The sequence below is a fragment of the Myotis daubentonii genome, chromosome 18 (genome assembly GCF_963259705.1).
Source record: "Myotis daubentonii chromosome 18, mMyoDau2.1, whole genome shotgun sequence".
Lineage (NCBI taxonomy): Eukaryota > Metazoa > Chordata > Mammalia > Chiroptera > Vespertilionidae > Myotis > Myotis daubentonii.
The window spans coordinates 7,337,510-7,480,313 of NC_081857.1; the positions used below are offsets into that span (position 1 = coordinate 7,337,510).

The 142,804-nt window shown below is 45.6% G+C and overlaps 5 protein-coding genes and 2 long non-coding RNA genes across 13 annotated transcripts in view; 4 read left to right on the forward strand and 3 right to left on the reverse strand.

The window, feature by feature from the left end:
* Nucleotides 1-34,206, reverse strand: part of DCAF8 (DDB1 and CUL4 associated factor 8) — a 48,274-nt gene extending 14,068 nt beyond the window's left edge. For 2 of the 5 annotated variants that reach the window (XR_009449824.1, XM_059673905.1), the window contains exons 1-6: nt 33,881-34,045; nt 32,919-32,992; nt 9,233-9,307; nt 5,588-6,261; nt 4,532-4,672; nt 3,524-3,618 (exon numbers count right to left, since the gene is read on the reverse strand). Coding sequence is in view for 4 of the 5 variants with exons in the window: in XM_059673905.1 (XP_059529888.1) it covers nt 3,524-3,618; nt 4,532-4,672; nt 5,588-6,261; nt 9,233-9,281 (959 nt within the window). In the remaining variant the exon portion in view is untranslated. The other 3 variants (XM_059673907.1, XM_059673908.1, XM_059673906.1) reach the window with 3 other exon arrangements.
* On the forward strand, nt 33,287-34,565 carry LOC132220626 (uncharacterized). The gene is made up of 2 exons (XR_009449826.1): nt 33,287-33,511; nt 34,004-34,565. It is a non-coding gene; the product is annotated as an uncharacterized LOC132220626 (long non-coding RNA).
* A 19,926-nt stretch (nt 34,566-54,491) lies between these two features.
* Nucleotides 54,492-60,723, reverse strand: PEX19 (peroxisomal biogenesis factor 19). 2 transcript variants are annotated; one of them, XM_059673909.1, is made up of 8 exons: nt 60,604-60,723; nt 59,251-59,360; nt 58,689-58,854; nt 58,174-58,259; nt 57,802-57,963; nt 56,016-56,192; nt 55,738-55,782; nt 54,492-55,576 (listed from the first exon to the last, which is right to left on the reverse strand). In XM_059673909.1, the coding sequence occupies exons 1-8, from the start codon at nt 60,671-60,673 to the stop codon at nt 55,493-55,495; spliced, it is 900 nt and encodes a 299-aa protein (XP_059529892.1). In that variant the 5' UTR covers nt 60,674-60,723; the 3' UTR covers nt 54,492-55,492. The 2 variants fall into 2 exon arrangements, with proteins under 2 accessions (XP_059529892.1, XP_059529893.1); XM_059673910.1 differs by lacking the exon at nt 60,604-60,723 and adding an exon at nt 59,853-59,972.
* Nucleotides 60,724-62,047: 1,324 nt separating this feature from the next.
* On the forward strand, nt 62,048-63,753 carry LOC132220625 (uncharacterized). Its single transcript, XR_009449825.1, has 2 exons — nt 62,048-62,764; nt 62,997-63,753. It is a non-coding gene; the product is annotated as an uncharacterized LOC132220625 (long non-coding RNA).
* On the reverse strand, nt 63,253-104,274 carry COPA (COPI coat complex subunit alpha). 2 transcript variants are annotated; one of them, XM_059673899.1, is made up of 33 exons: nt 104,119-104,274; nt 100,111-100,224; nt 99,842-99,915; nt 95,164-95,244; nt 94,753-94,829; nt 93,925-94,034; nt 87,697-87,806; nt 85,621-85,720; nt 84,255-84,390; nt 83,173-83,255; nt 81,428-81,578; nt 79,988-80,054; nt 78,737-78,812; nt 76,783-76,865; nt 75,977-76,116; nt 75,349-75,434; nt 75,100-75,238; nt 72,114-72,276; nt 71,865-72,011; nt 70,908-71,097; nt 70,692-70,787; nt 69,468-69,556; nt 68,716-68,839; nt 67,787-67,876; nt 67,504-67,613; nt 67,027-67,101; nt 66,810-66,878; nt 66,121-66,257; nt 65,693-65,879; nt 65,494-65,604; nt 65,029-65,190; nt 64,189-64,383; nt 63,253-63,908 (listed from the first exon to the last, which is right to left on the reverse strand). In XM_059673899.1, the coding sequence occupies exons 1-33, from the start codon at nt 104,156-104,158 to the stop codon at nt 63,849-63,851; spliced, it is 3,672 nt and encodes a 1,223-aa protein (XP_059529882.1). In that variant the 5' UTR covers nt 104,159-104,274; the 3' UTR covers nt 63,253-63,848. The 2 variants fall into 2 exon arrangements, with proteins under 2 accessions (XP_059529882.1, XP_059529883.1); XM_059673900.1 differs by lacking the exon at nt 66,810-66,878.
* Nucleotides 104,275-104,322: 48 nt separating this feature from the next.
* NCSTN (nicastrin) lies at nt 104,323-117,544 on the forward strand. Its single transcript, XM_059673904.1, has 17 exons — nt 104,323-104,472; nt 105,744-105,848; nt 108,415-108,538; nt 108,961-109,082; nt 109,507-109,652; nt 110,386-110,536; nt 110,840-110,949; nt 111,187-111,339; nt 112,018-112,122; nt 112,297-112,374; nt 113,245-113,417; nt 114,724-114,826; nt 114,940-115,035; nt 115,310-115,397; nt 115,647-115,804; nt 116,038-116,250; nt 116,791-117,544. The coding sequence occupies exons 1-17, from the start codon at nt 104,388-104,390 to the stop codon at nt 116,911-116,913; spliced, it is 2,133 nt and encodes a 710-aa protein (XP_059529887.1). The 5' UTR covers nt 104,323-104,387; the 3' UTR covers nt 116,914-117,544.
* An 11,490-nt stretch (nt 117,545-129,034) lies between these two features.
* NHLH1 (nescient helix-loop-helix 1) lies at nt 129,035-130,655 on the forward strand. Its single transcript, XM_059673764.1, has one exon. It carries the CDS (start codon nt 129,114-129,116, stop codon nt 129,513-129,515), a length of 402 nt encoding a protein of 133 aa, XP_059529747.1. The 5' UTR covers nt 129,035-129,113; the 3' UTR covers nt 129,516-130,655.
* Nucleotides 130,656-142,804: the final 12,149 nt, after the last annotated feature.

The window sequence follows — 142,804 nt, forward strand, 5'->3', positions numbered from 1 at the left end:
AGTGGAGAGATTATACTTGCTTTGAAAAATCTCTGCAGTCTTCCATTAAAAGAATAGTGTACAGAGGTCATTAAAAAGGAATGTCATTAGGGAAAACACAGACACTCTCAAAAACACTAGGCAGAAATATCAAGAGTTTCAGGAACCCACTAGCAATGGAGAAGAGATGGTGTTAATTGGGTTTCTGACAGGGAAAAATAGCTGCTTCTTTTCACAGGACTATCTTATTTCCTCAGCAATTTGGATTTTCAAAAGGGTCAGGCAAATATAAAGGTTGCCATGTGGAAGCAAAATGAAGAAACTGTGAGGATTATAAAATATTGGCTCTACTGTCATGTAATCCTGACAGAGCTTAATCTTTCTATCTTGCAATTTATTTACTTAAACAATTCTCTCTCCCAATGGATAAATGCACAGAGTACCTTGAGCTCTCTGGAGAACATGTAATGGTGCTATAAAAATGATTCATCAGCCCTGGCCAGGTGGCTCAGTTGGCTGGAGCATCATTCGGTACACCAAAAGGTTGTGGGTTCCATTCCCAGTCAGGGCACATATGGGAAGCAATAGATCAATGTTTCATTCCCTCCCTCTCTCTCTCTCTCTCCTTCCCTCCCTCCCTCCCTTCCTCCCTTTCTCTGTTCTCTCTCTCTCTCTCTCTCTCTCTCTCTCTCTCTCTCTCTCTCTCTCCTCACCTCTCTAAAAATCAGTAAGAATATATATCCTCAGGTGAGGACACATATTAATTATGGCAGAGGGAAGCAGCATACAAAAGAAACCATATGAAACAAATCCACTAAGTTTTGTCTTCAAATCTACAACTTTTTAAAGAGCAGGTATGTTCCAGCAAATATGGAAAGATAATTACAGATCAGACCAAAACATTCCTTTGAGGAGTCTCTCAAACCGGCTTCCAGGAGCTAAAGGAATAGTTACCCACAGCTCCAAACGCAACTCTTCCCTAAGACGGCAGCTAATTCCACCAGCTTCCAGAGACTCGACTATCACACAGGATGGGGCAAAAATAGGTTTACAGTGTGAGTACCCAAACACAGTTTATTCTTGTATTATTATTTATTATTTTCTTATTTTCAATACAAACAAGTATATACCTACTTTTGCCCCACCTTGTATATACACAAAAGAAAAATTCCCCTATGCCAACTTCACACAACAGTGCCTGGCCATGACCTTCACATTCAGCCTCCCACCTCATTCCAGCCTTCTACTTGTTCTTCAATCCCTAAAGCAAAACCTTTTTGAAGGCTCACTGCATCTTATTCCCCAAATCCAGAATTTGGGCATCCTCCTACGTGAAGTTTCTCTTATATTCCCCTTTTTAGTTCCTATCCCATCTATCATTTAGATCAGCGGTTCTCAACCTGTGGGTCGCGACCCCTTTGAGGGTCGAATGACCCTTTCACAGGGGTCACCTAAGACCATCGGAAAACCCATATGTAATTACATATTGTTTTTGTGATTAATCACTATGCTTTAATTATGTTCAATTTGTAACAATGAAAATACATCCTGCATATCAGATATTTACATTACGATTCATAACAGTAGCAAAATTACACTTATGAAGTAGCAACGAAAATAATTTTATGGTTGGGGGTCACCACAACATGAGGAACTGTATTAAAGGGTCGTGGCATTAGGAAGGTTGAGAACCACTGGTCTAGATCCATTGGTCATCTCTCAGCCAGATTTTCTGCTATCATTTCATCCCAAATTCAATGACTTCCCAAAGCTGAGTACTCTGCTCATTACTAGAACCAGATTCCCAATTCCTTATGGCCTAACAATACTTTTCCTCTCACTTTGATCCATAGGATAAGATCTCATGCTGCTTCACAACTCTTCACCAGAGCAGACCAGACAAATTCATATAATTTTTTGCATCTTTGCCCTACCCCACCCCTCTTGAAAACTTGCTAACGTTCCATTATCATCACAGCACTTCAGAACTGAAAATAACAAAAATCATTCAGTTCAAGAGACTGAATTATTTTCTCAGCGCTAAATAACTGCAGGCTAGCAACTGGAAGGCAGATCCCTTCGACCCAGTCCTGTTCCTTTTCCAGTATAAGCCAAATAGTTCCCAAACCTCATCCTCTTGAAGGTTTATATAAATAACTAGTATCTCTTTTCTGCAAGCCTAAAACATTTCTGTCATTTAAGTAGTTTTTGAGACTCTTCCACAATCAACTTTTTCTATACTTATGTTTAATAATAATCAGCCTTAAGCGTATGTTCCCTAAATTAATTTATACTATTTTACTTGTATACTATATAAATCAGTGACATACATCCCTTAATTTTAGTATTAACATACAAGATTTGTTATGATTTTTAAGACTAACAAGACAATAACTAATCTAGATAACTCATCAACAAGGTCATGGTTAAATGAACTGTGGTATGCCATGTTATAATGTATATGTCATGGTTAAAAAATGAGGTAGGGCCCCAGTTGGTTTGGCTCAGTGGATAGAGAGTCGGCTTGCGGACTGAAGGTCCCAGGTTCGATTCCAGTCAGGGGCACATGCCTGGGTTGCGGGCTCGATCCCCAGTAGGGGGCGTTCAGCAGGCAGCCGATCAATGATTCTCTCTCATCATTGATGTTTCTATCTCTCTTCCTCTTCCTTCCTCTCTGAAATCAATAAAAATATATTTTTAAAAAATGGGGTAGGCCTTTATGGCCTGACAGGGAAAGATTTCCAAAATACAGCATAATATGAAAAAAGCAAACTGCAGACAAGTTTCTATATTAATTATCCTACTTATAGGGAAAAGTATACAAAAAGGATTGCATAAAAGTATACATATTAAGACACACAAAAGTATACAAAAAGGATTGGAAAGGTATTTAAAATTGTTAACAATGATTACCAACAGCCAGAAAAGTGGGGGCCAAGGGAGGTGTGCATGAGGGAGCATTTTGTCTGTATATTTTTTATTTGAATTTCCTGTGTGTGCATGCATGTGAGAGAAACACACACACACACACACACACCCAGACTGCCTGGAGCCAAACAAGATGCTATGGTATCACACAGCTGAAAAAATATAATTTACACAGGAGCTCAAACTGATGTAAAAAGGAGCTGTAATATGATGGAGTTCTATATATACCGATATTTCTGTTCAAAATTTATAATTTGTTTACACATTTTGATACGTAATTAAATTGAAACTACATAGGACCATATCTCTAAGCTGCTTTGTAGAGTAATATGCTTCTTGTGGGTAAGCTGAGTGGTACACAAGAGAATCAAAAGTTATTAAAGCCCACATATAATAAGATAACCGAACTCTGCTTTAGAAACAAAAAGACTGAATGGCACTTCACTTCTGAGGAACAAACAGCAACAAAGTAAGGAATTCCTAAATCCTAATCTGCTTCTCATAGGAACAAAGGGACCATTCTGATGGACCAGAGAACTCAGTATTACCTATGCCATGTGGAGTATTTTCAAGGCCAAGACAGCCAGTTCTGTGAAAGGACTACTAGCTTACTTACGAAGCTGGCCGGTCTTGTCTGAGGTCAATGGTGAAGACAACTGCATCTTCACCTGCAGATAGAAACGTACAAGGAGAGTCTGGTTCCAGGGCCAACTGTAGGAGAAAAAAGGGAAAGGATGAGGTTTCTAAAGATTAGAATTAGAGGTTATTTAGTTCATCCCTTTATCTTTAGAAGGGCTGCATTTAAAATGTGTCAGCAGGAAAGGTGATAATTTATTAAGCCCATCCTCTCTTGTTCTGTGTAAATTACTTACAGCTTGTTTACGCTATACAAGTCAAAAGGACAGGTAATTTTCTATTTTAACTAAGTTCCCAAGGGATTTGAACAGACAGTGATACCAAAGGAAAACATCAGAGATTAGGGCTTATTCTCAAATAAAATCAATTCCCCATCCTTAGGTAGGGAGAGAAAGGGTGCCCAAGTTTCATTTCCCTGTATCTTAGTTCTATAAATTAGTTATCGAGTGCATTGGAGGTACAAAGATTCAAAGAAATACATAATTTTCACATTGCCTGAGCCATCTAGAAAAGGATACTCCAGGTCCACCTATATATTAGCTTAGGCTTTTAAGAGCAGACCCATCGTCTTTCCATGACACGAAGAACATGGTACCTACTCTGAGACTAGGCAGCTCCTCACTGGCTGCCACCATGACTGTTTGGTCTATACTCCCAGGTCTAAATAGAGCTCCCAGCAATAGTGATCAGAGTAGAGTTTAAAGGTTTGGAAGGCATAGGAGACCTCAAGGATCTCCAACTCACTATGGTTCAGCTTAGGGGTTAGGAATAATCAATTAATATTACATGCGCAAGATTTACAGATCTCTCAAATACTTGCCTTCCAAGAAGTTTAGGATGGTGGCTGCTTTCTCTCCCTTCTTATGTACAAATCTTAGGACTAAAAGAAGGGAGGAAGGTAACTACATTTAATACAGATACAAGAAGACCTTGGTGAGATCCACAGAGGAGCTGAATTGCACACCCTTCGGGGCAAAGATTTACTTACCTTGTGGGACGCTCCCTTATGCTGGGCCACACGCTTCGTATTCTTGCAGCACTGTGTGGCAGACAACTCTGCTACCCGCACCTGCCCATCACGGGCACACATGGCCAGGGTAGAATCACCACTGTTAGGAAGGAACTTTGCCTGGGGTGTTAAGAATGAAAAAAAGGGACACACAAAAGAAATTCAGGAGGTGAATTTGAGAAAAAAAAAAAAATGAGAACCCCAACTCACCCCCTTTTGTTTCACAACAGATGAAAATCTAGCTCTCCCACTTTAACATAATTGGTTCAAGTCTAATTTCTTCCATGAGTTAAAGGAGAGTGAGAGGGGAAAAAATTCTCTGATATAAAAGCATTTCAGTTGACTCTGGAAGGTTGAAGTGGTACAGGATAAATGCTCAGGTGAACTAGGACTCCACCTACTAGGGGAGAAGAGTAAGGAAAATTTGCTACAAAGTAAATTAAAGGGATGTTGGGAAAAGAGAGAACATGCTTAGAGATAAATGGTCAGTACCAATATGATGTATTTCACTGATGAGTAAAATCTTCAGAGAGTAACAATATTAATTAATGTCAAATATTTACTAAGTACCTGACATAATTCTAACTGCTTAGTTTCTATTATTTAATCCTCATAACCCTCTGTTATTAGACCTATATGGTAGATAAATAAACTTAAGACAGAGGTTAAATAACTTGCCAAAAATCACTTAGCTAATAAAGGATAGGGCTAGGATTTGAACCCAAGCAGTCTGGCTCAATAGTCTCTGCTCTTACACTTATGCCTCCTCCCAGGGCACATCTGGTTCCTTCCTGATGAGTTTTAAGCACCCTGTCTATAATGAGACTTCCAACAGTCTTTATGCTCAAGGGAAGAAAAGCTTGCCATAGGCCTTTCAGGGTACTAACTCCTCCAAGGCATTATGAGAGCCAAGGTAGGACGGAGTTTGATGTCTAATTCCTACAACTTTCTACCAGCTCTCACTACAGGGAACAGCTCAGATTTGTCCAACTCATGCCTAATTTTCTCAATTGCTATTCAGCTCCCTTGCCTCACCTGGAAGACATTGCTTTTGTGGCCACTCTCAAAGTCCAGTACCGGCTGCCGCCGCACCCAGTCCCAAACCACCACTTTCAGGTCATCACTGCCACTGGCCAGCCAAGTTCCACGCTGGTTAAAGTGCAGGGTATTGACACAACCAGTGTGGCCCTCAAGCCCATGCTGCAGGCGGAAACGCTGCACAAAGACCCTTGCCCCACAAGCCTCATATACAAAGCGGGAACTTGAACCCAGCTCCCGCTCCCGAAGGGCAGGAAGGGCTTGCCAGCGAGGTCGGGGAAGGGCTGATGTTTCCGAGGACACCCAGTCCTCCAAGGCCCGCTCGTCATCTGATGAGTCCTGGTCACGGTTGGCCCGCTTGAGCTGTACACGACGCCGAGGCTGCTCTTCCTCCTCCTCCTCTTCTTCCTCCTCCTCTTCCTCTGAGCGATCATGGACTTGGTTTTCATCATTGATGGAGTAATGGCCAGTGTCCTCCATGCTGTCAGAGTCCTTGTCTTCACCTGAGCTCTCTGTATCTGTGTCTCGACTTTCTGTGCTGGTGCGATTGGGGCCACCATCATCCCCCGTCAGGCTCAAGCTCAGGTCTGAGGCCTCTATTTCAATGCCTGAGGATGTCTCCCTCCCCTCTTCAGCGCCAGACATCTCCTCTGGACTGCTAGACATGCTTCCTGCATGTAAATGAAAAATGGGAAGTTGAGGGGGGGACAGAGAAGGAAATAGGATAGTGATTAGAAGCATTTCTCTGCCTTAGTCTAAGAAATTGTCACATCAAAAGACCCAGAAACCAACTTTGGTCAAAGTTTTCTCTGAGAGGGAATGTTGGATAAGAAATTGAAAAAACTGCCGAGGCCGGTTTGGCTCAGTGGATAGAGCGTCGGCCTGCGGACTGAGGGGTCCCGGGTTCGATTCCGGTCAGGGGCATGTGCGTGGGTTGCGGGCATATCCCCGGTGGGAGATGTGCAGGAGGCAGCTGATCGATGTTTCTCTCTCATCGATGTTTCTGGCTCTCTGTCTCTCTCCCTTCCTCTCTGTAAAAAATCAATAAAATATATTTAAAAAAAAAAAAAAAGAAATTGAAAAAACTAAGATCAAAGCCACACCCAAATAAGAGTACTTACTTCAACAGAACTGAAGAAATGGAGAACCCAAGAGTATAATAAATTCTCACAAGGCAAAGCATTGGCAAACTGTATGGAAAGTATGTTTGATACCTTAGGCTCAGTTCTGCTGGATGGGCATCCATTAGTTACAGTAAATAAACTAAATATAAGAAAAAGAATAGCTGTCCCTGCAAGAGTTGGCATGGCTATCTCTTAGAAAAAGATGGAGAAATAACTGAATAAAATCACTATGACAGTAGATAAGGAGTTAGACTATTTCCCACTACTTCCCACCTCCCAAATTCTAAACTGAAAGGTCTACTAAGAATCTAGAAGTAGAAAAGTGGGAATTGTGATCATTTGAATGAGTTCTTGCTCATTTTTTGTTAATATATGTATTCTGGCTTACTTCCATTAATTTAATAATTTTAATACTATTTTTAGTTTTACAAACTGAGGCAAAGTTCTATCAGGAAGCATACATAAACATGATAAGAAGAGCTACTACACTGATACCTGAAAAGCAAGTTCACCATCTTCTAGGCCTGCCCTGTTGGTAGTTATAAAACTGTGTCATATTGAATGATATAATCCCCTACAATTAGACACTGTATTCTATCAAAAAGCAACTAAATTGTATTCCAATAAGCACTTGGCAATGTTCTACAGCCACAACTTCCAACCTAAGGTGTGAAGGAAGGGGAACTGAGGACTTTAAACACTGCTCACAGCCTTCTTTTCTTAAATAGAAATTTTATCTTGCCAGAAATAAAGGCTGTTAGGAAAGGGAGACCAACTATGGGTGACTCTGGTATGAGCTTTTCAACTCTAATACCACACTAATGTTTAAAAATTCAAAGGATTGGAGCGCTTTACTGTTTATTCATCTAGATTAGAGCAGTAATTTCTGAAAATCTTTGTAGCAATGGACCCTCCCCCCACCCTTCCAATGAACTCTTAGACAAAACCCAATACAGAAAACTGATAATGTAAGTGCTTTGGTTCAAGTAGTGACAGAAAGTTGGGAGACATAAACAGCTCTTTTCAAAAAGCACCTCAACTAAGAACTCAGTGTGAAAACAACTAGGCTACTAGGACGATAAAGGGGACAGTGTAGCAATTTGCTCCTACAAACTACAATGGCCAGAACTGCTACATATACTGAGAAAGATTAATAGTGTGGTTTTTGAAATGCGATTGGTTTAAGATTTGGAGCGGTGAGAAGGCATAAAATATCACACCTATCACTTCTGTGGAGAAGGAAAAATAAAAGGCCAAACCCTTAGCATTCATTGTTAAAATCTTGATTAAAAAATTAAGACAATTTTGGAGCTCTTCTATCACATCAACATAAAGGCCAAAGCATACGACAAGCTCAGAAAGAGGACCCTAACAGTCAATGGGCTAGCAAATTTTTTTCTGCCAAGGGTCAGACAGTAAAAATTTAAGGCTTCATAGACCATATGGATATCTGTCACAACTACTCCACTGCTGTAGCACAAAAGCAATCATAAATACTATGTAAATGGATGGGGCATGACTGTGTTCCAATAAACTTTATAAAAACAGTGGCAGGCTAGACTTGGCCTACAGGCCGTAGTTTGTCAATCCCTGATCTAGCTAATGGCAAAACTCCAAATCAATTGTATACCTCAAACCCTTCTAGATTGCTGTGTCTTGCAACTAAGCCCAATGAATAATATGAACCACATATTAAGAAAAGAAAAAAGGGACAATAAAACAACATGTTGAAAAATCTCACTTTCCCCTCATCGATTTCATTACTCTGCCAATCACATCAAATAGATTTTAGCCTATAATCCTGACCTGCAAGGTGCTGAGGAATGCTGGACACTGTGGTGCCCAACTACTATATCCATTTGATGGATGTTTCCCTAGTTTAGAAGTTGGCTCAAGGTTAAAGCATTGGTTGAATAACCCAGGCAGTTAGCTAACTCTATCAGAATATTCACATCCTGCCTTCAAACCTGCACTAGAGCCACTTGGCTGCACTGGCAAAAGGAAGGAAGGATGGATGGATGAATGGAAAGAAAGCAGGAAGAAAACCCCAATTCCAGTCGGTTTAGGTTATATCTTCATCTCTTATCTAATATCTTTATTAAACTATGATCTACCATGAAAAGAGACTTCTCATTCTAACTGCACAACCTCACCTTCCCAACAACTCTCTTATTCCCACCACCAACTAGATGTTCTTTTTCTCCTTTATTAAGAGCATTTCCTAGGTTTTATCCACCCTTACAAACTTTCAGAATTCCAAACTATCTGACCTCTTAGAGGCACAACTCTATTATTGATCTTTTGCAAACAATCAGATAAAAGTTGAAGGAGCAAAAGTGTCAGACAGTCCAAGGCATTTCAACCCTGTAATTTCCTGTACTCAAAACAACTTAAGAAGGGTTCATTCTTAGGAAAGATTTCCTTCCCTCCACTAAAATCCATGTCTCCACTCTCTTTGGGGGAGGAGAACCTCAGGTGATATAACAAAAATAGCTTCACCTTCAATTTGGCTCCTTACCATTAGCTAAGTCTGTTTTGCCATCTGTGCTGCTCCCTTTTCTGGACATCTTGATTGATGTTTATTGTAGCCAGCCTGGATTTGGAAGGGGGAAAAATAACAATTAGAAAACAATCTTGTAAAGACGATAAAAGGAACAAGGAGATTTAACAATGGACACCTTTGTCATTTTTATAAAAATGATTTTTTTTTTTTGGTGTGTGCTCAATAGGGCTTCTCAGCTACTGAAATCACACCAGATTTTCCCCCTATGCCTAAATTCATAAAGAGACATATCTTTGGGAAGTCAACTGCAATCTCTTGACCTTACTGAGTGACTGGCAGTGCATTTTTCAGATGGGAAAGCGGGAACTGAAATAAACTTGAAACTGTAGGCATATATCAAGTGATATCCTATATAATAAAAGCATAATATTCAAATCGACTGAACAGCTGAACAGCATAACGACCATCTGGACCATCCAGGACCACACTCTGACACCCACTGGTGCCAGGCCAGCCAAGGCAGGTGCGATGAGATTGGTCCAGCCCGGCCATCGCTCCATGATCGCCCCACAGAGGGAGGCCCAGGCCACCAACTGGCAGGCTGCGGTGGGTGGGCAGGGCCTCCCTCTGTGAGGAAAGCCCGGGTCCAGTGGCCAGTCCCAGCAGCCAGGGGAAGGAAGGCCTACTCTTGCACAAATTTCATGCATCGGGTCTCTAGTATTGAAGCATTCATCTTATATAAAAACTGCTGTTTGAAATTTTAACCCTGCTATATCTGGCTTCTGTAAATGCTTGCTGGCTTAAATAATAAGGAAAATAAGACTACTCCCATTTCAGAGAGGCCATAAAACCTTCCCCAGACGAAGTTATCAGTGCTGGCATCAGGCCAAGCCTTTGGTCGAGGTCTCAAAGCACCAGCACATAGGGCCCTTTAAGAACTTGCAAAGGGCCGCTTAGCCCCAACCAGGGTAGGGGAATCGAGCCTGCAATGTTCCCTTGACCAGAATCAAACTTGGGACTCTTCAATCCATGGGCTGATGCTCTATCCACTGAGCCAAACCAGCTAGGGCTTTTCTGGTATTTTTTACACTTTATGTTTTTGCTAGTCTTGCTTAATGATTTCGGGTGACCAAATATGCCTTCAGAGCATTCTCTCTCCTACTTCTGACTTTACGTGTGTTGTGACCATGTTCCTTATAATCTCAAAAAAAAAAGGGGGGGGGAGAGAAACCTTATAAAAATAAAAGCAAAAACAACAAATCTTATTCCAAGCATTCAAAAAAAAAAAAAAAAAGAACTTGCAAAGGGAACCAGAAAAACCCCATACTGGGGGGACAAAGAGGGTAAGATAGTATAAATACAGGAAACTTCCTGTGTGATTTCACCCAGAATTTGAGAGACATTTTCCTCTGGGCCTGCGCGTAATAAATGTAACTCCATCTCTCTAAGAGTTGCTTGGCTCTTCTCCGGTTTTTCTGTAACAGTATATTATAAGCAAGTATCGGAAACCAAGATGGCGGCATAGGTTAACGTCGGAGATTGCTGCCTCGAACAACCACTTCAAAAAACAACTAAAAGACGGAATGGACATCATCCAGAACCACAGGAAGGCTGGCTGAGTGGAAATTCTACAACTAGGAGGAAAGAGAATATCATACCCAGACTCAGAGGAGGCACAGTGCTGAAATGAAATACTAAGGTGTGGAGTGTACGCGGAGCGGGCTGGAGGCGGAGGGCGGGAGTGAGTTTCAATAGGGAGGGAGTTTCAGACTCTGAGCTCCAGATCCGGGCGAGTCTCTAGGGACCCAGACTCAAACGGGAGAAGCGGGACTGTCTGGCTTCGGTCGGAACTCGAAGGCAGCTTTCTCTCCGAGGTTTGCAGTGGTTGCTGGGACTCTGTGAGGCAGAGCCCCTAGGGAGGGAACTGAGAGCAGACATAACTGCTCCCTCCGGCCCGCCCTGTAGATCCCCGGGGACCCGCCCCGCCCAAGCCCTGCGCAGAACCATTTGCCAGATAGCCTCAGGCAAACGCTAGATTAGCACCGCCCTAGAGATCCAGCACAGAAGCTCTCCCACTGCAGACACAGCAGACTCTCATAGCCAGTTAGACTGAAGGTCAAATCACCTCCGGGATTGCCGACAACAATCAAGGCTTAACTACAACAAGACTGCGCACAAAGACCACTAGGGGGTGCACCAAGAAAGCATAAAAAATGCGGAGACAAAGAAACAGGACAAAACTGTCAATGGAGGATATTGAGTTCAGAACCACACTTTTAAGGTCTCTTAAGAACTGTCTAGAAGCCGCCGATAAATGTAGTGAGATCCTCAAGAAATCTAATGAGACCCTCGATGTTATGATAAAGAACCAACTAGAAATTAAGCATACACGGACTGAAATAACGAATACTATACAGACTCCCAACAGCAGACCAGAGAAGCGCAAGAATCAAGGCAAAGATTTGAAATGCGAAGAAGCAAAAAACACCCAACCAGAAAAGCAAAATGAAAAAAGAATCCGAAAATACAAAGATAGTGTAAGGAGCCTCTGGGACAGCTTCAAGCGTACCAACATCAGAATTATAGGGGTGCCAGAAGATGAGAGAGAGCAAGATATTGAAAACCTATTTGAAGAAATAATGACAGAAAACTTCCCCCACCTGGTGAAAGAAATAGACTTACAAGTCCAGGAAGCGCAGAGAACCCCAAACAAAAGGAATCCAAAGAGGACCACACCAAGACACATCATAATTAAAATGCCAAGAGCAAAAGACAAAGAGAGAATCTTAAAAGCAGCAAGAGAAAGACAGTCAGTTACCTACAAGGGAGTACCCATACGACTGTCAGCTGATTTCTCAACAGAAACCATGCAGGCCAGAAGGGAATGGCAAGAAATATTCAAAGTGATGAATACCAAGAACCTACAACCAAGATTACTTTATCCAGTAAAGCTATCATTCAGAATTGAAGGTCAGATAAAGAGCTTCACAGATAAGGAAAAGCTAAAGGAGTTCATCACCACCAAACCAGTATTATATGAAATGCTGAAAGGCATCCTTTAAGAAGAGGAAGAAGAAAAAGGTAAAGATACAAATTATGAACAACAAATACACACCCATCAACAAGTGAATCTAAAAATCAAGCAAATAAATAATCTGGTGATCATAATAGAATCAGGGACATAGAAAGGGAATGGACTGACTATTCTTGGGGGGGAAAGGGGTGTGGGAGATGTGGGAAGAGACTGGACAAAAATCGTGCACCTATGGATGAGGACAGTGGGTGGGGAGTGAGGGCGGAGGGTGGGGTGGGAACTGGGAGGAGGGGAGTTATGGGGGGAAAAAAGAGGAACAAATGTAATAATCTGAACAATAAAGATTTAATTAAAAAAAAAAAACAGACATGCATATATGCATAGCCCCTGGCCAGACAATAGTGAGGGGGAAGGTCTGGGGAGGGAAAAGGAGTGGGGAGGAGGGGATCACTGGGTGGGGGTTGGGGGGGGGGGACATCTGTAATACTTTCAACAATAAAGATAAATTTTAAAAAACAACAACAAAAACAAACAAACAGTATATTATAAGCAGAGAGCCTTAACTCAATACAAAGAGCTAGCTTCAGCATTGCCCTCTAGGCAAAAATCTTGTTATAATTGTTAGACTTATGTATCTACAAACTCTATACTACACAACATGAAGAGGTGGGTCAGACTCTTTATATAATTTTGGACACTAACCAAGAGATGAAAGCGCCTGGCTGGTGTGGGTCAATGGTTGAGTGTTAACCCATGCACCAAGGGGTCACTGATTCAATTCCTAGTCGGGGCACATGCCCAGGTTGCAGGCTCGAATCCCAAGGGGGGGCGGGGGAGGAGGCAGGTGATCAATGATGTTTCTATCTCTCTCTCCCTCTCCCTTCCTCTCTCTCTAAAAATGAATAAAAATGTTTTTGTTTGGTTTTTAAAAAGAGATAAAAGAAATCAAGCTCATGAGGTAGGGTAAGAGCTTGGGCATTATGTTTGCTCAGATGCCTACCTTCACACTTATAGGTGCAGATACAGTATTAATTCCTATAAGAAGCAGAGATGAGTTAGAACTCGGAGGCCCTCCCCCTCCCCCCCCGCCCCCGACCTCTAAGAAAGAATGTAAAAGGGTTTTTCCTCCTCTTACAACTAATGATAGTCACCAAATACAAAGCTGGGGAAGAAAAGGGCAACACTTGTATTAAACCATCTCAGTCCATTTCAAAACAAGCATCATTTCACAATCCCACCAACTTTCAACAGATTTGTCTTTTTAGCAAAATATAACTAGGAATCAGGGTGCCTAGCTTTTTTCCTTTTATACCACTGTAACACATTATTTTTTCAGGGTCTCACTCCCACCGCGAGCAAATTCCAAAGAGCAAAGAAAAGTATTATTCAGCCCAGAATTTTCTTAAGCCCTTTCAGTGCCTTGACAAAAGGCGATGGTAATAAAAGACAAAGTATGATTATGACTCCAGTCCTGTACCCAAGCACACTGGCCTCTAATCTTTCAACAGCCTTTTCATTCCCATAACAATGATCCCAGAGGCAGCCCCATCCTTAACCTTATCCCCTATTATCCTCTATAGAAATCCAAGTTACTGCCAGTGTCCTCTGCCAAGAGACAGCTGCCCAAAGCTTGCCCATAGTAGGCCAGAGCGGGGAAGTGAAAATAATGCAAGAGCAGGACTGAAGCTGAATTTGAGGGAAGAACACCTGGAAGAGTGAGGATGAAAGACAGAGCCAATAAAAAACAGATTTGTGGCCCGAAACCGGTTTGGCTCAGTGAATAGAGCGTCGGCCTGAGGACTGAAAGGTCCCGGGTTCGATTCTGGTCAAGGGCATGTACCTAGGTTACGGGCACATCCCCAGTAGGAGATGTGCAGGAGGCAGCTGGTCGATGTTTCTCTCTCATCGATATTTCTGACTCTCTATCTCTCTCCTTTCCTCTCTGTAAAAAAATCAATAAAAAATATATAAAAAACAAACAAACCCAGATTTGTGAAGCCACAAAGGAAAAACAGTGGAGAGCTGTTTGCAGAGCAGGCTGTTTTCCTCCTCCTACTTCGATGACATATTTTTGTACAGCATTCTTCACACAACACTTGTTTTTCCCTCATAGCAGTCCCTGTTTATATTCTTTAATATCTCAGTGATATTAAAGAATATCTTCCCCACCTAGGGTTTTAATTAATTACATTAATTGTAAAAGTCCTACAAAGTGAGGAAAATAATTGCACTACTCTGTGAAGATTAAAAACTAAGATCATAAGTATGCCTTATGGCCAACTGAGAACAGATCTGGTATTTTCTCACCTCTAGAATCAAAGTTGTCAACCGTGCTACACTTCCCACCCCACTATTACTCACTCCCAGAGAAGACTAAAGCAGTTCGAGAGCCTTCCTCAAAACTGAGTCTCATCCACCTCTACAGAAGCCCAGCCTGCCTGATCTTTAGACTTACAATGGCTCTAGAGCAGTGGTTCTCAACCTTCTGGCCCTTTAAATACAGTTCCTCATGTTGTGACCCAACCATAAAATTATTTTCGTGGCGACTTCATAACTGTCATGCTGCTACTGTTATGAATCGTCATGTAAATATCTGATATGCAGGATGGTCTTAGGCGACCCCTGTGAAAGGGTCGTTCGACCGCCAAAGGGGTCGCGACCCACAGGTTGAGAACCGCTGCTCTAGAGGCTTTCCCAGCCTCCATGACCAGGAGGAACCAAAGCCTCGTGCCGGCTTAGCTCTGAGAAGCGGGCAAAGGAGAGCCATGAGGTTCAACCCATACCCAGAGGTTACAGACCTCTTCTTTTGGGGAAATTGGTTTAAGGTTCTTACAAGAAGAAACTCTGAGGAGAAAAGTTGACAGAATTCAGTGCTAAATCAGAAACAAAGAAAACCCTGTGAATGCTTATGTTAACTCTCATCACTAAGTTGATATAGGCACATAGCTTCTAAAGGTCACATTTCAGGGGCCACAGAATTTAGCAAGGGGAAGGAGGGAGGAAGGGAAGGAGAGGGGAAGGGAGGGGAGAGGAAAAAGGGGGAAGGGAGAGAAACATCGATGTGAGAAACACTGACTGGTTGCCTCCTATACGAATCCTGACCTGGGCTGGGAATTGAACCTGAGACTCTTTGGTGTGTAGGCCAACGCTCTACACTGAGCCACACCGGCCAGGGCCCTTCTTCATTCTTTAATGCACTATACTGCCAACAAATCCAGTTTTACTTTGACAGATTTCCATGTAAAATCTAGTCCAGAACAAACCAATCTGAGCTTGGAAGAGCTGATGAGCTCATTGCCCCAGGTAGCCGGGGAAGCTTAATTAGATTAGCTCTACTGCCTGTACTCTAAAAATAACCATAACCCCTGCCAAACTGAAGGTTAAAGAGTAAACTATTGGGGGATGGAGAAAAACAGGCTCAGGTGTCATTTTAATTTATTCCAGTGACCTAGATTTTTCTTGACTTAATAAGAAAAAGGTCTTAAATTTTTAACCAAATAGATGACAATATTAAGTGTAAACTAGGAAGAATGAGAGTTAATACAGTATGTAAGAGTATTTTGAGGAAGAAGTACCAAGTGTCTCCTTGTTAAAAACCACTGAGGCTGCTTCCTTTTCTTAAAAAAAAAAATTAACTGAATATACCAAAAATAAAAATCTACTCTTCAAGAGACACTGTTAAGAAGATGATGCCGCCGAAACCGGTTTGGCTCAGTGGATAGAGCATCGGCCTGCGGACTGAAAGGTCCCAGGTTCGATTCCGGTCAAGGGCATGTACCTGGGTTGCGGGCATGTCCCCGGTGGGAGATGTGCAGGAGGCAGCTGATCGATGTTTCTAACTCTCTATCTCTCTCCCTTCCTCTCTGTAAAAAATCAATAAAATATATTTTAAAAAAAAGAAAAAAAAAAAAAAAAAGAAGATGATGCCCTAGCCTAGTGGTCGGCAAACTCAACAGAGCCAAATATCAATAGTACAACGATTGAAATTTCTTTTGAGAGCCAAATTTTTTAAACTTAAACTATATAGGTAGTACATTGTTATTAACTTAATTAGGGTACTCCTAAGGCTTAGGAAGAGCCACACTCAAGGGGCCAAAGAGCCGCATGTGGCTCGTGAGCTGCAGTTTGCCGACCACGGTCCTAGCTGGTTTTGCTCAGTGGATAGAGCGTCAGCCTGCGGACTGAAGGGTCCCAGGTTCGATTCCGGTCAAGGGCATGTACCTTGGTTGTGGGCACATCCACAGCAGGGGGTGTGCAGGAGGCAGCTGATCAATGTTTCTCTCTCATCGATGTTTCTAACTATCTCTCTCCCTTCCTCTCTGTAAAAAGTCAATAAAATATATTTTTTTAAAAAGAATATGAAAAGACAAGCTACAGACTAAAAGAAAACATCTGAAAATACATATTAAGGGTAGCAAGCAGAATATATTTATAATCTTTCACAACTAAATAAGAATCACTAGAAGAGATCCTTAATATTACTAGTTATTAGAGAAATACAAATTAAAACCACTATGAGAATCCTCCACATACCTATTAGAATGTTAATATATTAGAAATAATAATGCAAGCTTTATCAAATGCTAACAAGGAGTAGAGCAATTAGAACTCATACACTGATGCAAAATGGTAGTCACTTTGGAAAACAGTTTGGCAGTTTCTTCTACAGTTAAACATACACTTACCACACAACCCAGGAATCCCACTCAGGCATGTATTCAAGAGAAATGAAAATACATGTCCACCCAAAAGCCTGTAGGTAAACGTTTTGGTGGCTTTACTTAGAGTCATCAACCACTGGAAACAATCAAATGTCCTTCAGCTAGGTCATGGATAAACAAATTGTGGTCCATCCACACAATGGAATACTAGTAAGCAATAAAAAGAAATGAACTACTGATACACACAGCAACACGGTGGATCTCAAATATGCTATGCTAAGTGAAAAAAAGCAAGATTCAAACAGCTACCTAATATGATTCCATTTATAGAAAATCTGGAAAAGATATACTATAGGGACAGGATGCAGACCAGTGGTTGTCAGGGTTGGAGGAAGGGGTACCGTAGGGAAGGGAATGACTACAAGTGGGAGAAAACTTTTTGGAATGATGAAAATGTTCTATGCTTCAATCATGGTGATATTGAGTAACTATGCATTTGTCAGAATCCATAATAGGTCACTGAAAAAAAGGGTAAATTTTACTCCATGTAAATCATACCTCAATAAATCTGATTGGAAAAAAGTGGAGGAAGGGAGATAAATCATGCCAAGTGTTAAACCCAACAATAAAAGAGACTAAATTTTTAAGGCTGTGATTATTACTGTTTTTAATACTCACCCGAGGACATGCTTAGAGAGAGGAAGGGAGAGAGGGGGAAAGAGAAACATCGATGTGAGAAACACTTATTAGTCACCTTCCATATGCTCCCCTGGGGATCAAACCCACAACCCAGGTATGTGTCTTGATCAGGAATCGAACCGGCAACCTTTCCGTGCACAGGACAATGCTCAACTAACTGAGCCACTCCAGCTGGGCAAGGCTGTGAGTGTTAACAGAAGTTAGCTCAAGTGGTCCATATGCTACAGTAACCGAGAGCAAAATGTCAGGTCTTCTTGTTTGAAAATGAAAGTGCAACCACATCCGAGGTAAGATGAATCCTAAACTCATAAATAGTCTCCACCCCTATTATTGTTGTTGGCAGCTAAGAATATCACAGCATTTCAAAGTAATTCTAATGGCTGTACGATTAATATGTATAGTTATGCTTTTCTTTTTCTTAAATTTCTCTCAAATTCATCTTGGAGTCTAGAATCTCTGAAAAATGATTAACTCTACCTTACCTCATATCCAATAGAAACTTCACCATCTAAATATTAGTCCTTGATCTCTTCACTAAGCTCTGAGCTCTCAATGAGTTCCCATGAGTTACATAATCCCAGCACTCTCCCAGGCCAGTCTAGCAGTCTTGCTGTGCATGCCTTCATTTTGCAGCTCAGGTGGCCCAACTTTCCTATACAGACACCCATATTTACATGAGACAAAGTTTTAGAATTTCCTCTGAAACTGAAAGATAATCTTCAAAAATGCTTCAATTATTAGAAAGACAGATATCTGAGAGCCACACGGTCTTTTTTGGTTCCTCTTGAGAGGACAGATGTCCCATACCACTCGTAACTGAACAGCTGTTCAGGGCTGATCTCCATCCAAAGTACAAATTTGCTTTTCAGTCCTAAGTCACACAGTCCATCTGGAATCAACCAGTCCTACTTCCCCATCCCAAATTTTTGTTTTCAAGCTGAAATGGCTCATTTTTTAAAATATATTTTTACTGATTTCAGAGAGGAAGGAAGAGGGAGAGGGAGGTAGAAACATTCATGATGAGAGAGAATCATGGATCGGCTGCCTCCTGCAAGCCCCCCACTGGGAATCGATCCCACAACCCGGGCATGTGCCCTTGACCAGAATCGAACCTGGGACCTTTCAGTTTGCAGGCCAACACTTTATCCACTGAGCCAAACTGACTAGGGCATGATATGGCTCATTTTTAATTCATCCCCCTTACCTTACTATTCTTCTACTTAACAACAGACACTTCTACGAGCCAACTTTCCTGACTCCTCCTGCCAGCCACTTGCTAGTTTTTCATTTATGGAACCTGATTTACCCTGGGCACCCAGTCACGCAAATAATATAATGTTTATTAATCAGACAGAGAACCCCAGGCACTGAAATTCAAAGGGATGACTCCCAGGAAGATGAAACTCATACAATATACATGTTTATGGGAAGGTGAGCCTTTAGTTCTGGGCCACTTTCTATTTAGTCTTTGGAGGAACTGAATATACTACACTGCCTCCTCTGGTAAACTGGAGAGAGGAGCAGAAAGAAACTATGAATGTTTCTGGATCATGGAAATTAATCTCTATTCCTACTGTGCAAAAAATTTGACAACACAGGGCAACCCAACTGTACATCCAGCCTCCCTTGTTTATCCAAATTATAGGCATCTGGCACCACCCAGTGGCCCATCTGTACACAGACATGCTAGTAATACAACAATGTACAAGTCAATATAGGAGCTACAGATATGAACAAGGCAGTCACCACTCTTCTGTAGCCAATAGTCAATTAGAAAAATGAGCATACAACCAACTATAAGAGATACATGTATCATTAAAAATAAATTTAAAATAAATATAGTTCCAAAAAATGTATATATACACTTTGAATAATTATAAAGGCAGTGTTTATTTAAATATATTTCATTTTCAAAACTGAGCTATCAGCTATTAAAGTGCCTAACATTTTTGGGGGACACCCTGTACATATAATGCAGTTGCAGTTGATCAGAGGAAAGGATTATATTTAATTTCTGGAAGAAAGGAAAAGCTTCCATGGAGAAATTAGCTTTTAAGCTGAGCTTTGAAGGAAGGATAGGATTTTACTTTATTTCCTAAGATTTTTTTCATTGATTTTCAGAGAAAGAAGAGGGGGAAGAGGGGAAAGAGAGGGAGGGAGGGGGAGAGGGAGAGAGAGAGAGAGAGAGAGAGAGAGAGAGAGAGAGAGAGAGAGAGAGAGAGAGAGAGAGAGAGAGACATCAGTCACCTCCTTCACAACCCTTCTTCCCCACCGGGGACTGACCCATAGCTGGGCATGTGCCTTGACCCGGAATAGAATGGAAAACCTTTCAGTGCACAGGTGGACACCCAACCAGGGCAGGAAGGATAGGATTTTAATGGGTAGAGTTGAGAAATACATCCCACCAGCATTAGAATAGGCATAGGAAATGAAGAAACCTGGTATATTCAAGAAAATGCATGTATAGTCTGGTTTGGCTAGATAGCGGGATAGAGTTGGTAAGTATAGAAGGTGCTCTAGCCAATGTGGTTGGAGTGTCATCAAGGGATGGTGGGTTCGATTCCCAGTCAGGGCACATACCCAGGTTGCAGGTTTGACCCTTGGTCCAGATGAGTGTGGGAGCCAACCAATCAAGATTTCTCTCTCACTTGATGCTTCTCTCTCTCCCTCCTTCCCTCCCTCTAAGATCAATTTTAAAAAAAATTATTTTTTGAAGTGTGGAAGGTGTATGTGTATTAGGCATCAGGAAGATTATTTTGTCAATGATAGTAAAATGGACTGAAATAGACAGAAAAGGAAGGAGAAACAAGTTTAAAAGCTAGTATTATTGTTGCCAAGGTAAGAAGCAATGAGAACCTGTCTTATGTTGATGGCAGAGGAAATTAAAAGGAGATCAATGTAGAAAACATTATAGAGATAGAATTAATAGTATTTGACTCAATAAGCTGCTATAAAGCTCAAAAGATCAAAAAGACAAGTTTGAGCCTAGGTTCCTAGAGGAAATCAAGTGCCATAAATGAGAAGATTGCATGTGGGGGAAGATATGAATTTTATTTTAATTATATTTAAAATCTAAGCTGACATGTCAGCAATGTAGAGGAAAACCAATATAGGTCTGAACCTTGATAAATAAATTGGGGCCAGAGATACAAACTTGGAAATTATTTGTACTGAGAAGCTTCAAAATCAAATACCTTTAAATTACACCTCACTTTAAAAATAAGCAAATACACAAAATTTACGATAGCTAAGATTTGGAGACAGCCTAAGTGCCCATCAGCAGATGAGTGGATTAAAAAACTGTGGTACATCTACACAGTGGAATACTATGCTGCAGTAAAAAAGAAGGAATTCTTACCATTTGCAACAGCATGGATGGAGCTGGAGAGCATTATGCTAAGTGAAATAAGCCAGTCAGAGAAAGATACATAAATATCACATGATCTCACCCGTATCTGGAATATAATGAACAACATAAACTGATAAACACAAACAGATCCAGAGACAGAAGCATAGATCAGACCGTCAAACCTCAGAGGGAAGGTAGGGGAAGGTGGGAAGAGATCAACCAAAGGACTTGTATGCATGCATATAAGCCTAACCAATGGACACAGACACCAGGGGGTTAAGGGCATGAGTGGGGGGTGGGTGGGTGGGCAATGGGGGGATAAGGACACATATGTAATACCTTAATCAATAAAGAAAAAAATAAGCAAATAGCCCTGGCCTGTGTTGCTCAGTGATTAGAGCATCTACCCACACATGGAAGAGTCTTGGGTTCAATTCCAGGTCAAGGGCAAGTACCTGGGTTGCAGGTTGGATACCCGGCCCCTGTTTGTTTGGCCAGGGCACCTGCAGGAGGCAAAAAATTGACGTGCCTCCCTTATATCCCTCACATTGATAACTCTCTCTCTCTCTTCCTCCCTCGGTCCCTCCTCCTTCCTTTCTACTCTCTAAAAAAATCAATGGAAAAAATGGGTGAGGGTAAACAAAAATAAATTAAAAATAAGGGGAATAAGTAAAAATAACAAATTAAGTACCCAAGAAAGCTCTGAGAATCAAGTCCAAAGAAAGAATCCCGGGGGAATACCTACCTCTAGGAAAAAGAAAGGAGAGGGAGACAGAAAGGCGCAGGGAAGTAGAAAGAATGACTAGAGTGTTAAATGCTGTGGATGTCAAGAGATAAAAAGGTTTCAAGAAGATGGGGATGGTCCATGTTTCAAATGCTACAGAGAAGTACAGAAACATGTATACTAAGAAAAGGCTGTAAGAGTCAAACAACTTTCCTATGGAATTACCTCAGTTACTGAGTAAGAATCCTGGTTTTTCTCCTTGAGAGTCATAAAAGGATTCAGCTATCTCTTCAGTTTAGTCAAGTCCATTAAGATGATTTCCTTAGCCCTAGCCGGTCTGGCTCAGTGGACAGAGTGTCAGCCTGGGGACTGAAGGGTCCTGGATTTAATTCCAGTCAAGGGCACATGCCCAGGTTGTAAGCTCGATCCCCAGTAGGGGGCGTGCAGGACACAGCCAATCCATGATTCTCTCTCATCATGGATGTTTCTCTATTTCTCTCTCTGTTTCTCTCTCTCTCTGTTTCTCTCTCTCTCTCTCTCTCTCTCTCTCTCTCTCTCTCTCTCTCTCTCTCTGTTTCTCTCTCTCTCTCTCCTTCTCTGCAATCAATAAAATATATAAATATAAAAAGATTTCCTTAGCCAGAGAACCAAGATGGCAGCATAGTTAAACACTGGTACTCATCACCTCCCACAAATCACATCAAAATTACAGGACAACCATCAGTAAGAACCACCTGAGATCTGGCTAAATGGAAGTCCTACAGCTAGAGAAGTAAAGAAAGCACATTGAAACTGGTTGAACAGGCTGACCCAACACCCACATGTGGCATTTCTTTAGTCGGGAGGTATATCTCCAAGGTCTCCCATGAGATGCAAGGGGGCCCAGCCCCACACCAGACCCCCAGCTGTGTTCCAGAACTGGGAAGAGAAGTCCCCATAACTTTGGGCTGTAAAAATCAGTGGGGATTATGGCTGAGTGACACGGAGGCTGCTGGAGTCCCAGGTGTTCCTCTTAAAGGGCCCACACACCATCTTACATGGTCTCAATTCCTCTAAGCTCCTGCACTGGGAGGCAGCTTTGGGAGAATCCAGGGACATGTGGGGAGGAACTGGACTGTCTGGCATTGGGGCAGGAACTCAGAGGCGGCTTTCTCCCAGACAGGGGTTCTTGCAGGGGTCATTGTTCCTGTGCTGGGACCTCCCCCATGGCAGAGCTGATTGGCAGCCATATCTGAGTTTCCATTAGCATGGCCCACACTGTTGGCTCTGCCCTGGTGATTCCCTAAGACCTTGCCCCATCCAGTTTGCAGGCCCACCCAAGCTGTTTGCAGCCGCTTTTCCATATCAATGGCCTGTCCTGGCTCAGGCTTTAGAGTTTCCTAAAATCTCTTAAATAAGCAGCAGCTAGAGTCAATAAAAGCAAGACCTAGCACCAGCATGCCTTGTCTCACAGCTAGGCCTCACCTGGGCACTTCCGAACCCAATACAAATAGCAGTCATCTGCAGACCACTCTGTACCTCCTGGCGGATGGCCCCAGACAGTGACTGACTTTGCACTCCCCATTGCACTCCCCAGAGGCCCCAGAGCCAGTACACCCAGGGGACAGCTTCAGACCATACCAGATGACAACTCTACACATCCACAAGAGAGACACTCAAGGGGCAGACTCAGTGAGCACCAAAGCTCCACTGAAGCACATCCTGCTCCATAGGGTGTCTCCTGCACAGCAGCTCTTCCATGGTAGCCACAGTTGGTCCTGACAGCCAACTGGCCTGGAGGCCAATTCCTCAGTGAAGCCAATTCTCCCAGTGACGCCAATCAAGGCTCGACTACAAGACGACTGTGCACACAGCCCACACAGGGGCACCCCTGGAGTGCCCAGCTCAGGTGACTGGGGAGGCTGAGCCACTGGGCTACATAGGACACCTGTTAGACAAGGCCACTCTATCAATGCCAGGGAACATAACAGCTCTACCTAATACATGGAAACAAACACATGGAAGCAGCCAAAATAAGGAAACAAAGAAATATGTTAAAAATGAAAGAAATGGAAACAAGCAAGCTACTGGATATAGAGTTCAAAACAATTGCCCTGACTGGTTTGGCTCAGTGGATAGAGCGTCAGCCTAGGGACTGAAGGGTCCCAGGTTCGATTCCAGTCAAGGGCATGTACCTTGGTTGCAAGCATATCCCCAGTGGGGGGTGTGCAGGAGGCAGCTGATTGATGTTTCTCTCTCATCGATGTTTCTAACTCTCTATCCCTCTCCCTTCCTCTCTGTAAGAAAATCAATTAAAATATATTTTTTTAAAAAAAACAATGGTTATAAAGTTACTCAAGGATCTTAATGAGAGCTTCAAGGAACGCAGTGGAACTTTCAAGGATCTTAGTGAGAATGCCATAGAGTACAGGATTCTGAGAATCAAATCAATTATTTAGAATATGAGGAATCAAAAAACACCCAATCAGAAGAGCAAAGAGCGCCCAGCTGGTGTGGTTCAGTGGTTGAGCACTGACCAATGAACCAGGAGGTCGCGGTTGGATTCCTAGTCAGGGTACATATCCGGGTTGCGGGCTTGATCCCCAGTGTGAGGCTTGCAGGAAGCAGCCAATCAATGATTCTCTCTCATCATTGTAATTTTTTTTAATATATATTTTATTGATTTTTTACAGAGAGGAAGGGAGAGAGATAGAGAGTTAGAAACATCGATGAGAGAGAAACATTGCCGCCTCCTGCACATCTCCTACTGGGGATGTGCCCGCAACCCAGGTACATGCTCTTGACCGGAATCGAACCTGGGACCTTTCAGTCCGCAGGCCGACGCTCTATCCACTGAGCCAAACCGGTTTTGGCCATCACTGTAATTTTTAAAAAAAGAAAAGGAAAAAAAACCCACTAATTTGAAGATAGTTAAGGAGCCTCTAGGACAACTTCAAGCATACCAACATTTGCATTTAGGGGTGCCAGAAAGAGAAAAGAGAGAGCAAGATATTGAAAACCTATTTGAAGAAATAATGACAGAAAACTTCGTCCTACCTGGTGAAAGAAAAAGACTTACAAGTCCAGGAAACACAGAGTCCCAAATAAGAGGAACCCAAAGAGGCCCACACCAAGACACATCATAATTAAAATGTCGAGGGTTAAAAACAAAGAGAGAATCTTAAAAGCAGCAAGAGAAAAGCAGTTAGTTTCCTACAAGGGAGCACTCATAGACCTGCCAGCTGATTTCTCAACAGAAACGTTACAGGCTAGAAGGGAGTGGCAAGAAATGTTCAAAGTGATGGAAAGTAAGTACCTACAAACAAGATTACTCTACCTAGTAAAGCTATCATTTAGAATGAAGGTCAGATAAAGAGCTTCACAGTAAGAAAAAGCTGAAGGAGTTCACCACCATCAAACCAACAATCATGAAATGTTGAAGGGTGTTCTTTAAGAGGAAAAAGAAGAAAAAAAAGATTAAAATATGAACAATAAAAAGGCAACAAATTCATATATATCAACAATTGAATCTAAAAATCAAAAGAAATGAACAAGAAATCTAATGAACAAAATAAACTGATGAATAAAAAGGAATCAGAGGCATGGAAACATGGAACAGACTGATGAATCTCAGAGGGAAGGGGGGTGGGAAGGGGTGGGAAGAGATTAACCAAAGATCTTATATGCATACATGCATTACCTATAGACACAGACAACAGGGTGGTGAAGGCCTGGGTTGGGGCAGGAACCAAGTAGATGGATATTATGATGGAAAAAATAAGGGACATCTGTAGTAATCTCAACAATAAAGATTTAAAAGAAAAGATTACTTCCTTAAAAAACTCACCGGCCGCCCTGACCAGTTTTGGCTCAGTGGCTAGAGCGTCGGCCTGTGGACTGAAGAGTCCCAGGTTCGATTCCAGTCAAGAGCATGTACCTTGGTTGCGGGCACATCCCCAGTAGGGGGTGTGCAGGAGGCAGTTGATCGATGTTTCTCTGTCATCGATGTTTCTAACTCTCTATCCCTCTCCCTTCCTCTCTGTAAAAAAATCAATTAAAAAAAATTTTAAAAAACCTCACTGGCCTACTAATTAATCATAACCTAAGACCCACCTATATATATAAAAGCCTAAGCGACCACCGTTCAAACGGTCACTATGATGCGCACTAACCACCAGTGGGCAGATGCTCAACGCAGGAGCTGCCCCCTGGTGGTCTGTGTGCTCCCACAGTGGGAGCGCTGCTCAGCTGACCAACAGGTGCCGGACGCCAGCTGTGAGCCCAGTGAGCTCAGCTGCGAGAGCTTCTCCCACGAACAATCCTCCTGCTTGCCCCTCCCCCATGCAGACTGGGACCAGGACCAGGACTGACTGGGCGCAAGTCCATGGCCGCTTGTTGGTCATGGGCACAGGGAGACCGCAGCCGAGTGGCAGCGAGCCTACCGAGTAGTGGGATAAGCAGGAGCTGTGAGGCGCCTGGCCCAGGCTTGGGCTCCTCCCCAGCTGCCTGCCGCTTCGCACACTACTATATCCCTTGTGGGATGTTCGACTGCCGGTTTGGGCCCGATCCCTGCAGGCCATGCCAAGGGACCCCACTGGTGCACAAATCCGTGCACCGGGCCTCTAGTGTTTAAATAATTAAAAAATGTTTTTATTCACATTGTCATTTGGAAAGTATACAGACATTTTTATATACTTCCATATTTTATAATTTATATACTTTTATAAAAAATACTAAATTCTATTTTTCACTTCATTGAAGAGCCTGTTTTAAAAGATAGCATATAGCCCTGACCGGTTTGGCTAGGTGGATGGAGCGTCAGCCAGGAGACTGAAAGGTCCCAGGTTCAACTCCAGTCAAGGGCATGTACCTTGGTTGCCGGCAACATCCCCAATGGGGGGTGTGCAGGAGGCAGCTGATCAATGTTTCTCTCTCATCTATGTTTCTAACTCTCTATCCCTCTCCCTTCCTCTCTGTAAAAAAATCAATAAAATATATTTTTAAAAATAAATGAATAAAAATAAAAGATAGCATATAATCCTATCTAATAATAGACAAACATGGTAATTGACTGCACCTTTGCTACACCTCCCATTGGCTAATCAGCGTGATATGCAAATTAACCACCATCTTTGTTGGCGGTTAATTTGCATACTGCAGGCAGGGCGGGTCAGTGCCATCCCGCCTGCCATGCCGCCATCCGGGCCTATTATCTGTGACCTGGGGTGGCGGGCATCCCTTGTGTGACCCGACCCAGGGAGGCGGGGCGGGACAGCGTGGTTCCTGTCACCCCAGCTTCCTAATCACAGCTCCCTTGGGGGCCTACGCCTTTAGTCGGACATCCCCCGAGGGCTCCCTGGCTGCCAGACGATGTCTGACTGCAAGCTTAGGCCTGATCCCCCGGGGAGTGGGCCTAAGTCAACAGGTGAATATTCCCCAAGGGGTCCTGGACTGCAAATGGGTGCAGGCCAGGCTGAGGGACACCCCACCTCCCACCAGTGCACAAATTTTTGTGCGCCGGGCCTCTAGTAAAAAATAAGTAAGTTAAATAAAATAGACAGTATATGAAAAGAAAGGAGAGCATATGGTATAAAAGAAAGAGCTTTAGTATCAGTTAGACCTGGTTTTGAATTGTACTTCTACCATCTACTTTAGAGGGTTTTAAAAAAAAAAAAAATATATATATATATATATATATATATATATATATATATATATATATTTAATATATTTTTAATGATTTCAGAGAGGAAGGGAAAGGAGAGATATTAACATCAATGATGAGAATCACTGATCGGCTGCCTCCTACATGCCCCCTACTGGGGATCAAGCCCACAATCCGGGCACGTGCCCTTAACCGGAATCGAACCTGGGACCCTCTGGTCTGCAGGCCAATGCTCTACCCACTGAGTCAAACCAACTAGGGCCTTAATATGTTTTTATTGTAGTTTATTTCTTTTTTGTAAAAAGCGATGTCATTACCTTGCAGAAGGTAGTTTAGAGGATTAAAAACAATGTTTGCAGCCTGTACTTCGTAGCATTTATACTATTTATTCCTAGCCTCTCAACCTTGGTTCCAGATTACATTTCCTAGAGAACCTGGAATTGCCTGCCACTCAGCAATGATCCTACAGACATTATATGGAACTTTGGATATAGTCCCAAGTCCTTACCTGCTTAACTGCTCTCATTGGCCTTTTAAAGAATTCAGAGGCCTCTGTTAACATCTTCTTTTGAGCATATTCATGTCCTATGAACTAGGGTAAAGCAATATACCCAAGAACCCACAATATAAGCCTCCTTTTCTTAAAAGTTGAGAGGAGAGCCAAGATGAGAACTTCAAAGCAGCCACCACAGATGAGGAGGAGGAAGATAAGGAAGTCCCGCATCGACTATCCTACGAACAAGGAAATCTGTTCCCCCTGTGGATGGACGCCTTCTCTTCCTGTTGGTAATACCAATGCCTCCAGTGTTCAGTTCATTGGCTTTGGTTCCAATAACAGTATTTTAGTATGTTAAGAATTCATTCTAACCCATTAGTGCTATCTCCAGCTGTAGAGATAAGGAACTTTTTACAACGGTTAAGCCCATTTATCTCAATTTAAATGATTCTAAGGAAAATCCATTAACTAAGGAAATTCCATTGTGTTTCCACTATAAAATGATTTACTTTCACATCAAAATCCAGTATTACCAGTTTTTGCCATTCACATTTCAAATCTTCTTGAGCCCTAGCCAGTTTTGTTCCATGGATAGAGTATCAGCTGTGGACTGAAGGGTCCCAGGTTTTATTCAAGGGCTCAATTTAATTTCCATCCCTGGTCGGGCACGTGCGGGAAACAATCAATCGATGTGTCTCTCTCTGTTTCTTGCTCTCTGTCTCTCCCTCTCCCTTCCACTCTCTCTAAAATATCAATGGAAAAATATCCTCAGGTGATGAGTAACAAATATTTTTCCCCCCTCAAATCGCTGGAAAGGACACTAGAGAGAGTGGTGATACGCCAAAGGAACAATTTATAATGAAACAAAGAAAGGCTAAAAACATCAAGAAGTGCCCTCCTACCTGCACTCAGAGGGCAGAGTTAAATAAGGTGAAAATATACCTGATAAAGGCACTGCTTAAAGGACACTAGAGAACTATGTCCTCTTGGCTACCACTAGAGGTAAATCATAGTCGCTTTCCAGATGGCTAAGGAAAACCAAGAACAAAAAAAGGACTTGTGAGATAACTTCACATTAGAACTTGGCCAGACTTCCTTAAACAGTATCCTCACAGGGTAAGAGCGAATACCTAACCTCTCAAATATAATGATGAAAATTTTTGCAATAACCCAACCCATCAGACATACCACATTTCATTAAAAGATGCCATCTCTGTCATATTAATCATGGTCCACGCCCTACATGCAAACTCGAGACAGACTAACTTCATTAATTTATCTCTAACATACACATTCCTGGGGTCAAGGTAGTACTCGATAAATTGGGCTTCTGGCTCAGAAACTGTGTTCTGTAGGGGTAGAGATATAAAAAAAATGCTATAAATAAGTGACCAATTCATAAAATTCATCACACACTAATTTTCAAAAACTGCTCAAGGACTTTCTTCTCACTCCAAGACAAGAATAGCTGAATAAGTAAATAAGAACAGCTAGTCCCTTTTTCTGACCAACTTTAATAGTAATGAAGATTCTTTTTTGTTGTTGTTAATCCTTACCCGAGGATATATTTTTTCCCATTGATTTTTAGAGAGTGGAAGGGAGGGAGGGAGGGAGAGAGGGAGGGAGGGAGGGAAAGAGGAACATTGATGTAGAGAGATACATGGATTGGTTGCCTTCTGCACAAGCCCTGACTGGGGCTGGGATCCAATCTGCAACTCAGTACATGCCCTTGACCTGGAATTGAACCCACAAACCTTTGGTGGGCAGACCAATGCTCTAACCACTGAACACACCATGGGGAAGGTAAGGCCAGGGTGAAGATTCTTGTGCATATTCACAAAAACCAAAGATAAAGTTTTCAATATGACTGTTAAATCTAAAAACCTTGACATTTGTCTCAGAAATTAAGATATGCATAGTCACTACCTCCATGCCTGTTGCTGATTCAATTGTTTCAATTGCCTGGGCTCCAAATGGGTAAGAGTAAATAACAGATTATCTTGCCTCACTGATAATCTGCTTAAAAATAAAGCTAATTCAATCTTAAAAACTAACTCTTAACACTAATGTTATGCAATAAAAATCTCTGTTTGGCTAACTGTCTTTTATAATCTGGACATTTCCTAGACATGTTTTGAGTAACTTTCTTACAGTAGATAATATCCAGAAATAAATAATACTCACTAAAAACAAAGTTTAACTAGTCACTTCATGATTTTAAAAGCCTGTAACTCACTGATGGCATACAGGACCACAGAGTGTGAAACTGATCATCTCAGGCTCCCACAACAGGGCACACTTCTATGGAACGTCTTCCACTCGCGGTGTCCCATTTGCTTTTGAAATGCCAGTACTGTTTTAAACTGGCAACAAAAAGGCTGCTTTTTTCCAGCTCTCTGAAGACAGGCTTCTGTCCTGGGTTGATCCTAGTCAACACTAAGGATCACAGCACTGGGACTGAATTTTACACATTTAATAAAGCGTTGTATTAAATGCCCTGTCAGGTTGGGAACTAAGGTCACAAGCATACCTAGCCTCCCACTTCAGCCACGCTAGAAAATTCTTCCTAATAAAATGGAACAATCCTTATGCAACACCATGAAATATAAAATATCTTCAGAATATGTGAAATCCTTGGGGGGGAGGGGATGGAGAATTCTTATCTAGCACATAGAATAATAAGGAATAGTCAAAATGATGCCTCTTCCAACATATTTCCTTTTTCCACTCTTTCCCAACATAGACCTAAAAATCTTCTAAAAATACAAATAATAAAAATGTAATCTCACCAGTCTCCATCCCAAGTCTTTATCTTTCAATGGAGAGAATTTAGATCCTGCTTGATGTTAATGCAAGTTGATCAACTCTAAGTTGATCCCTGGCTTGAATATAATTGCTTTCATCACAATGTAATCAACACTTTTTTAATATGCATTTTTATTGATTTCAGAAAGGAAGAGGGAGAGAGATAGAAACATCAATGATGAGAAAGAATCATTGATCTCGGCTGCTTCCTGCCTGTCCCCTGCTGGGGATGGAGCCCACCCGGGGAGCTCGGGACCCTTCAGTCCACAGGCTGATGCTCTATCCGCTGAGCCAAACCAGATAGGGCTAACCAACACTTTCTTAGTTTTCATGTGGCCTAACCTGCTCCAAAAAGGCATGGAAGAAAACCAGCAAGAGAAGGTTAAAAACTTCTATCGTATCATTAAGATGGTCCAACTGGGGGGTGAAATAAAAACTCTGTCTTCCTAACCCCCTAGTCCAGATTCACTTCAGAAAGAAAGGAGACCTTTTCACGGTCTAGTTCTCTGATAATCTATTGATGAGGATCACTGCAGAGCCCACAGGGAAAACAACAACATATTCCCTCCACGGCAAAGGGAAAAGGCACAAGAGGTAGCTAGAGCAGAGGTGGTGAACCACACTGACGCAGGAGAGGAAGGAATTACAGGCATTGTGCTTCCCTTTATGGTGCTTCACAGATGGTGTGTTTTTTACAAACTGAATGCAAGACCCTTCACCAGCAAAAAGAGTACAATTCACTTCACTGCAATACTGCCTTGCTGCAGTGTTCTGGAACTGAACCACCAGTATCTTGAGGTGCCTGTGCAATACCTGTGTCAACTCTGGTCAGGTACACTAATAGACACACCAAGAGGAAGGAAGCAATGAACAAAGCAAACTTACAGATATTCAGTTTAAGAATGCATTTAGAGATATACACACACCTACATCGAATATTCCCCTGTCCTCTGGTCTTGAACTAACCTGAATCATGTTCAGTAGACAACCCTGGGTGGGCACAGGCAACGTAACATCTAAGCTGACCAATTAAGAATGAATTGGCCAAACTGGTTTGGCCCAGTGGATGGAGCGTTGGCCTGCGGACTGAGGGGTCCCAGGTTCGATTCCGGTCAAGGGCATGTACCTTGGTTGCGGGCACATCCCCAGTGGGGAGTGTGCAGGAGACAGCTGGTCGATGTTTCTCTCTCATCGATGTTCCTAACTCTCTATCCCTCTCCCTTCCTCTCTGTAAAAATCAATAAAATATATTTTTAAAAAAAAAGAAAAAAAGAATGAATTGAAGAAAATAACCAGGAAAACATGTTTAAAGGCAAAATGCAGAGAGATGTAAACGAATGTATAACTTATTCTAAGCCGTATCAATGATGTGTACAGAAAATAGAAAAAAAAATGTGTCTATCATGTGCTAGCCATAATTTAGAGATGTATCTAGGTTCCTTCCTACAATACGAACAGTGGGAAGTGGTATTTATCCCATTTTTAGAGATGTGAAAACGAAGGGGGAAGTTTAAACAACATGCCCAAGGTCTAAATCTTAGTACCGTATTTAAACACACGTCTTCCAGCTCTAAAGCTGTACTTTCCCCTTTATATCCTACTGATACACCTAGGTGCCACCAATAATAATCTTATTCCAGTTGATAATGAGCATTTTCTAAGTAGAACAGGATGTGAAATAAAACTCACCAGTGTCACGCTCAACCTTTTCTACTGCAAATCAGAGATATTAAGAGTCAGCCAGCCCTCCCTCCCAAAGACACTCAGCTCCTGTCACATCCCATAAACTCCCACCACAGGGCTATTCTCTGCGTCTAGAAACCCAAAAATCTTGCCAAAATGACCCTGACACGTACGTTCTGACTTTCCACCCTGGCTCCCGCTGCTGCCTGCTGCTGCTCTGTTTTTTAACCCAAAGTTTACTACCTCCTCGAGGGCTGGAATTCGGAGGTGAACCGACCCCGGACACCAACTGAAGGCAGCTTTCGGCTCTGAGTGCCAAGCCGCCAACTACTCTCCTGTAAAGAGCAAGAAAGGCCGGCCCCACACGAACTCGCAGCTTTTAACGGTGTAGGAAACAGATCCGCGCCGGCAGAGCACAACGCAAACGAGGCAGACACATTCCCTCTGGGCTTACGGAGTTTTGCAGACACACAGCAAGAGTTCACGACAGAATGGCGACGTCCTCGGCCCACGAAGCTCCTAAAAGTAATGCGGCCAGAGCTGGCTCGCGGTCGCACAGTCCCCCGACCCGGGACCCGGAAATCCAGGCGCTCAGCGCCCACTCACCTTCCCTGCTCTCCCGCGGCAGGAAGGGCCAGGCTCGGCTCCGAGAACGCGGGTCTCGTCGATTCACGGAAGGGCTGCGAAACAGGAAAGTTTAAGTGGCAACGGGGCTCTTCCACCAAACACAGTAAAAAAATAGATAAGTGCATTTTAACATGTTTTTAGACCACCTCCGAGCTATTTAATGGATCTAATGCCGGCTACTCAGTCAATAACCTACAAACATAGTTCCAGAAACAAAACGAGCCCGGCAAGGACCCTCCCCGCTCCACGGACAGGTCAAACCGGAGTCTCTTCGCCCCGAACTAACGCACCCCCCGCCGCCCGAGGAGAAGCCAGCGCGCAGGGGGAGGGGTGGGTCCCGGGGAGAACGTGATCGCTCCAGCGCCGGTTTGTTTACAGACTCCAGCCACAGCCATGAGTCAGAAATTCAAGCCACCGGGCGCGTTCCAGCTAACCGGGCCCGGGGAGGACCGTTCTCCGGTGTCCCGAGGACCCGGGGGTGCGGGGAGGCCAGCGACGGGAATTCTGTGGCAAAGGGGACGGGACCAGCCGGCAACAACTGCCTCCCGGGTGCTCGGACCTCGGCCTCCCGGGTGAGGGGCTGGGCCCGAGAACCCGGGATGCGGCGGGGGGGGGGGGGGGGTTGGGGGGTAAGGGGGGTATCGCGCGGGGGCCCCGAGGGGACTGGGAGGCCAGGGCGAGCCGCGTCCCCCGATCTCCGGGGGGAGAGCCCACAAGCGGGTCGTCGCCCGAAGAGGCAAGACGTCCCTGGAGGGTGGTGGGTCAGGCCCTGGAGGGCAGTTCCGGGGCTGCCGGGGGGAAAGGGCAGCCAGTCCTTCCTGCAGAGACTTGGCTCCGGGGAGGGAGAAGCCCTGAGCCCTGGGCTGGGAAACGAGCCCCCCGATCCTGAGGGGAAACCTAACAGGGCAGAGTGGCAGGCCAAGCCGGAACGAGGCACGGACCGGGTCGGTCGGGGGTGGGGGGGTTGTCCGGCTGGGGCAGTTACAAGCACGGGAGCCGGCGGGGCTCAGCAGCCCGCTTCCCGCCTCGGGTCATCCTGCTAGCAGCTGCTCCAACAGTCCCAGGCCCGGCCGTCCCGTCCACTGCCGCCACCAACGCCGCCGCCATCTTACACTGGCCAGCGGCCGCCGCCACCGCCGCCTCCGCTCTCTGCGCCTGCGCCTGCGCCGCCACGCTTTCCGGCCCCGTTTGCGACGATCTGCCGTGGAGGAGCCGGAGGGGAGAGTGGTCGCGCGAGCTCTCGGCTTCCCAACCTCCTCGAAGGACGCGTGGGGGGCGGGGCTTACGGCCAACGGAAAACACGGCGGCGCGCGTGCGCATTGCCGAGGAGGCAAAGTTGATTTTTTTCTAGTTCTTGGAGGGTCGCGCATACCTCTCGGGATACGCAAGGCAGATCTGTTAGCAGCCTCCCTGAGTGGGGGTGGAAATAAAATGTATTTCTAACGGGCTGCAGGCAACCTTCCGGGCAACCTCCATTTCTGCCCTGTTTCTGAATACTGGGAACAAGCAATTCTCTCGCCAGATTTTTTTTCCAAAAACCCGATTTCCTTTGAGGACTATTTCCATAAGTGGTTTCTATATCTTCGAGGCCCACTTCACCCGGAGAGCCTCCGTGTATCCATTTTTTTTTTTAAATATATTTTATTGACTTTTCACAGAGAGGAAGGGAGAGAGAGAGAGAGAGAGAGTCAGAAACATCGATGAGAGAGAAACATCGATCAGCTGCCTCCTGCACACTCCCCACTGGGGATGTGCCCGCAACCCAGGTACATGCCCTTGACCGGAATCGAACCCGGGACCCTTCAGTCCGCAGGCCGAGGCTCTATCCACTGAGCCAAACCGGTTTCGGCTTAATGAAGGAGTTCGGAGCCTTGACTTGTAGCTCTTTCTCTCAAGTGGGGTGGGATATTGAGGGTTCCCAAGAATGGGCCCAGGAGTGCATACTCTGCTTCCTAAGAGAAAGCATGTAGGAGACCCCTGACAAGGTTGCCCCCGCCTGCCCGGGTGGAGGATTTTTGATCAAAAGGCCAGCGTGCAAGAATCTGACCTCACCTCCCGTACCGCTACCCTCCACGATAAGTCATCACTTAGACTGTTGCAATAGACACCTAGCAGGTTTGCCTACTTCCACTACTGGCCTAGTTAAACATAGGGCAGCCAGGGTGTCCTTTTAAGCTGTAAGTCAGGTCAAAACTTCCAAGCTGCTCATGACACAGTAAGGATCAAAATGATCACAGTAGCCTGTATCACAGGCTTACAGGATCTGGCACCTATTTCTCCGACTTCTCCCACGCTGCCTAGTTCTACTCTAGCCTGGTTGGCCTTTGGTGTCACGCCAGCGGAAGCATGTTCCAGCCCCGGGCTTTTGCACTTGTTTTCTTTTCCTAAAATATCCATCTAGCCCTAGTCGGTTTGGCTCAGTGGATAGAGCCTCCCACTGAAGGCTGAAGGGTCCCAGGTTGGATTCTGGTCAAGGACACATGCCTGAGTTGCGGGCTCCATGCCCAGTAGGGGACATGCAGGAGGCAGCCAATCAATGATTCTCTCTCAGCATTGATGTTTCTCTCCCTCTCCCTTCCTCTCTGAAATCACTAAAAATATATATTTTTTAAAATGTTCATCTAAGATTGTTTTCTTCAGATATTAGAAATGCAAATGACTTTGATATGTTGTTCTTGTATCCAGCAATCTTGCTAAACTTTCTAATTCTAATAGTTTATTTGTAGATTCCTTTGGGTTTCCACATATACAACTACAGTATACTAGTTAAGAACACTGGTTTCATTTCATTTATTTTTGGGCCAAAACCAAGCTTTTCCTCCATCACCTCCACCTCCTACCCCTTTGGCAATCACCAACTTGTACTCTATAAGTCTTTTTCTGTTTTGTGGTGTTTATTTGTTGTTGTTTTTCAGATTCCATGTATAAGTGAAATAATATGGTATTTGTCTTTCTCTGACTTAGTTCACTTAGCATAATACCCTGTAGGTCCATTCATGTTGTAGCAAATGGCAAAATTCCATTCTTTTTTATTGCTGAGTAATATTCCATTGTTTGTATACCACATCTTCATCCATTCATCTATTGATGAACACCTAGGTTACCTCCATATTATGAGTAATGCTCCAGTGAACACAGGGGTGCATATATCTTTTCAAATTGGTCTTTTTGTTTTCTTTGGATAAATTACCCAGAAGTGGAATTGCTGGGTCATATGGTGGCTCTATTTTTAATTTTTTGAGAAATCTCCATACTGTTCTCCATAGTGATTACACCAAGTTACAATCCTACAACAGATCTTTACTGGACTTGAGCTCTCCACTTAATCTCCACAGATCTCTACTCAAATCCTGCCTGAGGCAGCTTTTTTTTTTTTAATATATTTTATTGATTTTTTTTTTTTTACAGGGAGGAACGGAGAGAGATAGAGAGAAACATCGATGAGAGAGAAACATTGATCAGCTCCCTCCTGCACATCTCCCACTGGGGATGTGCCCGCAACCCAGGGACATGCCCTTGACCGGAATCGAACCTCGGACCTTTCAGTCCGCAGGCCGACGCTCTATCCACTGAGCCAAACCAGTTTCGGCGCTGAGGCAGCTCTTGACCATTCCAACTAAAATGATACCTTTTACACACACACAAAGAAAAGAAAATGGTACCCTACACCACCACTCTCCTGTATCCTCTTACTCTGCATTTTTATTTATAACATTTACAAATATATACATATTGATTTTTAGGGAGAGAGAGACATCGATGGGAAAGAGAAATATCCTGCACAACCACCACCAGGGATTGAGCCCACAACCCAGGCATGTGCCCTGACCAGGAATCGAACCAGCAACCTTTCCATGCATGGGATGACCTCCAACCAACTGAGTCACACTGGCCAGGGCTTTCATAATATTTTTTTACCTGTAACATTTAACGTATAATTACATATTTTTTATCTAAATATATATTAGAATAAAATTCTGTGAGGGCAGGGTCTTTGTCATCTTTGTAACCCAAACATCTAGAAGAGTGCTAGAACACAAAGTAACTATCAAATGCCCTACCATTCCATTCATTTATTCTATCCAACAACTATTGAATTCCTACTACATGTAAGGTCCTATTCTAGGTGCTGCGTATTCAAAGAACAGTAAGGAAAGCAAAAGAGCATGTAGGAAATTAGTTTAGAGAAACAAGACGGGGGTCAGATGAATTATGGACTTATAGAACCAAGGAAAGGACTTTGGATTTTACCCTAACAGTGCTAGGAAACCATGGAGGGTTTTGCATTAAAAAGTGACATGATATGATTTATCAATGAAGAAATTTACTTTGGTTGATTCTTTAAGAATTGCCTGCAGGGAGGCAAAATAGAAGCTGAAAGACTAGTTAGGAAGGTATTGCAGGCCTACAAGGCTAGTGTTGCAGTTTATGTGGTAGGAAGGGGTTGGATTCTGGGTATACTTTGAAGGTGGCAGAAATGATTTGCTAATAGATTGAATTTGGGGTCCAAGATAAAAAAAAATATGTCAGACTGGAGCAACAGGATAAATAGCAATGCCATTTTCTGAGATAGAACTCCTGGGGGTGAGGGCACAGGAGCAGGTTTTTGGGGGAAATACCCAGTTACTATTTTAGATCTATTAAGCTGGAGATGAAACTGCTGAGTAAACAATTGAAATACAGATCAGAAGCTCCCAGGAGAAGGAACAATTGGTGGTATTATTTGGGGAGTTATTAAGGTGTAAAAGTTATAGATAACCATGGGATGGGAAGTGCTCAGTTAGCTAATGTGGAAAAAAAGAGAAACAATTATAAACTGAGCTCTCTAATCCTGAGGCACTCCAACTAGTAGTGGTCAGAGAAAAAGGAAATCCAGCTCTAGCTGGTTTGGCTCAGTGGATAGAGCATCGGCCTGCGGACTCAAGGGTCCCGGGTTCGATTTCGGTCAAGGGCATGTACCTTGGTTGCGGGCACATCCCCAGTGGGGAGTGTGCAGGAGGCAGCTGGTCAATGTTTCTCTCTCATCAATGTTTCTAACTCTCTATCCCTCTCCCTTCCTCTCTGTAAAAAAATCAATAAAATATATTAAAAAAAAAAGGAAATCCATCAAAATGTATTTAAAAGGAGCAGCCAGGAAACAGGAAGACAGGAAGAGAGCAAGAGGTCTTATAAAATAAACTTTAAAAAATGTTTTATTCAGTTTAAGGTTGAAAATGACTGAAAATTGCACAGTCAGTGTGGCTCAGTGGTTGAGCATCAACCTATAACCCAGAAAGTCACAGTTCTATTCCCGGTTAGGACACATGCCCAGGTTGCAGTCAATCCTCAGTGTGGGGGCATGCAGGAGGTGGCCAATCAATGATTCTCATCATTGATGTTTCTATCTTTGTTGCCCCTCTCCCTTCCTCTCTATGAAATCAATTTTATATATATACTAGAGGCCCAGTGCACAAATATTTGTGCACTAGGGTTGCGGGGGGCGGGGGGGGGGTGGTCCCTCAGCCCGGCCTGCGCCCATTTGCAGTCCAGGACCAATTGGGGGATGTCCACCAGTCCACTTAGGCCCACTCCCTGGGGGATTAGGCCTAAGCTTGCAGTCAGACATCCTTCCGGCAGCCAGGGAGCCCTCGGGGGATGTCCGACTAAAGGCTTAGGCCCCCAAGGGAGCTGTGATGAGGAAGCTGGGGTGGCAAAGGAGCCACGCTGTCCCGCCCAACTGCCCTGGGTCGGGTCGCACACGGGATGCCTGGGTGGGCTTGCAGATTGCTGCTGCCCCACCCAGCCGCCCTGGGCTGGGTGGCACACAGGACGCCTGGGTGGGGTGGCCGATCGCTGCTGCCCTGCCCGGCCACCCCGGGTCGGGTCGCACACGGGATGCCCGCTGCCCCAGGTCGCAGATAGCAGGCCCGGATGGTGGCAGGGCAGGCGGGATGGCGCTGACCCGCCCTGCCTGCAGTATGCAAATTAGCCTCCATCTTTGTTGATGGCTAATTTGCATATCGTGCTGATTAGCCAATGGGAGGCATAGCGAAGGTACGGTCAATTACCATGTTTGTCTATTATTAGATAGGATATATATGTGTGTGTGTGTGTGTGTGTGTGTGTGTGTGTGTGTATACAAATTGTTTTTAAGGAGAATGACTGAAAATTGACCACTGGATTTGGAAATATGAAGGTTAAGACCTTGACAAGAGTGGTTTTAGTGGAGCTATGGAGATAAAAACCTCCTCTTCTGTGATCTGGTTGCTGTCCTCACTGTTTTGGTGGACACCATTGCTACTACCACCAAATTAATTGCTACTACCATCGATCTTCTCTTTCTTATTTTGGGCATTTGAGGTTGTGATGACCTGCTCTAAATATTTAATTCCACTGATTTCTGTGGCACATATTCCATAGTTCTATTACATTTCTCTGTCCATTTATTTAGTGAGCTTCATTGTACATGTTCTTCTAAACTGATCTTATCCATTCCCACAGTATAGACCAGCCGTGGGCAAACTATGGTCCACGGACCGGATCCGGCCCGTTCGGCTGTTCTATCCGGCCCGCGGAGCCGAAAGATCGGAGGGTTCTCTTGCTCTCCCCTCCGCTCCTTCACCAGCAGCAGTGTTAACATGGCAACGTCGGGAAACACTGCCGCAGCTCCTTCTTCTGAGTCCAGTTTAAGAACCCATTGTGGCCCTCGAGTCAAAAACTTTGCCCACCCCTGGTCTAGACTATTACCCATACAATGATTCCTAAGTATTCATTTCCAACACAGGCTTCTCCTTCAAGGTGTAGACTCACATACTTGATAACCAATGGCACTTTTTAAAAACGATAGCTTTATTGAGATGAAACTCACATACCATACAATTCACTCACTGAAGGCTTTTAGTACATTCACAGAAATGTGCAATCACCACCATCAGTTAATTTTCAACCATTTTTATCTCCTTGAAAAGATACTCAGTACACATTAGCTATCACCCCCTAATCTTCCCACCCTCTCTAGTCCTAAGAAACCATTCATCTACTTTGTCTCTACAGATTTCCTATTCTAGACTTTTCTGTGAATGGAATCCTATAGAATATAGTCTTGTGTGACTGGCTTCTTTCACTTAGCATAGTTTTCTTTCTTTTTGGTAAAGAATTATAAATTCATTGGATCGTCTAGAAATCAGATGGGCTGAGCACCAAAATGGCACCAGCAGGCCAGAACGACCGGTGGGCAGGAGGCCCGGTGTAGGCAGTCCACTGAAGAGCCTCAGGGGAGTGCAGGGGACAGGTAGAGAATGTGCCTAACACTCCAGCCTCTTATTTATTTTCCTGTAAGCTGAAGTTCTGTTTAACATTTTCCACCTCAAGGATTTTTGGCACTGAATTGTTTCAGAGAAAAAGGGGCATCAGGTCCCTTCTATAGCTGCTTCCTGCTGGAAGCCAAAAATCCTTGCTCTCTGTCAGAGGGACAAGGAAGCCTGAGCACAAAAGGAGGTTGTGATAGTGTCTAGGGTTGGTATTTCCTCAATACAAGTAGGGCTTGTTAACCTGGTAGAAAAAAGAATTGTTTATAAATTTCAGTATTATTGGGGCAAAAGCTAGAACAATAAGAATTATGACAAATGGTCTGGTGGAAGGAAAGAGACATCAGTTTGGAGGGTTGTAGCCAAATACTTAAGAAGACTAGGAAAAAAACTCAGGCCATAGTCAGCCCATGGACTGAAGGGTCCCAGGTTCAATTCCAGTCTAGGGCACATACCTCACCTCTGTTAGAGTCTCGATCCCTGGCCCCAGGTCAGGGCATGTGTGGGAGACAACCAATCAATGTGTCTCTCTCACATCGATGTCTCTCTCCCACTCTCTAAAAATCAATGAAAAAATATCTTTGGATGAGGCTTAACAACAACAACAAAATTTAGGATTTAGTTTAGTTTAGTTCATGGGTGAAAAATAAGACTTTGAAGATAATGAACTGAACTAGAGTTTAACATCCACAACTGCATTTGAGAATGTTTTGGTGGCACCCAGAGTCCAGGCACATATTTTTCAGACATGACATACTTAGTAAGAATTGCCAAATTCTGGAGGGATCAGGTAGGGAGAAAAATATAAAAGCTTCCATATTGCTTATGAAGGTATAATTTACCAAATTGTTCCCAAATGAGGTTAATTTGCTTAACTTCATTTGTCCTTGGGCGTGGTAACGAATGGGATAATTGGATTTCTGCTATCTGTCTTATTGAATAGATTGATTTAAGCTATTTACCCTCTGGCTGGGGAGGAACAGTGCAAATCATTTACTTTTAAGTGTCCCTTGTTTAGGGAAAATAGGATTTACTAGATGGCTGCAGACTACTCAGCAACTAGATTTTCTAGTTGCAAAATGCTGTTTAACTATCTCAGTTTCCCTATTTTGCTTGTCCTGGCTTACAACTTTCACAAACTTTTTTCTTTATTTTTTAAAAATATATTTTTATTGATTTCAGAGAGGAAGGGAGAGCGAGAGAGAGAGAGAGAGAGAAAGAGAGAGAGAGAGATAAAAACATAAATGATAAGACAGAATTATTGATCGGCTGCCTCTTGTACACCCCACACCAGGGATCAAGCCCACAACCCAGTATACGCCCTGACCAGGAATTGAACCATGACCTCCTGGTTCACAGGTCGACACTGAACCACTGAGCCACACTTTTAGAATTCACTTTTTTTTTTTCCTTCAAAATGCATCTCCATTCCTCATGCCTTCTGTTAGTAAAACCATACAATTTTTCCAATTTAATTAGAATTCTTAACTCTTAGAAACCTTAATTTTCTAATGATAACCAAAGAGTAAACAATCAGCATTTCTTAGATTGATGTTTATGAATACTCTAAATTTCAAACACACCTTCAACAAAGCACAAGACATTCCATTAACAGTTCCAAATCTACTTTATAGATTTTCTGTGACAAAAGCTAAAATCAGGTGAACTTACAATTTTTTGAAATATGTAGATGTTTATTATTTAACCCAGCAATGGTCCAAAGTTTTTAAGTTGCCAAAGACTGGAAATTATGCACAGGCATATGAGGTTGGAGACGGTGGAAGAGAGGCGGGGAACAGCTGTTCTAGGGCTACAGCTTCCAGGCCTCCTGGATTTAAAACAGCAACATTTCCCCTTAGAGCAGCGGTTCTCAACCTGTGGGTCGTGACAGGGTCCTGAAAGGGTCGAACGACCCTTTCACAGGGGTTGCCTAAGACCAGCCGTGGGCAAACTACGGCCCGCGGGCTGGATCCGGCCCGTTTGAAATGAATAAAACTATTGAAAAAAAAGACCGTACCCTTTTATGTAATGATGTTTTTTTTTGTTTTTGTTTTTTGTTTTTTATATATTTTATTGATTTTTTTTTTTACAGAGAGGAAGGGAGAGAGATAGTTAGAAACATCGATGAGAGAGAAACATCAATCAGCTGCCTCCTGCACACCCTCCACTGAGGATGTGAAAGCAACCAAGGTACATGCCCTTGACCGGAATCAAACCTGGGACCCTTGAGTCCGCAGGCCGATGCTCTATCCATTGAGCCAAACCGGTTAGGGCTATGTAATGATGTTTACTTTGAATTTATATTAGTTCACACAAACACTCCATCCATGCTTTTGTTCCGGCCCTCCGGTCCAGTTTAAGAACCCATTGTGGCCCTCGAGTCAAAAAGTTTGCCCACCCCTGCCTAAGACCATCGGAAAACACATATATAATTACATATTGTTTTTGTGATTAATCACTATGCTTGAATTATGTTCAATTTGTAACAATGAAATTGGGGGTCACCACAACATGATGAACTGTAGTAAAGGGTCACGGCATTAGGAAGGTCGAGAACCACTGCCTTAGAGATTAAGATGCTAAGGGGTTGTACTGAGTTCTGCTTCTGATAGTAGCAGGACTATTAAGCATTTGCAGTTTTGTTTACTTTTTTTAATTCTCACCTGAGGATATGTTTCCATTGGTTTTTAGGAAGAGTAGAAGAGAAAGGGAAAGACAGCGAAACATGGATGTGAAAGAAACACATTGATTGGTTGCCTCCTGCACGAGCCCCGACTAAGGCCCAGGCCGGGGAGGAGCCTGCAATCCAGGTACATGCCCTTGATCGGAATTGAACCTGGGACCTTTTGGTCTGCAGGCCTAAGCTTTATCCACTGAGCCAACCCGGTTAGGGCAACATTTGTAGTTTTGCTGTAAAGAAAGTTGTTCTTTAGGAAGAGTGTAGGGGAGAGAACACAAAATCAGGGGTTTCTCGTGGTTTTAGGGGCCTGGAGGTAGAAAGGAAGAGGGAGGCTTTAGAGCTGGGGGTGGGTTTCAGGGAGAGTAAGGCCAAGGCTGAAAAGAACAGTCAAGGGAACTTAGGGTGAGAGAGTTGCAAAATTTAGAGAGCATATCCCTCCCTGGATGGGGGCGGAAGGGAGGTTTGAGTGGAGAAATAGGATTTGATAAGTAGAGCAGGTGTGACACAGAGGACGACTATGGAGTATGAAAAGGACCTGGACGTAGGGGATCTCTGACCATTCCCATTGCGGTGAAAGGAACTAAGTCCTGAAGAATATTAAAACTGAACAACCGAATGTTCCATTCTCAGGCCACGGTGAATCACTGTCTAATTTATACTGTGGCCAGGCAGCATCACAATAGAAGAGAAGGCGCTTTGGCCTGGACCTCCGTGGAAAGGCCGAGTGTTAAAGTCCCAGAGGAGTGTTGGGGGGGGGGGGGCGATGGGAAAAGAATTATCCATGGTGTACATTAGCAAAGGAGGTCAGAGGAAGACAGTTGGATCTGTGTGGCAGGCGTCGCGACAACAAAAACTGTGGGACCTGGTCTCGGCACCGAGGCTGGACAGGAGAAGATTTCTGACCTTTGTTTGAGACGGAAAACGGCAAATCAGAAATCCTGAAGGGTGATCTAATTGTTACTTGCAGAAAATGAAACGAGCTGGTGTTGAGTGCAGGGTCAGCAATGGGAAGGAGAGGTTCCCGATCAATCAATCGATCTAGGCATCCTCCTTGGCTGGTTCGTGAGGGCCCGCAAGGGAGAGAGGCCTAATTGGGGTTCACCTTGTCACCAGAGTAGGTAGGATTTGGAGGGGAGCCCAGGTAGAGCTGCTGCTGTCTACAGCTCTCCAAGTAACAGACTCGGGGTGACTGAAGCTGGAGCAATGGCTCCCCTTCCCCTTGGAAACCTCCAGGGTTTTGGCACCAAATGTTAGGGTCACCAATGGAGGTAGGCACAAAGCTGAAAGTGGTAAAGAATTATAAATTTACTAGAACATCTGGAAACCAGATTAGGCTGAGCCCCAAAATGGCACCAGCAGGCTTACCAAAGTTTTCAAGGTTCAACCATGGTATAGTATGTATCAGTACTTAATTCCTTTTTGTTTGTTTTTATTAATTCTCAACAGAGGATATTTTTCCATTGGTTTTTAGAGAGAGTGGAAGAGAGGGAGGGAAGGGAGGGAGGAAGAGAGAGAAAGCATCCATGTGAGAGAGACACATTGATTAGTTGCCTCCCACACGCGCCTGGACCCGGGGCCAGAGATAGAACCTGCAACCTAGAACTGGCAACCCTTTGGTTTGTGGGCTGACCCTGAGCACACCAGCCAGAGCTCATTTCTTTTTTTAATATATTTTTATTGACTTCAGAGAGGAAGGGAGAGGAAGAGAGAGATAGAAACATCAATGATGAGAGAGAATCATTGATCAGCTACCTCCTGCACTCCCCCTACTAGGGACCAAGCTCACAACCTGTGCATGTGCCCTTGACCAGAACTGAATCTGGGACCCTTCAGTCTGCAGGTCTATGCTCTATCCACTGACCCAAACCAGCTAGGGCTCATTCCTTTATAATAACCAAACTAGAGGCTCAGTGCACGAAATTCGAGCACGGGTAGGGTCCCTAAGCCTGGCCAGCGATCAGGGCTGATGTGTGGGGCAACCAGCAGGGCAATAGGGGGACACCCACTGGCACCCGCCTTGGCTGGCCTGGGGCCTGCGTGCAGCTCCTGTGTTGAGCATCTGACCCCTGGTGGCCAGTGTGCATCATACTGACCAGTTGTTCTGCCGTTCAGTCGATTTGCATATTAAGCTTTTATTATATAGGACTAGAGGCCCAATGCACAAAGATTCGTGCAAGAATGGGCCTTCTTCCCCCTGGCTGCCGGCACCGCCTTTGCTCCGGCCAGAGCCACCTTTCTGCTTTCCCACACTGCCCACAGGCCTGGAGCAGCTGGGGCAGTGCGGAACGCAAGCGTCCTGCTCCGCCACCAGCCGCTTGGCACCTGCATATGCAAATTAACCCATCATCTTTGTTTGGTTAATTTGCATACTCATGCCTGATTGGCATCACAAAGGTATGGTCAATTTGCATCTTTCTCTTTTATTAGTGTAGATATTCCATTGAATGGATATACCATATTTTGTTTGTCCATTTGTTGATAAACATTTGGGTAGTTTCTACCTTTTGGCTCTTATGAATGCTGGTATAAACATGCATGTTCATATTTCTGTGTGGACATGTTTCATTTCATTTCTCTTGGGTATATTCCCAGGAATGGAATTGCTGGGTCATGATTAACTCTGTTTTTAGTCATCTGAAGTATTGACAGTCTGGTTTTCAAAGCTGTCATTTCATTTTACAGTTCACACCAGCAATGTATGAGGGCTCCAATTCTCCCCATCCTTGTTAATACTTGATATCTGAGTTTTTAGTTCTAGACATCCTAGTGGGTCTGAAGTGGTTATGTCATTGTGGTTTTGATTTGCAATACCCTGATGACTACCAATGTCAAGCTACTCTTCATGTGTTTATTGAACATTTCTATCTTCTTTGGAGAAATGCCTACCAGCTCCTTTGTTTTTTTTTTTTTGTCAGGTTATTTGTCTTTTTTTGCATACAAGATCTTTGGTTGATTGCCTCCCACGCATCCACCCTCCCCTGCCTTCTCTTTTAATTATTGAGTTGTAAGTTTTTACATATTCTGGATACAAGTTCCTTTTCAGATATGATTTGCAAATGTTTTCTCCCATTCTGTGGGTTGTCCTTTCACTTTTTTTATGGTGTCCTTTGAAGGACAAAACTTTTTAATTTTGATGAGGTCCAACTTTTTCTCTTGTTGCTCATGCTTTTGATGTAATATTTAAGAACCCTTAGTCAAATCCAAAGTTATGAAGGTTCTACCCCTGTTTTCTTCTAAGGGCTTTATGGTTTTATTACTTTTAGGTCTTTGATCTATTTTGAGTTAATTTGCTAGGATAGGACTGAACTCATTCCTTTGCATGATTCTATATCCAGTTGTCCCAGAACCATCTGTTGAAGACATTCTTTGCCTAATGGATGGTTTTGACACCTTTGTCAAAAATTATTTCATCATAGATGTATGGGGCTTTATCTGGGCACTTAATTCTATTCCATTGGTATCTACGTCTATTCCTACGCCAGTACCACACTGTTTTGGTTACCATTGCTGTGTAGTGAGGTATTTTATTTTATTGTTGATTCTATTACAGATGTCCCCCATTTTTTCCCCTTGGTCCCCTCCACCCAGCCCCCATGCCTCCGAGGGAGTTTTGAAACTGGAAAGTGTGAGTCTTCCTTCTTTATTCTTCTTTTTCAGGACTGTTTTCTTGTTGTGATTCCATATGAATTTTAGAATTAGCTACTCAATTTCCACAAAGAAGTCAGCTGGGATTCTGATAGGGATTGCATCAAATCTGGAGATTGTTTAGGGAAAACTGCCATTTTAACAATGTAAAGGCTTCTGCTCCATAAACATGAGATTTTTTTTTTACATTTTAGATTTTTCCCTCTTTCAAAAAAGTTTTGTAGTTTTCACATTATTATTGTGTACATCTTTTGTTAAATTTATTTCTAAGTATTCTCTCTTTCCTTGTTTTCTTTTTGATGCTATTATGACTAGATCTAGAAGCCCAGTGTACAATAATTTGTGCACTGGCGGTGGGGGGGAGGGGGTCCCTCAGCCCTACCTGTGCCCTCTCACAGTCTGAGACCCCTCGGGAGATAACTACCTGCTGGCTTAGGCCTGCTCCCCTGGTGGCAGATGGCACACCCAATCCTGCGGTGTCTGCCCCATCTCCCCCGGTTGCAGATGGCAGGCCCAGATCTCACGCTGGGTTGGGCTGCCAGTCAGATCGTGCTGTTGCCTGCCCCGCCCACCCCGCGCCCCACACAGCAGGCCCAGGATCACGCTGCCACCCGCCCTGGGCCGCACACAGGAGGCCCGGATCCCGGGCTGGGGCGGGCGGTGGCTGGGGATCTCACTGTCCCCACCCCACATATGACAGGCCCGGATCCCGGGCTGGGGCGGGTGGTGGCTGGGGATCTCACTGTCGCCTGCCCCGCCCCACACAAGACAGGCCCGGATCCCGCGCTAGGGCGGGCAGCGGCTCGGGATTGCGCTGCCGCCTGCTCCACCCGCCCCGCCCTGCACATGGCAGGCCAGGATCTCCCACTGGGGTGGCTAGCGATCGCGCTGCCACCAGCCTCAGGCGGGGCGGCCCAGCGGGATCTGCCTGCAGTACGCAAATTAGCCACCATCTTTGTTGGTGGTTAATTTGCATATCATGCTGATTAGCCAATGGCAGGCGTAGCGAAGGTATGGTCAATTACCATGTTTGTCTATTATTAGATAGGATTGTTTTCTTAATTTCATTTTTGGATTATCCACTGCAAATGTATAGAAATATGATTGGATCCAGAGAACCAAGATGGCGGCATAGGTTAACGCCGGAGTTTGCTGCTTTGAACAACTACTTCAAAAGTGAAACTAAAAGACGGAACGGACATCACCCAGAACCACAGGAATGCTGGCTGAGTGGAAGTCCTACAACTAGGAGGAAAGAGAAACGCATACGGACACTCAGAGGAGGCGCAGTGCTGAAGTCAAATTCTGAGGTGCGGAGTGCGTGGAGCGGGCTGGCGGCGGAGGGCGCGGTTGTTGTTTTCAATAGGGAGGGAGTCGCAGACTCTGAGCCCCAGATACAGGCGAGTCTTTAGGGACCCAGACTCAAACGGGAGAAGCGGGACTGTCTGGCTTCGGTCAGAGCGAGTGCAGCTTTCTCTCCCAGCTTTGCAGCGGGTGCTGGGACTCAGAGAGGCAGAGCCCCTGGGGACAGGACTGAGAGCCGCCATAACTGCTCTCTCCGGCCCACCCTGTTGATCCTGTGCGACCCGCCCCGCCCAAGCCCTGCACAGAGGCATTTGCCGGATAGCCTCAGGCAAAGGCTAGATTAGCACCTCCCTAGAGGACAGAAGTTCTCTCACTGCTGACACAGCTGATTCTCATAGCCACTTGGCCTGGAGGTCAAACCCTCCCTGGTAGTAGCTACAACAATCAAGATTTATCTATAAGACTGCGAACAAAGACCACTAGGGGGTGCACCAAGGAAGCATAACAAAATGCGGAGACAAAGAAACAGGACAAAATTGTCAATGGAAGATATAGAGTTCAGAACCACACTTTTAAGGTCTCTCAAGAACTGTTTAGAAGCCGCCGATAAACTTAATGAGATCTACAAGAAAACTAATGAGACCCTCGATGTTATATTGGGGAACCAACTAGAAATTAAGCATACACGGACTGAAATAACGAATATTTTACAGACTCCCGACAGCAGACTAGAGGAGCGCAAGAATCAAGTCAATGATTTGAAATGCGAGGAAGCAAAAAACACCCAACCAGAAAAGCAAAATGAAAAAAGAATCCAAAAATGCGAGGATAGTGTAAGGAGCCTCTGGGGCAGTTTCAAGCGTACCAACATCAGAATTATAGGGGTGCCAGAAGATGAGAGAGAGCAAGATATTGAAAACCTATTTGAAGAAATAATGACAGAAAACTTCCCCCACCTGGTGAAAGAAATGGACTTACAGGTCCAAGAAGCGCGGAGAACCCCAAACAAAAGGAATCCAAAGAGGACCACACCAACACACATCATAATTAAAATGCCAAGAGCAAAAGACAAAGAGAGAATCTTAAAAACAGCAAGAGAAAGAAACTCAGTTACCTACAAGGGAATACCCATACGACTGTCAGCTGATTTCTCAACAGAAACTTTGCAGGCCAGAAGGGAGTGGCAAGAAATATTCAAAGTGATGAATACCAAGAACCTACAACCAAGATTACTTTATCCAGCAAAGCTATCATTCAGAATTGAAGGTCAGATAAAGAGCTTCACAGATAAGGAAAAGCTAAAGGAGTTCATCACCACCAAACCAGTATTATATGAAATGCTGAAAGGCATCCTTTAAGAAGAGGAAGAGGAAGAAAAAGGTAAAGATACAAATTATGAACAACAAATATGCATCTATCAACAAGTGAATCTAAGAATCAAGTGAATAAATAATCTGATGAACAGAATGAACTGGTGATTATAATAGAATCAGGGACATAGAAAGGGAATGGACTGACTATTCTTGGGGGGGAAAGGGGTGTGGGAGATGCGGGAAGAGACTTGACAAAAATCGTGCACCTATGGATGAGGACAGTGGGTGGGGAGTGAGGGCGGAGGGTGGGGCGGGAACTGGGAGGAGGGGAGTTATGGGGGGGAAAAAAGAGTAACAAATGTAATAATCTGAACAATAAAGATTTAATTAAAAAAAAAAAGAAATATGATTGATTTTTGTATATTGATCTTATGTCCTGCAATTCTGCTGAGCTCATTGTTTTTGTGCCTTTCTGTAATCCTCACCCAAGGATATTTTTTCCAATAATTTTTCAAGAGAATGGAAGGGTGGAAGGAGGGGGAGAGAGAGAAACATCGGTGAGAGAGACAAATGGATTGGTTGCCTCCCACACCCACCCCTATTGGGGCTAGAGAATCTGCAACCAAGGTACCCTGGATGGGGCTGCTGAGAAGCAGTAGTCCACGTTTGGTTTTCCCTAACATATCAAGCCAACCCATCCATGAACCAGACCTGAATGTGTTTCCTCCTCAGATGGTTGAAGATTCTTATGCTGCCCTAAGTATGAACTAAGAGAAAGGTATCAGTGCAATAAATGTAGGTAATATGGAGATCTGGGAATGTTTGTTCAATTTAACTTACTTGTGCCACTAAGTTTGCTTGGGGTTCTCTCTCAACTGTAATTTCCACCGTAAGATGGATTGCTATTGTATCCACCCAATCTTATGGCTTGGCAGGACTGACCAGAACCAGCTGATTGGTTATATGGGTAACTGGTCACAGCCACTTTATATTTTGTGGTCAGGCACTGAGTCTCTATCAGAACCTAAAAGTATGCCAGGAGATACTTTAAAAATAATAGCCAAAAATGGTAATTAACTGTACCTTCACTATGCTTCCCATTGGCTAATCAGGGTGATATGCAAATTAACTGCCAACAAAGATGGTGGTTAATTTGCATATACCGGCTGGGAGCGTAGCAAGCCAGGTGGCCGAAAACAAGCTGGGCGGCAGGGGCGGGAGCAAAACAAGCAGGGTGGCGGAGGGAGGCGGGAACGAAACAAGCCGGACATCCCAGGAGGGGTCCTAGACTGCGAGAGGGCACAGGCTGGGCTGAGGGACGCCCCCCCCTCCCCCCAAGTGCACAAATTGTTGTGCACTGGGCCTCTAGTCCTATATAATAAAAGGCTAATATGCAAATAGACCAAACAGCAGAACAACTGATAGCTATGACATGTACTGACCACCAGGGGGACGTGTGCAGAACATGGCACGTGTTGTCCACGGCAGGATGGTGGAGTGGGGGAGCCAGACCAAAGGGGAGCACCGGTTGCTGTCATCAGGGCGAGTCTCTGGTGGTTACTGAAAATTCTTTGCTCCCGTGCACGTCATGGTCCTGCCTGGCACTCGCACCTGCTGCCCGTGCTGGAGCTACCGCTCGCGCCCACTGCCAGCACCAGTCCCGCTCACACCCGCAGCCAGTGCCCGGCACCGGTCCCAATCATTTGGCGCCATCGGCAGGTGCGAGCAGATGTTGCCAGCCCTGATCACCCCTGATGGCTTATCCACCTCCCCCTGCTCCTGAGGGGCGATTAGAGAAGCAGCTGGTACCGCTCGTACCCGCTGTTGGCGCCAGCCCCAGTCACTCCGTGGGCAGGAATGAGGCTGCCGGCAGACAGGGGACACAGCACGGAGGATGGGCTGAGACCCACCCCTGTGCCTACCACAGCCTCACGGCCCAGTTCTTTTTAAGGTGCACGAATTCCTGCACTGGGCCCCTAGTGTGTGTGTGTATATATATATATTTTTATTGATTTCAGAGAGGAAGGGAGAGGGAGAGATAGTAACATCAATGATGAGAGAGAATCATCGATCAGCTGCCTCCTGCATGCCCCACACTGTGCATCAAGCCAACAACCTGGGTATGTGCTCTGACTGGGAATTGTCACCTCCTGGTGAATAGGTCGATGCTCAACCACCAAGCCACAGCAGCCGGGCAGTAGATGCTTTTAAATTGTTAACTTTATTACAGATGACATCACCTTACTCCAGAACCCTAGAGGTCTGTACTGGGGTTTTCCTATTGTGGATTGCCAGAGAATCCACACAACATCTTTTCGTTCCTCTAGTACTGTGGAATTTTCTGGGTCATATGGTCCTGGTATCATAGCCTGGCCTCTTGCATTCCATGTACAGAATATGCTGCCTTCAGAACTCAAAGAGGTCTACTGAGACACTGTGCTTCCTTCCTGGGATAAAAGACACAAGATGCAGCCCAGCCGGTGTGGCTTAGTGGTTGAGTGTCAGCCTATAAACCAGGAGGTCATGGTCTGATTCCTGATCAGGGCATATGCCTGGGTTGCAGGCTTGATCCCCAGTGGGGGGCATGCAGGAGGCAGCCGATCAACGGTTCTCTTTCATCATTGATGTTTCTCTTTCTCTCTCTCCCTTCCTCTCTGAAATAAAATAAAAAAAAAAATGTATTTTTTTAAGAAGACACATGATGCAGTAATGCAGTAACTTATCTTTTACTTTGGAGATGTTTCAGAATGCAAGGCCCTAAACTTTTTGTACGGTTTATCTCCCACCCAGTAGAGTGTGTATCTCATCAAGGAATTCCTTATGACGAGATGCTACAAGGAACTTAACTCATGTTTGTATTAATTAGCCTATAGTAAAATTTGTTTCATTACATGGTTATTTTACTTAAAGTCACAAAACCTATCAATGTGATTAAATGCAGCCTAGAACCTTGGCAAGGTATTGTGACATTTCATTGAAGTTACTGACCTCTGCATTCTGTCCATCAACTTTTGGTCTCTCTTAATTATATAAAAATCAATATCCTTCCTGGCTGCCCATCTATCTGGTCTGTAAGACCACCCATGTTCCATTACCCAACTGCGCTTGGACCGTGCTGCCCAATGGAACTTCACCCACCCTGCTTCTGAGAATTCAATGTTGCCATTTGGCCTCTGCTATGCCAGAGTCCTGTCATCCCCCCTGCTTCGAGTGAAACCAAATCTTAAATAACACCCCTCTCCCATCAGCTTCTACCAACAGAGACAACCACTTCTAAACTTCTCAAAGATGTTGGTGACCACGTTGTTCGTGCTTTCCTTTATAAAAATTACAGTCAGCTGGTATGTTTTCCAGTGTAACAGACACTCATTCCTATATCCCCACTTCCTCTAAGCCTTTGATAATTTCTCATATGGTCTGTCATCTTGACTTCATTTACTGTGGGCCATTGTTTCTCCCAAGCTCCCCAAAGCCATCTCAGCAGCTTATTATAAGTACCTCCTGGGGAACTTGCCGGGATGTTCCAGAGTCACAGGAAAGTGTCCCTATTATCACAAATTCTCTATGAATTTGATTAATTCTGAAACGATCCAAACCACCATGAATTTCTAACATACAGAAAAGGGCGTACAAAGGGCATCTCCTTTAAAGTTTGAGAGCAGCATAAACACTGCATTTAGCTTAAACCCAAGCTCAAGAATCGAACTGTGACCTCCTGGCTCATTGGTCAACCACTGAGCCATGACGGCTATTTTTAAGTAACAGAAAAGGCAGGCTAGGAAAATACTAGCGCTGTCCTTACAGTGACACATCTTGCTGAAGGAAAAAGTTTACTGGGGGCACCTTCACCTAGGAGAGATCTCTAGAGCTACTAAGAGGCTGGGGCGGGCCCAGCGCAATGCTACTCAAAGGTGGTTCGAAGACATACTGGTCTGTGAACTTTTTTTTATACCATTCTGTGACATGATGAGTTAGATTTTGGGTGTTTAGAAACTTTTAGCATTTTGACATTGTTGTGATATTCAAGTGCATGAGCAGTGGACTTATCTTGATAAATGAGGTCTGATCAGTTTTGAGTGTTGTCAAACTTTCGTGGTGGGGAACACTGAGTGTGAATTGCACACTTGTCATGGGCAACAGGAACACATACTGGTGGTATGAAGAACTGGATATTTATAAAACAAATAACCAGTTTGAGAGGACCGTTCCATCCTTTCAAAAGTCTTACAATAATTCCAGCAGTGTTTTTAGAACAGAGAGTCAATTTGTTCATGATCAATCAAAGTAAAAATGAAAATAAATGGCTTGAGAACAAACTAAAGCAGATGAGGGCATACACTCCGATTCCTGGAGTAAGCCCTGGCCGACCCGGCAAAAAGCGAGAATTTATAAAAGAAAATGGGCAGCAGAGTCGGCACACAGTTCAAGGGCCGGACTCTTTGGTCTTTCCTCTCTCCTTTCTATCCTCATCCAGTTTTTGGCTGGGGCTATAAGAAGAGAATTTTGGTCATTTAGGTCCATCATCACAAGTCTATCTACACTTTTCCGTTCTCTTGCAGAGCACAGGAGTCTCAGATTCAACCTGGGCTCTTCCACACTCTGATTAGGAACAGTAGTTAGACTTTCCCCAAAAGCCTGTGACCTCAAGAACATTTCCTTCCTTGGCAATACCATAGAACAGGGGTCCTCAAACTACGGCCCACGGGGCACATGCGGCCCGCTGAAAACATTTATCCGGCCCGCCGGGTGTTTTTGCCACCGCTGCCTGTCCTGCTTAGCAGCCGACTCATCCCGGGCCCACAGTGCGCATGTGGGGAATGTCTGAGGGACAGTGAACTGGCCCCGTTTAAAACGTTTGAGGACCTCTGCCATAGAACATGTGAGATCTTATGGGCTGAAAGGCTTACCCTGTGGGAAGTGACTGAGACGGTGAATGTGAACCTGCTTTGGTAGTTATTTTCTGAGGGCGGAGCCAGGACAGCCAGCTGGTCTCACCGGATTATCCACCAATACATGGCAGCCAAGGTCCATAGATCCACTAGCTCCCGTAGGAGGGGAAGGTCCGCTCAAAGAAAAATAATTTAGACGACACATTAACAAAAGTAATGTGAAATGTTAAAATCAATACAAATGAAAGGGCTTCCGATTGAAATACTCGGAGGAAGTGAGGAAAGGTCATTCCGTCTCCTTTGCCAAATGAGGTACAGATTGAGCTGGGGAAGGGGGGAGGGCGGGCAGAACCCAGCCCTGCAATGTTATGTGGAACTCCTCTGCTAACATTACTCACACTCTGTGCAGAAGCTGAGGAAGACAAAGACCTGGATGAAAAACACTCCTCACTTAAAATATTTATTAGTCTGGAAAAAGGACCCAGGCTGCATCCCAACTTTTCCTGAACCACTTCCCGAATCAAGCCACAGGACTCAAAGGAGGTGTTTCAAATAAGCCAAAACCTATCTGGGGAAGAACAGTCAATCATTCCCTAGACCTGACATTACAATTACATGTGTTTGCTGGGGGTGGGGGGGGGGCAGCGAGAACGGTAGGTGGACTAGATGAGGGAGGGGAAACAGGATGGGCCCTTCTTTGTCAGTTTGGGCTCGGAGAAGGGCTGAGATAAACAGGTATTTTTGAAAGAGGGGAGATAAAAGGAGAGGCAAAGGAAGGTCAAGGGCTGGTTCACCCTGACCACACAGCACTGCAGAAACAGGGTAGCAACTTGAGGTGCTGGAACAGGGATTTGAGGGCTCAGCACCTGGAGAGAGGAGAATCCCAAGGCTTCTTTTTCACCCCCACTGTGAATAGAGGCAAAGCCTCCACCTCCTTTCCCTTCGAGAATTCAGAAAGGTCTGCCTGAAGGCAGGAGGGCATGGTGGCAGACCTATAGCTCCAGCCCAGACTAAGTTTCTCCCCATTCATTTCCAAAGGCCCTGCTCAAGAGAACTACTGAATAGAGTACCAAGATTCTGTCCCTGCTCCCCAGGTCCAAGAAAGGGGAGTGGAGACAAGGCACAAAGACCTGGGTACAAAGGTGAACATCAATGTGGCCAAATATAACAAGGGATGCCTTCCTTCACCTGGCAGGGAGCTGGGCCTTTGCTAGCAGCAGAAACCACCATCAAAAGGGCTCACAGAAATGGCCTGCGGAACAGGCCTTATTCCTAGAAAGTCAGGGGAAAAGCCCCAGTTGGTATGGCACCATCTTGGATGGGATGACGGAGGGCAGCGGGCAGACCACTCCCGCGACAACACTCCTGCCTCAGCTCCCAGTGGTTCTCCAGACGTTCCCCGTGGCTGGCAATCAGGGAGGAAACGTGTTGTGTTTCACATGATCAGACACTGTTCGCCATTGGCACCTGGTGGGCCTGACAGATTGAGGGCATCCAGGTCAAAGTTGAGGCCAGGAGGCTGGAGAGAGATGAAGGAACTCAGATAACTGCTCCTATTTCAGGTCAGAGTATCTGAAGGTCCATCCCCAGGAGCCACAATTATCACCTGAGGGGGAATCACTAAAGGCTAAAGAATTCTGGAAACCTGGGCTCAGATTAAAATCTAGAAGATATACTCACCATCTCCCCAGCCAGCTCTTTTGGAGGATGGCCCAAATCCTGTAGCTGGAAAATAAGGAAAGAGGAACATCAGACAGAGAAAACCCCAGAAGCAGCTAAAAGCAAGAATCTGAGCTGTGGCCTCTCTGCTTTCTCCTGAGGACCATGCTATCTGGCCTCTCTTCTGCTCCCTCTTTCACCTGGGTTTGGCACTGTGGCCTGGGCTCCTTCCCAGACTGTCCTCCACCCAACACCCCGCCTGACAGCACCATCGGGCAGACAGCAGGAGGAGGCCTCACCTGCTGCATAAGGTCCAGCACTGTCTCAAAACGAGCCTTCTGCGTGGCCTCACTGTCGGTGGGGGTCTCTGCTTCAAACTGCTCGCAGATCTTGCCCATGACGTTGTGCTGTTCCTGATATTTTTCAAACTGTTCTGGAGGGAGAGACTCCCGGTGACCCTGCAACCATTCTGGATACTAAAAAAAGAAAAAAATGGGCGGGGAGGAATTAAGTGAATAATGGAGAAGGAAGGGCAATAGAATATGAAGAGCAATAAAGTACCAAGGAGAGGGAAAGACAAGAGAAGGAAAAGTTAAACAAGCTAATTCAGCATGAGAAGTAGCAATGACTCCAACCAATCACCTGGCTATGCTCGCATTTGTCACTGGAGGATGGTAAACTTTTTCCATGAAGGGACAGACAGCAAATATTTTAGGCTTTAAGGGCCACATATGGTCTCTGTCACGTATTTTCCTTTTTGTTTGTTTTGATTTTATATCTTTTAAAAATGTGAGAGTTGGGTCCTAGCCTGTTTGGCTCAGACTAAAGGGTTGCGGGTTCAATTCTGATCAAGGGAACGTACCTCAGTTGTAGACTCAATCCCCAGCCCTGGTTAGGGGGTGTTTGGGAGGCAACCAATCGATGCGTCTCCCTCACACCGATGTTTGTTTGTCTCTCCCTCTCCCTTTCACTCTCTCTAAAAATCAAAATATCAAAGGAAAAATATTCTTGAGTGAGGATTAACACACACACACACAAAATTAAAACAGACAAAACAAAAAGAAGAAAGCTCGCCCTAGCTTGTTTGGTTCAGTGGATAGAGTGTTGGTATGGGGACTGAAGGGTCCCCGGTTCGATTATGGTCAAGGGTACATGCCTGGGTTGCGGGCTCAATCCCCAGTAGGGGGTATGCAGGAGGCAGCCAATCAATGATTCTCTCTCATCATGGATGTTTCTATCTCTCTCCCTCTCTGAAATTAATAAAAAAATAATATATATATATATATTAAAGAAGAAAGCCCTTTAAGGGCTGTTAACATTAAAAAAAAAAAAAAAAAAGTAAAAGTTGGATGTGGTCCACCCAGACCTTAGTTTGCACTATTCATTTCACACTTGATCATATGTTCCTCTATGCAATTGAAAAGCTTCTATTCCTGTATTTTATTTCTTTAATAAAACTATATACTTGCCGGAACCGGTTTGGCTCAGTGGATAGAGCGTCGGCCTGCGGACTGAGGGGTCCCGGGTTCGATTCCGGTCAAGCGCATGTGCCTAGGTTGCGGGCACATCCCCAGCAGGAGATGTGCAGGAGGCAGCTGATGGATGTCTCTCTCTCATCGATGTTTCTAGCTCTCTATCTCTCTCCCTTCCTCTCTGTAAAAAATCAATAAAATATATTAAAAAAAAAAAACTATATACTTGTTCACGGCAGCGACCACCATTTACATTGCTCTTAAGTTGTTGTTAGCAAAAAGCCAGTAAATCCTCAGTGAAACACTGTTAGAGAACTGAACAGAGATGAAACAAGGGGTTGCTCAGACAACTAAATATATTAAACCATTTTATAGTAAACTAGAGCTGAGGATTTCCCTTTCTCCCTTAAATATCCTCAGTGTGGTAAAGCTTTATTCTCTTAGAGACACAACTCTCCAACTCTCCCCAATCCAAATAAACCAACAGGAGAAAGAAACAGATGGGAGTTATATACCCGAGTTTCTCTATCTTTGCAGGCTCTAAGCGGACAAAGTAGCCACAGGAGTGGATACAACGGGGAACAAGGAGGACAAGCAGAAACAGTTCACAAACCTTTTCTGTGATCTCCTTCAGTGATGGGTACAGCACATCCTTGGACAGTAGGTTCTGCATGATACTCTGCATGATGGGGAGGATGTTTCCTTCAGCATCCCCTTCATCCATGCCCAGTCCTTCCATGGCCTTGGTCAGCTCCTCTTCTGACATGCCTGAGTTCTAGAAAGGACAGAGAGAGGTGAGCAAGTACACTGCCTTCTTGGGATGCTTCTTACCTTTTCAGGTGGGAAAGAACTATTTAAATTTGACTGTAGCCAAACAGTGAGGCGGGGACAGACTGGAGATGATACCCAAGAGTCTGTCTTTGAGACCCTGCTGGTGAAGTGTCTGCAAATGAGCCCTTTGTGGTCCCCTCCCTCCTCCCCTCACCTGCAGATCAGTGGCATTTTTGGCCAATCCACTTAGTGTCTCCTTTAGGCAAGAAGTGAATTCTTGTTGGGAAGTTACATCACTACCTAGGAGAGATCAAAAGAGCCATGGTCATTTACGATTGTAACTGTTTTCTTACCTAGACTGACCTGGTTACCAGCTTGGATATGGAGCATTTAGTTGTGAGTCACTAGCACTACCAAATTTCAGGATGCTCTATGGTTATCTTCATAGTCATTTTCACAAATCGACATGGCCTGTGCGTTAGTTTGTGCTCCATGATGACACTCAGGATAACACTATGAATTGATCAGTTTCCAATAAAACCTCCCATTACGTTCCACCTATCATACCCCTTTCATCAGCAGGATTCCCTCCCTCCTCCCCTCTCCCTCTCCACCCCATGGCAGTGGTGTCATGATTGCTACCAACTTCATTAAGAATTCTGGTGGTCTCAAGCAAGGATGACGTAAGGGTTTGTTCAGGTATTTCCAGTTGTCTGGGGCCCGCCTCACCCACTCTTCCCGCAGCCTCCGAGAGCTTTTGGAACTGCTCCACCAGGTGGGGCTCTTCCTCAGCCAACTCCTTCATGGCCTTCTCGAACTCGGCAGTGGCTTGGGAAGCCAGCTCGCTGTCGAATAGTTCCTGGAAAAACTTCTCTTGGGAGGCGAAGAGGGCATCCTGCAGGGGAAGAGTGGCCAAAATGCATCTCTTGGCACTGCCCTGCACCTGACCTCTGACAAAAGTCACAGGCAGAGGCTCTGGGAAACAGTGCCTCCCTCCTACCCATCCCTATTGGGCATTCTAACCACCTCTCTTAAGGCATCTGGCCTCAGCGGGAAAGGTATGGAGTGGCGTTCCCAAATCAATCATGTAAATGTCCTCTTTTCTCAAAGAATTTCCTGAGATCCACTCCACCGCAAGCCCCTGTTTCACAAGAACTGAGGCCTGCAAGGGCACTCTGTGTGAGGTCAAGGCACCCTCCTCCCACTCCCCTCTGGCCCACAGGGACCTGCCTCACCGCCTGAGCGTACTATCTCCGGCCACTCCCACCCCCCAAGCAGGTGGAATTTATACTTTGGCAGTGTCTCCTGGCGATCTCTTCTGGGGCCCTGAAGCATCAGGGGCCGTGGTGGTAGGAGGAGGTGCCGGGGAGGGTCTGGCCTTATCGAAATCATCAAGAGCACCTTCAGAGACAAGAGACATGGTGTGTGTGATGGGGATGGATGAGAATAGAAGGCTTGGCAACGCACTGAGAGAACAATCTTTCAAACTGCCAACTTCCCTACATGCTTCTTTTTTTTTTGAGTCTCCTTATTCTGGCCCACTCCTAAGCAAGCCTCCCAATTCTCTCCCCATTATCTAATTTATTGGGGGGGGGGGGGGAAGAGGGAAACACACCTTCAAGTAGAACAGGCATCTCCCTCAGAACCAGGAGGAGTGTTACACAGAAATTCTGCAGAAACACCTCTACCTACAGCGCCTTCCCTGCAAACCCTACACATACACCCAACAGGAGCAGAGAACACAATACCCTCACCCCCGGCACTCACTCCGCAGCCCTAAAGGAACTCACCTTTGGCAGGAAAGCAGAAGCCACCCTCCGTCCCACCCACCTTCCCATGGGTCCTGGCACCAGTACAAACTGAACTGCAGGGAAGGGCATCCAAGCCTCTCACCCTCCAGTCTGGCCCTCCCTGGGCAGAGCTCCGGGACTCCTCTGGCCCCGTCTCTGCACATGGCCGTGCGCCAAGTCACACAGAGTCACTTGGCACTCGCCACCGTTTGTTCATCCTTCCGCCTGTGACTGGGAAGACAAGAACATTCACCTCTGCCCTGCAAAGCCTGTGCCCTCGCTGCCAGTCTGCGCGCCAGGCCTAGGGGGCGAGCCCTGGCCCACTCCGGGCAACACCGAGAGCATGGAGGGCACGGCGAGGGAAGGAGGGGGGGGTGGCCTGTCTCCCTGAGACCTTCTCATCCTCAGCTTTTCAAAATAATAGGAAAGGAGTCGGCTCCAGCTCTGCCAGGAGGAGGGAACGGGACGGGGCCCGGGGAGAGAGGTGGGAGGCCTGGAGGAGGGGAGGGCCCGCCGGGAGGGGCGCGCCGGGGTGGCGAGTTGGGGAGCCACCGTGAGCGTCTGCGAGCAGCCCCCGGAGAACCGACCAATGCAAAGTAGGGGCCTGGGGCCCAGAAACGCCGTCCGCCGGACTACCGTGTCCGCTCCGGCAGGGCGATCGGCCTGGTCCTCGGGGGGCTCCCAGCTTCCGCCGCCGGGGAAGGGGCCAGGAGAGGCTCCTCCGGGTCGCAGTCAGACCCGCCGCCCCCGTCCGGTCCCGGGAGGGCCTCCCCGCTCCGCCCCGGCAGCTCGGGTTCACTCAACGCCCCGAGCGGGTCCTCACGCCGCCTCGCGTCTCTCCGTTGCGGGCTTACTTTCCAGAAGCTCCTCCAACTCCCGGTCCGCGTCGGCCGCGACCCCACAGTCCCCCTCCGCTGCGGCCATCTTGCTGCCTCCGCTGCACCGTAGGGGGCGGGACTCCGCACCTCGCGCCCCACCCCTTCCGCCTCTGCGACCAATGGTAAGGCGGGCCCGGGTAGAGACGTCATTTTTAAAGGGACAGCAAGGTGTGGGGTTTGTTTTTCTTTTCAAAACCATTTCACTAACCGAGGGGAACTTACTGGGATCTTTTGCTAGGTTTCTTACTGGCCTGCACACTTTCTGACATACTGTGTATTTTACCTATTTATATTGTTTATATTGTCCTCCCTTCCCCTTCGCCTAGGCCTCTCCCTCTGGAATTTCAGCGCCGGGATTGCAAGGATTTTACTCCTGTCTTCACTGCTGTCTTCTCACTCCTAGGCGGGGCCTAACACTTAGTTGGCTCTCCCAGACCTTATATGAGGACCATCTTTATGTGGAATCAAATGGGCATCTCTTGTTTCCTAGTCTCCATGAGAACTGTCACACTAAGGCCTGGGACTTAGAACTCAATGTTGGTTGAATCAATTCAGGCAGGAAAAATTGCTGGGGTCCAGCCCCAGCAGGTCCAGGGGTTCCCAAAGGTGTGGACGGAGTCGGAGAAGAAGGAATGACACGGAGACAGTGTTCAGTTGATCAGCATGGTTGGGTTCTCTCTTTATTGTTCTATTACATCTGTACTTATACCATTTGATCCTATAAGCATGCCTCTATAGCAGGGGTGGGCAAACTTTTTGACTCGAGGGCCACAATGGGTTCTTAAACTGGACCAGAGGGCCGGAACAAAAGCATGGATGGAGTGTTTGTGTGAACTAATATAAATTCAAAGTAAACATCATTACATAAAAGGGTACGGTCTTTTTTTTTTTTTAGTTTTATTCATTTCAAACGGGCCGGATCCGGCCCGCGGGCCGTAGTTTGCCCACGGCTGTTGTAGACTATAGAGCAGCGGTGCCGCAGGCAGCATGTTAATAAGGAAAATACTAGATGGTAATTGAGAAAATTATGATGGAGTTGAAAACAAGCATGGATCTTCTTTTGCATTCTTAAACTTGCTTCTGCTTTTCTGTTTTACTACTGATACTACTACACCTCATCTCAGTATTTACTCACCTCTTGCCTTTCTAGTGTATAGTGAACAATGTTGTGAAACAGTAATTCACAGCATTTTTTTTTATAGCACTCTAGATTAAGGACATAATAGCTCTCCACTGTTTTTGACCAATTTCAAATTCTTGCCTGGTATTCACAATTTCACATTTATCCATTTTGTTTTCCCAATTCCATAAGCTTCAAGAAACATGGAAGGGGGCGTGCAGGAGGCAGCCGATCAATGATTCTCTCTCATCAATGATGTTTCTCTCTCTCTCTCCCCCTCTCCCTTCCTCTCTAAAAATCAATAAAAAATAAAAATAAAAAACATGGATAACTCACTTTTTTTTATATCCCTGAGTTCAGAATAACTCATATGTTTATATGCAGTTAATTTTGTACTTTAATTTTTAAAGTTACAGAAGTCTTTTTGGCCAAAATTTATTACCAACTTGCATATATTTACAGAAAGCATGGTTGTAACTTGAGACAGTGTTACCAAAATAAGGCAGGCTTAGTTTGGGGATACTTTAAGAAAGCAACTCCTAAAGCTAAAAAAATGTAAAGGACTATGCTCTTTTTTAAAAGACAATTTTTAAAAGATATGCTTTTATTGATTTTAGAGAGGTAGGGAGAGGGAGAGATAGAAATATTGATGAGAGAGAAACATTGATCGGTTGCCTTCTGCATGCCCCCCAGTGGGGATCGAGCCCCCATCCTGGGCATGTGCCCTGACCAGGAACTGAACCAGTGACCTCCTGGTGAATGAAATGACACTCAATCCACTGAGCCACACCAGCTGGGCAAAAAGATAAATATTTTAATCAAAAGACACAGCATGTTATTCTACTCAGTCTTAGCACATAGCAAGCAAAATACTATATCAGCACTGTAATCATCCTAATTTAATGTATTTATCTCTAATTAATCTTACATATGTATATTACATGTAAAACATCTAGAACAGTGACAGACATGATAGGTGCTCAATAAATACTGGCTGTAATTAACAACAGATGAAAGGTTGCAGCCGAAACCGGTTTGGCTCAGTGGATAGAGCGTCGGCCTGCGGACTGAAAGGTCCCAGGTTTGATTCCGGTCAAGGGCGTGTACCTGGGTTGTGGGCACATCCCCAGTGGGAGATGTGCAGGAGGCAGCGGATCGATGTTTCTCTCTCATCGATGTTTCTAACTTTCTATCTCTCTCCCTTCCTCTCTGTGAAAAATCAATAAAATATATTAAAAAAAAAAAAAAGGTTGTAGTCAATAATGGAACAGGGGAGCTATTTGCTTTCCACCATTCTCACAGCAGTTTAGTATATCCTATGAAAAATGTGTGCTTAGTTTTAAACAATGGGTATTTACTATTTTTGTAATTAACCTAGTTCTCCCCTAGTTCTTTTTCCTTATATAAAGTAATTATATAAGGAATGCTATGCTTTGGTGGGCAGCTGCATGGAGTAAGTGGGAACATGAAAGTGTCCAGGAAACAAACGGCAAGCCACAAAACTCTCGCAGTAATTTACTTTATTTAGTGTGAGAAACAACAAATAAGAACAATGATTATAAAAAATCAATAAAAAGTGACATGCATTTTTGGAAAACCAGACAGTTTCTTTTCTGACTTTAAATTTCTGGGCACAGGGTACCTGCCTGGAAGTTTAAAATGCAGGATGGTTTAGTTTGCTGTGACGGAGTAAAAGATGCTATCTTATTTATTACATCTCACTCCTTTCTGACAAGAAGGATACAAAGGTAGTAGGGAAGAAAAGGATTAACATTGAAGGAATTTACTAAACAAATGTTCACCTTTGCATTTTCATTTGTTTCTTGAAAGAGCTAAGCTGGGAAAGCAAGTCCAATTGTGACCACAACGTTAAGATTGAGAGAATGAAAGGTCCTCAGAGGCAAAAAATAAAAAAAGTCAAGCTGAGACATTTATTAGCCCTAGAACAAGAGAAAAGAACACTTGATTTTAGGGCAGGGAAAGGTAAATGTCAATTTGAAAGGTAGCTAAGGAACATGTTAGAACATAAAGACTAATTCTTGGGGTTGGGGTGGAGGCTGAGGGGAATATGGTGACTGACCCTATACACACAAAGGGGGCCTTAGCGAAACTGCAGAGGACTGATCCTTAAACCAATCACATCTTTGCCAACCTCTGTCACCTGTGGAAGAGGAAACAGGAAAAAGTTAGGAGTTTGAGGGGTTGAGACGCCTAGAAAGCTTACTCCCTCCACTCTTCCATGAGCACAGTCAAGTGCTTCGTTATTGTTAGTGTAGTGTGTAGTGTAGTGACTGACAAAGAGCAGTGGGAGAAGCTCTAGCTGTGTCCAGTATACTGCCTCAAGGTGGTAGGGGCAAATGCAAGAGAAAAAGGACCAATGTGCTTCTTCTCTTTCCCTTCCCCTCAATATCCTGGATGCATTTCTTGAGGACAGTACTTACTGTAGTGACTCTGCAGATTTGACCCTTGAATTCAGGGGAATAGCAGGCCCCACTGAGCGGACATTTCTCCACTGGTTTCCCACGGTAGATGGGCTGATAAGATGCAGCACAGATGTCGAAAGGGTTGTGCATGTCGTAATTAAGTTGGTAGGCATCTGTGGGGTTCTTCTCACAGGCTGCCAGGATTTTCCGGGTCTAAGAGAGGGAAGGCATATTTTATTTAAGAGTACTCAAAGCTTCACACAACTCAAATGATCTCATCTTTATGGTTTAGTAGTTTCTTTGGGGCAGGATGAAATTGCACTGAATTCAGAATACAACCTCTGTGCAGGACATGTATGAAGGGGTAATAATGACCATTCCTGTGGTATCAGGCTTTTCCTTCTCAACATCAAAGAAGTTGCCTGGATCTAGACCCATATTCCTCTACCAAGTCTGAGAATTATCAGGGTCGGGCCTGAGTTAGAACTGGCTTCCATTGCCCAAGAATGCTTTTGGAGAACATAATGGGACATATATGTGGGGGTTAGTGATGGTGGTACTGGGAGATCTTGAGCTTAAAGTCAGGCATACGGTTATTTTCAGGTGCAGTGGAGCTATTCTAGGTTGCCAGTCACTCTCACACTGGTGCCATGTCTGAATAAGTTATTAGTTCAGTTTCCAGGAACAAAAGGAGATGCCCATGCCAGTAAGTAAAAAGAGTCAAATTTTGTGGCTGTTTTTGTTGAATATCATTCCGTTTATTCTGTTTATTTCAGCAGCAAGGGCATTGGTCTACTACTCCCTCCATGTAAGAGCAGACCTGGTTCTTTTATGCTCACGGACGGAGTTCCTATCTACCTGTTGAGCCACCTCTGGCTTGGGTCCAAGTTCCAACAGGCGCCGAGCAAAGGTGGCAGCTGTTTTAAAGTTCTTGAGCTTGAAGAAGAGGTTGAGGGCTGTCCGCAGCACCAGGATCATGTGCACAGGCTGCAGGTTTGAGTGGGTGAAATAGGCTGCCATCTGGTGGACAGAAAGGGGAACACATGAAAGGCTGATGCTACCGTTGAGATAGGTCACGCATAGTTGGTACACATGCATTTAAAAAACCACACAAATAAAAACAGGACTGGTAAAAAGCAGGGAAGTCTTCTGCTTCCTAGGTATGGAGGACTGAGATGAGGAAGAAGGGTGGAGAAATGCATTCTCTTCTCACAGAAATGGGACCAAATTTCTCTTACTCCCCAGATTGAGATCTGGGTTCAGACGTAATGGAGGGAAAAGGGAAGGAAACCTCTTTACTGCTCAGAGGGCCACAGATCCTACCTCACAGGTGCGTTTCTGCTGTTCCAGACTCTCCTTGGGCAACTTCTTCCTTTCTATCTCCATGGACAAACCCACAATGTACTCACGGCAAATGGTGATGAGCTGTTGGGCCTGAAGCAAGGGGCAAAGGAAGATCATGGTACAGAGGCAGGAATGTGGGGGTGCCCATGACTAGGACAAGTAGGAGACCCCTCCTAACCTCTGCAATCTCCTGTTTATTGTCCACAACAAGGAGCGGCACACTGAGTAAAATGGAACGGAATTTTTCCACAGCCTCCTCGAACTTGCCCACTGTGGTGAGCTGGTAGCACAGTTGCAACCGTTGGATGAGGTCATTAAGTTTCAGGCCCACAGCTGGTACACCATTCTTCAGTCCTGCATCCTTCCTAAAAATGGAAAAGCAGGAAGAAGATAGACAATAATTAGGAGCCCACTGGGACTCAACTACTTTTTCTGGCAACATAATCACTGTGAAAGCAGTAACCAAACCTCACAGAGTGCCAAGCCAAAAATCTTTCCCTATCAGGAAACCCCAACTTTGGAGAAATTGTGACTGTCCCTGAGGCTACCACCTGAAATATCTAAACCATGTTGGAACAGATAAAAGTCAGGAACAAGAGGCCTTACCAATTACGATTAGGGTAGCCATACATGGAAGGCAGGCAGGGCAGAGCCTGATAGGTGGTACGGCCTCGGGCGTAGGTCTGCATGAAGAGTTGCTTGTAGGGGCCAAACTGAGTTACCCCCACCTGGTCGTGAAGGAGCTGAAATACAGGAAGCAAGAAACATAAGGATGTTTCTCCTACCTACCACTTAAAAACCAATTACCTTGGGCAAGGTACTTAACTTCTCTGTACTCGTTTCCTCACCAGTAAATTACACTTACTTACAGGACCTACTGCATTTAACAATGCCTATTAAAGCATTTAGGATAGAGCCTGGCACACAGTGAATAAGTGTTAGGTGTTACAGTTGTAGTGGCTGTTATCATTGCTATTGAACACATGCTTAGTGTTCAAAACATGTACCTGCTCATGAAGGGATGCTTACTTCACTGACGTGAGCCAGAAAGCAGGCTATAAAATGAGTGGAAGATGGCTGGAAGGACTCACCTAGGAGATTACTGAGCCAAATGGAAAGCAGGTAAGAGGAAGGCCTTATGAGATAAGTTTCCTCAGTTAAGACCAAGGGTTTCCATGGTAAATACATGCCTGTGCCCTGTGGGTGGGATCATTTCCATTTGGGCGAGCCAACCATCTCCCTGGGACTCTGGTTGAGACACACTCAACAAAAGCCCAAGTTCCTTTAAGACTTACCCGCATGGCGGTTTCAAAAGATCCTGCCAGGATGTGATCAACTGGAAGCTGAGAGTTATTGCACCAGGTCTAACAAAAAAACAGAAAACCCAAGCCCAGTGAAAGCTTGTTCTTACTCTTCCCAAACTATCCTACTCTGCATCAATACTCCTGACACATCAATCAATGATCGCCTGCTCAGAAACACTCTTCCCCACAGGGCTGCCTCCCTGCTTACCTGAGTTGGGCTGGTTCCCTTGGTGGGGGGCACAAAGAACCCATCCTCAGCCCCACCAGCTGCAGGGGGTATATCCTATGGGAAAAACAGAGAGTGAGTCACTTTTTTCAAGCATTCTGTCCTGATAAATCTTAACAGAGCATGATACCTGGTTCCCAGTCTCTACTGGAGAGGAGGGGTTGTGGCTGTGGGAAAAGACACTCAAAATGGGAGCAGCTTTACAAGTAACAAAATGATACACCAAAGCGCGCTGACAAAAAGCCTGCTGCCTTTCCATAGCTGCTGCGGGCACAACACTGGTTACCTCATTCTTTCTTCTTTCAAATGGGAGACAAAGCATCAGATTAGGAGGGTCTAGACCCCCTTCCTTTTGGGGACCTCAGGACGGGGTGGTGATGGGGGGGGGGGGGCCAATAAGGCCACTGGCTTCCACAGGGAGGAGAGCGAGAACTTTACAAGGGCAAGAATTCCACATACCAGCTCAGGCGGGAGCTCCAGATCTTCTTCTACCTCCCAGCCACCTCCTTCTTCCTGTCCCTTCCCAAGAGCGTCATCCCCCAAACTGTCTGAAGCCTCCACAAACCCATCTGTAAGAAAAGGCCAAGCTCAGAATAGATCCCGGTAGTGACAAAATCTTAGCCAAAGAAAAGCAAAATGTTGAGATCCTTATTAGTCCCATGGTTTGGGACCCTGCAGAACTGCCCACAGCCCACTCCAGGGGACACATCTGCTCAGACCAGTCCTAGAATAGTATTCTTACCTTCATCCAGCTGCAGCTCTGCATCCTCTCCCCAGCCCTCAGTACCAACAGTGTCAATGTCAATGTCAGCAGCCAGTGCTCCTCCCTTCCCTGCAGAGGAAAGGACAAACAGAAGCTGGTTACAGTCAGGCAAGTGTGAGATGTGGCCTCCTCTGCAGGCAGCTGAATCCTTACAAAAGCAGGCGATAAGGTTCTGTCTCCTTTTGTTTTTGTTCATTATTTATAATATGTAAATTATGCTTTCAGTAGGTTTCACAGAGAGAGGGAACAGAAAAGAGGGGAAAAACTGGCCTTCCAGCTGCCAAAAACTGCCTCTTAATCATTTAACTTACCAACCTTTGGCTACAAACTTTAGAATTTCTTACTGAGATCTTTGCTAAGTTATCACTATAGTGTGCACAGGGCATGAGGACATAGGGTTGGTTAGAGGAGCAGAGCTGGGAGCAAAATGCCTAAGGGTCTACTTAAGCTGTAAGTCAGGAGAAATGACTTAGTAGACATATCCAAGAAGAAAGGAGGAGAGTTAAGGGTGGGTGTGGTGGCACACATCTGCATATACCCACATGACAGAATTTGAGGTAGCTGAATTTATACTTTTAACATTGTACGTCATGAGTGATAAAATACTCAATGGAGAGTATTAGTATATATATGGTAAAACCTAAGGAAATACACCAAAATGCTAGTAGTGGTTGTTAGAAGCATGAACTAAGACATCTTTTTCCCCACCTATTTTCCAAATGTTAAGGATCTCATAACGTTTTTTAGATTTTAAAACACTGTATACCATAACTCTGGCATCTCAGTGCTCCATGAGGTTTCATACAGAAAAAAAAGGACAGATGAAAAGGAGAGGAGAGCCGATGGTACTCCCCAGGACAGTTCTCCACAAAACAAACAACAACAATATGGGAGCAGTGAGCACTTACCCTTGCTGGCAATGGAGCCTTCAAAGAACCCTTTGGACACAGTCAATAAGGGCCAATTGGTATCCAATGGCATGATAGGTGCAGGTGGCTGGAGCAACTTGGCATTAGGGTCAATATCTGGAATCTGAAAGATAGAAGAAGATTAAAAGCAAACAACTCTCAGGAATCATGTAGGGGATAGTTATAGACCCTCAGTTAGGACAGTGACATTTGTAGGTTTAAAATGCCCCAAGATTGCCAGGCTGGTGTGGCTTTGTGTCGACCCATGAACCAAGAGATCATGGGTTCGATTCTTGGCCAGGGCACATGCTTGGCTTATAGGCTCAATCCCCAGTAGGGGGAGTGCAGGAGGCAGCCAATGTTTCTATCTCTTTATCCCTCTTCCTCTAAAAAAAAAAAGAAAAAAAGAAAAAAAAAATCAATAAAAACATATTTTAAATGACCCAACCCCTGCCTATGTTTCTCAGTGGTTAGAGCGTAGGTGTACACACTGGAGGGTCGCGGGTTTGATTTCCGGTCAAGGACACATACCTGGGTTTCAGACTTGATCCCGGACCCTGGTTGGGGTGCGTGTGGGAGGCAACTAATCGATGTGTCTCCCACATCAGTGTTTCTCTCTTTCTTTCCCCTCCCTTCTACTCTCTCTAAAAATCAGTGGAAACAATGTCCTCATTCCTTGGGTGAGGCTTAAAAAAGAACACAAACGTCCCAAGATTCCAGAGTTAATGAGAGACACTCATGTAACGACTCACTGTCTCCTTCTCTGGGTCAAATGTCTCCTTCAGGCTCTCAGCTTCTTCATCTAAGCCATGGGTAGCAGCTGTGAGGTAAGCCAGTGACTCTGTAGAGAAAACGGACTGTGGTTCAGGCACATCCAAGTGAATGCTGCTGTGGGTAGGCAGACTCAAAGATGCCTCCCCAGTGATCCCTGCCTCCAGGTATTCAAGTCCTTGCATTATCCCATCCCCTTACGTGTGGCTGGACTTGCTGACTTGCTTCTAATGAACAGAAAGAAGTAATGAGACATCAATCCTGAGATTAGGAAACAAATACTGTAACTTCCATCTTGGGTGCCCTCTCCTGTTCACTTGCTCTGAGGGAAGCTAGCTGTCGTGAGTTGCACTATGGAGAAGCAGAAAAATGCCATCTCCCAGCCAACAGCCAGCAGGGACCTGAGGACTGCCTATGCACGTCGTGAGCGCCGGAGCAGATGCTCCCCCACATGAGCCTTGAGATGTCTGCAACCTTGGCCAACACCTGGATTGCACCCTCATGAGAGACACTAAGCCATGTTGAATATGAAAACAGTCAGTGTTTGTCATTCTAAACTACTAAGTTTGGGTGCAATTTGTTACATAGCAACAGATAACTAATACAGTTGCTTATCTTTAAGATCTATCATTAATGTTGATGAGAACCTGGGAATCACTGCTGACTCCTCTGTTAAACATCCCACATCTAGTCCTTCAATAAACCATGCTGATTCTACCTTTATCATTGGTCACCCCTTCACTGCTAGCACATTGGTCCAAACCACATCTTGTACATTTCTTGTTCCCTGACGTATCTCACATGCTAGTATAATGCTTGGTATATAGTGACATTTAAAAAATATCCCTTGAATATATAAACAAAGAATAAATGAGCAAAACCTCCAGAATCGAATTAAAAGAATAAAATTCGAATGGCATCTAACGAACTGCATTAACTAGGGTGCCTGCTCTAGGACCTTTTACAACTTCTAACTCCTCCATGACTATTAAATATGGTCCTAAGAGTGCTTGGACAGACTGAATATCCTGGCTGTGCCTCCATTTGGCTTTGAAGAAAGTCTCTGAGGGTGGTAGGAGCATATTGTCTCTTCTGAAAAACTGCCAATGAAGGCAAATCCCTCTCTACTACACCAGATAACTCACCATGAAGAGAAAATACTTCCTAAGGCCCGAAGGAACAGGGGAGTCTGGGTGGATACTCACTCTGCCCACAGTTCTTTAGGATCCGCACCCGTTCTGACACATCACCCAGGTACAGGGCATTCTGATAATGGCCACTCATGTCCTTTCGGATCTCAGCTGTACCAAGTCAGTAACAGACACCAAGTTAGGTCTTCTCTCTTAAATTCTCTCTCTCCTCTCTAGCTTCCTCCTTCCCCCAAGGACCCCTCTTCCCATCCTTAGTTTCTGGGGCCTCACCAATCTTCATCATCTTGCGAAGTTTCTCTAAGTTGCCAGTGATAAGATAGAGGAAGGAAAGTTTGTCAAAGTTTTTGGTGCGCTGATAACACATTTCCACAATCTGGTGGTTCCCCTGTAGCAAGGCCACTTCTCCCAGCTTTTCCCAGCAGTTCTTGTCATCCAGTGCTTTGGCTGCTTCCAGAGCAATCTAAAGAATCCCCAGGGTCAGAGTTAACAGGATGGGCACTGTGGCTCCAAGCCAGGACTACAGTCAGTGTTTGCCTCTAAATACACCTCCCAAAGAACTTTCAGTCACACCTAACTTTCAGCCTAATTGTACTGAAAATCTTATTAACAAATATAACCCCTATGGAGCCATGGATAGAAGAATTACATCACATTGTCATCAGAAATTTAGTTTTTACAAAATTACTTCTTCGCAGTTGTTGATACCATAGAGCCAAATCTTTCTTAGCTATGTTACTAGTATTTCCGACCTGCCAAGTCTAAAGGTCCACAGGGGCTTCAGGAAAGACAGAAGAAATAATAAAAGAAGGAAGTTCTAAACTGAAAAGTCTACATTCCTAAGCCCTCTCCCCATTTAAAAATAATGCCTACAGACTCTAGGGCCCAACATTTAATGAGTACTCTTTCATCTAAGCAGCCAATCAGCAAGTCAAATGTCAAGAAAGTAGATTTTTCTAATCCCATGCTATCTTGCCCCTATTCTAAATTTACTGAATTCAAACTAACTGAGCATAAACAGAAGTGCTGTGGCAGAAGCAGACAGGAAAAAGTAGAAACGGGCAAACAGCAACAGAAAGATGGTTATAGCTAACACCTAAAAAAACCAAAAACAAACCCAAATTCTATTATACTTGCTAAAGAAGCAAGCCCAGAATAATGCCTTCCTAATGCCACTCTAACCCTTACCTTCTCACATTGTTATGGAGCTTAAAACCACATTGTTCTCACCTCAATGTTTCCACACTCCAGTGCCAGACTAAAGCGAGTTTTCTCGTCCTTGACAAAATGCAGTGCCACTTCAGGATAGCCCTTCTTCTGGAGATAAGCAATAATAGACTGGCCTACTAGTTTGGCATTTCTTACCATGTGCAGTACCTAGACATTTGGGGCGGGGTAGGATAGGAAATAGAGATTACTTATAGGAAAAAAGGAATGCTTCCCATCTCAATACTCCTAGCATGTTTTCTTCTTTCATACCTCATCATATTTTCTGTTGATCAGGGCCAGCTTGAACTTGAACTCGGTAGGATCAATGGTGAGCACACGAGGACGACACTCCCTATCTAGGCAATATACATTATTGCCCTTCACCCTTGTGACATAGATGGGTAAATCCAGAGTTCGAATGATCCCATAGTCCCTAAGAGGAGTCAGAGAGCACAACTTCCAGTGAGTGAGGGGGGAAATCCAGCCTATAAAGAAATGGAACAAGCCTAGACACAGCCTTTATCTTCTCATTACCCTTTTGTCTAGTGCCATTTGCACAATGGTATAGATGGGAAGTGATTCAAAATACAGCAAAATTAAATGCCATGCTTATTTATTTTATTCTTTATTATGAAGTGGGAAAGATAGAGCAAATAGTATGATTTTTCTTCATAAACTATTTAGGAGTTAACAGACATGGCAATAGGAATCCGACCTAAAGTTAACTGAAGTTCTGATATATAATTACTAGGCCACTATGGATAATTAATTCCTTCCTTATAAGGTATAAGAGAAAGTAGAAGAGAGATAGATGTGAAGAGTTCTGACACACACACATAAAAAGATAAAAAGCATAAAATATTTTAAACTGAATGAAAACACAAAATTAAAACTTACAAGTATAAACAACATAATATTTGATGGATAATTTATAATGTTAGATGCAGATGCTGTATTAAAAGAAATACTAAATGTATATATTAGGAGAAAAACTAAAAATTAATAAGCACCCATCTCAAAAAATTTTTTTAAAAGTTAAACCAAATAATGTACTTAGAAGAAAATAATAGCCCTAGCTGGTTTGGCTCAGTGGATAGAGCATCAGCTTGTGGACTGAAGGGTCCTGGGTTCGATTCCAGTCAAGAGCACATGCCCAGGTTACAGGCTCTATCCCCAGTAGGGGGCGTGCAGGAGGCAGCCGATCAATGATTCTCTCTCATCATTGATGTTTCTATCTCTCTCCCTCTCCCTTCCTCTCTGAAATCAATAAAAATATATATTTTTTTAAAAAAGAAAGAAAATAATAAAGCCAAAAGTAGAAATTAAGAAATTGAAAAAAATACAATAGAGAAGTTTAATAAAGGCAAAATGTGGATAAAACTGATAAAACCTCTTTGAGACTAATTAACAAAAAAAGAGGTCTGACACACAAAGAAATGATAAAAAGCATAAAATATTTTAAACTGAATGAAAAGAAAAAGTTTACAAAATTAAAACTTACAGGTATAACTAACATAATATTTGATGGATAATTTAGTGTTAAAGATACTGAGTCCCCTATACTTCAAGCCATACACAAAAATAAACTTCAGGTAGAGGGACCTACCTACAAAAGGCAAAACTATAAAAACTCTACAAGAGAATAAAAAGAATACCTTTATGATCTTGGCGTCAATAAAGAGTTTTTAAATAGGATAAAAAGTTCAATACCCATAAAGGATAAGATTCACAGATTCAACTACATTAGGAACTTCTGCTCATTACTAGTAAAAGTTATCATAATGAGAGTCAAAAGACATGCCACAGAATGGGAGGAGATACTGATATCTGTAATACATAGTCCTGACAAAAGACTGACACTCAAATACAGTTGACCTTTGAACAACACGGGTTTGAATTACGCAGGTCTAGTTACACAGATATTTTCAATAAATACTGTAAATGTATTTTCTCCTCGATTTTTTAAAATAAAATTTTTTCTCTAATTTACTTTATTAAAGACTACAGTATATAATACATATAACATACAAAATATGTGTTAATCAACTTATTTACATTATCAGTAAGGCTTCTTGTTAACAGTAGGCTATTACTGGTAGTAGTTAAGTTTTTGGAAAGTCAAAAGTTAAGCAAGGAATTTCAACTTCGTGGGGGGTGGTGCCCCTAGCCACAGCTTTCAAAGGTCAAGTGTACATAAAGAACGCCTACAAATGATCAAGGATAACTCATTAAAAAGAAGAAGAAAGAACGTGAATGGAATTCAAAGAGGAAATCCTGATGGATGGCCAAATGAAAAGTTGCTTAATCGTATTAGGAATCAGAGAATAGCAAAGTAAAATTACACTGAGATATTGTTACACGCCCACCAGATAAACAAAAATCCGTCTGATAAAGGAAGGTGTTGGCCAAGATGACAAGCAAGGAAACTTTTATAGTACAACCACTTTGGAAAGCAAATTCACATTACCTAGTAAATGTAAAGATATGCATACCCTATGACCCTGCAGTGTTTGCTCTGGGTAGATACCTAAGAGAAATATATGTGCATATGCACCAGAAACATGTAAAAGAATATTTAAAAGAACATTGTCCCATAATAGCCCAAAACTAGAAATCACTCAAATATTCCCTAGAGTAGAACTGGTAAAATGTGGTATATTTGTATAATAGAATATTATACAACAATGAAATAAATAATATTAAAGCTATATCATGGATGAATGAATCTTAAACAAAATATTGAACAAAGCAAAATATGAAATAATATATTCAGTATGATTTTATTTACATGATGTTCAAAACCAGGAAAAATTAAGTCATATTATTTTAAGACACAAACTGAGTGGTAAAATCACAAAGAAAAGCAAAGAAGAAATTATCATAAAAGTCAGAATAATGTTATCTTTGGGTGGAGAATGAAGGGGGTTGTCAGCAATAATGACCAAAGGGCTTCTGGGGTGTCAGAGCTGTTCTATTTCTTGACTTAGGCAGCAGTTGTACAGATGTTTACATAACTATTTGCTATTGTCTCTCTATAAAATCTGTATAATTTTCTATATTTGTGTCGTATTTCACAATTCTAAAAGAGTTGAACAAAGAATGTTCGGACGCCCCTAGCACATGTATGTCTAATATGTTAGACAAAGCTTTTCCATGAAGAAAGTTCAGGGAGGAGTTCAGTTACATCTCTTGAGACAGGACAGTGATTTCAAGAAGCCACCTTCTCCCAAACTGTATCTTAGATAAAGTAACTTACCCAGTGGTGACAGCATATTTGATGTGGTTGCTTGTCGTATAGATAAATACCCCACTCTCATCCCAGGCCCCACTCTTGACACGAATGTTCTCATGAATGTTACACAGAGCCTCCAGTTTGCGGTTACAGATCACAATGGCTGTAAGAGGCAAAGGGGATGAGTGCTCTGCTAGATAGGGTGAGTGGACTTGCAGGGATAGGGAGGGAAGGACTGGCTTCCACATCAGGGTGGATATAATACAGACTTACCATGTTTGGCCAGTAGAGCTACATGGGACATGTCTGCTGACCAGATAACATATTTCACCTTGGAAATCTTCACAGATGCCAGAGTTCTGGGACCAAAAGAGAAGGGCAAACATGAGTACACCTGATTCCTTTGTCCCAGGTTAAGACCTACCTTCTTCCCATCTCCAAATTAATGTAAACTTCAATTTCTTAAAGAGTACCAAAGAGACATTCTCTGTATTGTAGCTTAGTGACTTAAACATTTTAGCTCACACTGTACACTTCCTCCTTCTTCAACTCCCTCATTAATGGGCCTTATTTCCATTATTAGGGATTTTATACGTCTGTTTTTACCACTTGACTATAAGCCCCTTCAAGTACAGAAACTGCATTTTTCATCCCTAAGTCCCTAGCATTCTACATCCCAAGAGCATTCTTTGTTCAGGTTCTAAAAATAAGTAAGCCCCTTATTGTAACGTTATGCATATGTACAGGATGGAGAGTCACACAGGAGAAACACAGCTCGGAACCGTAGCCCAAGAAGCGATCAAGCCAAGAGGCAAACTCACTTGGGGGAAAAAGCTCCCACTAAAGACGTCTACTCTCCCCCACTACACGCCTGTCTGCTTAGGGGCACCCGGCACGTTACCGCTTCTGCTGCACGTCGAAGAGTGTGATGGACTCTGCGTCTCGAAGCAGGAGGTTGCCTGTGCCGGCGTAAAAGATCTCATCACAGTTGGGGACCTGAACTTTTTTGGTGATTTCATTCTTTAGATTCTTGATCAGAAGCTGAAATGACAGTTAGAGGGGGCTTAAGAGAAGCGTGGGTATATAAAATGACAACAGCTGACAATGTCCCGCGGCCATTGTTTCTTAGCTTCAATAAACGAGGCTTGGTGTGTTTTTTCCTGTCCAGGTTAATCAGCCGTCTTGGTAAACTCTCCAACCAAGATTCTCTCCAAGGGCCCTGAGAGCTTTTTTATTTTCTGTTTTGTGTTTTTTTTTCAATTGAAATATCCTGAGAAGTCCAATAAAGTCTTAATTCTTCCATCAACCAAAGAAAGAGAACAGTGCTTCTGGGCTTAAATTTGTGAAATGTTTTCTTGAGAGAGCTTTGTTTATATTGTTTAGGGCCTATGATATTTTAAGTACCAATGGAGGCAGTAGTATAAGGTTAACTCCTCATCTAGACCACTTTTTTCAAATCTGATGTGGTCAAGGGTGACTTCAGCTTGGTTCTTAAGCCCAGGGCCACAGTAACCCAATCAAATCCATTTTAAGTCCATTTTCCCACAGGGGGATTGGGGTAGGGCTAAGGATAGAGGTAGAGCTGATACACAAGGATTACAGCTGCTTAGGGGAGAGTAAAAGGGGAAAAATGCTCTTTATCCTGCAATACAAAAGCCACTGCTATCATACTCCCCAAATTAGGTTCCCCTTTTAGTCTTGACTCACTGAGTGCATCCGATCTAGGACAGCAAACCGATTCCGAGCAACCCAAACAGCTGTCAGGCCCGAGGATCGTTTCCCTTCAGGAGCTGAGAAGAACAAACCGAAGGGCGGGAGCATGTGGTGAGCCACTGGCAGGTGACAGAGTCAGGTGCCATGGAGCTGCCAGTCTGGCTGCCATGTTGGCTTTGCCAGTTCAGCTGCTTCATAACTAATTCAGCCATAACCGGGGGCTGTTGTCAGTGACTTTCTCCCATCAGTCCCCTCCAAACTCCAACCTCTACCCCTGCCAAGCCTCTTTTCTCTAGGCCAACTGACTGCATTTCAGCCAACACCATGTACTGGCAGAAGGACTGCCCATCTTGGGAGGCAGCACACTCCATCAAGCTAATGAGCAGGGCCGCGCCGGCCAAGCTGTTGGCACACTGCAAGCAGCCTGCCAGTGTCATAGGACCTCCTATCTCCACAAGCTGCAGGAGACAGAGCCTCCTCCCCAGGATGCAGCTGCTCTGCTGCTTTTAACATGCAAATGCAGACCTCCTGATAGAGCAGGGCGGGGCAGAGCACTCCAACAACATCTATGCTGGGCAGTACTTAGCACCAAGTAGTTGCTCCAAAGACTTCTCATTACTCTGAAGAAAGTTACAAAATGTTCCCCAGTTCCCAAACATTTCACTGGCTGATTAGAATTCTGCAGGGCACTCCACTCTCTGGAAAACTTCAAGAAAGATACTCCAAGGAGTGTGCAGCAATATTCTCTGATCTATTAGTATCAGCAGAAAACTGGACAGAATGTGCTGGCCAGCCTTGCTTTGTACATCTCTGGCGCCTGGGGGAAGGGAGTCGGGGGGAGGCTCTTTACAAAACTAATTCTTACAAAACTAATTCTTAAGACAGCCTACGCTCTCACTTTCTAGGAGCCAGGGAACCTCACTATCCAGGCTTTCGGTCTTCTTCCTCTCAGCTGCCTACCACTGGAAAGCACCTTTACTTCTTTACTAATTATCATCTCCCTCAAAAGATGGAGAAGAGAAAATAAAAGTGGCAAGATGAAACTAAGGTATCTTAAACTCAATTCATTGTAAACACATGGCGGGGGCGGGGGTAGGGGTGGGGGGAGCAAGGGGTGAGTAGGGAGGGACCAAATCACAAAACTCAGTCAAAAATGGCTTAACTGATTAATTTATAGAAGAGACTTTGCTTTATTAATACCAAAGACATATAGGCTTTTTCTTTTCTTGCCATACCACAATAAGAACAGAGCTAGAAAAATATTTCTCAGAATTTGTTGATGGGGTCTAAACTATCATGAAAGTATGCTAGCACAAATGGGGACCTGAGGAATAAACCTGACCTATAAAACAACTGGAGGAAGTGCACTGACAGGAGCATTAGAAAGACTCAAATCTATTCTGACAATGTTTTGTCAGCAAGTTCTAATAGTAAGGACACCAACAAGATATGGTGGTGATGGAAGAGGTAGGCAGGGGTCTCAGCTGGATCCTGGAATCCCTGGTGGAATGCGGGGCTGTTAGCAGCCTCATCTTTTTGACAAGCAAAAGGAAGCAAAGCGGATCTGGATGTGGATGGGGGCATAAATCCCTAGTCCCAGGATGAGACATTGCAAGATTGGAACCACATTTTAAATAAATGAAATTTCCAGGGTGAAAGTCATATCAGCTGGCAATAAACTAGGATGACATGCTGTGCTGAAAGAGAATATGGAGAGTTTCTAATAACCAAATTATAAAATATATATATCTAGCTGGAGTAATAAAATGGAAGAGGAACATGAATATTTCACACCATGGTCGCCTGTGATGCAATTGTCAGTGCCACCTGCCACAGCCCTGAGTGATGTGGCCACAGCCTGAGGATGGAATGTGAAAAATTCAAAGAGGAGGGATGATGTGGGAGGGGAGAGCTGGAAGTAGAGTTGGGGAATAAAGAGAACACATACCATCAGGATTCTGAGAGTCAGCATCCTTGGGGATGGTGTATAGGTCATAGGTACTATTCTCTAAATTGCTGGCTCTCTGTAGAAGGAGAAAATTAAACTATTAGTAAGCGGCACCCAAGATATTAGTTTATTCTGACAGAGAAAACAGTATGAATACACAGACAACAACATGAAACTATACTTTTCTCATCCGTCACCCCAATGGCATTTGAATATCTCCATAGCTAAAACTTATAGGGCTTGTTGCCAAATAACTCAGCATTCCTGTCACTTCATTTTTCTTTTATCCTCCAAAGATGCAGATATTACTTGAATGAAAACAAGGACTGCTCTCTATTCCACAAATTAATAGACTAAGACCCCAATATTCCAGTGCCCCAACTAAGTATACTCATCAACTTAAAAGTGCATTTGAAGGGGAAAAAAGACATAAAAGAAAAGACTTTAAAGAAAATTGCCAGGAGGAAGATATGGGACTGTTAGATATTGAAAAATAACTGGAGCCTGGCAGGCGTGGCTCAGGTGGTGGAGTGTTGACCTATGAACCAAGAGGTCATGGTTTGATTCCCGGTCAGGGCACATGCCCGGGTTACGGGCTTGGGTTCGATCCCCAGTGGGGGACATGCAGGAGGCAGCCACGCAATTATTCTCTCTCATCACTGATGTTTCTATCTCTCTCTCTCTCCATCTCCCTTCCTCTCTGAAATCAATAAAAATATATTTTTTTTAAAAAGAAGGAAAAGGACTGGATTAGACACTAGAAGTCATATTGGGAAAGACAGGTCTCATTTTTTTAACTTGGCAACCAGGACTCTAAACTTAGAATGTCATTTCTTTTTTGAATTGTATGGCAAGAAATGAGGATGATTCTACTTGATGACCCTCAAGACAACTGCACTGAGAGGAACTCCTCTCAAAGTCAGCTCTATTATTTTCACGCAAATGGAGGGATCAAAATAAGCATCTCTCTTTCCTAAGGTATAACCTTAAACATTCTCTCAAATTATTTTTAAGGGTTTAGGTCATTCATTTTGATGCTCCATACAGTTTAGAAGGCATTAATTAGCCTTATGAAAGATAGAAGTTCACAAACCCTTAACATGTTTATGACAACTGAAGCCTACTTGGTTTGAGCCTCTGTTTTGTGATAGTTCTCTCAAAACTTCTAAGAATACATTAGAGATTCCTATGGCACAAGAAAGAGACCTATGGGAAATGGGGAGGCCCTAGGAGCACTCAATGGTTACTTACTGTACACAGTAGGACAGCATTTTCTGCTGGATTGTATGACATATTGAACACTGGAAACTTGGAACCACTAGAAATATACAGAGAAAATAGGAAAGAGGCATAAGGATAAAAGGAAGAAAGAATTATTCCCACACCTCTTACTTATCTAATCTTTACACATATACTTGTCACTTTTATAATCAGGAATAAAAGTACATAAATAGTGCAACTATTCCCTTCCTTCCCTTAAGGTTTGGGGACTTCCCTATCTCAGCTTTGAGCAAACAGTATTTATTTATTTATTTAAATATATTTTATTGATTTTTTACAGAGAGGAAGGGAGAGAGATAGAGAGTTAGAAACATCGATGAGAGAGAAACATCGATCAGCTGCCTTCTGCACATCCCCCACTGGGGAAGTGCCCGCAACCCAGGTACATGCCCTTGATCGGAATTGAACCTGGGACCCTTCAGTCCGCAGGCCGACGCTCTATCCACTGAGCCAAACTGGTTTCGGCGAGCAAACAGTATTTAAAAAAAGCAAACCCTTGCCCTGACTGGTTTGGCTCAGTGGATAGAGCGTCGGCCTGTGGACTCAAGGGTCCCAGGTTCGATTCCGGTCAAGGGCATGTACCTTGGTTGCGGGCACATCCCCAGTAGGGGGTGTGCAGGAGGCAGCTGATCGATGTTTCTAACTCTATTCCTCTCTCTTCCTCTCTGTGAAAAATCAATAAAACATATTTAAAAATAAAAATAAAAAATAAAAAAAGCAAACCCTACTATAAGCCAAATTATTCAACAGAAGGCAGGGTTAGCACTACTGTAATAAATAGGATTGGTTTTCCTTGAATACAAATTCCAACACATAATTGCAGTGGACACCACAGAGTAACATGTGATTTGTCTCTGGTTAATTTCTCCTGTTCCTATAAACCCATCTTTTTATTGTAGTCATGCTAGAGGGTCGTTATCAAGCCCTCATGCCAAAGTTTGCCACCATGAATGTTTCAGCGTGATGATGCAGCTGGCTCTTAAAGAGGACTGTTCCTTTTGCCAGGCATCCCAGAAGTTATTGTATCCTCAGAGTTAAAGAGTTTCCAGAGACACATATCTAGTTTAGAGTTGCATGTATTTTCTAGAAAGCAAAGAAGAGTTATAGATATGCCAAATAAAGCAACCAGGCCTGTCATCAAATTGGGCTACTCGCTACCAGGAAGCTTTCTCCTGTTTGCAAGAGACCTGGCAAAGTGTGGCAGTATGATTTCCTGCCCACAGAGTCACTGGCATTCTCAACAGGGGGACTCCCATTCCCCAAATGGCTATCTCCTTGTCCATCATGCTCTTGGGGTTTAAACTGAACAGTCCCAGCCAATGGGGGTTCAATCTGTGACAGGAGATGAGATCCAAAACGTTGTTAAAAGGACTGAGTTCCGTGTGAAGTGAAGAAACAAGTCTGATTTACCTCCGCAACTGCATCACAGCTACATCTTTAGAGCTGTTGAAATCCAACTGACGTAAGAACCGGTCCTTGACATAATGCAGCATATTGCCGTGAACAGCATAGGCTGGCCTTTCCCGTTCTAGTTTAAACACAATCATGCCACCATCATGGCCTGGGGCACAGAGAGAAGAGAGGAAATAATTAGCTGAAGGCAAGAAGGAAAGCTGGAAACAGGAGATACATGAAGATAAGGATTATATATGTATGCTAAAAACAAAGTTAAGACATCTAAATGCATCAGTTATTTGCCTAAATTATCATGATTCTTGGACTTTTTATTCAAACAAATTTCTGTGAATCCTTTCCTGATACATAAGTCCTTACCTAACATGGTTGATAGGTTTTGCAACTTTAAGCAAAACGATGTATAATGAAACCAACTTTATCATAAGGTAATTGCTATAAAGAAAAGTTAAGTTCCTACAGCATCTTAACATTATAATAAAATGCTGAACAAAATGATATTATTTTTATTTGAGGAGCTGCAGTACTTTCTCACACTGTTACATTTAGACATGCCTTCTTATGTTCTCTTAACCCTTTGTGCAAACCTCCATACAGCACTCACCCTACACTGTAATTGTGTATGTCTACCATCCCCATGATGCTATGAGCTTCCTGAGGGAAGAAATTACAATAACTTCCATCCTCCCCCAGTCTTAGCTTATAATCCTATATAATAAAAGCCTAATGTGCAAATCGACTGAATGGGGGACCAACCGGTCACTATGATGTGCACTGACCACCAGGGGGCAGACGCTCAACGCAGGAGCTGCCCACAGGCCCCAGGCTAGCCAAGGTGGGTGCCAACCGGCCTCCCACCCCCCATCACCCTGCCAGTCGCCCCACAGATAGGCCCTGATCTCTGGCTAGGCCTAGGGACCCTACCCATGCATGAATTTCGTGCATCGGGCCTCTAGTAAGAACATAAACATATTTGCTGAACAAACAGATGCTAGTTTTGAAAGCCTTTGTGGTTTTGTTCTAGACAAATGTTTTGCTTTTTTCCTCCTGGCATCATCCATCTCTTAGAGAAACCTTCAACTTTTCCCCTACAGTCTACTCTCCATGAATAAGCCAGATTGTGTCACTTCCAATGGCTTTCCCTTCAGAGTAACATGCACAGTCTGGCCTGGTCTTACTTCCTGTCCTTAGCCCCTTACTCACTGTGCCCCTATTGGCATGTTCTTCAAACATGCTCAGCATCCCTTACATCACGGTCTTTGGTAATCCCCACACTCATTCCTCTCTTTCTTTCTTACTTTTGCTTAACTTTCCTCAAAGCTTTTTCACTATATATTGTTATGGTCTAGCTCTCTTCACTGCAAATAAAAGTTCCATCAAGTAAGGGACATTGGTTTATGCTATACCACCAGCACCCACACTAGGGCCTGACACTAGTATGCTTTTGCTAAATGAATAAAACTCAGCTTCTAGCTCCTCAATCTAAGAAATCCATGTGTCCAGTATTACACTCCTAAGCCTCCTGGAACTAATGGGCTTTACTGTTAAATGGCTCTCGGTAAAGAAAGAACACTGCAAGAATACTACTCCAAGAAGGTATGAAGGGAAAAAGCCTCAACAACATGGCTCTGATAATTCTATTTCTCCTTGCCACCCTCCTATGCATTTACTGGAGACAAAGCTAATGGAGAATCAAACTTTGAACTAAAACAAGGAAGTAAAAGAAAAGATGCGGCCCTTACCTGCTGCAAAGAGGTTAAGGTTGGGGTGGGCAGCTAGGACCCAGAAACGATCATGGTCCCTACGGAAGGTCTGAACCCCAGTTCTAGGAAAATAAAAGATGCACAAAGAAAAATATTAATTTCGGAGGAATCTTCAGCCCATCCTATGTAATAAAGAGCTAATATGCTAATTAGACCAGAGGGCAGAATGACCTACCGGAAGGACCAGTGGGCGGGGGGGCAGGGCCACAAGGCAGCTGGGATTGCTGCAAGGGCCAAGGCGGCAGCCGGGGCTGCTGTGAGGGCCGAGGCAGCCAGGGCTGTGAGGGCCAAGCCCCTTGCACGAATTTTGTGCATTGGGCCTCTAGTCATATATGAGTATTGAGTGGTAAGCCAAAATGTTAATTTAAATCAGTAACAGTATACTAAATATCCTAAGTAAAGGTAGTCATGATAAAGTCTACCAACCCCCCCACCCCCCCCCAAAAAACAGGAGGAAACTCCAAACAGACTGTATTATTTTGATATTTCAATTTCTCTATTTGTCACAATTTTCTACTACACTGCTTTCATTTCATATTTCTTATTTTTCTAGCTACAGAAGAACATGCTTGAATTTAATAGAAAAAGAATACACATGGAGATTTCTATTTGATAGAAAACTTGTAAATGTTGGTTGATCTTTAGGTCCCTTCAAGATTTCATAATACAGGAATACCTAGTTTTATCAAGCTTCACTGTATTGTACTTTGCAAATACTGTTTTTAACAAACTGAAGGTTTGTAGCAACCCGGCACCCAGCAAGTCTATTGATGCCATTTTACCAACAGGCTCAGTTGATGTAACTTTTATATGCACTGGGAAACAAACAAAAAAAAAATTTGTGTTTCTCGTTGTATTGCCATATTTACTTGACTACGGCAGTCTGGAACTGAACCCACATCTCCAAGGTGTGACTGTGTATGATCTGACTTCTTTATATGCTATATGCTGAAGACAATGAGAAACAAACATAAGTATTCTAATTTAATTTTTAAAAAGGAAGAGGGTAAGAGAAAGGGGCTTCCCCTGGGTTTGGTACCACTACATCATAATCCCCTTACCGTTTAGACATGTCCCAGACTCGGATACTCTTGTCCTCGGAATTACTAAGGATCAGTTCTTGACGAGGGTGGAAGACAGCACAAGACACGTTGTTGTAATGGCCCCGGCAGGTATCAACCTCCCATGCCTTTGATTCTGAAGGACCAAAAAAAAAAAAATAGGTCATTTGGGATTTGGAATTATGACATCCTCTAATCAAATGCTAAGGTAGACTACAAAGTGTGAAATTAGCAACTTCTTTTTAATAGGGCAATTCTCTTCATTTAAGCCTCTGAATCTTTACATATTTATTTGTTCTTATATTTTGACCCTCCTATCAGTTATAGCACATTTTCTCCATTATTATTTATTCCCTTACCCTGTTTCACTTGTCACTAGCTATCATTAGAAAATAAATATAAGCTCCGTATGGCAGAAGTTTTATCTGTTTTAGTCACCATTGTATCTCTAGAGCCTTAAAAAATGTGGGATATAAAACTGGAACACATAGACACAGGCAGACACAGGCAACAGTATGGTGGTTACCAGATGAAAGGGGTGTGGGGTAGTAAAGGGTAAAGGGAGCCAAATATAAGGTGATGGAAGATGATGTGACTTTGGGTGGTAGGCACACAACGCAATGTACAAATCATGTACCATAGAAATCTACACTTGAAACCTATATAATCTTATTAACCAGTGCCAGACCTATAAATTTAACTTAAAAATAAACATTTGTTGAATGAATGAATTCCTACTCTTCACTGTGTTCATACACTTCAAAATCAGGATGTCATCATAAGAAAACAGGGAATGAGGAAATTTTTATGCTCCTGGGATTAACATAACCATCTAAGGCAGCGGGTTCTCAACTTGTGGGTCGCGACCCTTTTGGGGATCGAACCACCCTTTTACAGAGGTCGCCTAAGACCATCGGAAAACACATATATAATTACATATTGTTTTTGTGATTAATCACTATGCTTTCATTATGTTCAATTTGTAACAATGAAATTGGGGGTCACCACAACATGAGGAACTGTATTAAAGGGTCGCGGCATTAGGAAGGTTGAGAACCACTGGTCTAAGGTAAGAAAATAGGTCTCTAAGTCCAGAAGACCTGGCTACATCACCTTGCTGGCCAGCAATCAATTTTAAAAAATGTATTTTTATTGATTTCAGAGAGAGGAAGGTAGAGGGATTGAGAGATAGATACATCGATGAGAGAGCAACATCAATCAGCTGCCTACTGCTCGCCCCCTAACTGGGGATCAAGTGCCCTGACCATGATCTTCTGGTTCATGGGTCGAACTCAAACACTGAACCACACCAGCCTGGCCAGCAAGCAATTTTTTAATCATGGTAATACCATCACTGTTCACTAACCATTCATGCGCCAGATCTTCACCTGACGGTCATCTGCCCCAGACACAATAAGGGGCATAGTGGGATGGAAGGCAGCCCAGTTTACTCCACGATCATGACCCTGTGGAAAAAACGAGGAAAGAAGTGGTTCTTCTAAAACAGCTTTATGTCCGTTATCAAAGCAAACTAATGAACCATGCTTATGGTTATAAAATGTTTCTCTGATTTTTATTCTTTGTGTGAAAAGACTAAAGGGACTATTACTATATCAATCTATCCAATATTATCCCCAAATTCTAATGGGAGTTCTTCTATTCCCATATTCAGCTTCATTTGCCATATACTGCCTTGTTTTATTAGCTGTCTATTTATAAATTTCAACTAACTATAGCATCTCAAGAATAAAGACCAATTTTATAACTTAACTAGAGGCCCAGTGCACGGATTCGTGCACTGATGGGGTGCCTCGGTCTGGCCTGCAGGGATAAGGCCGAAACTGGCTCTCTGACATCCCCTGAGGGGTCCCAGATTGTGAGAGGGTGGTTATTGGGTGACGCACCCCAGAATCAGGCTCCCTCCTTTCTGGTTCTGGGTGCATTACCAGAGAACCGCAGTTGCCAAGTGACCACAGCTTGGCAGCTCCTGCTTTGAGCGTCTGCCCCCTGGTGGTCAGTGCACGTCATAGCTACTGACCGGTTGGCCAGTTGCTTAGGCTTTTATATGTACGTAGATGAAAAAATTCTCAAAGTATAGTTGGAAAATTGGATAATAATCAAGATCCTTTTAGGAAATCTGCAAGATCAAAACTATTCTCATAATAACACTAAGATATTATTTGCCTTTTCATTCCTATTCTATCTTAAATGTAATTTTCCAGAGTTACATGCATATGAAGCCATTGCTTTGATGGCTAATGGAATGTGTACTTACATATTTTATATTTTATAAGTTCCTGGTTTAATTTCAAATATGGTAAAAATTGACATCTATAACTTACATTAACAAAGACTATTTGGGGTCAATAAGTTTTCAGAGTATAAGGAAGTTTTCAGCCCAGCCGATGAGGCTCATGGTTGAGCGTCAACCCATGAACCAAGAGTTCACTGGTTCGATTCCTGGTCAGGGTACATGCCTGGGTTACAGGGTTGATTCCAGTAAGTGGCTTGCAGGAGGCAGCCGAATGATGATGTTTCTATCTCTCTATCCCTCACCCTTCCTCTCTCTCTAAAAAAAATCAATAAAAACATTTTAAAAATATCTTCAGATCACAAAGTTTAAGTACTACTTATTTTTTAAAAAATGTATTTTATTAATTTCAGTGAGGAAGGGAGAGGGAGAGAGAGATAGAAACATCAATGATGAGAGAGAATCATTGATCAGCTGCCTCCTGCATGCCCCCTACTGGGGATTGAGCTCGCAACCTGGGCATGTGCCCTGACAGGGAATCAAACCATGACCTCTTGGTTCACAGGCTGATGCTCAACCACTGAGCCACGCTGGCCAGGCAAGTGCTGCTGATTTTAAGATATATTATATCCTATTTATATAGTTGTACTCTGAATTGTGACATAATCATAAATAAGGTAGTTTCAAAATAGCAGCATTTTTGAGAGATACAGTGTGGTGGAAAGTACGTGTGTTTTGGAATCAGACAGATCCAAGTTCAAATCTATTTACTAACTACACATGGACTTTGGAAAACTGCTTAGTTTTTCTAAATTTCCATTTTTAAATCTTATTTCAGCAAAATTCTTGGATCTCAATAACTCTGATTAAATCCACCACCACCACCACCACCACCAACCCGTCCTCCCTTACGAGAGAATGGGCTCTGCTTTGGCATGGTGAAGGAGCCTATGACAGCTCTCTCCCTCTATGCACTGTCTTTATACGGTAACATAATTCTCCCTTACGTGGCATGTAAGCTTCATTTCTGATGGCTCACCTACTATTCTATTTCCAGTGCCTCAAAACAGTGCTCAGTAGTTAATAAGCACTGCATAAACCTTTGTTGAAGGAATGAACACATGGATGACACACTGTCACTGTTTCCCTGGAAAACAGCCCATACCCAGTGATGGCTGTAAAGAGAAGTACCTCCAGTACATGCTTCACCACTGCATCCGTAGTTCCAAACAGATCAACCCCAGTAATTCCTCTCACATCCGACTCCACTGCGCCAGGGGACAAGTTTTTTTTCCTTAGACCTTTGAAGGGATAAGGAGTGGGATGAAAAATGTAAACATAATGTTACCAAAAAAAGCACAGTAACAGAAGCACAGAAGGCAGTGATAGGCTAATTAACATTAACAAAAAGGAAGGGAGAAAGAAATTTAGAGAGACTGAAGAAGAGATACTCAAGAGCTCCCATCTTTTTCTAAAAATGTTCAAAATACTGAAGTACATTCACTGTCTTCTCTTTTGCTCCCTTAACACTGAACAGACCCACTATTGGGATTTCTTCTCAGAGGACAATCCAAACTTATACCACAACTAACTTCTTCAACAAACCTCACCTCAAGAATTGTCTACTTGAGATAAATGCTCATTTCTGTTCTTGAAATGTGGCCTCAAGAGGTAAACATTCAGTTTCTACTTTTTCATTTTCAACTCTATGAAAGCTATAGCAACTTTTCTTCTTTCATCTCAAAGAATTTTCAAAGAAAAGCCAATGGGAGAGGCTATAGATCAGTGTTTCCCAAACTGGGAGCTTTTAGGCAACTCATAGGGAAGTTTCAAAGGAGTTAAGGAAACTAGACCTATTAAATATAAAACAGCTATTTGGTGGAAGATACTGTAAAACTATAAACTATACAAAAAGCGTACTCATGTCTTCTACCTGCCTCTTGGGCAAGGGACAAAATAATTCAAACTGTCATGTCCCATTAAGCTCCTGCTTAAAAGATTGGTAATAGATCTGAATATATGTACTTTGCCATTAAAACATTTGGAGGCTAGTTTCATTGGGAGGAATTAGCCCATAATTTGAAAACAATGGAAAAAAGACACCAGGATAAAAAGAATCCTATTTGCAGCCATAAAAAAGAATGAAACGATGCCATCTGCAACATGATGGATCAAGAGGGTATTGTGTTAAATGAAGTAAGTCAGAGAGAAAAGGGGGAACTGCCATGTGATTTCACTTAAATGTGAACTCTAAAAGACAAAAGAAACTAATAATCAGAACAGAAACATACTCATAGATACAGAGACCATTTTCAGGATTTCCACATGGGAGGGAGCTTGTGGGGATGGGTGAAAAAGTAAAGGGATTAAGAAGTACAAATTGGTAGCTACAGAATAGTCATGGGTATATAATGCACAGCACAGGGAATATAGTCAATAATGTAATAACTATGTATGGTGTCAGATGGGTACTAGATTTATTGGGGTAATCACTTAGCTTTATAAATGTCTAATGACTGAAACGAATATAATATTGTACATCACTATAATTGAAAAATAAAATATTAAAAAGAAAAAGAGTCCTATTTGTATAGGATCCACATTTATGGCAAAACTACACTTATCTTAAAAAGCTAACTATTTGCATTATAGTCAAAATCAAAATTATAACAATATTACCACCTTACATTTGAAAAGAACTTTGTGGTTTTCAAAGCACTCTAACATGTTATGTGATTAATAGTTTATAAATGAAATAATAGAATTGAAACTCAAATCATATCTTTTAAAGTATTTTTAGGAGGCAAAGACAAAAATGGAACTACCTGGCATTTGTAGAATAAAAACCAAATCTCTAACATAAAGGGAAAAATAAAAGCTATCACTGAAAATAAAATCTAAATAGTTTTAAGCCTAAATTTTGACACCTGTAGGAAAATATAAACATTTAAGTCCAATGATACTTATCTTCATTGTATCAGAATCATAATCTCTCTTCTATTATAGTGGCATGTAAACATCAGCATTGGAGAAACAAGTGCTTAAAAGGACGCGGCAGTTTTAATTACCTTGTCTCCTGTCCAAGATGAACATTCAGTCAATAGGAAAGGAGAAAGGAAGCCAACGCTTTAAAAAAAAAAGAAGCACTCTCCCAAAGCTTCATAAATACCTCATCACAGAGGTGCCTCCTTTCACTTATTTCACTTGTCCCTTTAATGGGATCTGTCAACTTTTTCTGAGTATGGAGTATGAAACAGATTGAAAGAAAGATATAAAAACAGATAGCTGTGAAGATCTTCGCCTCCAATAAGCTTCAACAAACACATGAAAAGGGAAAGCTGAATTACAGAATGAAAGCCTTTGTTGCACTTGCTTGTGATGGTTCAGGGAAAGGGAAGGGTATATTCAGACAGATGAATATTTACAGGCAGTGAAAAGATACTTAGAAAGGAAATATTTGAGCCTTCGACAAGTCACTCACTAGGACTGGACAGATGGAAAATTTCTACAGCAGCTACTCAAATCCAGAGGGAGGAGAGGACATTCTCAGAATGGACCAGTTTGATGCATACCTCCCAGTCGGGACCAGAGGAAGTAGTAAGAAGAGTCGGATGAGGACAGAATAATTTACTAGGACGCTGAAGGTAAGAAAGCAACCTCTCTTCTAAATCTATCTTTAAATTGTAAACACTTATTTTGCCAGGCTAACACAAAAGACTCAGGTTAAGCTAAGCACCATGGGCACAATTCTCATGGGAGAGGTATCAAGAAAACAGGTTTTCCTTTAAAGATCTGTTTACTTATTGCTTACCTGGCTCAGAGCATCCCCTTTCAGACACTCAGAAAAATTAGAATTCTAAACAGTTCTCTAAATGTGAGGGCATTCATTTCCTGACTCAGAACTAATGTTTCCTCTCCTGGAAATATTAGCTCCAGTCCCTAACAGACCTGAAAGCTAATTCCTCTTCCCATGTTCAGACTTACTGGAACTCAGGCTAAAATAACTGCTGCTGAAACCGGTTTGGCTCAGTGGATAGAGCGTCGGCCTGCGGACTGAAAGGTCCCAGGTTCGATTCCGGTCAAGGGCATGTACTTGGGTTGCCGGCACATCCCCAGTGGGAGATGTGCAGGAGGCAGCTGATCGATGTTTCTCTCTCATTGATGTTTCTAACTTTCTATCTCTCTCCCTTCCTCTCTGTGAAAAATCAATAAAATATATTTTAAAAAAATAAATAAATAAAATAAAATAACTGCTAAAACAGGTAGGCTGCACAGCCAGTGTGGCTCAGTGGTTGAGTGATGCATTAAGAGGTCACAGGTTCGATTCCTGGTCAGGGCACATGTGGGCTCAACCCCCAGTTGGGGGCATGCAGGAGGCAGCCAATTGATATTGATGTTCCCCTCTCATCAATGTTTTTTTTTTCCTCTCTTCCTCTCCCTCTTTCTTACTCTCTCTCTAAAATCAATAAAAACATATATGTTTTTTAATAGAGTATGCTTATTTCTGGAAAAGATGCAAAAGTCTAACCCAAAAGCTTCTTCCATTTGGTAAATACCAAAGCATCACTCTGGTTAAGGGGTATGGGAAATCAGACGGTTTTGTGTAGAGAAAAACAGTTAGGAATGGTTAAGAGAGCTTTAACATTAGTACAGCCGTCAGCACAAACTTTTCAATATCACAGATACTAAAAAGAGCAATTGCAGTGTTATTAAATAGTAACCCTTGCACTTAAAACATTCAAGAGCAAGTATAAACCCCAATTGAGGTCATACTTTCTTCTCTGATTTAAGGGCCTTAATTCTGATGCAAAGATGTTCTCTGGCCTACAAAAGGGAAAAAGACTTCTTGCCTTGAGCATTTCATGATCATTAGTGAGAATCCATCCACCTAACAACCCAAATTGCCTTAGCTAGGCCACAGGGAAACCGCTGTGCTAGTAACAGGTGCATAAACTCTTTGAACACCATAAGGCCCTTCTCAACCCGGTGCTCTAGGAAAGGATTAAGTCCTAGTGGTCAAAGCATCAATTTATGCACATAACAAAGTAACTTTTTATGATCTAGAATGGCATTAGTTATATAGCATTCTTGGAAGAACTGAGAAAACAGTCATTCAAAGTATTGGAGTATGCCGAAACCAGTTTGGCTCAGTGGATAGAGCGTCGGCCTGCGGACTGAAGGGTCCCGGGTTCGATTCTGGTCAAGGGCATGTACCTTGGTTGCGGGCACATCCCCAGTAGTGGGTGTGCAGGAGGCAGCTGATCGATGTTTCTAACTCTCTATCCCTCTCCCTTCCTCTCTGTAAAAAATCAATAAAATATATTTTTAAAAAAAAACAAACAAAAAAAACAAAGTATTGGAGTAGCCTTAATTTTCTCAGAACCCCATCTGGGAAAGACTATTCTAAGTAACCACCCCTGATCAGCTGGAACAGCATGAGCTAGGATCCTACCCCATCGAGCTCCTATGTTCTGAGACAGAGAAAGCGCTTTGAATGTGCACACAGTGAAAACCCATAGCTAGGTTACTGGGACAGTGAATAATAAGCTCCCTGGCACTAGCAGTGAGGAAAGGGCACAGGTTCACAGAGCCTGTGCCTAACTCCTCTTGTTGGCATGGCTGGTCACATCCGAGTATACCTCACAATGCCTAGCCAGTCTGACAAAAACTGCAATGGCAAAAGCCCTAGCTGAAGAGGGTCCTACTGTTTTACCTCCAGTACAATCTTGTATACCTCTCCCTTCTAATTCAGAACCTTTGAAAACTGCAAACACCACATGTTGTAGAGGTTCTACTCTCCAACTGTCCTCATCTTCCCATGGGCTTGTTTCTGGGCCACATGAATCTTAACAGCTATTACAACATTCCAACTGCTGTACCCAGGAATCCAAATTTTCAACTTGCTGTTTCAAATGGCTTTTTGGGACAGCAACTACCATACTGTCTCAGCTCACCAAGCCACAAGAGTTGGGACGTTATCACCTTGACCATACAATGCAGAAGGGTGACTCCCTATGACCAAAAAGAACCAGCAGGACCTATGTGAGGACCTTCCTTTTACAGAATAAAAACAGTGTTTGTTGTCTAGCCATTAACCTTTAAGAGAACCCAATTTCCAAGAATTTCTTTTAAAATATATATATTTTTATTGATTTCAGAGAGGCAAGGAGAGGGAGAGATAGAAATATCAATGATGAAAATCATTGATCGGCTGCGTCCTGCATGCTCCCCACTGGGGATTGAGCCTGCAACCCGGGCATGTGCCCTCGACCAGAATCGAACCTGGGACCCTTCAGTCTACAGGCCAACGCTCTATCCACTTAGCCAAACCAGTTGGGCTCCAAGAACTTCTATGGCAACAAACAAATAGAGACAATTCAGCAAGTGGTAAGTAAATTTAACTGGGCCGAAAATCACAGCATTTAGAGTCTCATTTTCCTATTCCAACTCTCAACAAAGCACTTTCATTTACCCAGCATGTCAATCTCATAGCTACAGTCTTTCCTCTGCATTTAAATTTTCTGGTTTGTCAAGGTACTACCATCACTCCCCACAGTAAAGCAACTGCACTTCACTCAGTGCTTCTTGAGCCCTTCCTTCTTCCCCCTACCCAATTTGGGCATGAGGATAAAGGGCCACAGTTGCTGGGTGTTTATATAGAGAGTAGGTTGATTTTACTTTACATGCTTTTGAGTTAACGTTAGAAAACTAATCACAAGCAGTTTCTAAATCCAAAAGGACATGTTGTAAAAGGATAATAAATGTTGGATCAAAATGGAAAAAAAAATTTTTTTTCTGGTTAGCAACTTATTGGATCCCCTCCATAAAGTACTAAACATTTATATACTATACAAAATTAAGATATATAAACTGTGAAAGGAGGGACTATTCCAATTACCCAAAATCTATAAGTTAATTTCTGGTCTTAGAAGTCTGTTATAACATTAAAAGGTATTCTGGACATACCACCTCCTGCCCCACCTCCCCATGATCCTTACACTAGAAGAAATATAAAAGATTTTCCTATTTCTAAATGAGGCCACAAGATTCGAGAGTTCTGTTTCCCTGTAATAATTTATTCCCCAACTTTGTTTTTGTCAAATATTTTTTTTATTTGTGTAAAGCTTGATTTTTAATCAAATATTGCCAATGATATATAGATTTTAACTAAAACTGATCTAACAAAAAAGTGCAACTTCCTTCAAATTAAATAAATTTTCTAGAGCAACAACTTTTCTTAGGAAATACCTCTAACATGAAGACCATGAAAACAGATTTAATATACTCAGAAACAGAGATGCTATTATATGAGAAGAGAATATTCTAAATTTTGCTGTTCCAAGCCAACTACCCTATTTTAAGAAATTGCAGTTTTGCACGAGACATAATTAGGTTTTCCTCTGAATTTGGGCAGCTCACCAGAAATATCCCAAACGCGCACAGTCTGGTCAAGGCTGGCTGATACAACCAGGTCTTCTGAGGGGTGGAACTGAGCACACATTACATAATGGTTGTGCCCTGTTAAAACACTGTAAGAAGAAGAAGAAGAAAGACAATGCCAAATTAGAGGCAGAAATCACCAGACTCCTACATGTTAAATACCATTCTCCAAATTAAACAGATGCAAATCCAATTATACTTTTTTTGAGGCAAAGATAAGTCAACCTAACAATTCTAAACCAGTAACAAGAAGGCCAGCTGTTTTAACAATAGCTCTCTTCTTACCTCTAATGCATTAGTATTTAATATTAATAATTTCAGAAGAACTGAGATGGCACAGCTCTCCTCTAAAAGCCATATTAAAATATCAAAATAAATGAAATCTTAGTAATTCATAGTGGAAATCATCTGTTAATTTTAGTGGAATATCCCTCTTAAGAGGCATCATTTAAAATGGCCCTTACATCTTCCTTACATCCTGGAAAGTTCAAGGCAAAACAAAGCAAGACAGATGTCTAGACTCTGACTCAGGTTTCATAAGAACAGAAATGAAAACCAGCTAAAAGTTTTGTTCTAAAAACCTAGTTATATGACCTCCTTTCTCTGGTAAGAAATGATCGGAAAATCCAGATCCATATATTACTTACAAGATTGCCTCTATATTTATCATTTTGTACATAAAAGCACCTTACAAATACAGTCAGCAGTTAATCAGCAGACACTGCATTAGTGGAGGGGGATGCTTATTCTGAAGAGAAGTTGATTATAAAACACGAGGAAGAATGAAGACACGTTTTGAGGCCTTACCAGACACAGGTTCTAGACTGCCAGTTCCACACTCGGATGGTCTGATCGTCTGAGGCGCTCAGAATCCAAGGATATTCCTGAAAGATATTCCGGAGAAAGGGTTTGAACATTAAACGAATATGTTCTTTCAGGCTCCTGCAGCCACTTCTTTCTTTGGAGGGAAGATGCCGTTGTCTAAATTCTCAGCTATATTAGCAAAGGGAGTGCTGATTCTGATTTAATCCAATATAACCCTGAGCGCTTTCTTTTCCAGAACGAAACAAAGGAGGAAGGTCAACACCACGGAGATCCTAGAAGAGTCACTCCAATAACATGATTGTTTTATCAATGTTTGGATTCTTGAGGGGAAAAAAATGATTCCTACAGGGAAACTGAAGAATGCTCTAAAACTAGAGGCACATGGATACTTACATGATGAAAAAATGTGGTACGTATGTAGTCTAAGTGCCCCAGCAATGTGAAGAGACAGCGCCGAAGCTTGTAATTCCAAACCTGCAAAGAGAGAAATACAGCAGAGGAATGGGACCTGAGGTTCTTGAGTACCTAAAAGGCTCGGTTTTCTCAAGAAGTTTGGATTTACATTAGGGCACTTCTAAATAGGTGGGAACCTTGATAAGTCTTGTTTAAAGTTGGAGGGAAAAGGTCAAATAACATGTGAGGGAGGAAAAAAAGGCAGGCTAGGGAAAACCTAAAGCTAAAACTATGAAAAAGGCTCTTCCTTTTTTGAGGGAGAAACCATCTCTATTTAACAACATGAGACAAGATGCTTATCTAAGCTTAACTGGAAGCTCTTCTTTCTACTGCATAATTGTTCTCAGCTTTTATACATACAGATCCCTTAGTACTTAGCTGATTATTTTATATCAGGGTAAAAAAATTAAAAAAAAATGGCAGAACAAATGCCATGAGTCCAAAGGAAACAATAACATAACATATGGCATCATCTTCTTTTAGACTCTGAACTTGGTGGCAAATGATGCCAATACATTCACGATCTACACTCATCATGCAAGGAGACTTTAACTCATTCCTATGGACAATACCACACTGCTCAGATTCAGACATAAAGTTGATTTAAATACTGAAGTACCAGGCACCAATGAGTACAACTGAAGAAGACACTAAAATCAGGACCATATATGTAAGGCAGCTCATTCTCCCATCTAAAAAAGTACAAAAATGAGAGGTCAGATGCTTTTTGTTTTCTTTTTTAACATTTAATACTTATTTACAGTCTCTCTGGGCCACCTTGTTACTATTCTTCCTTTCAACTTAAAATTTAAAAAATTTTTTTTGGTAAATAACAAAATTCAAACAACCCCAAAACATGATTGTTCAAACAAGAATATAGCCGGAACTGGTTTGGCTCAGTGGATAGAGCGTCGGCCTGCGGACTGAAAGGTCCCAGGTTCGATTCCAGTAAAGGGCGTGTACCTTGGTTGCGGGCACATCCCCAGTGGGAGATGTGCAGGAGGCGGCTGATCGATGTTTCTCTCTCATCGATTTTCTAACTCTCTATCTCTCTCCCTTCTTCTCTGTAAAAAATCAATAATAACATATATATATATAAAAGAAAACATTTTCTCTAAAAACAAAACAAAACCAAACCAAGAATATAAGCTCTGGCCCTGGCCAGTGTGGCTCAATTGGTTGAGAGTCGTCCCTTGCGGTAAAAAGTCGCGGATTTGATTCCACATCAGGGCACATGCCCAGGTTGCAGGTTTGGTCCCCAGTCAGGATATGTACAGGAAGCAACCGATCAATGTTTCTTTCTCATTGATGTTTCTCTTTCTCTCTCTCTTTCCCACTCCCTTCCTCTCTCTCTAAAAATAAATGAAAACATACAAAAAAGAATATAAATTCCCTAAAGGCAGAATCCTTGTCATTATGCAAAATACTATACCTCTAGCACATAATATAGTGACTAGCACTTAGTAGGTGCTCAACAGGTGTGTATAGAACTGAGAAAAGGTAAATAACACAAAAGTGAAAGTATCCTAATACCTTCACCTTCATCTCATGAATCATCTATATCAGTGGTTCTCAACCCTCCTAATGCCGCAACCCTTTAATACAGTTCCTCATGTTGTGGTGACCCCCAATTTCATTGTTACAAATTGAACATAATGAAAGCATAGTGATTAATCACAAAAACAGTATGTAATTATATATGTGTTTTCTGATGGTCTTAGGCGACCCCTGTGAAAGGGTCGTTCAACCCCCAAAGGGCTCACGACCCACAGGTTGAGAAACGCTGATCTATATATAAATATACATATATACAATAGAGTTGGAGTTTCACACAAAAATTAGGTCATACTGCAAATACTACTCTGTAATTGGACTTTTTTTTCTCTTATAAAGTTCAGTGCTGTTTTTGGTATTTCTTTTTTTTAAGTTCAGTGTTTTAAACTTCCATATATCTGGCTTCAAACTGTCTTGGCTCCTTGATAGTCCTCTATCAAACCCCAGAGCTCTAGATCCTTAAGTACCTATAGGATTTGTAGACTTTGATCATTTGCTGGGCTTCCTATCTTACTCTTTGAAAATATGGATACAGCAAACAATGAAATGATCCATAAACATGACTTCTAGATAATCTCCATTTCATCAGAGAAATATAAATTAAAACCACAGCATGCAGCTAGCTAAGACAATTTCTTTATTCTATTACGGCTTTGAGATATAATTCAAATCTCATACAATCCATCCATTTAAAGTATAGAATTCAATGGTTTTAAGTACATTCATAGTTAGGCAACCATCACCACGATCAATATTAGAACAAAGTATCACTCCCAAAAGAAACTATACTCATTAGCAGTCACTCCCCATTTCTTCCCAACTACTGCCCCCACCAACCCTAGAAAACCACTAATCTACTTTCTGCTTTATAATTTGGCCTGTTCTGGACATTTCATGTAAGTGGACAATAACTCCTTTTTTAAAATAGTTTTGGGCCCTAGCCATTTTGGCTCAGTGGATAGAGTGTCAGCCTGCAGACAGAGGGGCCCCGGTTCGATTCTGGTCCCGGGCACATGCCCTGGTTGTGGGCTCGATCTCCAGTAGGGGGCTGCAGGAGGCAGCTGATCAATGATTCTCTCTCAACATTGATGTTTCTATCTCTCTCTCTCCCTTCCTTTCTAAAATAAATAAAAATATATTTAAAAAATAAAAAAATATTGTTTTGGGAAAACTTTTTTATGAAAGTAAAGAGTGCAAACTTCGATATTTTAAAAAATACGTTTTTATTGAGTTTTAGCCATAGAAACATTGATAAAAGAGAAACATTATCGATAGACTGCCTCCTGCATGCCCCATACTGGGGATCAAACCTGGGCTTGTGCCCTCCCTGACTAGAATCGAACCACTGACCTCTTGGTTCATGGGCTGATGCTCAACCACTGAGCCACACCTGGCTTGATTTTTTTTTTTTATACAGGTTCAAAGTCTCTAGCTGCAGCTTTGGCCTTTATCACAGTCAAGCTTCTTCAAATTACCTATATTCTGTCTCTGCTTCCTCACTTCACATTAAAATCTAAGATCACTAATGCCCTGCTAAATACTAATAAGCACTCCAAAGGTTACTTCGTCTTTATCTTATTCTGACCACCTCTCCTTCCTAAAATTCTATCCTTCCTTGGTATCTAAGAAGCCTTTGCTTCTTCCTTTTGGTTCATCTCTAACCTCTCAAATCATTCTTTCCTGTACTAACTCTAATTCCTCCATCTTTTAAATGAGTTTGTTTTCTCATTCAGTGATTCCTGAGTGATATGTTCTTACTACTTCTGTTTTGGCTCCCTCCTTCATGATGACAACTCCCAAATATATCTCCAGTGCAGACATGCCTTTAGGTACCTCAAACACATCAGAGCCAAGATAGTATTCATTACCCATCTGTGTCCTCCCCAAAATTCATATGTTGAAATCCAAATGCCTAAGGTAATGGTATTAAAAAGGTGAGGTCTTTCAGAGGTACTTAGGTTATAAGCGTGGGGCCCTCATGAATAGGATTAGTGTCCTTATAAGAGAGACCCCAGAGATCCCATGTGAGTACACAATGAGAAGTCAGCAGTCTGCTTCCTGGAGAGGACCGTCATCAGATCTCAACCATGCTGGCACCCTGACCTTGGACCTCCAGCCTCCAGAACTTTGAGAAATAAATTTCTGTTGTCTATAAGCCACCTAGTCCGAGGTATTTTGTGACAGGAACTCAAACAGACTGAGACACCACTCTTTTCCACTTTAGAAAAGCGTACCTCTTATTTTTCCTTTCCTGGTTAATAGTACATCTTCTACCCAGTGACCTAAACTAGAAACCTGATATAAGTAATCTCATTTATTTTCCCTTACCATCCCGCCAATATCCATGCAAAAGACCAATTCATTTCTTGAGCATTCACATCCATCTTCCTCTCCATTTTGAATGCTACTGCCTAAGCTCAGACACTGTTCTTCTCTCACATGGACTTATACATAAAACAGTCTCCTAACTGGTATCTCTGCCTCCTGTCTTGCCCAATTCATCCAATCTCTTCTTTACATTGCCACCCAAGTAATCTTTTTTTAAAATGAGCAGTAGGCTCATTCCTCTATACAAACCCCTTTAATGGTTCCTTGTTATCTGTATGACAACCAAACTCCTGAGCATGCAAACTCCATGATCACTTCAATTAAAGTGCTAAGAGCACTCCTTTCTCTCGTTTTCTCCAGATTTTATCCAAACAAAACTAATTATAGTTTCTCAAATGTATCCAGCTATGTCATGCCTTTATGTCTTTGTACCTGAATTGCTCTCCCCTATTTCACTTTGGTTATCTCACTATTTTATTGCTCACTAACCCAGCTATTATTTGGATATATATTTATCTCTTCTAATAGAATAAAATCTCATGACCAGAGACCATTTCTTATTTCTGAATTCTCCAAAAATAAGTGTCTGGTACACAGTAAGCATTCAATAAATGTTGCTGAATAAAGTCAAAATCATGAGCTCTCTATGAGTAAGATGTGCTACTGCTTTTTAATCCACAATTCCCAAACCTCACATCCTCTGACCTTTACTCCAGTAATGACAGACCCTCTGTACCTTAATTTTATAGTCGTCTCCTCCAGAGACAAACAGTGGCTGCTGCTTATGGAAGTCAATGCCTCGGACTGGACCTGGAGAAGAAGGCAGGCAATATATGTTAAAGAGAGCTTTGCTTCCTAATCTCCAAGATGGTTCTTATTCATGATTTTTCAGTTCTATTCCCTCCACATTATTTAATCCTAAGACATTAATGTCAAACAAGGCTTAAACTACTCCAGAAGACAATACTTCTATCTTTAACTTCCCCCTAAAAACAATTATCTTACCATCATGTTCATCAAACTTGTCAATGAGGGTGCACATCCGATAGTCCCATAACTGGATGACCCCATTGTGTAAACTGGTCAGGATCCAGGGTCTTTTGGGGTGAAAACTGAGTCCTGGGGGAAAAAAGAAAATGGTCCAATGAGCTAAGCCCCAAATGTCACTTCCTGTCAATTCTGATAGAAAAAGGAACAGCTTAGGTTAATTCTACGTTCATTTATTCATTCACTGCTAGACATTGTGCATTTATGCCAGCCGTGGGCAAACTACGGCCTGCGGGACGAATCGGGCCCATTTGAAATGAATAAAACTAAAAAAAAAAAAAAAAAAAAAAAAGACCGTACCCTTTTATGTAATGATGTTTACTTTGAATTTATATTAGTTCACACAAACACTCCATCCATGCTTCTGTTCCGGCCCTCCGGTCCAGTTTAAGAACCCATTGTGGCCCTCGAGTCAAAAAGTTTGCCCACCCCTGATTTATGCTATAAGGTCCTGGATTTTTGTTACATGCCTTTAAATATTGTTGGGCTTTGTTTTATGATGCAGTTATTTGGAATCAGTTAACCCTTTTGAGACTTGCTTTTAAGTTTTATAAAAAATTTTAATTTTTTTTTATTGATTTCAGAGAGGAAGAGAGAGGGAGAGATAGAAACATCAATGATGAGAGAGAATCACTGATTAGCAGCCTCCTGCACACCCCACACTGGGGATCGAACCCACAACCTGGGCATGTGCCCCGACCAGGAATTGAACCGTGACCTCCTGGTTCACAGGTCGATGCTCAACCACTAAGCCACACCGACCAGGCTGCTTTATTAGCGTGGGTCCACAGTAGCCTTTAGTGTACGTCTAATCTGACACTACTATTACGGCAATGCCCTGCTGAGGTCTGTGTGATGCCTTGTAGTATTAGGAGGTCTCTCCATCTTGGCTAGTAGGAACACAAACTATTCCCAGCCCTACGTGAGCTCCAGGGAGTTCTGCCTTCTTTTCTCCAGTGGTTCTTTTCCAGGCCTTGGGTCCTTTCCTCACATGCATTAGTACTCAAAGGCCTAATGGGATGCCCTGCAGAACTCAGGTGTTCTCTGAGCACCTCCCTCTTTTCTGGTATTCTGCCCAGCAAATTCTAGCTGTCTTGGCTTCCCTGAACTCTAAACTCTGTCCTCCTCAGTGAGGCCACAGGCTCTGCCCCCTCCCTCCACTGCAGCCTGGAAACTCTCCCAGGTAGTAAGCTAAACGCCATCAGAGGACTCATCTTGTTTATTTCCCTTCTATCAAGAATCACTTTCCTGCAGTGGCTGTCATCCAATGTCTGAAATTGTTTTATACATTTTGTTCAGGTGTGCGGTTGTTTAAGGTGGGAAGCTAAACCTGGTCCCTATTACTCCATCATGACTGGAAATGGAAGTTTAAGGAAATAACAACTGCTAACAGTTTAGAGTGTATCCTTTCCAATTTTCAATGCAGGCCATACACTTTATGAAAATGAAGGTAACAGTTTCCCTGCAAACTTCTTTTTAAAAATATATTTTATTGATTTTTTTACAGAGAGGAAGGGAGAGGGATAGAGAGTTAGAAACATCGATGAGAGAGAAACATCGATCAGCTGCCTCCTGCACACTCCCCACTGGGGATGTGCCCGCAACCAAGGTACATGCCCTTGACTGGAATCGAACCTGGGACCCTTGAGTCCGCAGGCTGACGCCCTATCCACTGAGCCAAACTGGTTAGGGCCAAACTTCTTTTATTAGTTAACTATTTATCATGTATCTCATTATATTTAAGTACATATAAACAAAACCTCATTCTTTTAACAACCAAAAGGTACAAATGTGCCATCTTAACATGACTCTAATGATGGGCAGTAAACCTTTTCCCCTTCACTTTTGTTCTATCAGAAAACAGGGCCAAATTGAGACACTTCCAAATATAGCCTATTTGCATTATTACTGCTTTATAAAGACCTGGAAATGGGATTGATAGATACTATTTGACCATATATATATATGGTCATTTTCTAAAAGTACCATTTTGCACACATTAACCATGTAATCAGTTACTTGTTTTGTTTATTTTACTAATCTAAGACTCAAAAATAAAGGTATTCTCACTTTCTTTTTTACACTTTCTTTCATTACTAGTGAGGTGTATAATATTTTTGTTTTATTTTTAAATTCTTTATCAAGATTTAATTCTCTCTTTTAAAAATTAGTTTACGCCCTAACTGGTTTGGCTCAGTGGATGGAGCGTCGGCCTGCAGACTGGAGGGTCCCAGGTTCAATTCTGGTCAGGGGCATGTACCTAGGTTGCGGGCACATCCCTAGTGGGGGGTGTGCAGGCACATCCCTAGTGAGGGGTGTGCAGGAGGCAGCTGATAGATGTTTCTCTCTCATCGATGTTTCTAACTCTCTATCCCTCTCCCTTCCTCTCTGTAAAAAATCAATAAAATATATTAATAAAAATAAAAATAAAAATTAGTTTACATTCAATACTGTTTTGTATTAGTTTTAGGTGTACAGTGAGGTGTATAATATTTTCATTTGTTTATTGAACATTTCTTCTCTAAATTGACATTTTTTTCATTAGTTTGTTCACTTTTTTCCTGTATGATACATAAGAACACTCATGAATGGATATTCACTCTCAAGTATTATGACACCTTTCCTTCTCTCCCCCCTCCCCCACTTTCCTTCTCTACTGCCCATTAAAAAATTAGGAGCAGAACAGAAAATACAATGATTATAAAGACCCATTTCAACCACCCAGGAATTTTTAATGGTACTCATCGTGATCACGTTCTCACAAGATTTAGAAACTGCTCAGCATCTATTCTCACCTCAAAAGTGCCCTCTGGGTTTTGAGCCCGAGTCTATGCCAGGCACTGTAATAGCAGTTTTCACATACTTCCTCATTATTAATTCTGTCTGTACGAGAATGTTAATTATTCACACCTTACAGATGAGGAAAGAGAGATTTAGAATGTTAAGTAAGGCGCCCCGCGTACTGGATCCTTCGACACCCGAAGCAAGCCCATCCGACTCCACAGGCTAAGTTCCTACCCACCTTGCCGTGTGGCACCTTACTGAACAGTCAAGATACGTATTTCTCCCAAATTGCAGAAGCCCTTACTTCTCTGCCTTCCCCATCCTAACGTTCTGAGAGATCACCCTACAGTTTCAGCTACCTGCCCTCCAGCCCATCCACTGACACTCAGGCCCTAGGCTTGCCATGTTTAGGAAATAAAGTTGCCCAGTTAAATCTGCATTTCAGAGAAACCGCGAACAATACCAGAAAGGTGTTCACTGTTCATCCGGCAACCCCAGCAAGCTCAGCCTTTGCTGGGGTTACAGGCCTCTATGTCCTGCTTCCAGGTGAGAAATGACAGCCAAGGGAGGCGCCTAGCTCGGGGTTGAGCGGGTGCGGCCCCGGCCTCCTTAAGAGAGGCGGCCACTGCTCATCTCCGGGGAGGCTACCGACGCGGATACGAACAGACTTGGATACGAAGAGCAGAGGTCGAGACTCGATCGCCCGGGACACTCCCTCCAACACGGTCCTCAAAAAGCCGGCGGGGTTTGCAGGTTCAATTCCCGGTCAGGGCACATACAGGAATCAATCAATGAATGCATACATAAGTGGAATAACACATTATGGCACTCTCTCACTCTCCTTCTCTCACTTCCTCTCTCTCTAAACTCAATCAATCAATAAAAAACTAAAAAAAAAAAAAAAAAAAAAAAAAAAGCCGGCAGGTTGCTGGGCCTTGGGAGCTGGACACGGCCCGGGGTGAGGAGGGGAAGGGAGAGGGGAGAGAACAGGGAAGGGGCCTATAGGTGATCAAACCGCAAGGAGATCGCACAAGCAGAACCGGCTGGAGGGTCGCCCGCCGACCTAACCGCCCTCCCGTCCCCCTTCCCCTGGGTCCGCACCAGGGCCACTCGGGCCCACACGTCGGCCCGATCTCCCCCGTGACAGCGCCGCCCCGACACCCAGCCCCCCGGCTCCACTACCTTTGACCCGCGCGCTCTTGGTCTCGAATTTGGTTAGCATCCTGCAGGCCCGCGGCTCCCAGGTCCGACCCGCGCCCCGCCACTCCCCGCCGCCCCGCAGCAGCCTCCACGTCAGCTGCCCGCAGCAGCGTCCGCGGCTCCCGGAAGCTCCCGCGGACACGAACTTCCGGTCCCTGCCGCTCCTGGCCACCGAGACGGCGCCAGGGTGGCCTAGAGAGGCCACTGCCGGGCGGAAGGGAGCCGAGGCTTCCGGTCCGCCGAGGCGCAAGATGGCCACGGCTGGGGGCGGCTCCGCGGCTGAGCTGGGAAGTCGGGGTCTTCTGCGCCTGCTGTCTTTCTGCGTCCTCCTGGCAGGTGAGGCCTCCCCGACCCGTGAGCTCCACTCTGCGAGGAGAACCTTCCGGTCGGCCTCCTGGTTCCCGCCGCCCCGCCGTCCTCCCGCCCTGGAAATCCTCTTTCTCTTTCGTTCCCACGACAGAAGTTCCCCTTTCCCGGGACCTGAAGGTCCCCTCTGCCCCGTGCCTCGTCGGGTCGCCCCAGGTCCTCCTGCAGGCCGCCGCCTGGACTCTCATTTGATCCGGATGCCTCCTTTCCCCAGGTCCCCGGCCACCCCACCCACAATCAAGGAGGACAGGTGTCAGCTTAACTTCCTCCCCAAGGCGTTTAGACGTTTCAAGGTGAAAGCAGCCGTGTTTCGTGGGGACAGGGCAGCGCTTTTAGGAAACTAGATCCCTCGTTTGTTTCTCTGTTGATTCCACCATCAACCCGCGTCCCTGTGCTTTGCCTCAGTTCGTCTCATCAGTAAAGTGAGACAAAAGTAGGATGTGGGTACTCTTAAGTGCAGACCGTGAAATAATGATTCAAGGGACGTTAGGCATTTATAATGGTATATGGCGTTCTAGGCTGTCAAGCCTTGAAAATGCAAACGTGCCTGTGTATAACCATGACCACGCCTTCCCCCAAATCCATATTGGTTCCCAAGATCCCCAGAGGAGAAACTATAGCCCCCCCACACTATGCGCACATAAATCAGCCACTGGTGCTGGATGAACTGACAGGTGTGTGGCACAGGTTTTCTCGCCATTCTTCTTGTGCGTGTCCTTGCGGTTTGATACACCTGTGGTAGGTCTCCCCTCAGGAGGCCCCTGAGGCCAGTTCCCTGTTCTTTCCCTTTCCTTTCCCTCCTCACCGGGGACTGTGTCCAGCTCCCAAGGCCCTGTAACTTGTGGGTTTTTTGATGACCGTGTTGTAGGGAGTGTCCCCCCGGGAGAAATGAGTCTCCACGTTTGCTCTTCGTATCCGTATCCAAGGCGGTAGCTTCTCCGGCGATGAGCAGAAAAGTAGAAATGTGGTCACCCATGCAACCAGAAGCTGGTACATCTGAGGTTAAATGCCTTTCCTTTGACAAATGAAGTTTTCTCTCTTTTAGCTTCACTGTCCGTTGCTCTATGTAATAAGCACACAGCTGGGTGTCCCAATAATGTGCCCAAGAAGTGAGAAGAGTAGACATTAGTCCTGTTTCAGAAAGTATGATATATCCAAGTCATACAGCAGGCTAATGACAAGATGGAGGCTAGTGCTCTCATCTCTCAATTTCTTTCTAACACCTTTTATCTTCTGATCAGGTTTGTGTGGGGGAAACTCCGTGGAGAGGAAGATCTACATCCCTTTAAATAAAACAGCACCCTGCGTCCGTCTCCTCAATGCCACTCATCAGATTGGCTGCCACTGTGAGTTGAGGTTGGGACTTGTGTTTGTGGCTGTGGATATTTCAGACTGTGGCCTAGATGTAAAGATCTAAGTCCTGCTTAGAAGTCTCAGCACACAAATTAAGCTATGTGGGTGGGAGGTGGTAGAGAACCACTTGTCAAACCAGGCAAGATAATTAGGAAGAGCTAAGATCTAGTAAGTTCTGCATACTAAACTTCTTAAACATGCATCTCATTTAATCTTCATGACGTAGCTACTGTTATTATCTCGTTTTACAAGTGATGAAACTGAGACTTAAAGAAGTTGAAGAACTTTTCCAAGGTCATCCTGCTATTAAGTGATGAAGCCAGGATTTGAGTCCTGGTGGTCCAGGGTCTAAGCCAGGACTCTTAACCACCCAGTAGGTTAAGTAGACAACTATGCTGTTTTCTAAGGAGAAAGACATTTCATATTCAATGGAGCAGTCATCACCTGCCCTCTGAATGATCTTTTGGGAACCAAAATGGCCTTTTACAGGCAATAAACTATTTGAAGAGAAGGCATTGAGAAAGCCATATAATTGCAAGACGAATTAGTAAAGCATTTGAATTTGTCTTCAGGCTTTGTAAATGTGTTCCAAAACAGGGTACTGTGACAACATGGTTACAAAACTATGAAAGGGGGAAAAAATTGTGGTCTAAAGGCTGAATCCCAGTTCCCCTTCTGCTTAACCTGCTGTCTTCAGATTTTGTTCTGGGGGTAGTAAGTAGCTCTGTCAGATTGCTTTTCAGGTAAGCAGGAAACAGAATCAGATCTTGGCTCCTTTGTCATCAAATTGGTCACCTTTGAATTTCACTTCTATAAAAACAGTTAGCATATACCTGCACAGAGCTTTAATAGATGTTTATTGATGATGCTGAGTAAGTAGTGTGCTCTCAGCAGTACTGTGAATTCCTGAAACCTTTTAGTTTGATAGGAGATAAGTGAAACACTTGCTCAAGGCGACAGTTACTGCTTTTCTACCCAATCCTTCCCTGAGCTATACTCCATGTTCACTGTCCCATGTCTCGGCTGCAGGAGGTGCTGGGAGTAGGTTAACTGGTTCCAAATAAAATTTTTGTTGGACTTAGTTCTTAAACTGGTCTGTGGGTAGAAGACAGCCAGCTCCGTTGTGGGCTGAGCTTAGACTATCCTGGAGCTGGCTTCCAAGATATCACCTTGGGAATGAGTCATTCTGCTGCAGGCTCTTAGAGCAGCCCTGTGGGAAGCAGAGCAGTAGCCAAGTGCCAGTGCAGAGAAACGAGCGGGGAGGAGCTGGACTCTGGCCACTTCCTCATTAAGATCTTGTGTCCTTTTCAACCTACTCATTTGTAAGCCTTCCTTCATCATATCTGTATGTCTTTAATTAGGGTTGCTAGCAGGATAGAATTAAGGAGAAATGGCCGAAACCGGTTTGGCTCAGTGGCTAGAGTGTCGGCCTGTGGACTGAAGGGTCCCGGGTTCGATTCCGATCAAGGGCGTGTACCTGGGTTGCAGGTACGTCCCCAGTGGGAGATGTGCAGGAGGCAGCTGATTGATGTTTCTCTCTCATCGATGTTTCTGACTCTCTATCTCTCTCCCTTCCTCTCTGTAAAAAATCAGTGAAATATATTTTTAAAAAAAATTAAGGAGAAATGGATCCAGATTTGATTTTCTGATTATAATGCTCTGTTTCTGTTGGACCATTTTAAAGTACTCAAAGGACATATGTAGGTGGTTGTTTTTTTTGTTCTTTTTTTTGTTCCTTCTTTTCTTTCCTTTTTTCATGTGTCCCCACAGTATGAGATAAATAGGAGTGGAAAAACTTCTCACTGAAGGCCCAGAGAGAATAAGCAAGTTACTTAAGACTACGTAGTCACTCACTGGAACCCAGGTTAGAGTCCAGGTGTTTGAAGTTCAGGGTCATAGCTTATCTTCTTCCTATACCGGTGGGTGCTCCTGGCTGAGGGTGACCAGCCGAGGGTCTTGGAAACCCTAGGTCCCCAGAAATGAGGGGAATCAGTACCAGCACATCCCTAACCCACTTAAGGCCCATGAGTGAGGAGACTGTTCAGGAGACCTCAGAGTTCTTGATGAACTTTACCTAAAACTGGCCAAAAGCAAGTAAAGCTACTCTCAAATGGGGCAAAGGAATGAAGGTCTAGGGAAGCTACTGAGGCCAATGGATTCCGCACACGTTTTCACAAAGGAAGATTCGGTGGCAGAACAATGAACCAGAGATTTAGAGCCTGCCATTTTCTGGAGAAAATACGGGTTTGAACACTTTATGTCTGCTGTCCTAGAATCTTGTACATTTGGCTAAATGAGGTTGAAGGAAGAAAGCAAGAAAATGAAAATGAATGAACAAGGCCTCCTGAGTAGACTTCTTGGGCTCTTTTGTTCTCCATTCCCTCCTGATAGTCCTCAGGTGGAACGGGGCCTTTCAGCTCTTTAGTTCAAGTCTAGACCTGGTTGTATTAACCCAAATGCCTTTAACATGTTTGGGGATAGATGATCTGCAGAGTCAGTGAGGCAAAGTCAGAATTGTCAACTGTGGGAGCTTTAATGTGAGCCATTCTGTCCTGGCAGCTTCCATTAGCGGGGACACAGGGGTCATCCACGTAGTGGAGAAAGAAGAGGACCTACAGTGGGTGCTGACTGATGGCCCCAACCCCCCTTACATGGTTCTGCTGGAGGGCACGCTCTTTACCAGGTAAAAACTGATGTGTCTGCTGGAGACTGCATGCCAAGGGGTGATTCAGGGGCAGTCCCACACTGTGAGTGACAGCCTCCCTTGGCTTCCCTGGTCTGATCAGGACAGGGGGTGGGGTGCTCCTCGCAAGGAAAGGTCACTGTCAACAGGAATTACCTCGGTGACCTTGTAAGTAGAACTCTAGTGAGTAAGGACCCCAGGGAGGAAGGAGGGGTGCTCAGGGTCACACAAACACAGGGTAGATGAGATTGAGCCCTGAGCTTAGATTGGGTCATGGTCCTCTCAGACGTTAGAGGCTGAAAAGGCAAGAAGTGAGTCAACAGTTTGATTCCCTGATTCCCATTTGTTTCCATCCTGGGGGGCAGGATATTGGGCTGCCTGATGAGCTTCCTGTCTTCCTTCCTGTCATTCCCTCCTGTTAGGAAGGTGATGGAGAAGCTGAAGGGGAGCACCAGTCGCATTGCTGGTCTCGCAGTGTCCTTGGCCAAGCCCAGTCCCGCCGCAGGCTTTTCTCCGAGTGTGCAGTGTCCCAACGATGGGTTTGGTAAGAGCCCGAAGGATCTTCGGAGCCTGCTGTCACCCAGAGCTCATTGTTGCATCAGTCTCGTGTCTTTGTGTGTGTGTTTGGGGGTGAGGGTGGGGAGGTAATCTGTGTGTAGCGTGAGCAACTGACACCCAAACAGAGGTAGTGTTTCTTGGTCTTTGCCGTTCATCCCTTCCCCCTCTTGCCTCCCCTCCTTCCACTGACCTTCCATTCTTGTTTCTGGTCACATGCTCAGACCCCTACTTGGCCAGCCTAGGGCTCCCTGATACCGGTGCCTGTTTTATTGTGGGTGGTGACAGGTTGATGCTTGCTTCTTTGGGTTCCCCTCTTTTGGAACTCTTAGTCCCGACCCTATAATATCTGAGCCTTCGCTGGTCCTTAAGTGCTTGTGTCCCAACATCCTATGCCCCCTCCCCCTCTTCAGGCCTTTACTCCAACTCCTATGGGCCAGAGTTTGCGCACTGCAGGGACATACAGTGGAACTACCTGGGTGACGGCTTGGCTTATGAAGACTTTAGTTTCCCCATCTTTCTTCTTGAAGATGACAATGAAACCAACGTCATCAAGCAGGTAACGACTCTGCCAGCTCCTAGCAATCCAGGTAGGAAGAAGGCTTTCTTAGGCTCTCCTCTTGTTTGGAGGGACTCTCATTCCACTCGTGCACCCTCTGGAAGACATTTGCTTCAAGAAGAGCCAGGAAATTTATTTTTCTTACCTTCCCCTCCCATTTCTCTCCCGCCTTTCCTGCATTAAGGGGTTTAGACTAGAAGAAAATGTAAAGGATATTTAATATGAAACAAGGTATAAAGCCCTGGTTAAGAACCCTTAGTATGATCAAAAGAGCATTGGACTAGGAATTGAGAGATTCCATTCAGTAATGTCTGAAGTTCTTTTCAGCTCTAATATTCTCTAATTCTAGTCTAGCGTCTTCATTTTAACAACAGAGCAGTTAGATTCATCCAAAGTTACATGGTCAGATGATGTCCAAACTGTCTTGAATTTGATGTTAGATTTCCAGTCCAGGGTTCCTTACATCAAATCACATTAAAACAGTGGCTGATGCAGGTCATTTGATGAAGGTTAATTTCATCTGCTCCCAACTAAGCCATTGAGACTGTGCCCCTTCACAACTCTCTGTGAGCTTTTCTTTGACCTTATAGATCCTGCGGGTTGTCCACCAGACAACTGTAACTCCGGGAGAGGCGTGGGAGTGGCTTCAGGATAGAGCTGGGCCTTCCCCCCTCCGGGAAGTGTGGGCGGGACTCCCAGCCAGCTGCCTCAGTGGGTCCCTCTCCCCTTCTAGTGCTATCGAGATCACAACCTGAGCCAGAACGGCTCCGCACCCGTCTTCCCGCTCTGTGCCATGCAGCTCTTCTCACACATGCACGCGGTCCTCAGCACTGTCACCTGCATGCGGCGCAGCTCTATCCAGAGCACCTTCAGCATCAACCCAGGTAGGACAGGACCGAGGCATGCTGGGTGTACTGGGTGGAGGGGAGGGACCAGCATGTGGGGAGGCCTGGGGGGAGGAGTGGGCACAGGCAGCGAGCACTGGTGGGAGAAGTAGGAACCATTCTCAACAGTCATACCTTGTCCCTAAAGTGGACAGTGGCAGAGAAACCAACGTGGAGCAGTGGGGAGAGAGAAGGTGACTGACAGGCCATGGGGCACTGGTCTGAGGCGCCCCCCATACCTGCTGTTGTTTACCTATAAGACCCTGACACCAGCTGGTGTCTCACTGTCTGTGTCCTGCTCAGAAATCGTTTGTGACCCCCTGTCCGACTACAACGTCTGGGGCATGCTCAAGCCTATCAATACATCCGGGACACTAGAGCCTGAGGACAAGGTTGTGGTGGTTGCCACCCAGGTGAGCGCTGGCCCCTGAGCGAGGTGGGCGGGGCTGGCACAGGAAGGGCCGGCAGGCCTCGGCTGCCATGGCAGGTTTCAGAGTTCTACGGTGGGAGCCTCCAGTGGAGAGGGACCTGGGCTGGGGGACTCGCTTCGGCACATGAGTGTTCACTTGACTGAAACGGGGGCGGGGGCTGGGCCTGGTCCTCATTTCCATGTTCAAAGTGTACCTCCCTGCCTTCTCCACTGGACCCAGCTGGACAGTCGTTCCTTTTTCTGGAATGTGGCCCCAGGGGCTGAGAGTGCTGTCGCCTCCTTCGTCACCCAGCTGGCTGCAGCTGAAGCTCTGTACAAGGCGCCCGACGTCACCACCCTGCCCCGCAACGTCATGTTTGTCTTCTTCCAGGGGGTAAGCGCTCTGGCCTGAGTGAGATGGCCAGGAATGGGGGTGGGGAGAAAGGTGGGAGTGGCCACCATTTGGGGAAGATCTCAATACCTAAGTTATTCAGCAGAGAGCTTCTGGATGTGCCTACAAGTATCTCCCCTTCAGAGACCCCTATTTAAGGAGGGCTCTGCATCCTGACCTGGAAGTGGTGTACTGCCCACCCGCCCTCCCCCACTGATTCCATCTACTAGAGGCATTCTCCTACTTTTATTCCCTGTGCCCCTTTACTGTCACCTCCACTCAGGAGCCCTAAGGCTCCTGACTCACCCCTCCCCCCCGCCCCGCCCCAGCCTGGCCCTGGACTAAGGAACAGCAGCTGTGGCTTAGTTGGTGGAGATAAGGGAGGGGCAAGAAGCAGCACATAGCAGCTGATGCTTGCCTCAGGCCTTACTGAGGCTGCTCTACCCTTTTTTAGGCTCAAAAAATCATGTGATACATACATGTGGGGGAGAGTCATAGCTGGGAAGGGGGGTAGGGAGGAGGAAAGCCACATGATTGCAAAAGGTAGCCTGCAGCTGAGATGCCATGAGACAGTGGCCTGATCTAGCCTCATGAGAGCTCTGATCTAGTCTCGAGGAGCCCAGGCTGCCCTAACCCTTGGGAATCCCTCTGTTCCCTTCCCCGCCCATCTCTGCCCCCCAGGAAACGTTTGACTACATTGGCAGCTCGAGAATGGTCTATGACATGGAGAGGGGCAAGTTCCCTGTGCAGTTAGAGAACATCGACTCGTTCGTGGAGCTGAGACAGGTGTGCAGCATGTGTCCTCGCCCCTTCCTTTCTACTTAAAGGTCCCTCCTCGTTTGTTCTGTTGTCCTCACTGCAGGTATCACCTCCTCTTCTCTGGACTTCTCTTTTGATCCCACTCCTTTCTCCCACAACGGCAGACTGATGATAAGTGTTGTTTCTTCATCCTTCCCCCAGGTGGCCTTACGAGAGTCACTAGAGCTTTGGATGCACACGGATCCCGTGTCTCAGAAAAATAAGTCCGTCCAGAGCCAGGTAACCTGAGCATCTCTCCCCTCTCTTCCGTTTTCAACAGCTCAGAATATGGGCACCTCCTTGCCCTGGCCCTCTCCCCACCAGCCCCCGGGCCTGGGAGACAGGACCTGAAGCTGGGTGTTGGTTGAAGGGTGAACACCACGGCTGCTACAGCTCCCTGGCAGGAACCATGAGCTCAGCTCCTGTCACTGGTTCCATGGGGCGGTCGTTCTCTGATCATTTGGCGCCTCGCAGCTATTTCTGCCCATTGAGGACAGGGTAGTGACTGGCTCCCTTCTCTCATTGCTGCCCCCCCCCCCCCCCGCCCCAGTCCAGTTGTCCAGGCCATGCTGCCCCATTCCTGTCATGTCAGACTTCCAACCCAGAATGTCCTCCACTTTCCTCACTACTTGTTCAAGCTCCTACTCCCTCTCATCGCCCAGCCGCAGGCCTCTTTTTTCCATGAGGCCTCTTCCTGCCGTTGCAGCTTTAGCGTTATCCCTGCTCCGAGCTTCTACAGCCCTTACCACCTGGATTCCCTGTTTTGTATTATTATTTGTCCCTGCAATTCTGCACAACAAATAAGCGAAGCTTTTACTGAGGATAAGACAAAGCTCTGAAGACAGTAGGGTTTACCTGTAAATATGAAAAACACAGGCCTCTCCCTCATTAGGCCATAATTTTAAAAGGATGGTAGGAGTTGCAGGAGATTCAGGAGGCCTTAATCCCAAAATGCTTGAGGAATTTAGATCTTGGAGGGCTTAAGGCAACTCCCCAAGCTGGGGGCTTGAAGTAGGATGCATTTCAGGTCTAAAAGGCCTCCTGCTTGCCTTTCCCCAGCCTCCCCTGAGTTAACCCAACCCCCACCCCCACCCCCACCCCCACCCCCAGGTGGAGCACCTCCTGACCACACTGGAGGAGAGTGGTGCCGGCGTCCCTACCGTTGTCCTCCGGAGGCTGAACCAGTCCCAGCCTCTCCCACCGTCTTCTCTGCAGCGATTTCTTCGAGCTCGAAACATCTCTGGTGTTGTGCTCACTGACCATGCTACTGTCTTCCATAACCGGTAAGAGGGACCTAGCGTGCCTCCTCTTCCTTCCCAGAGAGTCTGTGCTGCAGTCAGGGTCCACAGAGAGAGACGTCTCCTGTGTCAGAAAGATCACTGCTCTCCCCTCTCCCCACCCCACCTCTCCAAAGCCACCCTTTGTGTTCTTTGTTCAGGGGCCGACTTCTATGTCCTGGTCCCCTCATTTGACTTGATGTTCATCTTGGAAAACAATTCTCCCCTTAGCCCTTTCCTCCTCAGTCGTCCTTGCTTATGATTCCACTTCCTCCAAGCTCTCTGGGGGCCTGACTTCCCCAGGGCTGCCGGCAGAAGGCGTCATCTCAAAGCGCTGGTATGAGGGGGTTCTCGAGGTGTGGGACGAGAGCTGTCCCTGTCTGGGGCCCACCGAGGCTGCTGCAGGTCATACTCTGAAATGCCACATGTTCTTGCCTGTGGCGCAGTGTGAGGGTATAGTGTCCCCTACAGGTGAGGGAGCTCCAGAAATAAGGGGTGAGGCTCTTAGTCACCTCTCTCCTGGTCTAGACACCTCCAAACTGCCTCTAACTTGAGCCCTGGGCGGGCGGAGAACTTCTAACTCGGGCTGGACTGCTAACCCCTCAGGTTCTCCCGCCACAACCAAGTAGCAGCTTCTCCTTTAGTTTGGACAGCGGCCGTTATGGTGCATTCGGTCAATTCTCCCAGGGTGTCATCCATACCACTTTGGGGTGAGGGCTGATTCATCATTTGAACACATTTTGGGCTTATGTGGCTGCCTTGATTCTGTGTGGGACGGGCATTTATGGATGGTAAAGGCTGGGAGCTCTCTTAGCCTTGCTTCTAAGGTCTGTCTCCTGGGGGCTCCCCAAGGAGCGTCGGAGTGGTTTGACCCAGCGTCGTGTTCGTATCTGTGAACAGATGTGCTGCTCCCCTCTGCTCAGCCCCCCTCGGTGTACATGTTTGCTGGAACAGTCCCACGGTTGCTCTGATGTGCGGCAGGCTTCACCGAAGTCATGTTAGCCATCCTCCTCTACCTCCACCGCATGCCGTGGAAGTGTGTCTGTGTTTAAAGATCTCTTGGGGAGGAGATTCCTGCATTCTGATTTCATTCACCTTTTCTGCCTCATCTGTCAGAAAACTCTTTGTATTTAACGAACCGCTGCCACCCCCACTCCTACCTCCCCTTTCTCCACACCTTCTTCAGTATGGGATCCTAATCTCTCTACCCTTCCTGGATGGTGAAAAATGAAATACCACGTTGCTGCATCAGGGGCATTTGAGGGAGGAAGGGGCTGAGTGTAGCCAAGGCTCGTGTTGGCTTTCCCGGCAGCTACTACCATAGCGTTTACGACACTGCTGAGAACATTAATGTGAGCTACCCTGGACAGCAGAGCCCTGAAGAGGACCTGGACTTTGTGACAGACACTGCCAAGGTAGCACTGGCCCGGGCTGGGTGGGAGCAGGGGGACACAGTGCAGTGGTTAGAACGGTACTGTTTGGGGTTAAAAGAGGTGGGCCATTCAGCCTCCCTCCTCGCCTACCACAGGCCCTTGCAGATGTGGCCACGGTGCTGGGACGTGCACTATACCAGCTTGCAGGAGGAACCAACTTCAGGGACACTATTCAGGCCGATCCCCACACAGTAAGAACACGTGGGCCCTGGCTCCTTTCTGTCCATCTGTGCAGCAGGCTGCCCCAGCCTTATGTCCCTTGCCTGGTCTCCCACACCTGGGAATTCTGCAGGCCTGTCCGTGCCTGTAAGAGTCCCAATTGGGCCTCATGAGCCAGCCACTGTCCTCGCCAACCCAGAGTCTATCTGGCCAGCCTGGTTTCTGTCTCATGACTTGACCTCCACTACTCACTCTGTCCCTGGGCTCCATGTCACCGAGCTCTCTCTTCTCCCTGCCCCCTGCTAGGTTACCCGCCTGCTCTATGGCTTCCTGGTCAGAGCCAACAACTCGTGGTTCCAGTCGATCCTTCGGCAGGACCTGCGGTCCTACTTGGGTGAGCACCTGGTGTGGGAATGGGAACCAGCCTGGGAAAGGGAGAGAGAAAAAGCCATCATTTTGCTTTAATCTTGACTTTTTTTCTTCTTTTTCCTCTCTTCTCTCCCCTCCGCCTTCCCTTGTCTCCCTTTCTTTCTGTTTCTCTTCTCTTCTCCGGCTCTGGCCAATCCTGGGCTCTTCCTGTCTCCGCCCATCTGCCCTGCACCTTCTGTCCACCAAATCGCCCTTCCCTGTGGCGTCCGACCAGGTGACCAGGGGCCTCTTCAGCATTACATCGCCGTCTCCAGCCCCACCAACACCACCTACGTTGTGCAGTATGCCTTGGCAAATTTGACTGGCAAGGTCGTCAACCTTACCCGAGAGCAGTGCCAGGATCCAAGTAAAGTCCCCAGTGAAAACAAGGATGTGAGTGGTAGTGGTGTCGGAGGTGCCCCGAGGGTCCCTTTCCCTTGGGAAGTTGGCGGATCTCCGAGGCCCAACTGGACCCACGGGCTTGGGGTGGAGAGGTGGAGGGATGCAGCCCTTTGAACGTGGGTGTTGAACGGGCAGTAGCCTAAGTGGAAAGGGCCATCTAAAGGGTGAAGGGAGGGAGGGAGAAAGGATCGCCTCAGCCCCTGCTCTGGCCTGTCTTCCTGCAGCTGTATGAGTACATGTGGGTTCAGGGCCCCCTGAACTCCAACGGGACAGAGCGGCTCCCCTATTGTGTGCGTTCCACGGCCCGACTGGTCAGGGCCGTGTCTCCTGCCTTCGAGCTCGGGCAGTGGGGCTCCACCGAGTACTCTACCTGGACCGAGAGCCGCTGGAAAGACATCCGCGCCCGGATATTTCTCATAGCCAGCAAAGAGCTCGAGGTGAGATGGGAAGGGGTGGTGGCAGGGATCTGTGTGACCCCTTCGTCTCCCGTTCGCCCAGATTTGCCACAAAACCTACTACGAATCCGTCCCTTGTCCGCTAGGATGCCCGTTAGCAAGCTTGTCTTCACTGATAGGGTGATTCTGTGTTCTTGCTGGAGCTGTGCTCTCAGAGAGGCCCAAGGCGACACTCCTAGCCCCGTGTCCCCAGGTAGTCCTTCCCAGGAGGAGGCAGTCGGTATTAACGAGTGCCTGAAACAAGTCAGTCAGGTATGTCATTGCCACGAGAGAATCAAAGTCATGGGTCCTGCCTTCAAGGTGCTTAAAGTCTACGTAACACAAGACAGAAGTAAGAACAGAGGGACCTCACTGCTCTTTTAAAAAGGGGAGACCACGTCTCCAGCCTGCGGAGATGTTGCTCTGATTGTTCAGTACTTGGTGCCTAGAGCCAGCTCCAGGAATCCGGTGTCCTGGCTCCCAGCCCCAAGCAATTACCCCAAACTGCACTGAGATCATCTGAGCGCATTGTCTCCCCTGCAGCTCATCACCCTGGCCGTGGGCTTTGGCGTCCTTGTCTGCTCTCTCGTCATCACCTACTGCATCAATGCCAAAGCTGATGTCCTCTTCATTGCTCCCCGGGAGCCGGGTTCTGTGTCTTTCTGAGGAGAACCCCAGCTTCTGCCAGCTCTGTGGTTCATTTCCTAGATCAGTTGTCCTGCTGGGACAGAAACCACTAGTGTGTCACTGGACCCTCCCTGAGCCTGGCTCAGGCTGGGATGAACATAAAGAAGTGGAACTGCGAGAAAGAGACAGAGAGAAACACATCCTTCCCCCCACCCCACTCCAGCTCCCCTTCCAGTCTTCCCTTTCCCGTTTCTTCTTTCTCCCACCAGGTTCCAGGATGACAGACAGCAGCTTCTTGCTCCTGTTTAAGTCCTCGCCATCCACCCTAACTTACCCCTCTTCAGCATCCCTCCTCTACTCCGTCCACCCTGCCCTGGACCTCCCTCTACTCCCCACCCCACCTGTACCTCTCCACCTTCCTGGCCAGGAAGAATGGCAAGGGTTGAATGCCAGGAACAATACCAGGACGCCCTGAGGAGGAGGACGGGATCTGTGGGGCGGGTGTGCTGCGGGGTGGGCATCCCACCTCCAGCCCACAGTGCTCAGTTGTCATTTTTTTAAGCTGTAATGTCTATTTTTGTTTTCTTTTCGTGTGTGTGTGTGTGTGTGTGTGTGTGGTGTATGTAAATATATAAATAATGGATTTCATTAAAATAGATTATCCACACGACCTGTTATGTGTCCCAGGCTGCCTTGTTCTGGGAATGGGAATGGGAATGGGCCCTGGGTGTCACGCAGTTGCTACCATGTGCTCTCCCCTGGGTCTGGGCCTGAGGAGGGAGGCCCTGTCACCACCAGCTGGAGTCCTGGGGGCAGGGCTCCTTCCGGAGCCTGGTTCCGTCTCACGCGGACAATGTTAGCAGAGTTTCTCCCCACCTTTGTATTTGACAACCATTTCTTTTTTAAAGATATTTTTATTGATTTCAGAGAGGAAGGAAGAGGGAGAGAGAGAAACATCAGTGAGGAGAGAGAATCATTGATTAGCTGCCTCTTGCACGTCCCCTACTGGGGATCAAGCCTGCAACTGGGCATGTGCCCTGACCAGGGATTAAACCATAACCTCCTGGTTCATAGGTTGATGCTCAACCACTGAACCACACTGGTTAGGCTGACAGTCATTTCTCTATTCACTTAGGGATCCTGGGGGGTCCAGAGATGAAGGGAATACAGCCCTGGAGTAGCTCCCAGATGGGTGAGGGGAGAGACAGACACTCCCGACGAGGTGTGACCCAGAGTGCGGGGTGGGCACAGTGGGGCCTGGGACAGTGTGTGGCATTTAGGAAGGCTGCACAGAGGAGGAGCACGTGTGTGAGTTAGATTCGCCCCTGTGGAAGCAGAGCCAAGAGAAAACCCCGGCCATACTCGGGAATGGTGAGCTACTCAGTGCCCAAGCCCCAAGGGTCAGCAGGAGCAGCTCGGCCAGGCAGAGAAGGCCCTGGGGTGGCCTGCCAGGGAGCAAGGCTTTCTGTTAACGGTGGGCATTTTGCAGATGAAAGCGAGCGGTTTGGGACTCTGGAGACACTAGTTCCCTGGATCTCCGTGGAGGCGGAATGCTGTGTGTGGCAGCACAGCCAAGCGATGGGCAGTGGCTGAGGGGGAAGAGCTGGCAGGAGGGGCTGGAGCCAGCCTCCTCCCCTCGCCAGGTCAAGAGGCTGTCTCCCACATTGGGGGTGGGGGTGGGCGGGGGGGGGGGGGGCTGCAGAGATGGAAAAGAGCTGGCCGTTTTCAGAATCCCAAACCCTCCTCTTCGTTTCCTGACCGGGATGTTTACCTTTTCCGATCCCGCTGAGGGGAGGTGGTTTTTCTCCAAGTTCCCTCAGGGGTGTGTGGGGTTCTGGGCAGTGGAAATGCACGCTATCCCCCCCACACATACACACACACACACACCCCTCCCAGGCTGCGCTGGAGAAGCCGGGCTGCGCTGGCGGGGAGCTGAGCGCAGCTGCCGCTGCTTCTGGGCTGGCTGCGAACCTCCCCCAGCCAACAGGTTCCCAGCGGACAGCGCGCTTCCTCTCCCTGCTGTGGCCGCAGGGAGCAGGGAAGTAACTGGGTACCGGTGAGGGGGCTGAGCAGAGCGCGGGCAGGAAGGAAGGTACGCGCTGCAGGGCCTTCAATATTCAGCCTCTGCCTCGGGAAGCATCTCAGCAAAGCTTCTGCCCGTCATGCTGTCCCACCTCCTCCCTCTCCCCTCCCCAAAAATACAGAACCAAAAGGCTGGGTCGCTCTGTGGCTCTTGGGGAGCCCCGCTCCTTGGAAGGGGCACAGGCCCTCTGACCCACTGGGGCTGCCTTTCTGAGACTGGTCTGGCTCCTCACCCGGTACTTGTGACCTGGAGACCCCTTGGGACTGGCTGGCAGCATCTTCGGGCCACGGAGTTTCCTTCCCTTCCTGCCCCTTCCCGCCGGTCGGTCGCTCACACTGCGCCTTCTCTTGCACCCACCCTCTGCTGAAAGCCAGGACCCAGCCTCTCTCTTGTGACTCCTCGTCCCTCAGCCCTGACGGCTTTCCTTCTGTTTCCCACGCCTTGCCCATGCTCCTACGGGCCCATCCTGGGGGAGATTTTTCATCCAGATTCCGGTGCTCTGCCCCGAGATCCTGCCTTATTCAATAGGACTTGGTTTCTTCCAGGGACAGTATAATAAGACCTCAGAAGTTACGTGCAGGGTCTAGCTTATTTGACCCCTGGGGGAACAGTGGCCCTGAGGAATGATGTGGCTTCTATCTGCACTGGCAGCCGTGGCAGTAATAAACTCAGAGCATGGCTGTGGGTGAGGCACTGCCCCAGCCTTGTAAAAGGGCATGGGAGAGGCCGCCTTCCCTCAGAGACCGGAGCCCCCAAGTCTAGATGGCAGGAAGGGACACGACGCAAGACGAAGCCGCCAGTGGCAGCCGCACGTGCTCCTGGCAAAGCGAAGCCAGTGCTGTAAACAGTCCATGGCGTCCGGAGGATGGAGGCTTTGCTTTGGGTGGGGCCGGTCAGGGGGGGCTTTCGCGGTGGGCAGAGGCCAGGAGCAGCTTTTCCAGTTGCCCGATGCCCTGTGACTCTGTTACGGGCCCTCCCCCTCTCCGGGCCCCAGCGCGCTCATCTATGCGGCGGGAGTCGGAGCTCTCTGAGGCCCGTCCCTCTGCTGGCGCTGATGTCTGCGTCTGTGTGGCCCTTCTTCCTCCCTTTCATCTTAAACTCCTCAGGGCAGGGCTGATTTGAAAGGCTGATAATTCATGCACTTGGGAAGGTATTGGGGTCAATCTAGAGAGGAAGGCCTGCGGGCACTTACTGTCCTCCCACCCAGACACAGTAGAAATGTGGGGCGATGCACAGAGAACAGGCCTGTCACTCACATCCCGTCTGCACAAGAAGCTTGGCCAGAGTTGCTGACAGTTGAGCTTGGGAAGCGGAGACCTTTGTAAGGTCCGGGTCTGAAAGGGCCTCGGGTCGGATGGGAGGGAGCGCCCACCGCCTGCGTGGAGTGGAGAAGAGAAGCCGTAGCCCATTCCCAGGCAGGGAAGCGAGCGGGAGTGCAGGGGGCATCTCAGGAGGCCTGAGAGGGTGATGCAACTGTGAGTAAATGTTGCCAGCCTCTGGCCCAGGCTGGCTGGCTGCTCAGGGGCTGGGGGCTAGGACCCTAGAGTCCTCACTCTCCCTGCTCTCCCATCCACTGAGGGGAAATTAGAGAAACTAGAGGAAAGGAAGGCAAAACAGAGGCAGGGGGGCGGGCGGGGGAGAGACAAAGAAGTAATGGGGTACAGGAGTGGGGACACCTAGTAGGGCTGAAGGAGGAGAGGGAGCCTGGGAGAGCTGGAGGGAACGGAGCCTGAGGGGAGAGAGGCCAGGTGGGTGTGGCTGGGAGGGGAGTGGGCCCTGAGCTGGTGGTGACAGATGGGTGGACACAAAGAAGAGAGCTTCAGGGAAGACAGATGGATGGGGGAGGGAAGCGGCTGGGGGGGGGGGGGCAGTGGTCGGAGGTCATAATAAGATGGGAGATGGGCTCTGAGCTGCGGAGAGGTGAGTGGAGAGGAAAGAAGAAAGGGGAGGCTGCCTTAAGCGACAAAGCCTTCAAGGCCAGGGGCTGGGGCGAGAGAGGGCTCAGGCTCAGGGCTGAGGTGGGGGCTTCCAGCCAGGCTGGCGGCGGAGACTGACAGACTGTGCAGTTAGCCAGGGTGGAGACCCGCTGTCCCCTTCTAGAGGCCCAGGGAGGTGGAAGCAGAGGAAGACAGACGAGACCGAGTGGAAGCAGGCAAGGAGAGACCCTCAAAGATGCAGGAAGATTCAAGACTCGCAGCCGCTCCCAGGAACTCCAGTGCTTCTTCCTGCTCTCCTGTCCCCGTGACCCTGAGCACAGCACCCCAGCCACTGGCCCCTGCCCGAGGGTCAGGCAGTGTGGCACAGCAAGGGTTAACGCTGTCTGCTCTCCTTGCCAGCGCTCGCCTGCTTGGGTCCCCAGGGCCCCCCACATATGTCACTGTCTCTCCTGCCAAACCCACTGCTTCCAAGCTCCTCAGCCCCCGCCCACCCTCAAGGACCAGGCCTGGGCCCCAGGGTCTTCCCTACACACCAACCTTTCTTCCCAACAGCCTACCTGAAGCCTGTGTGGAGATAAAAGGAGATTGTACTGCCCTGCGCAATGGTTAGAGCCTCAGCCGCGCACCAAAGGGTCGCGGGTTCAATTCCCCATCAAGGGCACGTACCTGAGTTGCATGTTCTATCCCCAGCCCCAGTTGGGGTGCATGCAGGAGGCAACCAATCAATATGTCTCTCTCACATCCATGTTTCACTCCCTCTCTCACCCCCCTGCCCCCTTCCACTCTCTCTAAAATCAAGGAAAAGTATCCTTGGGTGATTTTTTTTTAAAAATATATTTTATTGATTCTTTACAGAGAGGAAGGGAGAGGGAAAGAGAGCCAGAAACATCGATGAGAGAGAAACATCGACCAGCCGCCTCCTGCACACCCCGCACCGGGGATGTGCCCGCAACCAAGGTACATGCCCTTGACCGGAATCGAACCCGGGACCCCTGAGTCCGCAGGCCGACACTCTATCCACTGAGCCAAACTGGTCAGGGCTCCTTGGGTGATTTTAACAACAACAACAAAAGGTTGTGCTAAGCTAAAAAAAAGAACACCTACAAAATGCAAAATACCAATAACCATAGAGCCATCAGCACCCCCATCTGCGGGCCCTGCTCCTGCCCTTACAGCAATGACCCCCACAGCGCCAGGGGGGCTGTCTCTTTCCCACTCAGCCATGGCTGCCGGCAACCTGAGCTGACCCCAGAGCCTCCCAGCCTCCCGCAATCATGCCCCATACACATGTGTGGGAAACCTCTTGCCACCTTCAGATCACTGTGCACAGGTAGAAAGGTTGGGCGAGCACGTCACAATTTTCCTGGCACTGCACATTACAACTTTCCCATGCGTTGTCTGAAAAGAGCCCTGTGTGGAAAGCAACATCGTCCCCACTTCACAGATGACAAAAGTAGACTCAGACAAGGTTAAATGACTCGCTCAAGGTCACCAGGACTTGGACCCAGGTTTACTGACCCCGAGTTTAATACAATTAGTGGTTCTTCCCACCACTCCATGCTTTATCACACACTTATGCTCTTCAGCTACTCCCTGAGGAGCAAACACTGAATCCCTGAGTGATGACTGTTGGGGGCCCCAGAGTCCAGGATCCTGAGATGACAGACCAGAGGAGTAGGGGTGAGAGCATGCTCAGATCCCCCTTTACCAGCAAACCTCCACTTGCACTGGGGAGAGCATGGGTTACTTATTTCAAGGTTGGAGGTTGCAGGGTCGAAGGATTGGAGCTAAAGGGCCTGAAAGAAAGGATCTGGTACAGGGATCTGGCTCCTCCCTTCTCCACACCACCCTTCCCTTCGGCTACTAGGCTCTCAAGGTTCTGCTTCGGTCTCCCTCAGTGTCTTACCCTTTGGGATCAATAACAGTCCCTCATCTCCACAGTTCTGTTTATTGCGTCTCCCCACCTTGTCTCTGGTCTGGGGTACTTCTTCACAGCTATCGGGGCTCTGCCTCTCCCCTCTCTCTGCCCTGTCTTGGGGCTTCCTCGGGCCTCTCTCCCAGGATCAGCGTCTGTCCATCCCTGAACATCAGTGTTTCTCCCAGGTCCGTGTCCCCATAACGGTCTCCTCTTTTCAGCATCTCGCCATGCCCCTGCCCCTGCCCCTGCCCCACTCATATCTTGTACATCTGAGCCTCCCATAAAGCCTTGGCAACCTGGCAACCGTGCTCCCATCCCCTATTTTTTTTTTTTTTTTATCTCCGTTGTCCCCATGTCTCCATCTCCCCGTGACAAGTCTTCTCCATGTCTGCTACCAAAGACTATTTGCCCTTCTCCCTCTCTCTCTCTCTCTCTCTCTCTCTCTCTCTCTCTCTCTCTCTCTCTCTCCCCCCTCTCTCTCTCTCCCTCTCTCTCTCTCTCTCTTCCCCTCTCTCTCTCTCTCTCTCTCCCTCTCTCTCTCTCTCTCTTTCTATCTCTCTCTCCCTCCCTCTCTCTCTCAGTCTCCGTCTCTTATGTCTCTCCCCTCATTTCATCTGCTTCCTTTCATCTTCCATTTGTCTGTATCCCTCCTCTCCCTCATGGCACACTCGCCTGAGACTCTCGGTCTCCCAGTTTCTTGGATGGGCTAGAGGGCAGGAGGGTGGGGGAGGTAGAATTGTTGTTGCTGGGGGCTCATTAGGTGGAGATTGGTTTTTAATCAGCACCATGGCAATGATGATGCAAGAACCGAGATGCCACCTGATCCCCTGCCCCCTCAACCCCCCTCCTCAAGCCTCCTTTCCCCTCCAGCTCAGCCCATCTGCCGGTGCCTGGGCACCTGTCTGGGCCTGCCCAGGTGGGAGTTGGCACCTCCCAGACCTGGGGGTGGGAAGCAGTGGGGAAGCTGGGGGGGGGGGGAATTGTGGGACTCCCCGTAGGGAAGGCCTCACCCTGGAGAAAGCCCAGAAAAGGTTGATCAGCAAGGGAAATGGCAAATGCCTCCAATAGCCTAAACGTGGGGTGTGGCCCTACTAAGGTCCAGGCTGGTCACTTGCATTATCTTGCTTAATCTCCATGGCAACCTAAGAAGCGGCTAGAATTAACCCCATTCTACAGGAAAGGACAAGTTGATGTTACTCGTCAGAGGCCACACAGCTGGCAGGGGTCTCTTCACTGTAGCACGCGGTTTCTACAGTCCCCCAGCCATGGTTCCCTCTGGACCCTCGCAAAGGCTCAGCGGACATTCAACAGCTGAGTGGGGCAGAGAACTTCAGATACGGACACCTAGCCTGTTGCCTCCTGTGCTTCCCTAGGTCCCAGCTCCTGCCACCCCACAACACATGCATACACACACACACACACACACACACACACACACACACACCACACACACACACCACACACACACCACACACACACCACACACCACACACACACCACACACACACACATACCACACACAAACACACACCACACACACACCACACACACACACACCACACACCACACACACCACACACACACCACACGCACACACACACCACACACACACCACACACCACACACCACACACCACACACACACACACACGCAGACACACATCACACACACACGCAGACACACCACACACGCAGGCTGGAGGCAGCTCAGCTATTGATAGGACCGTAATCAGTGCCCATTTGCATATAATTTTGTATCTAGTTTTCTTACTGCTCGTTAGATACTCCAGCAAACGTGAAGTCTGCCCGGGCTGCCCTGCCCTCCTACCCCAGAGTCGTTCACATGCTACGTTTTCCTCTCTCCTCCACGTTGCTCTGTTTAGCCCTGACTTTCCTCCTAAGAGCACCGTATTCCCAGGGGGTCAGGTTGGGATGGGCAGCCTAGAAAAACGCCTCCGGGGATCTGTGTCAGGAATCTGATCCTGCCGCCCCAGGTGATGGGGTAGGTGGAAGAACGGGGGCTGGGATAAGAAGGTGGGGTGATTGAGTTCCACAGGGATGAGGGCAGGGCCTGGAAAGCAGCCACAGGCAGCGTGGCAAGGGGGCGGTGGTCCCAGCTTTGGAGAATGAGAGCTTGGTGAGGGCAAGGACTCTCGTGCTCTCTGTGCTCTCGCTGCATCTCAGTGCTGTGCTGTCCACTGCGCTTTTCGAGACTTCCCTGTGAGTGCCAGCAGGGCAGAGGAGACACGGGGAGGAGCTGCCAAAGTCGTGCGGGGGACTTAGCCTGGGACCATGGCACTAACATTGAGCTTGCTGAGGGACTCTGTCCCTGCTGCCTCTTCTGAGAGGCTCAGGAGCTCTCTGGGCTCCTGCCCTGGCTCTCGCCCCAGCCCCACCCCTTCCCCAGCTCTCCATTTCTTGCTTATGAAATATGCATGGAGAACAGATGTCCCTGCTCCCCTACTGCCTGCCCCCCCCACCCCCAGGGCCAGCCCCCAATCCCCAGCTCCCAGGGTTAGGGGGGTTCCCAGGTCCTTCTGCCAATGGCTGCCTGGCCTGTCTGTTTAATATTGATGAGGGGGGAGCCTGGGCCAGCCAATGGAGAGCTGGGGGTGTGTGTGTGTATCTCCATATATACACACATAGGGCTGGGTCAGCTCAGGTGTGTATGTGTCTGTGAGTGTGTGTGCGTGTGTGTGTGAGTACTGGTGGCCCCAGGACCTGGTCGAGCCCACCCTTTCCTCCTGGTCCTATATCCCCACTATGTGTGCCCCTCTCGTCTGCCCTGGAGCCCGCGCAGCCATGCCACGCTGCCCCCGAGAGCTCTAGAAAGCTGGTCACTAACTTTGCAGACGGATGAGCTCTGAGCAGCCAGAGGAGACTGGGGCCGTCAACGCTGCCCCTGTCCTGCCAGCTTGGATCCCCTCACAGGGTCCTCCTAGGTAAAGGGGGGACCGTGGGCTGGGGACGGGCGGGCGTGTCCCTCCCCCTCTGGCTCCAGTCCCCTCCCAGAGCCTCCCTCTAGTTCTCTCTCTAGTGTGTTGTGTCTTCCCACCCTGCACCTCCCTCTTCCCACTCCTCCCCTCTGATTCGGTGCCTACCTGTTCTCCGTTGGGTTGGGGATGGCCGGAGTGGGGCAGGAAGTCTTGTCCTGGATGCTGGGCAACGCTGCTGTCCTTGATCCTCGGAGCCTGGAAATGTGAGATCGGAAGTGGATTTGGGGGTGAGGACTCGATGGGGAAATAGAAGCTGCGGCAGGGACTGGAGCTGGGGAGGAGAGTGGGCCAGGCGGACATGGGGCAGGGGGCAGGCTGGGAGCAGACAGAGGGGGACGGAGGGCATGGCAAGGCGATCAGGGTGCAGGAACATGGGGACAGAGGGAGGATGGGGCTGTGAGAGATGTGTTGCGATCCCACAGCTGGACTCCTGAAGCACGGGGGTGGGCAGTTGGGCAACTGAACATGTGCGGGGAGATGGTGATTGTGGGGCCTCCCCCACTATTGCCACCCCCTCTTGTTCCTTTGGACCCCAGAAGATGGGGTGTGTTCTACATTTCAGGACTAACCACCTTCTGTCTTGTGTTATTGTTGGGGGGGGGTGTGCCAGTCAGATGATGACCTTGCCTCCCTCCCCCTCCCACCAGCTTAGTAACTATTTGTCAACTACCATTGAGTCTGTCTTCTGTGCAGTGGGGTGGGCTAGCTCGGGGGTGCCTGACCCCCGGAGAGTGTCTGTCAGGCAGGAGAACCAAACCTGATGAGGGAGGAGGACGGTGACCGTGAGGGAGCTGAGCTCACAGTGAGTGGTCCACTGTGCCCGCTTAACACCCCTTAAAGGAGAGCCCTTTGCCCAGCCTTCCCAGGCCGTATTCCTGCTGCCCTGCCTTCCTCTGACCCCAGGGACAGCAAACCGTAGCTAAGCTTCATCATGGTGGCCCCGCGAAGCTGTCCTCATCCTCTTCTGCGGGCCACGTCTGAACTGACCTGGGGCTGTGGGAGCTGATTATGTTCCCTTTCTCCAGTCTTCCTTGCAGGGGAAGGTCTGAGGCTGTTGAGGTCAGAGCCAGAGCAAAGAGCTGGTTCTGAGCAGGGGGAGCAGGGCCAGAGGATATGCCTTCCCCTGATCCTAGTGGACAGGGTGCAGGGCCTGCTGTCCGCGGTGGTGCGTTTGGGAGTGGGGTGTGGGCTGGGAGCCACTGAGCTGGGGCAGCTGTGCCGAGCTCCATATGTCCCAGTTCACTCTACAATGGGCAATCTGCGTGTTTATTCCAGCTCCTCTCCGCCCCCACCCCTCCTACACACACACACACACACACACACACACACACACACACACGGATGGAGAGGGGCCCTGGGAGGGAGGGAATCACAGGGCCGAGGCTTGCAGTTCTTCTCTCGCTGGTAAAAGTTTAGAGTCACAGCCAACCTCTCTTGGACCTATAGCTTCTGTGTTGCTGTTTTTTTTCTTTTTCCTTTTTTGTCATTATTATTTTTTAAAATTATTTTGGTAAAAAACACTCCATGCAAGTTACCATGTTCAGTGTGCAGTTCAGTCGTGTTAAGTACAGTCACACGGCTGTGAAACAGAGCTCCAGAGATTTTCATTTTGCAAATCGGAAGCTCTGTGCCCATGGAACAGCACCTTCCTTCCTGCCTCCTCCCAGCCCCCCGTAACCACCGTTGTACTTTATATTTTTGTGAAGATGACTACTTAGATACCTTATTTAAGTGGAATCATGCAGTGTTTTCCTTTTTTAATCCTCACACCCGAGGACATGCTTAGAGAGAGAGAGAGAGAAAGGGAGAGAGGGGAGAGAGAGGAGAGAGAGAGAGAAACATCAATCTGTTGTCTCCCCACACGCACCCCAACTGGGGATCGAACCCGCAAGCCAGGTATGTGTCCTGACCGGGAATTGAACCGGCAACCTTTCTGTGCACTGGTCGACAACTTTCAACCAACCGAGCCACTCTGGCCAGGCTACAATAAGTCTTTTTGTGACTGGCTTCTTTCACTTAGCATCGTGTCCTCAAGATTCATCTGTGTGGTATCATGTGACAGGCCTTTCTTCTTTTTTAAGGCTGAATGCTCTTTCATTGTATGTAAATGCCACTCTTTCCTAGTCATGTGTAGATGGATGTTTGGTTGCTCCCATATCTTGGCAGCTGTAAATAATGCTGCAAGGAACATTGGAAGGCAGATACTCACCTCTTCAGGATCCTGGTTTCAGTTATTTTTTCCCGATTTCAATTCATTTGGACATAGATCTCTATACTGTTTTCAACCGTGGTGGCAGCATTGTACAATCCCACTAACAGGGTGCAAGGGCCCCAACTTCTCCACATCCTCACACTTGTTCTTTTCTGTGTTTTTCAGAGCACCCATCCTAATGGGTGTGAGGCGATATCTCATTGTGGTTTTGATTTGCATTTCTCTGACTAATCATGTTGGACTTCGCATATATTTGTTGGTCATTTGTATATCACCTTCGAAGAAATGTTTATTCAAGTCCTTTGCCTATGTATTAACCAAGTTCTTTGATCTTTTGTTGTTAGAGGGGCAGTTCTTTATAATATTCTGGATTTTCACCCCTTATCCAATAGATGATTTTTAGAAATTGTCTCCGGTTCTGTGGGTTGCCTTTTCACCCTGTTGACTGTGTCCTCTGATGCACAAAAGTTTTTAATTTTAAGTCCTACTTGTCTAGTTTTGCTTTTGTTGCCTGTGCTTTAGGCGTCACATCTAAGAAATCATTGCCAAGTTTGATGTCATGAGACATTTTCCCTTTCTTCTAGGAGCTCTGCAGTTTTAGGTCTCACACTGAGATCTTTAATCCCTTTCTCAGATTTATCCTGCCCTACGTCCTCCTCATCCCTTCTCCTCCTTTCCCATGGCTCACTTTCCGGGTTCTCTTCCTTCTTACCATCTTTCCTCCTGTTTCTGTAACAACGCGGCAACCTGCCTATCGCTCCTGCTGTCCCCCTACCCTACACCTCCCCTTTGCTTCTGCCTTCCTCCCGCACCCTTAGGTACTTCCCCCCTCCCAGCCCATCTCAGACCTTCCCGATGCCCTCCTCACCTCTGAGCTGTCCCTCCTTCCTCCCTCCCCACCGATGTCCTCTTCTCTCTTCCAGGCTCCCAACTGGAACCCTGGCCATGGACTCCTGAAGCGGTTCTGCCTTCTCTAGCTCAGTGGCAGACCCCACCACCCAAGGCCCTTCCTGCCTCTCCCACAACCAGCTCTCAGGCTCCCAGAGGGAGGGGCGGGAGGGGATCCTGATCTCACGGGGCAGGGGGCATCCATCATGATGCTCAACTCAGACGCCATGGAGCTGGACCTGCCTCCCGCCCACTCGGAGCCCGAGTCAGGCTTCAGTGACTATGGGGGCGGGGCGGGCCCTGACGCGGCTGGGCCCAGGGGGCCGGGAGGGGGCCAGACCCGGGGCCTGGAGCCAGGAGAGCCCGGCAGGAAAGACCTGCAGCACTTGAGCCGGGAGGAACGGCGGCGCAGGCGCAGGGCCACAGCCAAGTACCGCACGGCCCACGCCACGCGGGAGAGGATCCGCGTGGAGGCCTTCAACCTGGCCTTCGCTGAGCTGCGCAAGCTGCTGCCCACGCTGCCCCCGGACAAGAAGCTCTCCAAGATTGAGATCCTGCGCCTGGCCATCTGCTACATTTCCTACCTGAACCACGTGCTGGATGTCTGAAGGCGCCCGGGCGCACCCCTCCCCGGGCCCCCCCAGGTCCCTTCTCCTCGCCCACTGACTAGAACAGACACCTCTCTCCTGAGCCCTGTGCCCTGGCATGGAGCCCCCCAGGCCTGGGGTAGAGGATGATGTCCCCACGGGTCGTGACCGACCCAGCATCCCAGGGCTGCTCTCCAGGCACCTTCTCAGTGTGTGGTTGGGCCCCAGCTGTTAGAAGTGTGAGCGGGGAGGGGCGGTCGGTGTCCAGTCCTTGTTGGATTTACTAAGCTCACCACACATTGGGTCCCCCTAGCTCTCTCAAGGGTTGCTCCCTCTTCTATCCCAGGTACAGATTTCCAGAGACCCAGACACCCCCTCCCCCCCATCCTCTTTCTACCCTGTTCCAGGGCCTCCTGCCCATGGTAGGGAGGGAACATCAGAACAGGAAGGGGTGGGCTTCTTCCTCGGAGATCTCAGTCTAGATTGGCAGAGGGGCCTGCGGAGATGACATCATCTTGGTGGCGGGGAGTCCCAGTAGCTGACATTGGGGGGAAGGCCTTCCTGTTCTCTATCTTGTTCCTGAAGATGCTGGCCTTGATCTTACTCAGTAGAGAGTGCCTTGCCCTCTCTGAGCTATTTGCTCCCCCTCCTCGGCCCCTCCCACTCCCACCTTCCCAGTTTTCTCCCTCCCTGGGTGCAGAGCTAGAGAAAGGCCAGCCTGGATCCTGGGGCAGGGGATGATGTCCCCAAACTCATCCCAGGGAATGGGTGGGCCAGAGCTCACCTCTGCTTCCTGCATCCCAGCCCACCATGAAAATGTGCAAACCACATCAGGTCCTCCCTGGGATGCAGAGGGTGCCTCAGCATGGCCCTCTGGGAATGCTCAGGTCTCCTGGTCCTAGGGCCTGTTTATCATCCCCCGCCCCCTTTCCTTAAACTGCCTTCAGCAAGGGAAGTGACCCTCACCCACCCCACCTCCAGCGCTCTGCCCCCACTGCCCCGTCACTGAGCCCCACGTGCTCACCGGAGCCTGGGGTCAGCAGTAGAACAAGGGCCCTAGGACCTGTGCAAACGCAAGGAGCTCGCTGCACTCAGCACGCTCCTCCCTCGCACCAAACTGCTAGCTCTACAAGGATATTTATTTATGTATTTATTTATTCATCTATCTATTTATTTACGTATTTATTTATAAATATTACTATTTATTGCCAAGTTGTGCACTTTGGGGTAGGGTGAGGAGGTTCCTGGAAGCCCTGGCCAGGTCTCTCTTGCTTCTTCCCTGATTATTCCTTTCCCTTTTGTGCTCCTTCTGCAACTGCAGGTGTGTGTGTGGGGATCCCCTTTGCTCATGACACCCCATATCCCTCCTCAGATCCATCTGTCTGTCACCCTAGTCCTCTGGGATGGTGCCCCTCCCCCAGATCCAGGGCTCCCAGTTCTTTCTCGGTTCCCTCCATTCCCAGACAACCCCACCCTGTCCCACCCGCCTCTTTTCTCTCTCCAGCCTTCCCCCAATCCCTCCCTGTTCCCTAGTACCCCCAAGAGTGGGCCCTAGGGGTCTGTGTCCTATGTCCTGTTGCATTTCCAATTTCATACAAAATAAAAAATTAAAGTGACCTCATTCTACCACCAGGTATGGCTTGGATCATTTGAATGGGCTGGGAAGTTGGCCCGCAGGTTATGGTAGGGTGGGCACAGTGGGTTCCAGGCCCTGGTGGCTCTTCTGATGGGGCCTTGAGAGCGCAGTCTGGTGGGTAAATGAGGAGAGGAAGAAGAAGGGGTCACAGAGTAAGGAGGTGCAGAGGAAGGTGTAACACACAGGTCCCAGACCTCCTCACCGGAAGCCTCATGGACCCCCATGTTGGGCACTCATCGAGTGACGCTTTCTGATCTCTCTGATGTGCTTCTGCCCCTGCTCCCAGTGGGTCTGAGAAGGAGCTCCGTGTCCCCTTGGAACCCAAGTTCAACATGTATCTGTGGGTCCACGCTCCTGGGAAAAGCCATGGCATGAAACACTGCCTTCCCTGGTGTTGTCTCTAAATTGGGTCAAAATTCCTTGCAATCTCAGTTCTTGGCTCATGTTGTACCCCGCACCTCAGGATACTGGGGAGAACACAATGGACCTAGGACTAAGAGAGTAATATGGAGGGTACCAGAGGAATCCTGGGAGGCGCCCGAAATCAACTTCTAGCTGAGGGAACTGAAGCCCAGAGAGGAGGAGGGCTTTGCCCAAGGCCACACAGCTACTTGTGGGCAGAGACAAAGTTCAAACCCAGGTTCTCTATGTTCTATACCAGGGTCCTCAGACTTTTTAAACCGGGGGCCAGTTCACTGTCCCTCAGACCGTTGGAGGGCCGGACTATAGTTTAAAAAAAAAAGACTATGAACAAATTCCTATGCACACTGCACATATCTTATTTTGAAGTAAAAAAACAAAACGGGAACAAATACAATATTTGTATTTGCATGTGGCCCGCGGGCCGTAGTTTGAGGACCCCTGTTCTATACCCAAGGCCCCTCTGCCTCCCTGAAATGACAGGGGGCACTTTATGGACCCCATATATTAATGGAACATGGATAAACTAGAGAGTATTCATAGTCATGTGGTCAAGAAGGCTAAAGGCCTGGAGACCGCACAGGAGGAATAGTTAAAAAACTGAGGATATGTGTCTTTACAAGGGGCAACATGCTACCCATCTTCAGATATTGAAAACAAACAAGCAAACAAACAAAAAAGAAACAAAATCAGACATTCAGTGTGGTCCCAGGAGTCAGAACCAGAACCAGTAGGTGACAGTTACAGGAGACAGATTTTACTGCAAGAAAGACTACCGCACTTGAAAGAAAAACTGCCCCGCCATGGAAGGACCAGTCTCAAGGAGGAGGGGTCCAGTGGGCAGGCAGTGACACCACCGAGCACATTCCTGCCTACATGGTCGTCAAGATCCTTTTCAAACGTGAGATCACCTGAGAAGGCTGAAGGCAGCCCGTGGGAGGGGAATTCTAAGGTGTCCTCCATTGCTGAAGGGCGCCATTTTCATCTGTGATGAGCTCAGGATGAATGGCATCAGCAGCAAGAAGGGTCTGAGTTAGACTTCGAGAGGAGAGTTGATATCTTCCCTTCCCCATCTGAGTTAGACTGACATGTGCTCCACCCAGAACATGACCAGAGGGAGGCCAGAGAGACTCAGAGGACTACAGGGGCAAGAGTGGGAAGGGAGCACAGAAAGCATTGCATCCGATACCTTTGTCTTTTTTTAAAAAAATATATTTTATTGATTTTTCACAGAGAGGAAGGGAGAGGGATAGAGAGCTGGAAACATCGATGATGTGCCCGCAACCAAGGTACATGCCCTTGACTGGAATCGAACCTGGGACCCTTGAGTCTGCAGGCCGACGCTCTATCCACTGAGCAAAACCAGCTAGGGCCCGACACCTTTGTCTTAAAGGCAGGTTACTGCTATCCACAAGGCTCATGGGACTCACACACGATGGCGGGCTGGGACTAGAACCTGGTTCTTCCGTTCCTGGCCCTGAGTGCTTTGTGCCTCCCCCTGCACAGCAACCACAGTCCCCTGAGTTCCCTTCCCCCCTCACTCTTCGCTCTGCCAGGCTGGAAAGCAGAAGGGGTTACAGGCCCCCTCCTTAGGGATCCCTGAGGGCCTGGGGGTGGTAAGAGGTGGCAGCTGCAGCTGTTCTACTGCTAGCTCCGAATTTCTTCAGATAATCAATTGGCCTCGCTGTTGTTGGGCTCTGAAGGACGGGGCGAGGAAGGAGGTGGGAAGTGAGAGGGGGAAGAGAGAGGGGGAAGGGAGAGGGACCAGGCGCTGGGACTGTCAGGGAGATGAAGTCCCAGGCTGAGGGAGAAGGGGAAAGAGAGCTCTGGGGCCAGCAGACCAGAAGGGAGGAAGGGAAGGCTAGAATAGCAGGCCCTCTTGGGGCCCTCGTTTCACATCCTCCAAAACCCAGCAAGGGTGAGGGCCAGTGGGGTGAGGCAGGGGCAGTTTGGGGCACCCGGCAAGGAGGGCTCTGGCCCCTCCCCCTCCCTTCCTCTTCCAGTCCCTTCTCATCAGGTCATACCCCTTGCAGCTGTCCGCGCCCTCTTCCATCCCTGGCTACTGCAGGCCCTGGCCCTCCAGTCCTGTCTGTCATAATTGCTCCTCTCTGCCCTCCTTCTCAGCAACCCCCAACCCCCAGTGCCAGAGCAGACAGCAGGGCCCCTGGGGTTTGAGAATGGGGTGGAGGGGACTCTTAGCCACTCCTTCCCCTCTCCCCTTACACACACACACACACACACACACACACACACACACACACACATGTTGTGTAGGCTGCCAGGCAGATGGCCCCTTTGTGCCCGCACAATGGAGGCCCTGCCTGTGCCCTCTTCCTCGGTTCACCCAGCTTCCTTCCTTCTCTGTCCCTGTCCAGTGTCCACCTTCTGAGCCTTCTCTCCCTCTCTCAGGGGTGGGGAACGCCCATCCTAAGGGCTAGATAAGTCCTGTGAAATCATTGGGTCTGGCCCTACCAGCGCATTAGAGGTGAGTTCATTAAACGATTGACCAAACAGGCTAATTTTGAAGTCGATGACTTTGTATGGCCCATGAATGATGGTATAAATACCCAAATGGCCCTGGGCAGGAAAAAGGTTCCCCACCCTTGCCTGCGGAAGGCTCCTTTTATTGCCCCCTTCCCTCATCTTTCTGCCTTTTCCTTGCATCCTCAGATCTGCCTGTGCGAGGATAGTGAGCAGGAGAAAGACGCTAACAGGAGGGCCACAGCCCTCGAGTGCTAGTTTGGGGAGAGTAGGCCACCAGCCTAGAGGGAGTGGGGAGGAGGGAGGCAGAGTGGCGGGTGGCCAGCAGCAGCTACAGCAACCTCACACTAGAGCAGTGGTTCTCAACCTTCTGGCCCTTTAAATACAGTTCCTCATGTTGTGACCCAACCATAAAATTATTTTCGTTGCTACTTCATCACTGTAATGTTGCTACTGTTATGAATCGTCATGTAAATATGCAGGATGGTCTTAGGCGACCCCTGTGAAAGGGTCGTTCGACCGCCAAAGGGGTCGCGACCCACAGGTTGAGAACCGCTGCCCTAGAGGGTGAGGACGCGCACACCTGCAGACAGAGCACCTGCGTGGGACTGGGCTCCACACTCGCCCTTCCTCTTGGTGCCACAATGAGCAAACCTCATGCCTCCGTGGGACTCAAACCCCTCGTCTGTGAACCGAGGAAGATGATAGGACCCACCTCACGGGTGTCTGGAGGATTGAGTGACTTCATCCTGGCGGTGCTCAACGCAATGAGTGTTCGCCAAGTGGTCCCTCGGGGGCAGCAAGCCGCAGGGCCAGCCTGTCCTGCTGCCCAGCTGGTGAGCTGCACAAGGTGCTGGGCCAGGGCGGTGAAGGGGCCTGATCCAGCCCTTCTCCGCCAGACCAGTCGTGCACTAGCGAAGCTGCATGTCCCCCCGAGAGGTGGCTCTCGCCTCGAGCCCCTCATGCGGGGTCCTGAGCATCAGTCACAAGTCCAACGGAAAGTTCACGAGTCCTGAACACCGTGGGAACCTAGGAAGTGGGAGGGGGCAAGAAGCTATGGGAACACCAGCGGGGAAGGTCCCGCAGTTCAGTGTTCTCTGGAAAGTTGGGGAGAACCAAACGATGAAATCTGCTAAACTGAGGATGGACAAACTACAGCTGAGGAGACACATGAGTGCTGGAAAAACAGGAAAGGAGGGAGAGCTGGGTGGGAGATGTGATCAGAAAGTCCTATTGATCCAAGGACTCTGGTCCTTGCTCCGCCCCCAGGTTCTGTGAGCCTGGTCTGATTATTGCTTGTTGGACACTGCCCCCTGCTGGCCGCACGCGGAGACGTTCTCACTCTTACCCCTTTCTGGCTGGGAGCTGCTAAGAAACCTAAAGAGAAGACCCTCTGGGGACGGAGGGTGAAGGAGAAGTAGGGGAACCTGTCATCCAGAGTTTCTGTGGGAGGTTTCTGAAGGTGAATGAGGGCTGATTGCTGACTCGGGGTAACTAGAGACCAGAATTCATGGGTGTTCATTTACATATGTTAACGGCCTATAATTTTCAGATTGATTTTTCCCCTGCCTTTGTCCATTTCATTTGGGGTGTGTGTGTGTGTGTGTGTGTGTGTGTGTGTGTGTGTGTGTGTGTGTTATATTTCTGGAGATGCTTGCCTCCTTCTGTGGTTGCTGTGTGTGCCTACATCAGTGTGTTGTTTTTGTGTCCTTTTTTATGTAGGAATCTGAGTGACAGCTGTCACGCTGGAAACTTTCATTTTCTCTCCCACTAGCAGCCCTTTCCTTCCCTCTAGGTTGTACTTCTGCCTCCCAGGGCTATTTACAAGGTACAGCCCTGGGCTGGCTTCTGCCCCACTCTGGCCACTCTGAGCTCAGAGCCTTGCTTCGCTCTGACCTGGGACTCTTGGACACCCCCCCAGAAGGGCCTCCAGCTTGGTTCCCAATGAAGCAAGAGGAGACGGAGGGCCCTGAGATAAGAGCCTCTTTGTTACTGTCCTCCCTTTTATCCTTCCTGGCACTTAAACCCCAGCTCTCTCCTTTCAGAGCCTTGTAGCTGCCTCCTTCATTACTCAGCCCCAGTTCAGTCAATGCACTATACATTCATTGAGTAGCCAGTGTGTGCCAGGCACTGTTCTAGGCTCTGAAGTGCAGACCCAGGCTCTCCTCACCATCTTACCGGGAGGTGGTAGGTGGACCCAGACATGTAAACGCATTACTTTTTTTGACAGTGAATAGCACACACAAGGAATAGAAGTCATGCACGAAGGAAAGATAAACTCCGAGGGAGTGCTGATGAGGGAGGGAGCAGGCAAAACCCGAGTTGGGCTGTGAAGAACAATAGCGCTTTGCCCTGGCTGGGGAGCTCCATTGTCCTGATATACCAAGGTTGCGGGTTTGATCCCTGGTCAGGGCACACAAAGAATCAACCAATGAATGAATAAATAAGTGGAACAATAAATCGATGTCTATCTCTCTCTCACTAAAATCAATCAATTAACAAACAAACAAAAAAAGAAGGTTGATAGGAGTTTGCCAGGTCTGCAAAGGTGCTTGCAGAGAATTCTGTGGAGTGCTATCAAGACCCTCCTTCCCAAATTCCCTCTTTCACTGGACAGGGGCACTCCCGTCCTCAGCTGCAGGAGTGTCGACTCACAGAGAACCATCTCAGCTTGAGATTTCCTGTGGGATTACCAGAGGCCTCTGCTGCCATTGCATTGCATTTCAGTGTTTCTCTCTGTTTAATCCAGCTTCTGCACCCTTAGCAGATGTCCCCAGGAGCCCGCCCAAGACCACTCTCCTGGATACAATCTGGGAGTGCAAGAATACCAAGGAACCCTACCTAAGCGTGTGATATTCCAGGTAGAAGGCACTGTAGGGATGAAAGCCTGGAGGCCGGAGGAGGCTCGGTGAGCGCGAGAGCACTGTAAGCAGTTTGATACTGTTAGGACATAAATGCGGGAGGCTGATGGGGTAGGAAAGTGATGGAGAATGGCCCAAGAGGTAAGCACGTGGAGAATGGCCGGGAGAGGCACTGTATGCTATGCTAGGAGCTTGCACTTTGCCACATAGTGATGCGAAGCCAGCGGTTGTTCTTCAGTAGAGTAGCTGAACACCAACAGATTTACATGTGAGAACTGTCACTTTAAGGGCAGTTCCGAAGATAGACAAGTGAAGGTAAGATCTGCACAGGGGACAGTTTTAGGAAGCCATTGCAAGGTCACCTGAGAGAAGGAAAGACTCTGTCCAGGCAGTGGCAGTGGGAATGGAGAAAAGAGGACAGATTTAGAAAAGCTATTTATTTATTTATTATTATTATTTTTTTAAAAAATATAGTTTATTGATTTTTCACAGAGAGGAAGGGAAAGGGATAGAGAGTTAGAAACATCAATCAGCTGCCTCCTGCACACCCTCCACCTGGGATGTGCCCGCAACCAAGGTACATGTCTTTGACCGGAATTGAACCTGGGACCTTTCAGTCCACAGGCTGACGCTCTATCCACTGAGCCAAACCGGCTAGGGCTATTTATTATTTTTTAAAAAATATGTTTTTATTGATTTCAGCTAGGAAGGGAGAGAGAGAGATAGAAACATCAGTGATGAGAATCATTGATTGCCTGCCTCCTGCATGCCCCCTACTGGGGATCGAGCCCGCAACCCAGGCATGTGCCCTTGACCGGAATCAAACTGGGAACCTTCAGTCTACAGGCCAACACTCTATCCACTGAGCCAAACCAGTTAGGGCAGGAAAGCTATTTAAATGGTAGATTCAACTGGGTTTGGCAATTGATTAAACATAGTAGGCTAGAAGAGAACTCCCAGGTTTCTGACGGGAGAGCCTGAATAAACAGGGGGGCCACATTCCAAAATAGACAATATAGGAGGAGAAAGGGTGTGGGAAATTGTAGGGGTGATGGCAGCAGTGGTGACGTCATAAGAGCTGAGTGAGAACGGTTGCTCTTTCCTGTGGGGCTGTCCAGAAGAAAGCTGGCTCTCCAGGTTTGAGATGAAGAGTTGGGCCTCTCTACTAGGACTTTCCCAGGAATTTCCACATTTCCCCAAACTGGACTCCTCATTTCCTCCTCCCCCAACCCCACTTTTCCCTTGGTGTCTCTCGCCTGAGTACACAGCATCATCAGCATCCAACTGCCCTGCCTATCGCACTTTTCTTTCCCTCGCTCTCACCTCCAATCCATCATCAACACCTATTTATTTTGCTTCTAAATGTGACTTGGAACTATTTCTGTATTTCCATCTGTAGACTCCTGATTTCCTTCGCTGGCACTGTTGCAGTTGCTGAGCTGGTCTCCCTGATTCCCGATTAAGCGCCCTTAAATCGGCCCTCCAGACAGCCATCAGAGCAACCCTCCCAAAAGGCAAATTCGATCGGGACAGCTCTTTACTGAAGTTCTTTTATTGGCTCCCCATTCTTTCTAGAATAAAATCCAAATTCCTCAACATGGGTAAAAGTTCCTTTATGGTGCAGCTCCAGCCCATCTTTCCAGCCCCACCTTTCGTCAAGATGCAGATCTCCTCCTCCAGGACACCTCCCGACTTGGTGTGCCCTTCTATACCCCCTTGCTTGGCTACTCCTGGCCCCCTTTGAATTGTACTGAAATCATCAAGTTTCAGTGTGACCGGGGACGAGTTACTTAAAAGTCTCTGAGTATCTGTTTCCTCATCAGAGACAAAATATGTACAGGGGCATGCATTTACAATTGCACTGTGGCCCTGGCCTGTGTGGCTCAGTGGGTTGGGCATCATCCCTTGCACCAGAAGGTTGCCGGTTGGATTCCAAGTCAAGGGCATATGCCAGGGCTGAAGGCTTGATGCCAGGTAGGGGCGTGCAGGAGGCAGCCAATCAATGTTGTGCTCTCACATTGATGTTTCTCTCTCTCCTCCTTTCCTCTCTCTCTCTCAAAATCAATAAATGATTCTTTTAAAAAAAGTAAAAATAATAAAATAAAATTGTATTATATATTTACTGTTAGACTTTGTTTACCTTAATATGTACTGCTCCTTACTTTCCTTTAACAATACATTATAAACATCTTTTTATATCTGCATAAGTGGACTAACTTCACTTTTTAAACTTTTGCATAGGACATATGTATTGTAACTTATATAACCACCCTCCTGCTGATGAACACTTAAATTAATTCCAATCTTTTGTTACTAGCAATGCTGCAGGGCACATTATTCTATGCATATACAGTTTTTGTACACGTATGTGAGCATTTTTGGAGGATATATACTTAGAAAAAGAATTGTTGGATTAAAGAGAATGTGCATTATGCCAGCACCGGTTTGGCTCAGTGGATAGAGCGTCGGCCTGAGGACTCAGGGGTCCCGGGTTCGATTCCGGTCAGGGGCGTGTGCCTTAGTTGCGGGCACATCCCCAGTGAGACATGTGCAGGAGGCAGCTGATCGATGTTTCTCTCTCATCGATGTTTCTAACTCTCTATCTCTCTCCCTTCCTCTCTGTAAAAAATCAATAAAATATATTATTAAAAAAAAAGAGAATGTGCATTTAAAATTTTGATAGGCACTTCCAAAATGCGCTCTAAATGGTCTTTATCAAAATACACTATTTCTAGCCACACATTTCTACACACACCCTTTATAGGAATGGATATCAGCATTAATTTTAAATTTTTCTCCAATTTGATGGGCAAAAAAAAAAAAAAACAACCAAAATTTTTAATAAGAATTTTTCTTATTATTTGAGGTTGACTATAATAATAGTATATGCTTATTATATGTTTGTATTTCTTCTGTGAATTCTACATTCATATCTCTGGCCTATTGAAAAAATTGTTTCATTTATTCTATTTTTACTTTATGCAGTACTTTTTCTTTTAAAATTGTGGTTTATTTTAAGTAAAACAAAAGTGTTTCTCATCTTCACAAAATTGAGCTACTATGATTAATACTATGTGGCACATTAAATAATTGGACCATGCTTCCCTTTTAAAAAAATATTTTTATTGATTTCAGAGAGGAAGGGAGAGGGAGAGAGAGATAGAAACATCAATGATGAGAGAGAATCATTGATCAGCTGCCTCCTGCACACCCGACACTGGGGATCGAGCCTGCAAGCCAAGCATGTGCCCTGACCAGGTATCAAACCATGACTTCCTGATTCATAGGTTGATGCTCAACCACTGAGCCACACAGGCCAGGATTTATTTATTTTTTAAATCTGTATTTTTGAAAGTATTACATATACCCCCCCCCCCCGACCCCTTTTAAGCCACCCCCTGCTCCAGGCCTTCACCACCCTATTATCTGTGTCCATGGGTTATGCATATATGCATACAAGTTCTTTGGGTGATCTCTTCCCACCCACCTACCTATCCCCACCTTTCCTCTGAGATTTTGCAGTCTGTTGCATGCTTCTGTCTCTGGATCTATTTTGTTCATCAGTTTATTTTATTCATTAAATTCTACACATGAGTGAGATCCGATACTTATCTTTCTCTGGCTGGCTTATTTCACTTAGCATAATACTCTCCAGGTCCCTCCATGCTGTCTCAAAGGGTAACAGATCCTTCTTTTTTTTTTTTTTTTTACTGCTGCATAGTATTCCCTGGTGTAAATGTACCACAGCTTTTTTATCCACTCATCTACTGATGGGCACTTGGGCTGTTTCCAGATCTTAGCTATTGTAAATTGTGCTGCTATGAACATAGGGGTGTATACTTTCTGATCGGAGTTTTGGGTTTCTTACAATATATTCCTAGAAGTGGGACTGCTGGGTCCAATGGCAGTTCCATATGTAATTTTTTTGCGGGAACTCCATACTGTTTTCCATAATGGCTGCACCAGTCTGCATTCCCACCAGCAGTGTACTAGGGTTCCTTTTCTCCACATCCTCGCCAGCACGTGTCATTTGTAGATTTGTTGATGGTAGTCATTCTGACAGGTGTGAGCTGATGTCTGAGATTTTGCTGCCTATGGTTTCTTTTAGGATTTTTATGGCTTCACGACTTACATTTAAGTCTTTTATCCACTTTGAGTTTATTCTTGTGTATGGCGTAAGTTGGTGGTCTAGTCATGCTTCCCTTTTGTTGCTTCATCTCTTCTCACCCCTGATCCTGATTTCCTTGCCACCCTTCCCAGAGCCATCTACTCTTTTATTTAGTGCACATCTTTGAATCTCTTTTTAATTTGTTTATTTACACACACACACACACACACACACACACACACACACATCCATGAGCAATACATTATACCATTTTGCATGTTTTACATTTCAGGATAATATTGTGATGTACATATCATTTTGTTTCTTTTCCTTTTTACTAAATATTGTGTTTTAAGATTATGTTATGCTTTAATATATGAGATTGAATTTAAAGCATAGTATGTGGTGAATTAGTTCAGTTTTATCTATATATACCATATGTTCATTTCAATATGTATTTATCATATAAGATTGCCCCCAATTCTTTGCTGCAATGAGGATCCTTGAATATGTCATTTTATATATCCTTTGCAGGGTTATTTTGTTGTCTGCTTTCACCACTCCTATTCAACATAGTACTGGAAGTTCTAGCCACAATAGTCAGACAAGAATAATAATAAAAGGCATCCAAATTAGAAAGGAAGAAGTAACACTGTCATTATTTGCAGATGGCATGATATTGTACGCAGAAAACCTTAAAGACCCCACCTAGATCTAATAAATGAATTTGGCAAAATAGCAGAATACAAAATTAACATCTGGAAGTCAATGGCATTATTATACACCAATAATAAACTCTCAGAAAGAGAAACTAAAATAAAATATCCCATTTATCATTGTAACAAATAAAAACCCAAGATACCTGGGAATAAACATAACCAAGGAAGTAAACAACTTATATTCAGAAAACTATAGGACATTGAAAAATGAAACAGAGGAAGATAAAACAAGTGGAAGCGTATACCATGTTCATGGGTTGGAAGAGTTAACATCATTAACATGTCCATACAACCCTAAGCAATCTATAGATTCAATGCAATCCCTACTAAAATGCCATAGACATATTTCATAGATCTAGAACAAATATTCCAAAAATTTACATGGAACCAAAAAAGACCCTGAATAGCTGCAGCAATCTTGAGAAAGAAGAACAAAGTTGGAGGAATCACAATACCAGATATCAAACTATACTACAAAGCCACTATAATAAAAATAGGCTGGTACTGGCAGTAGAACAGAACAGAAATTGACCCATGACATTATGGCCAATTAATATTTGACAAAGGAGGCAAGAGAACATAATGTATTAAGGACAGTCTTGTCAATAAATGGTGGTGGAAAAATTTGACAGATTCATGCAGGAAAAAAAAAGAAAAGAAAAGAAACTAGACTACCAACTTACACGGTACACAAGAACAAACTCAAAAAAGATAAAGTACTTAAATGTAAGTCATGAAACCATAAAAATCCTAGAAGAAAACATAGGCAGTAAAATATCAGAAATCTCACGAAGCAGAATTTTTGCTGATACATCTCCTAGGGCAAGAGAAACAAAGGAAAAAAATAAACAAATGGGACTACATCAAACTAAATAGCTTTTGCAAGGCAAAATAAACCATCCTCAAAATGTAGAGGGGACCCACTGTATGGTAGAACTTTTTCGCCAATGATACATGTAATAAAGGGGTAATTTCCAAACTATAGGGTGTCCCCCAAAATGTATACACACAATGACTGTAGATTCTATTATATTTTGAAAATGAAATATATTTTAATAAACACTGCCTTTATAATTATTCAAAGT

Coding starts and splice junctions, on each gene's coding strand:
- PEX19 (XM_059673909.1), bottom strand. CDS start 60,673: ATGGCCGCAGCGGAGGGGGACTGTGGGGTCGCGGCCGACGCGGACCGG. Junction 58,855..59,250: donor CGCCAGGAGACACTGCCAAA/GTATAAATTCCA, acceptor CTTCCCCTGCAG/GATGCCCTCTTCGCCTCCCA. Junction 58,260..58,688: donor GGAGGCTGCGGGAAGAGTGG/GTGAGGCGGGCC, acceptor GATCTCTCCTAG/GTAGTGATGTAACTTCCCAA.
- COPA (XM_059673899.1), bottom strand. CDS start 104,158: ATGCTAACCAAATTCGAGACCAAGAGCGCGCGGGTCAAAG. Junction 78,813..79,987: donor ATGCTGTCCTACTGTGTACA/GTAAGTAACCAT, acceptor CTCCTTCTACAG/AGAGCCAGCAATTTAGAGAA. Junction 63,909..64,188: donor AAATCTGCAGAGTCACTACA/GTAAGTACTGTC, acceptor CCTCTTCCACAG/GTGACAGAGGTTGGCAAAGA.
- NCSTN (XM_059673904.1), top strand. CDS start 104,388: ATGGCCACGGCTGGGGGCGGCTCCGCGGCTGAGCTGGGAAGTCGGGGT. Junction 105,849..108,414: donor TCATCAGATTGGCTGCCACT/GTGAGTTGAGGT, acceptor CTGTCCTGGCAG/CTTCCATTAGCGGGGACACA. Junction 115,805..116,037: donor TCCCCAGTGAAAACAAGGAT/GTGAGTGGTAGT, acceptor GTCTTCCTGCAG/CTGTATGAGTACATGTGGGT.
- NHLH1 (XM_059673764.1), top strand. CDS start 129,114: ATGATGCTCAACTCAGACGCCATGGAGCTGGACCTGCCTCCCGCCCAC.